The 131,361-nt window shown below is 30.7% G+C and overlaps 9 protein-coding genes, 1 long non-coding RNA gene and 1 pseudogene across 14 annotated transcripts; 4 read left to right on the top strand and 7 right to left on the bottom strand.

Moving 5' to 3' along the window:
- Positions 1-16,255: 16,255 nt before the first annotated feature.
- LOC111299687 (uncharacterized) lies at positions 16,256-28,999 on the bottom strand. Its single transcript, XM_089758228.1, has 7 exons — positions 28,946-28,999; positions 28,316-28,373; positions 23,934-24,041; positions 23,094-23,357; positions 22,874-22,970; positions 21,952-22,020; positions 16,256-19,254 (listed from the first exon to the last, which is right to left on the bottom strand). The coding sequence occupies exons 3-4, from the start codon at positions 24,007-24,009 to the stop codon at positions 23,122-23,124; spliced, it is 312 nt and encodes a 103-aa protein (XP_089614354.1). The 5' UTR covers positions 24,010-24,041; positions 28,316-28,373; positions 28,946-28,999; the 3' UTR covers positions 16,256-19,254; positions 21,952-22,020; positions 22,874-22,970; positions 23,094-23,121.
- An 8,374-nt stretch (positions 29,000-37,373) lies between these two features.
- On the bottom strand, positions 37,374-40,657 carry LOC111299681 (oligopeptide transporter 4-like; annotated as a pseudogene).
- A 3,622-nt stretch (positions 40,658-44,279) lies between these two features.
- On the bottom strand, positions 44,280-48,178 carry LOC111299676 (oligopeptide transporter 4-like). Its single transcript, XM_089758227.1, has 6 exons — positions 47,500-48,178; positions 46,510-46,607; positions 45,749-46,324; positions 45,379-45,631; positions 45,084-45,266; positions 44,280-44,958 (listed from the first exon to the last, which is right to left on the bottom strand). Exons 1-6 carry the CDS (start codon positions 48,022-48,024, stop codon positions 44,335-44,337), a joined length of 2,259 nt encoding a protein of 752 aa, XP_089614353.1. The 5' UTR covers positions 48,025-48,178; the 3' UTR covers positions 44,280-44,334.
- A 2,651-nt stretch (positions 48,179-50,829) lies between these two features.
- LOC149519570 (uncharacterized) lies at positions 50,830-51,860 on the top strand. Its single transcript, XR_016340854.1, has 5 exons — positions 50,830-50,943; positions 51,031-51,069; positions 51,171-51,256; positions 51,436-51,557; positions 51,789-51,860. It is a non-coding gene; the product is annotated as an uncharacterized LOC149519570 (long non-coding RNA).
- A 795-nt stretch (positions 51,861-52,655) lies between these two features.
- LOC111283154 (CBL-interacting serine/threonine-protein kinase 8-like) lies at positions 52,656-57,183 on the bottom strand. 2 transcript variants are annotated; one of them, XM_022871694.2, is made up of 14 exons: positions 56,536-57,183; positions 56,199-56,261; positions 56,037-56,108; positions 55,847-55,954; positions 55,689-55,763; positions 55,522-55,575; positions 55,291-55,416; positions 55,032-55,121; positions 54,382-54,513; positions 54,105-54,224; positions 53,695-53,811; positions 53,413-53,469; positions 53,236-53,310; positions 52,656-53,044 (listed from the first exon to the last, which is right to left on the bottom strand). In XM_022871694.2, the coding sequence occupies exons 1-14, from the start codon at positions 56,692-56,694 to the stop codon at positions 52,943-52,945; spliced, it is 1,350 nt and encodes a 449-aa protein (XP_022727429.2). In that variant the 5' UTR covers positions 56,695-57,183; the 3' UTR covers positions 52,656-52,942. The 2 variants fall into 2 exon arrangements, with proteins under 2 accessions (XP_022727429.2, XP_022727354.2); XM_022871619.2 differs by having other exon boundaries at positions 52,700-53,044; positions 53,206-53,310; positions 56,536-57,122.
- Positions 57,184-59,456: 2,273 nt separating this feature from the next.
- Positions 59,457-61,313, bottom strand: LOC111299671 (uncharacterized). Its single transcript, XM_089758226.1, has one exon. It carries the CDS (start codon positions 61,132-61,134, stop codon positions 59,722-59,724), a length of 1,413 nt encoding a protein of 470 aa, XP_089614352.1. The 5' UTR covers positions 61,135-61,313; the 3' UTR covers positions 59,457-59,721.
- Positions 61,314-64,442: 3,129 nt separating this feature from the next.
- On the top strand, positions 64,443-68,675 carry LOC111282965 (uncharacterized). Of its 2 annotated transcripts, XM_022871323.2 has the most exons (11): positions 64,443-64,658; positions 64,785-65,003; positions 65,093-65,188; positions 65,456-65,544; positions 65,653-65,781; positions 66,018-66,138; positions 66,268-66,352; positions 66,457-66,566; positions 67,334-67,485; positions 67,918-68,014; positions 68,313-68,675. In XM_022871323.2, exons 1-11 carry the CDS (start codon positions 64,578-64,580, stop codon positions 68,598-68,600), a joined length of 1,467 nt encoding a protein of 488 aa, XP_022727058.2. In that variant the 5' UTR covers positions 64,443-64,577; the 3' UTR covers positions 68,601-68,675. The 2 variants fall into 2 exon arrangements, with proteins under 2 accessions (XP_022727058.2, XP_022727138.2); XM_022871403.2 differs by lacking the exon at positions 65,093-65,188 and having other exon boundaries at positions 64,471-64,658.
- Positions 68,676-69,204: 529 nt separating this feature from the next.
- Positions 69,205-71,493, bottom strand: LOC111283080 (phosphoglycerate mutase-like protein 1). 2 transcript variants are annotated; one of them, XM_022871514.2, is made up of 9 exons: positions 71,336-71,493; positions 71,080-71,187; positions 70,744-70,823; positions 70,429-70,561; positions 70,264-70,338; positions 70,028-70,116; positions 69,786-69,905; positions 69,609-69,653; positions 69,205-69,532 (listed from the first exon to the last, which is right to left on the bottom strand). In XM_022871514.2, exons 1-9 carry the CDS (start codon positions 71,393-71,395, stop codon positions 69,514-69,516), a joined length of 729 nt encoding a protein of 242 aa, XP_022727249.2. In that variant the 5' UTR covers positions 71,396-71,493; the 3' UTR covers positions 69,205-69,513. The 2 variants fall into 2 exon arrangements, with proteins under 2 accessions (XP_022727249.2, XP_089614351.1); XM_089758225.1 differs by lacking the exon at positions 69,609-69,653.
- Positions 71,494-75,425: 3,932 nt separating this feature from the next.
- Positions 75,426-78,972, bottom strand: LOC111282886 (phosphoglycerate mutase-like protein 1). Of its 2 annotated transcripts, XM_022871205.2 has the most exons (10): positions 78,718-78,972; positions 78,557-78,618; positions 78,354-78,461; positions 78,128-78,207; positions 77,555-77,717; positions 76,646-76,720; positions 76,418-76,506; positions 76,113-76,232; positions 75,925-75,969; positions 75,426-75,831 (listed from the first exon to the last, which is right to left on the bottom strand). In XM_022871205.2, the coding sequence occupies exons 1-10, from the start codon at positions 78,857-78,859 to the stop codon at positions 75,720-75,722; spliced, it is 996 nt and encodes a 331-aa protein (XP_022726940.2). In that variant the 5' UTR covers positions 78,860-78,972; the 3' UTR covers positions 75,426-75,719. The 2 variants fall into 2 exon arrangements, with proteins under 2 accessions (XP_022726940.2, XP_089614350.1); XM_089758224.1 differs by lacking the exon at positions 77,555-77,717 and having other exon boundaries at positions 76,609-76,720; positions 78,718-78,942.
- Positions 78,973-99,881: 20,909 nt separating this feature from the next.
- LOC111301371 (transcription factor bHLH93-like) lies at positions 99,882-101,580 on the top strand. Its single transcript, XM_022896978.2, has 4 exons — positions 99,882-100,545; positions 100,630-100,797; positions 100,893-101,060; positions 101,173-101,580. The coding sequence occupies exons 1-4, from the start codon at positions 99,967-99,969 to the stop codon at positions 101,257-101,259; spliced, it is 1,002 nt and encodes a 333-aa protein (XP_022752713.1). The 5' UTR covers positions 99,882-99,966; the 3' UTR covers positions 101,260-101,580.
- A 24,298-nt stretch (positions 101,581-125,878) lies between these two features.
- LOC111301361 (uncharacterized protein At5g65660-like) lies at positions 125,879-126,791 on the top strand. The gene is made up of 2 exons (XM_089757867.1): positions 125,879-126,249; positions 126,369-126,791. The coding sequence occupies exons 1-2, from the start codon at positions 126,022-126,024 to the stop codon at positions 126,537-126,539; spliced, it is 399 nt and encodes a 132-aa protein (XP_089613993.1). The 5' UTR covers positions 125,879-126,021; the 3' UTR covers positions 126,540-126,791.
- The last annotated feature ends 4,570 nt before the right edge of the window (positions 126,792-131,361 follow it).

Below are 131,361 nucleotides of genomic sequence, written 5' to 3'. Positions count from 1 at the left end.
TCCCTTGACAGGCCAATGTTGATGTTGGCGTCGTCTTCACTTGTATTTGGCCATGATCAAATATTTTTATTGCTGGAATGGAACATCAACCTCGAGAAATGACGACGGCTATCCGATCAGATATTTAAAATTATCCAAATTTGAAAAGAATCCTAGGATTGTGTATGCTTTTACAAGCTTAGTGGAAGACATTATCACATATATATATATATATATATATATTAAGGGTTCAGGGCTCGATGGGTATAAACAAAACAAAACCTCTTATTTTTTATCTTCAATAAAATTTGTATGGAATATAATCAATTTGATACACTATCAGTGTATTAGTTCTATACACTATTAATGAATAAGATTATAACAATTTATTAATGAGTGAATATCATCCTTTAAAATAAATATATACAAATTAAAATAACTTAGCATTAATGAGATATTATAATCTGATTTATTTTATTAATGAGTTGTTATCATTTGATTTATTATTAATATATAAAATTTATATACTGACAGTGTATCAAATATAAATTTTTTTTATTACATATATAAGTTAGTTTAAGAGGAATAATTAATACATTAAATTAATATATTCATTCCAACATTAATTAAATACAAAGCATCATAATCTTTGGTTCAAATATGCTAGGAGGATGTGCAAAGATAATTTTTTATAAATTCACTCTTAGATCGGCTCGAAAAAAGGATGTAGTTAACGAAACTTAAAAATTTTTTACCGCTAAAAAAATAGTAAAATGCCAAAATCTATTAGTATTATATAGTATGAAATTAACTTATTCCAAAAGTGGATATGAATCATTAGTTGTTTGAATTAATTAGCCATGGTGCTTGATACGATTATCTGCCTAGATGAACCTGGTTTTATAATTATTTTATTGATTTTAAAATGGTAAATTTGCAATCCAACGCAATTTGCATTACCTTTCACGGCACAGGACACCAGACAATTGACTAATTCCGGAAGTGATGGATCTACCATGGATATTGACAACATCATCGTCTTCCAAAACAGCTACTTGAATTTTATGATGCAGTTTTAATTAGCAAGCTGAATCCAAAAAAAAGAAAGACTTGAATTTGTTCATGTTAGCTAAACCATTTGAAGATTTAATTTTTTTTTTCTTATTTCCGTTGGTCTCTACTCACATCCTTTTAAGATGCGACAATATCTATCCAAGGTTTATATATATATATATATATATATACAATATTTAATTAAAGAAAGAATAAAATACTTGATTAATTAAGGAAATTTTTTTTTAACAAAGGAGGCCGTCATCTGATAATAAGAGAAAAAGCTTACAAGTATTAAGATTTAAGTCTCGAATCTATTTGATATGACATTTGAAGGATGATTGTTATGCTTCGAATTCAATAATCAAAGAATTTAGTTTATCTAGAGAAGGTGTAAATGAAAGGAAGTAAGGAAGATTAATTAAATGTAATGTTTAACATAGATCTGTTCTTTTAGAGGTACACGTATGTTTGTTATAAGGCATTTCCTTCATTCTACGAAAAGAATTATATATGTATGTAAGTACTTAAGTTCATAAGAATAAATATGGCTAAAACCTTAATTAGAGCTTTGACCTCAACTTAGTAAGATAGTTACACAAACTTTATATAATAGTCATATCTTACCTCTTAAAAGAAGAAAAACTAAGAGATTTTGAGTTTGAATTCATCCTCCAACTAATTAATGTTCAATATAAAATATATAAATAGAAAAAAAAGAATAATTAAATACAAAAAATATATATATATAAAGGAAATAAACATTAGCACAAAATAAAGTTATTAGTGTAACTAGCAAATTTAGATTTTCTTTTCATACAAAAGTTTGAATAGTGAAATGAGCGATTTAAACTTGAAATTTCTTTCTTAGAGGTAAGGTATGATTACTAGGAGAAAACTTACATGAAATTCTTTACATGAAGTTGGTAAATTTTCTTTTTAAAAATGATTTAATAAAAATTTTAATAAAAAGTTTAAATTGATAAATTGATAGAATTCAATGCGGAGATCAATAATATGTAAAAAATATTATTTATAATTCAAATTTAATTGATATTTATTTAACGATAAAAATTCTATTAATATTTTTATTAAAAATATCTATTTAAAAAAATTTATTAAATTTTTTTTAATTTTACTCACTTGATCAATGAATGAGTTCTTTTAATTTATCGATTTTGATTATGATTTTTAATTTTGATTTAATCATTTTTAATAATAATAATAATAATAAAAACTTTATAAACTTCACCCAAAAAATTCATATGAATCCTTCCCTCACAACCAAAAGTATATATGGGCTTCTAAAAAGTTAGCAGTTTGAGTATGATAGATCACCAATAATTTTTATTGTAATACGTGATGGTAATTATATTTTATATATAGACAGCTGGATTCATAATTATCATATTTTAAATCACCTGAAAGCAACTTATACTAATTATAAATAATTGATCATTGGTTTAATTTTAAACTAAATATAAAAGAACGATTGTGCATATCAAGAAAAGAGTATCAATTAGGTGCTAATACAACCTTGTCGTCTTAACACATTAATGACTTCATATTATTCCTCCTTTTATTTTTAATAAAGAACACATTTTTTGAGTTCATATCTGTTAAATTATCAATGTATAAATTTTAAAAATTATCAATAAATCAGATGATATCACTTTATTAATAAATAAATATTAATTTTTAAAATAAATATATAAAAAATAAATATTTATAAAAATTTTATTTATTAATAAAAATATATCATTCGATTCATTTCATTATCGATATAATATTATTAAATTTATTGATAATATATAAAATTTATATATTGATAATATATCAAATATAAAAATTTTTTTTTTTACCTTCTTTTCATATTTACTAATATATCTCTAAGACATATAGATGCACTGGCACCAAAGGCAACATATGTGGTTTACTTAAAAAGTATAAAGAAATGCATAATTATCCATAAGTAGTTTTCTTTGCTTGTCCTTGAAGCAACAGATTATGGAGATAATATTACCAACACGTCGTCCCAAAGTGATCATGTATTGTTTTTTTTTATTTTTTGTTATTATTTTTTAATAAAAAAAAATACTATAGTACATACTTATAATCTCCATCTAATTATCTACCAAAGGATAAACAAAAGCAAGGAGCTCGAAATTTTTACACATTCTCACGTCATGATTCTCTTGATGGAAGAGTCCAAAGATGTGTGTACAACTTTGTGATGAATATTTTTAAATTTAATGCTTTAATTAATATATTATAGCTGAAGATCTTAGTGGGTTGCAGCTGAGCTGACGGATTGACAGTGCTACAACCTGGGAAACTGCTTTTCAGAAAACTGAGAAAAAACACAGACGGTGATGAGGTTCTTACCACAAATAAAATAAAGGGAAGAACAATATTTGATATTTTCAGGATTCCTTGGCCAGATCGAAAGTTTTTGGATACTTTCGCCGTGGAACTGGGAGTTTTTTTTTTTTTTTTTGGGTGCTGCTGCACGGACTCCAATTTCCCAATTAGGAAACCTTAAGAACAAAAAAAAAATGGAAATCTTTTGCCATTCCCCACATCTTTTTTCGACACGTGGTGGCGTACCTACCTCGGTCAGTTCAATACCCAAATCGCCCCTACCGTTGCCTTCATTGCCAGATGTGTTCCTCTGCTCTACCGGAAATGACGAGGATGTCCTTTGAAAATAATTGATGAGTGGCTGTCCATGATCATGGTAGGAAATTACGGCCATAATCATGGCAAAGTATCATGTGGATTTTCTTTTATTGTCTTTTCGTATCTCTTTAAAAAAAAAAAACATTGCATGATTTGACTTTGGCCACCATTTGGAATTTACGAAATTTAGAATGTAATACGTAAACTCATTGCATTTCAAGTTCAAATATTAATTTTAATGAAATCTATTTAATATAAATTTTATATTAAAATTCTTTTAATCATAATTATAATTTTTTTAATTATATATATATAATTTTTATTATTCTTTTCAATCTTATAACAATCAATTCAACACTTGTCCAAATGTAACTTTAAACGAAATTGAAATACTTCCATTCTTACTATTAACTAGTTAGGTGTGTTTTTTTTCTATATTTTTTATTTTTTTAGAATTAATATCACAAATAAATTTTAAATTATAATAAAATATTTAATATATTATTTAAATTTTAAAAATTTTAATATAACACTTAAATAGTAAACAATTAGTTAATGTTGAACCCACTCTTAATTAATAAATTTATAATTAAATATTATATTAAAAAAATTTTAAATTTAAATATTATATTAAATATTTTATTATAATTTAAATATAAGTGTAACATTATCCCATTTTTATAAGACAAGTTGCTTTAATTGGCTGACTTTAATGATTAATTAGAAAGAAATGGATCTTAGCCTGACAAGTTGCCAGAAAAACCCAAACTGCCTTTTACCCATTTTGAGAAAGCCTTTTCTTCTTTAGAAAATGAAGGCTGGTTGGAGCGAACTGTTGAGAATTTTGTTTGATTTCATCCAAGTAATTGAACAGATTCAATCTTTCTTATAGAAGGTCATGGAATATTTCCCTAACTTTAACCAACAATAACTTTAATATGTCCAACAAATTCAAGACACTATCAAAATCAGCATTTATTCTTCCCCATAAAATTGATTATGAGCATATCAGACTTGGGGAAAATGATAAAAAATAATAAAATTTTTATTATTTTATTTACTAGTAAATAATGTACTTTCACTTAAATTTGTTAGTAAAATTTAATAATTTTAAGTTAAATATAAAAATAATTAAAAATAAAAATGATTTAAATAAATATCGACTATAAATTTAAATAAAAATACATTTTTCGCTATTAGATAAATTAGTAAAACTGCATTATTCACTCTTAAATAAATTAATAAAATTTTTATTATTTTTTAAATAATGGAGACAATCCTTCCTTCATATCTATATAAAATAAGCTAGCAAATTTGAATTGAAATTTGAAATGCTCTGAAATTTGAAGATTTCAACCAAATATAGGAGAAAAAAAAATGAAAGCCAATTGACTTCTTTAAGTCATAGTAAATGAATAAATATTTGTTGCAGTTAATACGCATTTGGTCATTAATAAGAACATAATGCATTAGGTCATTAATGAGAACATAAGATAATGAGGTGGTTCTCTTTCTTGAAAAAGACAGCTTCAGCGTGGGGCTGTCACTTTAGCCAACTCTCCCTACAGCCGCATCGAGGGACACAGTGGCCAGTCTTATCCTTAAAGGGCAACAAAATTTTGAAATTTTGTTTCAAAAAAGAAAAATTAGTATTTTCCCCAAAATAGGAAATAAGGGTCTCCTTAATCGTGGAAACACGCGTCGGTCATCTATACGAGAGACGGCTCTTTTCTCCCAAATCAAAGCAATTAAACAAATTCTTTCGATTCCTGATTGGTCCACGTGTCCCTAATCCGTCCAAAACTACTACCGGTTTCTACGGCAAAGCGAGCGGTTTTGTTTTCTCTCCTCAAACTTTCCATATATAGATGGCTTTTTTTGCTGCTGATGATGGTCAAGACCAAAACGACATCTCTGAAACCTCGTTTGTCTCCTTTCTCACCGTTTCTCACTTCCTCTCCTAGTAAGTTTTTCCCCTTTTCTTTTTCAAAAAAGAAGTAATCCTGTTTTTTTTTTTCTCATTTTTTTTGTAAGCTTTTGTTTTATTCCTCTCTCCCTTCTTGTCGAACATCGAGAGTTAATTTTAATTTTAATTTTTTTTGGTTTGAATAAGAGAAGATTAATTGTTTGATTACTCGCTGAGCTAAAGCTATGGGGAGAGGGAAAATAGTGATAAGGAGGATCGATAACTCGACAAGCAGACAAGTGACTTTTTCGAAACGAAGGAACGGATTGTTGAAGAAAGCTAAGGAGCTTGCGATCTTGTGCGATGCTGAAGTTGGAGTAATAATCTTCTCCAGTACCGGAAAGCTCTACGAATTTGCTAGCACCAGGTCCTTTTAAGATCTCTAATCATCATCATCATCATGATTTTTTATGCTTGATTGTTCGTTTAATTATCATAATTTGTGATAATATTTGTATGTTTGTTCGTAATTTTTTTTATACCTTTTTTTTTGTTAAATGTGACTATAAAACGGGAGCTTAGTGTTTAAAGATGTAGGGAAATATGATTACAAGAGTTATTAATTTTGATTTTATGATTTTATGATTCAAAAAAGTATGGATTTTTCTGTGCATTTAGTTAGAGTTTCCTTTGATTGTTCATCGTCGAGTCGATTATCGTTTAGGATCTGTTCGAGTTCTTAGAAAGTGAGTGTATAGCTAGTTTCATAACTTTGAGTACTGTGGTTACTGGTAAGAGGGAGATAGTAATTTGAGCTTCTTACTTAGACTTCGAGATTTCTACAAAAGACTAGCCATGGCTCATGGAAGCTTCCCTACAATTGTAAAAAAGACCATAAGATATAACCAATTAAACACCTAAAGTACTTGGTAGGAAATTAAAGAGTGAAAAATAAAGGCTTTGTATTGCAAAACTTCAAAGACCTTCAAAGACTAGTCAGTTGGATTCCAATTAATGCAAGGGTTCAAACCTTGCTGTTTTACATAATTAGATGATATTTAAGATGACATGTAGCAGAAGGATTGATAGGAAGCCTTTGAATCTTAGGTGAAAAAGGTCAGGTTGGGGAAATCTCACCCCCACATCTAGGTCACTAAAAGTCTTATTGTTTATATGGAGCCTGATTAAAGGGCTTCAAAGTTTAACCGCTGAGTTGTGCATTTACCGGACTTCTAAAGGTCCAGTCATAAAATGTACACGTAATTGCGGTGAAACCCCTCTAATCGGGCTCCAAAATGACTTCTTAGTAGTAATGACTAATATATGAAAATTATTAGTATACATAATAACTACAACTTAGCTACTTAAGATTACTTACCTAATAATCCTAAATATGAGCTTTTAAAATTTGTCTAGTATAATGAATATATATTTGCTAAGTATATAATGAATATATATACTTGAAGACTGAATCTGAAGGCATTATAAGTGAATCAAACCTTAAAAGCTCTCCATGCATGTTTGCCTTATATATATATATATACTTTTATATATATATATATATATATATATATATATTTGAACAAGCTAGGCATTTAAAATATATTATCTGAAGTGTTCAATCATAAAATTTTTGGAAAGATGACATAGTGCATTATTGTTTGAAAAGTTAAACAAACAAAGTTTAAACATTGTTTGAGAACAACTTTGAGATAAATATAATCTATAATGAAAATTTTAAATACTAATGAAGCATTACTAAATTCGTTCTAATTAATTTCCCCTTTAAATAGTATTGATGTTTGATGAATATGCATATAATTTAGAGTTACAATTTTTTTTTTTTATAGAAAGAGTTGCAACATTAATTGTAAGATGGTTGGATATGATAGCTAAGTGGTTAAAAAGTTTGCTAGCAATTGGGAAAAATGGTGGTGGCAAGTTGACTAACTCATGGAGGATCGATGGAAGAAATGAACATGATAGGACAGCTGATATATATTCAAAGTCAAGTGTCATTGAGGGATGATATAATTATTGTTGGCAACGATTGATAATGGCACACTGAGCGGTAGTTTGATGGGTGAAGAGATAGAAAAAGTGAGGCTTATGGTATTAAGAGGTCATCATAAGCAAATGGAAGGCTATGTAATAACAAATTGCCTGTGTTTGCTTGGAGTGAGATTAAAAAAAACATAATTTCTTGATATTTTTCAAATGCTAAAGAAAGAATGGGAGGAGGAAAGTGATTTAAATCATTACAACTATGAGGCCATTGAAAGAAAACAAATGACAATTTAAATTATTGAAACATTAATTAGGAATGAACTAAATATATAAATTTCCTTAATTATATAATGTTTTATGTTTCAATTAAACATCCTTCTTTTCATGATTGCATAGTTAGCGAAGTATTTTGAACTTGAAATTTATATCTTTTTAGGAGTCGCATTACGCTATTTCAACATTGCTGCAACATTTACTTATTGAAAAACTTATTAATAATCTATTTAAATAAAATATTTAAAACTTATTTGATTAGTACTTGGAGGGATTCCAACTTAGACCTCACAAAACTTTGATAAAATTTTAAATAGTAAAACACTTAGGGCTTGAGCATAGAGTTTTGATCAATGTATTCATACAATTATATTTAAAATGTGCTATCCAATAAATCTAAATTTAAATTCCAACACCTAAAACATTTTTTTTTATTTTTTGGCTGCAATTTTCTTTATTTTTAAAAACACTTAGATTTTTTTAAAAAAATATAGATTTTAAAGAACCCTTTTCCATCTAAATTGATTTGATCTAAACTTTCTTTGTTTTAAAAAACACTTAAAAGATATATATATATATATATATATTTTTAAATCTAGATTTGAAAGAACCCTTATCCATCTAAATTGATTTTGATCTAAACTTTCCTAAAAAAAAGTGCAGCATACAGGGATCATGGCCATATTCATATCTATATTATGGATAAAGTTAGGTTGTCACTTTGTTTTCATTATCACAGACACTATAATGGACCCCTTAGAAAGAGATAAGATCTAATCATCTTCATTTGCAAAGATTTTCCTACAAGAGGAAGGAAATAAAATAGAAAAGAAATTATGCATGAATCTTTTAAAGGAAAACAGCTTAACATCTACGACATAAACTAAGGTTATTTATGGACCACAATATTACATTATTTAAATATAATATCTTATAATCATAGAAAATATGAAGGAATTCTCAACTAATTACATCATTTAAATACAGTATCTTGCCCAATGAAATATAACCGACATTGACGGGTTTTTAAACACATTCACCACTTGCTCTTTGTTTATTACATTTCATCCAGCTCAAGTCTACTCTTTAGACTTTCTTTATTAATTCTTTTGAAAACTGTTAGGAATAATTGGATACTTTTTCCTATTATTTCCTTTGGTATGCTTGGTGAAAGCCAGTGATCGGCAAGCTCAAAGTTTTCAAGCATTTTATCTGGTGAACTACTGCAAACCTAACTTCATAACGTCAAAATTTTGGATGGTAGATTCTCATTTTAAGCAAAGCAAAGCGTAAAATAGGTGAATTGTGATACGTATAGGAGATCCCTGTCTGTGGAGCCTTTTCTTTTTCTTAATCTATATAAAAATCTTCCCCACCATTTATAGTAAAAGAATAATTACTATCCTCTTCAAGAAAAGAATATAGAAAATTTTCCCTTATGTAATTTTAATTTTTTTAATATTAAGGAAACTTCGTCCCAAGGAATTAGCCTACAATAATAATTTATTAGAATCCTTCTTCCTTTCATAAATGTCTTTGTATATAACAACAATAACAAACTAAGTCTTATATTCCATAATTTTAGTATCGGCTTGAATGATTTTGTATGCAAAAAAAATCGATTGAGTCCAACTAGACCCTCTCGGTTATTTTTAACACAAGTGTTTTTTAGTGGGATTAATTAAATGAATAGAAATTACAATTATAACTAAACAACTTTTAACATACATTTGTAAAAGATATTGATAAAATGCCAAATGAACATAAAATTGGATAAAATTCATACATGATGACATTTGAATTTAACGTGTAGAAGTTCCAATGACAACTTCTTACCTTTGATACAAAGCCTCATTGGCATTTATAGTCATCAAACTCAATCCTTCCATTAAATATCTTCTTTCCAACTTTCTTATTAGAATACAAACCTTAATTACACTTGAAGATAACCATCAAGATTACCTCTTTAGGATACATGAAATTACACTATCCCTTTCATTTTGCCAAAGTATACACTTTATAGTGTTGTCAAACCATAATTAACTATTATTAACAAGGAAAAGAGAAAAAGAGAAGAAGAGGAAGAAGAGAAAAAAGGGAAAAAGAAAGTTGAAGACGATTGGCAGAGAGAAAGTTGTAGGTTCATTGGATCTTCAAGTATGTAACAAATGGAATAATTCTCTCTCATTTTACTAATTCTCCCTTCTCATTTTCAATATTTGAGTATGAAATCTTCGAATTAAAATTCTTAAAATTTTAACCATTAGGATGTGATACTATGAATATTTAATTAAGAGGTTGGAAGAAAAGGACAAGCATACACATAAAATGAGAGATTATTGTGATTTCTTCGAATTATTAAGGAAAATTTTCAAATTAATGCTAGTTTTATGTGTTAGTGTGACCTAACTATTGAATGATTGGACAAAGAGAAGAGAAAGAAAGATATGTATGTTTGTTAGTGTGACCTAATTGTTTTTTTCTCTCTTAGGAACTATGGTTCAATTTTCTTTAGATTTCTTCACATGTACCAAAAATGAAAATTTCGATTCAAATCCTTTTATTATTTAATAGATTGCAAATAAGAAGAAAGAAAATAATAAATTTTTAAAATTTTCTTGTTTCTAGCAATAATCCTTCAAAATTGCAAGAAACACTGTTTAAATTAAACATTTTATTTATAGTTTTGCCTCCAATTTCTTTCTTTTTAATTTTTTTTTTCATTTGTGTACCAAACACAAGAAAAGAAAAATAATTTTTCCTACCCTCTTTCATTTTTTTTTCTTGCCAAAGATAGTTTAAATATAAGAGATTGGATTAAGATGGGAAAACGAGAAAAAAAAAATAGCCTAACCCTAAAGAATTTTTGGATAATGCTTGTATAATGATTTCAATGCCTAAGCTTGATTAGCCGAACTCAATCCAAACAAATTTTAAATTTATTTATATTTTCATTATAGTTAACATAAAACACACATTACTTCCTCTCATCTTCTTTATTCACCTTTCAAAGATATTTCACAATGATTTTTTTTTTTTCAATTTTGAACACCTTATACTCTTACTTTTTATATATTTAAAATTTATTTTTGAATTTTTTAACATTAAAAAATAAGGTACATCAATACTATAAAAAAATTAAATTCATAATATTAATACATAAAAAAAATTTTAACATGTGTAAAAATCTTCAAAAGACAAACAACTCGAGACGAAAGAAATACTATATACATAAACATTTTACCATCTATAAATTTTATTTTCATAGGGACCAGCCCCAACAATTTAACTTATTAAGTTTCAAGTTCTATTCAATTCAGCATTCCCTACAATTAGCGAAGGAAAAAGGAAGCGAGAGCTAACCTACGATTTAAACAATATATTGAAAATTAATAAAGAGGAAAAATCTAATTCCATTAGTATAAGTTTTATTTATTTTTTTATTTTTGGTAGAAAATTAAATTTACAACTAATTTCACTTAAAATAATAATTTTAATCTTAATCATTTTGATAAAAAAATAAAAAACAAACATAAAACAAAACACTAATATGAGTGAATTCATCCCCCTCGATAATAAAAATGATTTGTGAAAAGCCAAAAAAAAAAAATCATGAAACACAATTTTCTTGTTAAATAAGTAGAGGGATCAAATAGATTAGATGATCCATTATATGACATAATTCAATAAGGTATGGGACGTGTTTGGCATGATTCATTATTAAATAATCGGACTAGACCAAGCATAAGATATACATATATGCCATGCTGAGCTATAAGTTTTTAGATCAATGAGTCGACATGACACGCCCTTTCAAGAACTAATGTCAATACGTGACACATGAGTTAATACAACACGATACACAAGTTCAAATATATCATGTCATATTAGTCCATAATTGTTATAAATGAGTGTTTGACCTTTGAGTATATTCTTATTATTTTTTATATTTTAATAAAATTATATTTATTTTTTAGTAATTTATAAAATAAAATTATATTAAATGAATTTACTTATTAAATACTAAAATTATTGATAAATAAATTATATCAAACTAGTTTACAAACCATTTTATGTATGGATTATTTTTATTCATTTAGATTTGTGTATAAAAACAAATTAACATTATTTTTAAAGTAATATGATCAAAACCTTCAAACATATATATATATATATATATATAATATTTTAATTGTAAAATAAAAAGAATGATATATATATATATATAATATTTTAATTGTAAAATAAAAAGAAGGACTGATTATCTAAAGGGCATAAGAAAAAACACCACACTAAATATACCACTTTAAACAATCCCACACAAGCTATATTTAATATTTTAACGGGTCTTTACGTGTATTTTATTTTTTACAAAATAATTGATGTAATCAATTATCTAAGTTTATAATGCAATTTGAGCAATCATTTGTTTTTGCAAATGATGCATGTTTTAATAATTTAAGGTTTATTTGGATGAATTGGGAGATTAACTCCAATAAAAGTAAAAACAGTAATAAAAATTATTATAATTGTGATTAAACAAATTTAAATAAAAAATTTATGCTGAATGAATGTCACTGAAATTAGTATTAAGATTCAATTGATGGTGCGCAGAGCTTAACTACACTTCACTAGAGGTGCAGTTACATCAAAACATAGACTTAATTAAAAATGATACACTCATCAATTATAAAACAATTTCAAAAAATACTATTAGATCAAATGCTTTTAAAATATTTTTTTCTTTTAAAAAAATTTAATCTCTAGTTTATCTAAAATTCTCTAAAATTTAACTTACTTTATATAGATTAATTAACAAAATCTTAATTATATGCATATTACTGATCATTGGATAGATGATGTACATTTTTTTAAAAAAATATTAAGATTATAATTTTAATATCTTTATTTAGTTAATTTTATTACCCAACTTCGTAGATATAAACATTTTGCTAAACTAGGTAAATTCAATAATGCATCTTTTATTTCATTATGTGTTTATTATCTCCCATGTGTTAATTTTAATAATAATAGATGAAAATTTTTTTTAAATAATTAAAATTTTGAAAAAATATTAATAGGCTATGTTTTGTCCAACTCCACGCAAAAAATAGTGTCATGCGATGCAACACGACTCATGAAAATTACAAATCATGTGCCGTGTTGATCTTACCCTTAACCTTCATGAACCGTACGTATGGCACATTAAAAAATAGTGTTAAACTGACACAATTCATTAACATATGGACTAACATTTAAATGGGTTGTGCCGACCCAACATAACCATTTGACACTTATAAAAATAAGCAGAATATTAGTGTTTTTTTTAAGGAAAAGGATGTCAACTTGAATATTTCTCCCACTAGGGTCTATATACGAAGAATAATCTGAAAAAGCAAGTGTTGTCAGGATGCCAAATGCATTCGTAAATCTGTAACATCTAGCATGACAAATTAGATACACGACCAACAAACAAAGTGATAAGGAAGTTATAAACTAGTTCATAATGATAGTTAGAAGACTCGATTAATAAGGAACAATACCTCTTATTTTGAGTTCTTGCTTTTAATATTTATACAAGACTCTATTTTGAATTTGTTTATTAAAATTGGTGAAATTTAACTTGTAGAGTTAAAAACTATCTTATATTTTACCTTATTTTTAATTTTTTTTACTATAGAAATAAGTTTCAATCTGATAATTTTAACAATATAGTTCAAAAACTCTAGTGTCAATGATAAGTGATGAATCTTGATATTTAATTTTAAAATAACCAAATAATAATATAATAAAAAAGATATTTCACCCTTTTTTTGAAAAATCTTATATATATAAGTAAACACAAGTTCATAAAATTATAAAACAAAAATATTATTATTACATCATAATACTTATAAACTAATTGGATGTGTAATTAACTATAGAAAATATTATATTATGAAACTTTCTGGATTCTTTTGATAATTTAAAATTAAAATAAAAAATGTCACTAAATTAATTATTAAATATTTTATCAAAACCAAAAAAACTACATATATATATATATATTTAAACGAAGATGAAATTTCAAGATTAGAAATTATGGTGTTTTTTTTTTTTTTTTAAAGTAGTTTCCAAATAATTTTTTTGTTAGAAAAATTACAACATAAGATAAAGATCTAAGATAAAAGTTAAAAAAATGATATGAACAGAAGAATGTAGGTTGAAAAGAAAATGAACTTAAGATTTAATCCAAATGATTTTGTCAACTTTCTTACAAGGTGCATTCCTACAAAATTAAAATTTGATTCCCTGACACTTTCCTAAAACCCTTTAATTTCAGCCTTCCTTGTACTAGAAGAACTCATTTGATAATTTGTTAAAAACTTTTGAGTCTTACTGAAAATAAGAAGAAAATTTTATATGATTGTGATTTAATACTTATGAAAGCTTCTTAATTTTAAGAATTTGTAGTTTGTGATTGTCGGGTGTAATAAATAGATAAATATATAATATAATTTGAACATCTCTTAAATTACAATGCATAATATTTTATTATAAAATTAACAATAATAATAAAATTAACATTTTTAATCCAAAGGACCAATTTAAATATATTTAATATAAATATACATAAAAAATAAAGTGATTTAAAAATTTTGGGGTTACATGACCCCTCTGTCTCCCATTAAGAAACGCTCGTATCCGGAGATGTGATGTAATTTTTTTAGAAAATTATTTCATGTCCACAAATGAAATAATTAAAAATAATATATATCCCCATATCCTTGATATAATTTTGTCCTTAAAGAGTGCAAATCCTAATACCATCAAATACCGAAAAAAAAAAAAAAAACCCTCCTAAAATAAAATGATTTACAAACAATTTAAGGTTCATTAAAAAAATTTATATATAATATTGAATAAACTTGTCTATGACCTTGGTCTAACTCAAGCCGAGCCTACATAATATAATAACCAGTTTCAAGCTTATTCAAGTTTGGTTTGAAATATGACCCTTGTTTTGCTACCCAAGCCAAATCCATTTTTAAAAGAGTTATCCAAGTTTGTTCATATTTTATTTTCTTCAAATTAAAAGAATAAAAATAATTTTTATGATAAATACTAATTATGATAAAATAAATAATCAACGAAATAAAATAAAAAATACTTTGTTAATTTAATTTGATTTTTGAATATGGTTACTATATATAAACATAGGATGTTAATGTATACATATGTATTATTTAATTATCTATTTATTTTTATGTAAAATAAATATAAAATATATATTATAGTTATTTGAGCCAAAGCAAGCTGAACTCGAGCCTTAAACTTCATGAGCAAGGCTCGACATTACAATCTACAACTTGTGAGTATTGCTCACTTTAAATTGCTAGATGTTACAATTTGGTCTTAATAAAAACTCGCAAGTTAAATTCATAGCTGCTCTCTAGGATCATGATATTCTCCCCCAACAAAAGTCCACCGTTTTTTATGACACATCGTTAATACCTCCAAAACTGAATTTGATACCTAACGTTCCCAAAACTAGCTCTAATACCCAACATCACTGTTTACATATTATGAGATATTGTCTACTTTAATCATCATAATTTTGTCACACAAAAGACACACCACAAGTTAAAAGTGATACAAACCCACCAACTCTAATATACAACATATGTGAGATTCACAACTATTCTCTAAGGCCATGACACTCGAGCCTGATTTCTAAATGAACCTAAAATTCAAGGCTAGACTTATTTAACAAATCTAAAATTTATACACAACCCTCCCAAATTTATGGTCTTCCAAATTTTGACAAGTAATTCAACCCTTAGCATGTCTAACCTTGTACGACATAATTATAAAATTTTTTATACAAAAAAAAATCACTACATGAAAATAAAAATTAATTACAAATAATAAAATTTATATCCAAACCTTAGCTTAATTGCTTTGGAGTAATTCACATAATAAATTAAGTCAAAGTAGGGTTTTATAATACTTTGACTTGAAAGAACTAAGAACCTAACAAAAAAAAAACAAGTAATAAAAATATTTTTACTTGTCATTTTTACTAATTTATATATATATATATATGTATGTATGTATATATGTATGTATGTATATCATAACAGAGTCAATATAATATAAGCCAAAGCATCCAATTACCCTGTTTAGTCCCTTTTGAGTCAACAGTTCACAACAAAATGTTTAATATCAAACATAAAGTCTTCCTGAGCACATGTAGGTCGAACTTATCAAGTTGATTTCGATCAACTCATTCATGTACTAGGTGCAAATTTGTTTGTGTAAAAACTCATTTCAAACTTATCTACAATATCAACCATGAGATTATTTAAGACATCACAATTAAGAGTCAAATTTTCTAAGTTTGAATGCATAATAATAAGAAATTTTTTTATACAAGAAAAGAAGCTTAAAAATAGTAAAAAATATTACAGGTATTTGAATTCAAATCTCAAACTTCCTATATGTCATCTTTAAGGATGTCATCTGAACAAAACTGAGCTAACAGAAAGTGTAGCTAAGAGTTTGCGAAATGTGGTTTTGTTAAGAAAAATGAAAAAAAAAATGCTGAATTTGGGTGACAGAAAATTGATTCAGCTATATATACGAGTTCTATGTATTTACATCCTCTATCATTGTGAGTAATCCAACTATTTTTGGACTAAAATTTTCAACCCAAATGACGCAAGTAGTTATAAAAGGGCAAATGGCTCTAGGATCAAGAAACCACAGTGCAAGCCCAAAAGCCAAACCTCTGGTGAAAATTTGATTGTACTGAAGCAGATCTATGGGTTAACTTTTGGAAAATATTACACGAAATATGATTCTAACATAAATTACCACGCACAGAACTTGCAGATATGGTATCCATGGAAAAGAGGGAAGATGAATTTGGGATCAAAAAACGCATAAGATGGTGAAAAATAATGAGATCTTAAAGGAATAAACCAAATAACTTCTGTGTCAACAGCAGCTTAAGACAAAACACCTCACTTAGATAGCAAAGAAGCATGCATACCTTGCCTGAGGTCATGAAGTCAAACAAGCTCCAATCTTTTATGCTCCCTACTCGTGGTAAAGAATCATGGAGAGTTAACATATAACAACGGGATCAATAATCCTTTCTCAAAATGACAGATAATTTCAGCCAGACAGATGACCTCTTCTTTACTAATCAGATTCGGAAACAAAGTGGGGAGGCAAAGGCACATATTTGAACAGAAAAGTACAAGATTAAATAATGAGAGGACAGGGAAACAACATTCTGACTAGTTAAGGGGGGAAAGGAAAGGTGGCAATGTAGAGATTGAAAGAATAAAAATTTTACTAAGAATGCAATCTGTCTGTCTAGTTTAGATGTCATATTTGAACAGAAAAGTACAAGATTAAATAAAGCGAGGACAGGTAAACAAAATTCTGACTAGTTAAGACTTAACTTTCATATTTAACCAAAAAGAATACTCACTTTTAGGATTGCAACTTTCGTTTTTCTGTTCACCACCTGATTTAGCTCCTGGAAGGAAGCTTCTGTTGACTAATATAATCACGAATTTGTCAGATACAAATATACAACACTATTAGATACACTTGGAAAGGAGAGAGAGAGAAAGCGGTGAAGTTGACATAAGATACCATTATACTTTCCAGAGCCCATGTGTGGCCGTTTCGAATGTTATGTGATCATCATTCTCTCTGTTTTTCTTTTCTCTCATGTAGGCATTTAGAAATTACAGAATGTCTGATACAATTCAAATCTTCTCTTGACAGCATGAGATCAGTAATTGAACGATACAGCAAAACTAAGGTGGAACATCAACTGGGGAACCCAACCTCTCAAGTCAAGGTATTGTTTGGTACTAAATACTAAATTTCTTGTATTTCACCTTCAGAGCATGCTCAATGTGTATTAGTGAATTTGCATGCATTTAGCTTCTACCGGAAAAAGAAAAGGTAAGATTCAAGGTCAATAAATTTCCACTTATTGGACCAAACTTATTACAAGCACATCTGGAAATGTAATGTGCGAAATTCAACATTCCTAACTTTGCATATACTATTTTAGCTGAACAAAAACTAGGACCAGTAGAGCTAAAAACCAGCTCTGTGTTTTTCTGGGTTGACAGTGGGTAGAAGGCACTGACAGAAAATGCTTGCAACTATTTTATAGCTAGATATTGGTTTCAGGTCTAGACTTTATGCATCTACTGACAAACTTGACAGCCCAAAACCTGAAAGATAACAATTGATTCAAATATATTCCATTAACTCCTCTTCTAAATGTTGGAATGCATAAATAGGCTAAATTACCGTGCCAGGACTGTGTTGTTCTCATAGCTCTAGATGATGGAAACAGTATCAATAAGATATAATAAATTGGATGACATCATGGAAAAGAAAATCTAGCCCAGGGTGAACATCAGCAAAATGAAAATACTAGGAAGCAAATTATTAGCTTCAGGTGAGACCATGGACATCAAATAGGAATCAGATTTTGTTCCAAAAAGAAATAGGAAAGAATTCTTAAACAGCGAACAATCAGAGCTATTACTCACTACATCAAAAAATTTCCATTAATGAAAGATGTCAGATTGAATAACCCAAAACTTCACTTTTTCAGCCATGATCCTGCTCAGATTTATGTTTAAGATGTAGCTAAAAACCTTTCTTGGTCATATAAACACCACAATCCTCCTTTTTCTGGGCTTGGGACAATGTGATTTGCAAAAGACAAGCAGTGTCACCATAAACCATGGGAAAGAATTTCCTAAAAGATATATACCATAAAGGAGTGATTGTAAAGGTTCAACTAGCAAAATATCTTTTGCAGCTAATAAAAAAGAAAAACCATAATAAGATGATGTCTAGAAAATGTACGAGTCTAGGACATATTTCTATTTGTGCTAAAAACGATATATTCTAAAATAAAATAATTAAAAGGAAGGGTACATGTGCTAAAAAGCTCAGACCACACAGAGAATTAAACAGTTTGAGCAGGTCTTAGTTGTGACCAGTAAGATACCTTCCATTGACAACTAAGGTCAAATCATGATAGTATTCATGTGGTATTTAGTACTTAGTAGCATGTACAAATTACATGTTTTATTTTTATGTACCAGATAACTTTTAGAAGCCAAGGTTCCAACCATAGAAGTTACTGTATGAAGTCATCATGAAAAAATTTATTTGATGTTTGGTATAGACTATACACGTAATGAAGGAAGAAAGCAATACCTTACATAAATATGCAGGGATGGAAGGTTAAAAAGAGGTTACTGGTACTGCCTCATAGTCATGACATTCAACCTAGAAAGTTTTAGAGCGAAACTACCATTTATCTCAGCCTGTTGTCAAGATAAAAACCATCTTGTTAGTAACAATGCTTTGTACTTGTGGTTTTAGAGGGCAACTACAGCATAAACATGACTAAGATATTAACAGATCAATAAAGCAAGAAATTTCCAATGTCAGCAGATATCTTAAGGAGAATCATTGAATAAAGGAAAGAAGAGATTTGATGAAGCTAGAGACTACGGCCTACGTAGCAGTCAGCTATCTAAGTTTCCTATGTGTATGGAAGAAATTTTCCCAGTTTAGAGAACCATTGCCAATGTCTTCCTCGTCAAAAAAAATGGAGCCAGATGTTTTAAGGGGTGACGCTTTGAACTTGACTCCAAGTTTTGCCCATGAAAAATTATTTAATTCACCATTGGGAAATCTCCGCTACATGGGTTGGCAATGGTAAAACCTACTTTACCTGTTCCTCGTGTTTAAATCACTCTATTCTATTAACCTGCCAACAAACAGTTACCTTAGAAAATAGGAAAATCATTACAATTACACCTTTCTCTAAAAACTTCACCAATTTTCTTGAGAAGCCATCTCTTCATCTCATTCATGCCTTTAGACTAGGAAAAAGCTTCCTTCAACAAATCATATTCATGGACAGCTCCAAAGTCAACAACATATTTCGAGGGCAAAATCGAACTTGTCATTTCTTGCTTCTAGACCAAATTCAAAGACTCATCTATAATCTATCTACTTTGGAACTCATATCTCCAACCCTTTTATGCTTTTAAACTTTTTACAAGTGATATATAAAGAAGCTAGAAACATTCTCCAGTCTCCAAATAGAAATCATGTTACTCCAAGAAGAAAGTTTGTGCTTGCAATAGCCAGAAGAAAAAGCATCAATAGGTGCATATAAAGTTCATATGGGATTTTGAGAAGTTAACTCTAATAGCCTAATTTTACTTGCTATGTTGCTTGATCAGTCACCAAAAATCAGGGCCGTTTTCATCTCCTTTCCTACTAACGTTTCAAGAAGCAGTTTTCTTAAAAATAGGAAAATCAATACAATTACCCCTTTCCATAAAGACTTCATTACTTTCCTTGAGAAGCAATCTCTTCATCTCTTTCATGCCTCAAAATAGGAAAAAGCTTCCTCCATCAACTACTTTGGATTACATATCTCCACCCCTGCTGATACAAATAGAAGCCAGAAGCATTCTCTAATGTCCAAATAGAAATCATATTACTCCAAGAAGAAAGTTTGTACTTTGCAATATCCAGAAGCAAAGCATCTATCGGTGCATATAAGTTTCACATCGGATTTTGAAAAGTTGCTATCTCTAGCAGCCTAATTTTACTTGCTAAAGTTGCTTGATCAGGCAATCCAAAAATCAGGGCCATTTTCATCTCTTTTCCTATTAAAATTTCAACAAGCAGTTACCTTAAAAAATAGAAAAATCCTTACATTTACCCCTTTCCATAAAGACTTAATTGACTTTCTTGACAAACCATCTCTTCATCTTTTTAATGCCTTAAAATAGGCAAAAGCTTCCTCCAAGAAATCATATTCATGGACAGCTCCAAAGTCCACAACCTATTCCAAGGGCAAAATAGACCTCGAATTCCTTTGCTTCTAGACCAAATCCAAAACTCATCTATAATCTACTTTGGGATTTATATCTCCACCATGTTTATGCTTTTAAACTTTTTACAGCTGATATACATAGAAGCTAGAAGCATTCTCCAATCCCCAAATAAAAAACATATTACTCCAAAAAGAAAGTTTGTACTTTGCAATATCCAGAAGAAAAAGCATCTGGCTCTAACAGCCTAATTTTACTTGCTAAATTGCTTGATCAGGCAATCCAAAATTAAGGGGCGTGTTCATCTCTTTTCTTATTAGCATTTCAACAGTCAGTTACCTTAGAAAATAGGAAAATCCTTACAATTACCCCATTCCATACAGACTTCATCGATTTTCTTGAGAAGCCATCTCTTCATCACTTTTATGCCTCAAAATAGGCAAAAGCTTCCTCCAAAAAATCATATTCATGGACAGCTCCAAAGTCAATAACATATTCCAAGGGCAAAATATACCTTTCCTTGCTTCTATACCAAATCCAAAGACTCATCTATGATCTAGCTACTTTGAAATTCATATCTCCACCTCTCTTATGCTTTTATACTTTTTGCTGGTGATATATATAGAAGCTTAAAGCATTCTCCAATCTCCAAATAGAAAACACATTACTCCTAGAAGAATGTTCTTTGCAATATCCAGAAGAAAACGCACCTATCAGTGCATGTAAATTTCGATGGATTTTGAAAAGTTGTTAGCTCTAACAGCCTAATTTTACTTGCTGAGTTGCTTGATCAGGCAATCCAAAAGGCAACAATAGAATCAAGCATCTGGGTCAAGAGCTAAGAATGTGCATAACTTTGACAAGTAGACCAAGAACTCACGAAGTGACTTATCATCCAAATAATTAAACCATCAAATCACTGCTCCCACTAACACATTAATTGAACTCATAATGCAACTTTCTCTACAAGATAAAAAATCCTCTCTAGCAAGAACCTTGGATCTAAATATGTTTGATTCTGTTGTGAATTGCCAATGATTGTATAGGTAATTCAGAGCATTGTCAAGTCTATATATATGTATGGTTATTGTAATATTTCAGTGTCAAAGTTATTTATATGCACAATCATACTTTGAGCAATAAAAAGTTGTGCACTGTGAATCTTACCGTATCATGTGTCTTATTTTTCAGCTCTGGCAAAGAGAGGTAGCAATTCTAAGACAACAACTGCAAAACCTGCAAGAAAATCATAGGTATGTTGATTTTTTAACAACATAAATTCATCCAATCAAAAACCAATGGAAAGGTACAATGATCCAAAATTACAGAATCAAGAAACCATTTTTACATTAGGCATTGTTTAGAATACAACTATGCCCATATGTCCGAATTCAACACAGACAAACTCATGCTTTCAAACAATAACATAAATTAGTGAAATAACAGCTTCTTTCTCCTTTGACCTGTTATAACTATTTATTCCAAACTTTTATGATGCAATTATGCTCAGGATGTTCTATCCTTTATATAATGGTTCATATATTTGAAGATCAAACTGAATGAATCATCCATTCTTCAATTAAGATGAACAACCACAGATTAATGGTCCTAGACGTTAATTTCTGCTATGTAAAAGGCAGATTTTATATCTAGCCTTAAAGAATCAAATGCCTCAACACTAAAAATGGTCCCAAGAATAGAAAGTGACTGAAAAGTCCATTGCATCTCATCTACATGCCTACAAAAAGCTTCTATAATGTCTAAGATACAAATTTTATAGACCAAAATTATGCTTTTGCATTCCAAAACAGGCAAATGATGGGTGAAGAACTTTCTGGATTGAGCGTAAAAGATTTACAGAATTTGGAGAGTCAATTGGAAATGAGTCTTCGCAGTGTCCGTATGAAGAAGGTTTGATGTTCTTATTTCCATGTCATGCTCTGTTTTTTTAGTTCAAAATAGCATGCAAAATGAAGCAACCCCATTTTAGTAACATTTTCTCTTTTGCTGTAGGACCAAATTTTAATGGATGAAATTCAAGAAGTGAACAGAAAGGTAAACCCTGAAAGAAATAGATTCAGCTCCTTACTATCATACTGTCTCAGCTCAAGTGGTTAAATTGCTTTGTCTCATTGCAGGGGAACCTCGTTTATCAAGAAAATCTGGAACTCTATAAGAAGGTAAACCTAATTCGTCAAGAAAACATGGAATTATATAAGAAGGTATAAATTTGAATGGCTCATGAAAATCTCAATTATCATATTCAACCATTAAACCTTTGTCAGTTATGAGTTGTTCTAAAAACCAACCTCAACCAAAAAGTTTCACATCCCAGGTTTATGGAACAAGGGAAGTGAATGGTGCAAACAAAGACTCCCTTCTCACAAATGGTCTTGGTATTGGAGAGGACTCACATGTGCCTGTCCATCTCCAGCTAAGCCAGCCACAGCAACAAAACCACGAGACACCAGCAAGAGCTACAAAATTGGGGTATATTTTCCTCCATATGGTATAATATATCAAGATACTGCTTCCTTTGCCACAATTTGATCTCCAACTTCTTTTCATGGTAACTGCAGCAGACTACAATTGCATTAACAAAACAGATGCATCAAACTGGGATTGGATGTCACTTGACTTCTATCAACAAATAACTCGTGTTCCAAAAGTTATGCTTCTCATAGTAAGATGTGGTATGTTAAAACCACCGTTCATTCAGCAAATCAACATTGGTTCGAAATGATTAAACAAATTAACTTTAGAATGTGTGTGATGATCAAGAAAACCAGCTAGTTATGTAAACATAAATTAAGTGTAATAAAGAAAAATACACATATATAGGAGAAAATGGACATTACATTCCATGTGCAGTTCTTGCAGTTTTAAAGATAACTGGCAATGGAGGTCACAATTACAATTATTTTAGTCAATTTTAATAGGAAAAACTTATTGTAGTTGCCATTTTGTGGAACATATATGACAGCAACAGGGTGCTTCAGAAAGATATTAGTATTTAGATAAGTGAAGCTACAAACAAAAGATGAACTATAGAAGCATCACAAACAAGATGTTTAGAAGACTCAATTCATTGTAGTTTTACTGCAACTCCATTTTCAATAATAAAACGAAGATGGAGTAACTCTACGTACCTTCTTTTTCTTCATCACATAACATAGCAGACAGAAAACTGATACCATGATCCGCGATACAAAAAGAATGGTTCATATAACAATCTGAGAACACCAGTTCAGGATACCCTATGCAAAAGAAAATAGCCTTGTTATATAATACAATACCAAAACTATACAAGAAGAAGGTGAAAACAAGTTTCTTCAGTGACTAATACATAGCATGATTGGTTAATGCAAACTGATAGTAAGAGACAAACATATTATATAAATAGGATGATAGTGCAATTTCAAAATGCAAACCAAAGGATTGTATATCTAGTTAACTGCTCAACTTGAAGATGCATAAGTATCTTCTTCATGACTTAAAACCAAGGACCATTCTTTTCCCAAGAACAGCTTGCATTCACATAGCCAGCATACACAGTTACCCATTGAGATATTGGGTCTTAAAAGAAACTTAAGACTGCATCCAATGCCAGCAAGTGTCAGATCAAAGTACAGCATACAAGCATCCCAAGGAAGGTTCACAACCCAATACTAGAAATGTCATAAAATTAGAGTTTGCAGAACAAGGAATCAGCAAATTTAACGAGGAACCATAAGCATACACTGCAATAACTCCGCCTGTGACCACAATATATGCCTATATCTGTGAGCACAGCCGGTCCCAAGCCCGGATAAAGGAGGAGGGTTGCAAAATGTTGAAATGAAATACTACAAAACGGTTATGGACTATCAAAATAACTTAACTTTCGAATTGTAAAATAAAATACAAGTATAACTAGAGCAAAATAGGACTTAGATATGTGCCTTGCAATGAAGTTTAATTATATTTTAATGTTGACGACCCAACTCTTTATTTTTCGTATAGTACCCATGTTGGACGCATAACTAACATATACCTTAGAATTCCATCTGGAACATTAAAATTTGATGCAAATGAAGCCATATTATTCATGAAGAGACATAATCAAGCATGCTAAAAAAGAAAAAAAGGATGAAAGCAAAGAAGAAATGAGGTAAAGGGAGAGCAAAACAGAGAAATATACTCATATACTTGTGTATATTATACAAGAGAAAGAAAAGCAAACATCAATACTTCGCTCATCACCCTCTCACAAACACATGATATATCCAAAAACATGAATTAGTAGGACTTGAAGAACTACTCATAAAACAGTTAGGGAAGTTTTCCAACACATAAACAAATAAACCTACTAAATAACATTTACAAATGACCATTATGAGCTTCTATAATCTTGATCCTCAAAATTCTTCCCTTCCTCCAAATTCCAACACATAATGAGGGGTGTGTTCTAGCCATAAGGTTTTGAGAGAAAAGTTCAGCTTAGCTCATGCATGTTGAAACTTGTTACAGCTTGATTTTTCTCATACTTAGCCATTTGCAGATTAAATGATTTAATATTGTTATTTGCAAGACACTCAAACTAAATCACAGCCATCAAAGGCACTTGAAGATTCAACCTGTCGTCCCAAATCCAACACTTGCCTGGATAGTATAGGATTTAGTTTTTATCTGCTTAAAAAACCAGATACAATTATTACTATAGTCCACATGTTTTACCAGTGAAACTTAGGCATAACTTATGCCATACAATCTATTGAATATTTGCTGCCTCTCTACAACTCAATTAAAGTAAACCTTAATCCCAATCTAGCCAGCTACATCAATCTTTTTCCTCCTTTCCACTCAGTTACAAGCTACGTGTTCCAAAAGATCTAGAGATGCCAAAACACAAACATTTTTACACACGTGCATATTGAACATACACAGATACACACATAGTTTTAACAAGAAAAAAGTAGTATGTTACTCCACTTAGTCTTGTTCCAATGTCTAAGTTTTTGGAACTCCTTGAGTGCAGCATCTTCTCCCCATTTCAGAACATGAAACAAGCATTGCTATATAGTAATCATAGAGCTGAAGGAACCTATGTAAGAAAGTAACAATAAGCTCTTAGAATTAAGCCATATGCTAAACACTTAACAGGAATACTCAAGCATTAGTGAATAACCTAAATCCGCTTCAACCTTAAGAAAAAGGAAAAACAATTATTGACAAAGAATTATCACACTATATGTTGAATATACCCTTTCTCTCTATAATCTTACTCTGCTAATTTTAGCCCATAAATACAATCCCCAAATCACCATTTTCCCTTAGGGTACTTCATATCCCTTTATGTAATTGACCTCATAATTACACATATCTCTAATCCCTGATACGCCTTCTGAATCTCTTTAATGAATTGTGATCTTGATAATTTAATTTTCTTAATCTATAAAGAGGTAATCTACAGCTTGAAAGATTTGAAACTTTAAATAAGCTAATAGAGTAAGCAATTAGGAAAGACTTGGACCATGACTTCTTTGGAAAAGAAGAGGCATGATAAAGAATCAAGAGAAAAATAGAGGGGCATACAAGAAAGCTTTTTGAATAGTTATCATAGACGCTAACATTTTCAAACTAACAACAACTTCTATTTTTTTCCTTTAGTTATCTATAAAATTTTATTAGAATATGAACTTAAGAAGGATTGCTGTCTAAACATTATAAACAATAATGCGAGCACGATCTTAACATGTATTATTGGAGCTAAATAACAGTTTACAGAACCTAATAGAGATAGATGTCATTTAAAGTCTATGGCAACCAAAGTTACTAAAAGAACAAAACAAAACAAAGCCAAACCTGGGGAAGGGAGAGAACTTGCAAGCTGATGATACAAGACTTAGTTCCACAAATTTGCATAAGAAAATTGCTAATACCATGTTGTTAAGATTGACTATTCAAGATCGGCACATTGCAAATTAATCTAATTTCCAATTACTTAATTGACAGGACATGAGAATGAAGAGACGAGATGCAACAAAAAACTCTTCTACTGGTTATGTAGAATATAGCAAATTCAGCTTAAAATCCAAATGAAGAATATGTCTTCATGTATCATAACATGCCACTTCAAGCTAAATACCAATATCATTTCAAAATTATATTATCATAAATTTGTATCCCTAATATTTGATAATACTCCAAATCTTCACCACAACTAAATACCAAACAACTCAAAGTGAAAATGTTATCTAGACTTGTTCCTCCAATTATATCTAGAAGCTTCAAAAAAGGGAACAAACAAGTATTAAACGAGGGTCTATCCCAATCAGTAATTTAACTAATATTTGTAAGAATATGTGAGAACAAGGGCATGAAAGGAACACTCTAGCTCTATATTCCAAAAAAATTCCTATTTTTTACATATTCCCAAGATCTTTATCCAATAACATAATGCCTCTATCCTTATGGTAGACAATTTAGCATTCTTAGTGAAACGAAAGTTTGCAAAATTCATGTTGTGCATAGAGGTTTCAAGTTATTTAACAGAAAAATTCATAGCAATAATTAGGAACAAAAATAAAAAATGCTTGAAGGCAAACCCATCACTAGTTCCAACGAACATCATCAGTAAAATATCAGCAATTAAAACATAAAAGCAACACTAAGAAACTCAATGACTTGCTCAAATACAAAACTTGTCATTTGGCACCCAACCCACCTTCCCCATCCTATCTGAACAAAACTTTAATGAAAAGCAAAATCAGTTCAGTTACAATTAGGCTTTAGTAAAAAGTTACACAACACGGCATATGGTCATACAGCTAACCTACACATAAAACAAATGAATACAAAGTATTGCTACTCATCACAAACCCTCTCTAAAAAGGCATATGTTCAAATTTTTGGAAAAGTGTTTAATGACTGATAATTGTATGTATCGAAAATATAGCGTGATCATAAAGACAGCCATTACCACAATATTTTATGTGTTTTTTATATGATTGTTTTATTAAAAGAACCATTGACTAACACTAAGCATCTTATAATCCCTAATAATGATGATTATCCAGCAGTGAAAGCATAAAATATAGTACAATTACAAAATTATATCAAATGTTAATTGTAAAAAAGATAAGAACCATGTAAAAACCGTGTATGCTTATGACATATCTTTCGCATCTCAATGTAAAAAAGGACTCAAAGTTCATTTAGTAATACAAAATTTTAAATTGAAGCTAAGGTGATATAATAGCTTTTCAGTGACCCAACTACAACTAAAAGAAAGCGAGCCGTACTAAAACACTGTTCAAAAAACGGCAGGAGATGATAATAATTAAACGGTAGGAGATGATAATAATTAAAGGAAATAGCATACATGAAACTTTTAGGAAGAACATAATTAAAAGAAATAGCACACATGAAACTTTTAGGAAGAACAATCATAAAAATTACCTGGAAGACAAAACCTAATTTGCTTTGAATAATAATAATTAAAAGAAATAGCATACATGAAACTTTTAGGAAGAACAATAATAAAAATTACCTGCGAGCCAAAACCTAATTTGCTTTGAATCTAAAACTCTCCCTCCTCTTAATGTCACCTGAAAATAGTCCAAAATGTAAAAATCCCTATAGCAATAAATTAAAAAGAAAAAATAAGTGTTAATAAAGAGAAAGAAAAGCTAGCAACAGATTTTACGACAGCGATTCTACCGTACACGTAAAACACTTCGTTTCTCCACTTTGTTGCCAAGAAAACTTGAGAAAATATGTCAAAAGCCGATTATTATAAAAAAGATTTCGACAAAAAGAACAATTCTCTGATGGTTTTCTTTTTCAATCACTTTCTGACAAACCAAACAGATTTTACGCAAAAGAAATTGTTAAACAAAGTTTTACACCACCATCGGTAACAAATTCCGAATCAAAGCAAATTAACAGATCGTAAAAATCTCAAACAACAAATTACTTAACGGAAAACGAATCAGCATTCACGTTTAAAGCTGAGAATGCAAGCTCAAAAAATTATAATAATAATAACGTAAAATCGAAAAAAAAATAGAGATCTGATTACAAATATTTACCTGAATCGAGAAAAAAAGAAACAAAGAAAACGAGAAAATAGAGAAAAAAATGAGATCTGTTTCTTTGAAGGAGACAAAGAAATTTGTACCTGAAGAAGCTTGGGAAACCGAAGACGAGTAGTAGAGAAAAAAATATCTGGAGCAGGGGCAGACGAAAGATGGGGGATTTAAATAAGTTAATTGGGCTTTGGCCCCCAAAAAACATAAGTTAATTGAGGAGAGAGCAAATGAAGGTGCCCCTGCCCCCACGGCCCCACTTAATCGGGTTCTTACCTAATTAATCAGATCTAAATTATTCAATAACCAGACATCGGTAAAGCTTAAGCTTTTTTCTTTTTGAGATATGATTAAAGCTTAATCTTGGTTTTGAAAAAAAAATTTTTCTAAATCTCATATTATTTATCATGTATTAATTTTTTTGAAATTTTAAAAAAAATTATTTTAATATATTTAATTTTAAATTTTAAATTTTTTTATAATATCAAATTTTCATGATTTTTAATATCAAAAAATAAAATAATTTTAAAATATAAAAATAAAAATTTTAAATATTCATAAAAATAAGATATAATTTTAATATATATCTTAAAAAAATGAACAAAATAAATGAAATAAAAAGAAAATTAAAGAATTATTTTATTTTTTCGTTTTTATTTTAAAACTTGACTGATTCTTTCATAATCTATGTTTCAGGTTTTTCTAAAAAAATAAATTTAAAAGTAGATCCAATTAATGCCAACTATGTATTAATTTAAATGATATGTATATTAATTAAATTTTTTAAAATTAAAAATTTGAAAAAAAACTTTAAAAATTTAATTAATGAATGATTATAAATATTAATCAAGATTAATTAAAATATCTTTTTAAAATTTGTAATTTACTCCTTGATCTCTATTTTTATACTTATTTGATGGAATAAAGCAATGTGTGAATAATTTTTTTTCAATTTGTAATCTTGAAGTACAAATTATAATGTTGTGTTAAATAATTCAAATTAATCAAGTTAATTAAAATAATGTATTTAGTTTATTATTTTTATCAATTTAATAAAAATAATATATTAATCATAATTATTTTACACTTGTTACCGTCTCCTATTAAAAATTAGTTTTATGCGTCGTGGAGGCAGCCGTTGTTTCATGTCCAACTGAAAACCGCTATATGAAGATCGAGCCGCCGATATCTCCGGTTTCCACGCCGTTTAAAAAACAATTGGCTGACGTGGTTAGGCAAGCGCCAAAGGGAAGGCAAAAAGGATGGCAACCCAACTGTGACACGTGTTGATAAAAGACATCGACCACGATGAATCGCCTACAACCACAAGAACTTTAAGGTCTTATAACGTCTCAAACTGACACGTCGTCTAATGGAGTTCTTAAAATCTCAAAGTCCGTATGCTCATTTTTCTATTGACTTTTTTGGGGTTTCGGTATTGGAGGCATCAAGAAAAGAAACCTCCATTTCTGAATTAAAAAATAACGAAAAAAAAGGGAAAAATGCAACCTTCCTACCCGTCATGGACACGTGTTAATTTTGAAGATTCGTTTTTATTAGGAGAAATAATTTATTGAAAAAGGGCCGAAGATATTTGAGAGAAGTCAAGATATTTTGGAGGGTGGACTGTGAAAAGTTACAGTGCTTATTCGATAGCTATGTAACAGGAGAATAAGATTCGTTTAATTTTATTAAAATATTATTATTCAAAGTTCTAACACGTGAAAAAATATAATCTTTAGTAAGAAGATTGTACGGAGGTAACCGCGCAACTATCGGCATTAACCATTATGAAAATCTGTCGGGTTCGAATTTCACGATCCATTATTAACGAGTAGAGAAGGCAAAAAAATCGATACCTAATTGGTTTCAATTCGATTTTTTAAGATTAATTTTTTATTTGAAAATTGAGTATCGAGCTGAAATTAAATTTTAGATAAATTTAATTTTATTCGATCTAATATATATAAAAATAATTTATTTATTTATTTTATTTTATAATTATTTTTATATATTTAATTTTATATTTATATTAAAAATAATATTTTATTAATTTTAAATTTGATCGAGTATGATTTTATACAATGATGGATCGGATTAAGTTTGAGTATAAATAAATTATCGAATCAGATTCGTATTTTAAATGTTTAAAATCGAATCGAATTTGAAGCAAGTAAAAATTTACTTCGATTCGATCCGTTGTCATCTTTATTAACAAGTGATTTATAAATTTAAAAAATTTATAAATTTTTTTAATGAATTTACTATTTGTCTTAATATTAAAGATAGAATAATCTCTTTTATTTTTAATTTTTTTATACAAAAAAATTTTAATTAACTAAAAGAATATAATACTTTGGATATGCAAACTATCTCCATTGTACTCAGATAAGGGTGCAACAATCTTTGTTAAATTTCTTTATTTAATTAAGCATAATTCAGTACTCTATTAATCTCCAACCAGCTTGTGACATTAAACATTGCATTAATTCTAAGAAAATCATGCTGGTTGGAGGATATATCTTCGTGAATAATCTTATATATAATTTGAAAGATTGCATTTTGTTTCTTCAAGCATTCACACAGATCTCGGCAACAATAAAATATTTTTCTACATTTTGAGTCACGCTTATAAAAGATCTTCATAAAAGACAACGGCGGTACATTAAAGAAAACAAAGAAGCAAAAACGTGTTAAAGCATCAACTTGCCTTGCTTATCGCGCTTAGGCAATTAATAAAAAAAATGTTCGATGTCGTATTCATTTTAGATTGGTTAAAATCAAGTTTAAATATTTCTCCAAAGGATATTTTTTTTTTTCAGCATAAACCTACTTATCACTCGGAGATCAAGAAAAACATAAAATCCAGCAGGACAAATACCATGTTACATTTGTAGTTTGCTTTGCTCAAGATCCCTGTCGGCAATCTCGTAAGCTTTTTCGTAGTGACTAACAAAGCTTTTAGGAGAGTATAAAAATATTAATTTTGAATCAAATTTTTTATTTTTGTGCGAATTATGCGTGTCATATATAAGTAGGCTAAAGAGAAACAACCGTTTGTTAGAAAGTGTAAAAATCTCAAACCACATCTTCACTGATGGAATCATAGGCATTGCTCGGTAACATTGAATAATTAGGGGTGAATCTAGCGGTAGATATATGACGTGGCCCCAAAAATTTTGATTAATATTATTATTATACTTATAAAATTTCCCTTCTTTTTTCAAGTTTGTTTATTATTTTGTTATTTTCGTCCATATTCTATGAATCTTATCAACGGGTATGACATTTTATTGTGGTTTTTATTAAAAAAAAAAAAAGTACTATTGATAAAACCTTCATGTAACTAAATGAAAGGGTTCGTTGGTAAAAATTTTTGACTGTGGTCTTCGTATGACCTTAAAAAGTAAAAAATTATTGACATTGCATCAAATGTGCCCAAAAAGGTTCCTAATCTTGAGATTCATTATGAAAAAATAGAAAGAAATCAGACATTGTAACCAATGACTACACAATCACTTAATTATTATTAACGTGTGCGTCTGAAAATTACATTGTATTTTGTAATTTTACATGATTGCAAAAATTAGATTAATACTACAAAGTTTTTTTTTTAAATACTATGTTTTGTTGTACATATGATTTTAATATAAATATTTTCTTTAATCCCAATAATCTTAAATTTCTCATATTTTAAAAATTTAAATAAAAAAGTTTCAAATTAAAATATAAAATTATAATTTATATCGAAAACTTTGAAATTAAAATATCAAATTATAATCTATGGGACCAAGGACTTTCATACGGAAAAAAATAGATGAAAGATGCAAAGTTCCATAACCCTTGATGTGAAAATCATCCAGGGAGCCCATGATTGTGGTTTGAGTGGACATGGGTATGAACCCATATAAGGAACATAATAGATTGTGTCGCAACCATACAAATTGGAGCCCACTCACCTCCAAGTCCAAGTAGCTTCAACATTGGCAGCCGCTCGCTTATGCCTGCAGAGATATTTCATTAGAAACCATAACCAGAAGAATATAAAAATGGACAACGTTACAACGCTGGCACCTTCTCTCACTTCTCAAGTTATCACGTCACAGAGCCCATCTCTCTACTCTCATGAAAGAATCCCATTTGAATAACTGCTACTTTTCTGATAAAGAAAGACTGGTTCTCTCCACATAACTCTGATGAAATTACCGCATTTAACTTCCTGGTTTCTTTGAAACACTTTATTATTTTTTAATGGATGGTTTTTGAGTGTTGATATTTTGGTAATTTACGAAATGGATGGTTTTTGAGTGTTGATATTTTGGTTATTTACGAACTCGTAGGAAAACTACGGATATGGTAGTACATATAAATCATACGGTTTTGTTCATTTCAACACTTTCACAGCGAGAGTTTTAAGGAATTCTAGTTTTTTAGAAGCTTATGTGGGGTGCGAACGTGTGGGTTTTCAAAAGCAAAGACGATGTAGGGTCTTTGTTGTTTCAAAAGTTGAAAGTGCTGGTGTTAATGGTAGGCAGCAAAATCTTGAAAGTTTCCGGACATTTTGGAAATGGTCATGTTTCATCCAGTCCGTTGAGCGCCTTTTACAATTTTAAGGAATCTGATAGCATTGTAGCAATAATCAGCTCCGAAATTTTGTCAAAATGGTGAACTGGAAGAAGGGTTTAAGCTTCTCGAGGGAATGACTCATCATAGTGAGATTCCTGATATTATAGCTTGTACAAGTTTAATTCGTGGATTTTGTAAGAAAGACGAGACTAGAAAGGCTACGCTGGTTATGGAGACTATAAAAAATTCAGGGGCAGTTCCTGATGATATTATAATGCAATAAAATTTTTTCACGACTTTGAGAGAATGGGTGTTAGGTCAAATGCCATAACCTATAACTCTATCATGTTGGCCCTTTGTAAGGCTCGGCAGACTGATCGTGCAATTGACTTTTTGGCTTATACGGTGATGAGACGATGTGAACCTACTGAATCTACGTACACCATTCTCATTGAAGGCATAGCATACGAAGGTTTAGCTAATGAGGCTTTGGAGTTACTAAATGAGTTATGCTCTAGAGGAGTTGTGAAGAAAAGTTCAGCAGAACTGATGGCTGCCAAGATGTAGACTGTGGTGCCGTATTTAGTTCTCCCTTGGGTGGCAAATGGTAACTCTTGCCACTTTATACTGCTTGCCCCATTTCTGCAGGCTAGGATACTACAGTTTACTGATTTTTCTCCTCACCCTTGAATGATATCCAAGTGCAATTTTGGTAGATAGCCATGTAGCCTCACCCTTTTGCCTGTTGGAGTTCTAATCACCCTTTTTGGTCTTGAATTACAGTTTCTACCTGTCATGAACATTTGCTTATATCCTTCTTTAAGCATGTAAATGCTTGTCAGTTTTCAAGTTTTCCTTGTTCTCTTAGCTTGCAGCTAATGTGGTAGTTATGTCTTTTGGTTAATATAATGTCAATTAGTTTCTTTCTTAGAAGGCCCTTTGTGGATTAGTTCATTGCTTCTCATGGCATTACATCACTATTGTGGATTATTTCATTGCTTCTATGGGAAGTACAGCTGATAGGCATTTAATCTGCATTCGCCCAAATACTCTGCCACAATGATTGGAATCGTGTATTTGTGATTTTAAATACCTGATTAATTAAGGGATTTCTTTTGCACTCTGCTATATATAGGTACTGGACAAATGTTGTTAACATATAAAATGTACTTAACTAGGCACTTAAGAAGAAAGCATTTATGTCCCCTCCCTCTTATATTTTATTGAATTTGTGATTGATCTAGAAGAAAATTATTGTTCAATTGTTAAGCTGAAAGCTACATACCATGTTGTTCATCCTGATAATGGTTATAACATCTGCTATGAGTGTAATGGTAATTCTAAGAAACCTCTTGCTACTTATTTCTGATTGAAAACTTTTCTTTCTTCAGGTTCAAACATGAGGGATTATTACTTATGGAGTCATATTTATCTTTTGGGAATCTGTATAGAAGTTTCACTCTATCAAACTCCTGGATTAGATTAAAAACTTGAACTTCAGGGCATTGTTCCTTTTTTATGCTTATGTTCTGTTTTAGTTCTATACTTTCCTGGAGTGGATACATTTCTCTTGTGGCGTCAATTTCACTGGCAAGTACCTTTAATAAACAGCCATGCCAGTCTTCTATCAGCCGAGCATCTAACCGGGAGCTTCACTAGAGAATATGCTGAGTTACCTATTGTATCTACTATCTAGAGCAAAAGAATTATAATTTTTTGGTGTTGCTAAAGGACATTGATCGCGAGAAAAGGCAGCTAACAAGGATGAATGTAGGCATAATAACTGGATAAAGAAAGGGAAAGTGAAAATTCAATGTTGATTGGACGAGTGTAGGACAAAAGTGACGGATACCCCAAGGAAAGTAGGAACCATACGAGGAAGGCAGCTGTCGAAGGCCTGAGACACATGGTTTAAGGACCATAACCGAAAGCAAGTTATTTATCCACCCAAGTTTCTTTTTTTTTTTTAATATGGCATCAACCGTGTATACATACACGAGGCTATTCTCAATGTAAAATGCTTCCAAATTTTTATGTGCACTAGCAAACCAGAAAGTCTCTTTCAGGTAAACAGAAGGTTTTCTTCTATCATCATAAAAGAAAAGAACACAATAAAAATCAATGTGAATATCGTAACTTGAAGAATTTCAACGATGGTCTTTGTTTTTAAGATAAATCTATTATGGTTATAAACTCCAATTTATTGAATGAACTCCAAGTTTTTATGAAGTTCCCCGTTGTTAGAAGAATCTTCATTTCTACAGCGTATCCAATGGAGCAAATTTATTACACCATCAATGTATGGTACCCAAGATTTTGCTTGGCGAAACCAATAGCGACAAATGATTCTTCACTGTCTCTCTCTCACCTTAGATTCCTGCACCTTGTCTGCATTACTTCTCAGTTCTCAGTCTCACCTTTCCTTTTTTTTTTTTTTATTTAGTTCTTAAAACCTAAAAGGAGAATAACCTTTTCACCACACTGATCCTTTGGATATGCTTCTCTTCTCTACCACATACTCAACATCCAAACTAAAAGAAGCAGAGAGAAAATCTAGAGACCCCAAAACCTTTCATAAAGAACATTTCTTCATCATTTAGATGCAAGAAAGTTTCTCTTGAAAAAGGCTCAAAAACCATGGAGGGAAGTTCACCTTTGAGGAACACAAATGAAGAAGAAGGGTTGCTTTCCTGCTGGGGTCGTCTCAAACTGAAGCTTCCATGGACGAAAAGAAAAATAAGAAGTTTGGGCAATAGCAAAACGGCAGCTTATAGGGCAAAACAACCAAGACCTGTTGGTGGCTTTAGGTACGACCCTTTAAGCTATGCTCAGAACTTTGACGATGGCTGTGGAGATGATGACACTGAGGGCACTCTGTATCGTGGGTTCTCCTCTAGATATGCTGCTCCTTCGTTAAGATCAGTTGCAGACAAGTGAAAAGACTTTGGCCAGGTGGTTCGAGTCGTTGAAATGTATAGATATATATCATATATCCCTTTACGTTTCTTTCCTTTCTCTTCGGTTTTTTCTTCTATTTTAATTTTGTTCATGGAGGGGAGCGAAGATTGTTTCATGTGTTGCAGTGTGGGTACAGTGCTCAAGCAAGTGCATGGATTGATGATTTGTAAGCTCTTCTACATGCAGAGAAGAAAAACAATATAGAAACATAATATATTTAACAAAGAAAAAGAAAACAGTTGCTAGATTTACAAGTACTTTTTCTTTTTTTAAAATTTCTTTCTTGAGAATCTGCTAATTATGACAACGTAGAGTGCTGGAAGCCTAAAGTATTTGATGTTGAAGTTCAAATGAATCTAATAAAGAGGAGTGGACAGCCCTCTACAACTATGTCTATGGCAGTTGGACAGGAAGCGAGATCACAGTGCTCGCCTTCACCTCCCCACCAGGATAGGCTAATATCTTGCATGGTCAATGGGAAATATAAGAGCACTCCCATGAAAGCCAATCCAGCATCCAAGGCTGAGGAGAGAACATAACTGTACGTCTGCTGCCAACCTTTTCGACATTTAAAAATATAATAATTGAAGACGGCTCTAATAATAAGCTAGCAATTGAAGTTCAATGATGTTGCCGGTGGCATTGCAGTTTTTGCTTCCAAGGGTACTGGAAGATTGATCAGTGGGATCCATTTCAGGTTAGGGAAAGCTTTGTGGAATTATGAAGGCTAGAGCAGATGGATAAGATTAAGCAATTTTGGGACATATGTAGGATTCTATCTCAGCATTCCTTCCTTACTGTGCAAGAAATTATGAGTCACCCCACCAGGGCTCCGCTTTGAAAGGTTGCGATTATGGAAATCAGTACTCTTGACTTGAATCATTCACCGTGTGAGGTTTTACTTGGTAAGATCACGATAAAAAAAGGAAAGGATGAAAACTTTTTAATCTAGCGATTAAGTTATGCAATCACTGACCTATTTTGTAGAGTGAATAATAATGCTATTAACAACTATAAAATCAACTTAACATGCAAAATTGTTTAGCCAACCCAGCTAATTATAAAACATACAAAATTTTCATTAAGCTTGATTTTTTTTTTTTTTTATTCTTTGACTGGCTGAGACCTTCAAAAGAACAATAAAGTAGCAGATTCTAATAGAGTACACTATTATTAAGCAAGAACATATCAAGGAAATATGAAGCTTAAAATGTTGGGCAGCCATAAACTGATATCCCCTTTGCAGTGGGGCAAGTTGCTAGATCACAGTGCACTGGAAAGTAATGAGTACTGGCACCCCTCCAGTTCAAACTCTTATTCTCAATGCCCAGTGCAAAGTAAAGAAGGATTGTCATGAATGCTACTCCTGCATCCAATGCTGCTGATAGAATATAGTTATACCTCTGCCACCACTGCTTTCTGTACCTGAAGACGAAGAAGTTGAAGATAGTTCTAACCAAAATCCCGGTAGTGTAGTTCAATGGTGATACTGGTGGCATGCCAGTTGCAGCTAAAAGCACTGGCAGATTGATAAGGGGAATCAAAGTCTGACTGGGAAATGCCTTGTGCAAGAGCCATACAACAACTGGTCCCAAAAGTCCTTCCAGGAAGAACCAGTTCAGTGTTGAGTACTGTCCAAGAGAGCCGAAAATTCGCTTAGGTCCAACCAAACCCCAGATCACAGATGCATCAAAGAAGACTCTGTCACCGGGGCATCTCCAAGGACTATTTGCTGGGAGAAGATTTCGGTTGCATATGTTATCGACAGACGTTAGAAGCCACCAGGCCACACCAAGGTTGACTGTTCCTGCTAAAACGGTCCCAATGAACTGATATGCAAATACAGCATTGGAACGTTGTAAGAGAATTATGGAAGATAGATGCAGAAAAATAAATATCTGTTAGTCCTAAGAAAAAGATTCAAGTATAAAGAGATAAATTATAATACCTGAACCAGGAACATTGATCTCGGAGGTATTTTGATGTAATGGGCGAGCTTGAAATCACTAAGAAAAGCAACTGCCTGAGCCATGCTTGCACACCCATAAATCTTAGAACAGACATTGGTTATTGGTTCTCCTGGCAATATTGTTCCCATTATGTACTCTGTAATGATATTTATGCCTGGTGTCTGCAGGGAGAAAACATAAACATTCATTAATTAAGATCTTACAGTAAATATAATAGACTAATAAGTGGAAATTCCAAAAAGTCTAGATCAGCAAAATTTCCATCTTAAATTACTTGATTTGTGGTAGCCTTTATAATGCTGATAGGAAAGGTGAAAAAGAAGGCAAAAACAGTAGCAAATATCGGTCCCCACCAAGGCATCTGGACATCTTTTTTAAGGAAGATGCAGAGTGCAAGACCAACAATAATTGAGTCAATAAGAAGCAAATAAAACAACCATGAAGGTATGTCCCTGTAGTTCCTCATCAACCTAGTGTGTAAATCAGGCTTTTCCCTGGAAGAAGCTCGGTATTTACTATAAATTTCCCTGTAACACTTTAGATGTTGCTTTAGTAGATATTAAATGATAAATTGAAACTGCAATTTGAGCAATGAATCTTCCTTCTGAAATAGTAGTAACAGATTACCTTCCATAGAACAAGGCCACATGTGATACTGTGGCTGCAATGGTGGCGAACCCAAATCCGTTGGTGGGAGCAAAGAAAGTGCTCAAATGGATCCTTCCTAACTTCTCATATGCGGGCAAATCTAGCTTGAATTTGTCGTTAACAATCAATGTAATATTATTCAACTGACCTTGTGATGTGAACAACCCTGTCGAAGGTAGGGGAAGAGTTTTTGCATTGTACAGGTTTAGCCACCAGTAAGACACTGGTATCACTAGATAAACCATCAAAGCATATCCTAGGAAGACATTTACAAAGGCAAAAAAGGGAGAAATAAGTGGGCTAAACAAGAAGGAGGCTACCGTTGTCCAGTCAAGTGTAAAGGCCCCTAAACCAATACCACTCATGCCTGAGCCGATTTGGTGGGCAGTTACTGAATTGGGGAAGGCCAAGCACAAGAAGGAGATGCTTTGCAAGGTTTGGAAGAGGTACCCCGGGAACACATACGAGCTGAAGCTACTAAGTGATGCAATGATAAAGAATTTCACTCGTGATATGCGGCGTTTGCCATCATTTTCTTCCTTTTCATGCAAAGTCCTGGAATATCAGTAGTAAAATTCGTCAGGATCGCCATTTTATAGCACTAGTTTATATAGAACTCTGACTATTGATGAATGTTTAACTGAATAATGAAAGTATATAACATATCAAAAGCCAAAAAAAAAAAAAAAACCCCAAGAAAATGCGTGTTATCTAATTGTGTAATATAATTCTGAAAACTTGAATTACCTGAAGAGAGAAATTTGAACAAGGGTAGAGGGCCAGCACAATTGCGCCGGCTCGACCACGTATTTCCTCAGGAGCCCTGCCCAACCATATCCCATAACCTGCACTCAACACACCACACCATATTCTAATTAACCTAATCAATTAAAAAATAATAATAATAACCAAACCCAAAACAAACTGTGGTAGTATTGCTAGCTAAACTTTGAAAAGAAAAATAATTCAGATGTATATCTCTTCGTTCTTTTTTCTACATTACTTTATATCGAATCAAATGAAAATTGATTTAAACCTGATAACGTCTCATTCCATAGTCTCAGGGTCTCAGCCCCTTCTTTCAAAACTGCTACCACGCATACACATACTTTGAACGCTAAAAGTAGAGTAAACCAACCTGTGTAGTAATGATAAGAAGCCAACCGGCCAAGAAAGAGATATGCCTCGCATAAAATGCTTTGATAACGGTGACAATACCAACAGCATAAGCAATGCCGTCCCCAAAACCACTCCCAGCATTAGCAAATATCGTAATCAAAACATGCTCCTTCTAGTTAAAAGGTCCCTGGTTAAACGAGAATTCCCTTGAACCAAACCCAGGTATACGAAATTAGTTGTAGGAAGAACAGAAGCCATGAACCTTCCAATGGGGAGGGTCGCAACCTGGACAGTGATTTGGGTGATGACGAGCGGCTCCGTTCGGTAGCCGAAGAACTTGTTCAGGAATGAAAGAAGCGCACAAGAGAAAAGACCTGGGAACCACATTCGGAAAGTCCATACTGGGAGTGAAGGGTCATCGGTGTTGCGCACTGTTAGACGAACTTCTTGTATCGGAGAGAGCTCACTTTCGTCAATTATAGTCTGCTCTTTGAGTACTTTTTCATCTAGTCTCGGTGATGCTTCTATTCCCGCAGTTCCCATAGAGAGAGAGCAATCAAACCAAAGAGAAACAAATGATTGCCCCTTCTTTCTAAGCACATCAATGTCACATTTTATTCAATGCTCGAGATCGGCCAGACAAAATCTTAGTCTTACTTTTTTGAACGGTGATTTCGACATCATGAAGCAAAGGATTGTTAAAATTGTTTGCTTCAATAAGAATTGTTTGCAAAGGTACAAATTAAGTGGTTAATCAAAGGTTTAAAATCAGTTTGAAAATAAATTAAAGAGAATTAACAAAAGAGAGGTCGTCCCCAAAGTGTCTGCTTTTTAGTAGTTAATTGGTATTAGTGTTTATAATTATGGTAGATAATCGCATACCTGCTCATGAACGTAGCTTTACATTGTAGGACAGCATGCACAATACATAATATGCGTTGATAAAACGGCTAAAGATTCTAAAATTCCATAGTTTCCGAAAATTACATTAGGAAAAGGTTAAAAATTACAATACAAACTAAATCCTCTTGGCCAGCATTTGTCTCCAGGAAAAACTAGATATGGGCATCTTTGTATTTTTTTTTCTGGATAAATGAGATCATTTTGATTAATTAATCCAAATATGAATTTTGCACCATCCCTTAAAACTTTTTAATTTTATTTTCACTATATAATTTTCAATTTTATCTTTAATGGTTTTTCAACTCATATACTTTCGAGACTGATTTCTCAGTTCAGCCTGTTTGGAACGAAACTTTAATAAAATTTGTATCATATCAAAAGAAAAAAAAAAGTACGTGCATGCCATAGAGAATGAAGTAATATGCTACGTATTTTATGTTATAAAAAAAGTTCGTTTTTATACATTGATAGTAATTTTTTTATTTTATAAATGAAATTAAGAGATTGATATTTAGTTTATATTTTTAATTATTTTCAATTTTTAATAAATTTTAAGTAGTATGTATCATTTTCATAAAAAAAAAAAAAGACTTTTCAATTATTTTTTTTAGCATACTAAAATTATAATTATGCTTTCCTTTAACCAAAGATGCATTTCACATCTAGTTAAGATTGGGCCTGGCCTTTTAAATTTAGGCTTCTATCCAAACTAGTGCCCACTTTTGCGGACTCTGATTGGTTGGTCTTGTTCGACCTAATATTGAGCCAGACCTAGAGGTTGGGCTTCCTCCCAAACCAATTTTTTATCGTAATGGGCTAGGCTTGACTGATCCGGTTTTGCCTTTAACTTTTTAAATTGCAAACGACAACGTTGAGATCCGGTCACCCACCGCGGTCATTTTAAAATGATTACGTGGCAATTTCAACGACCGCAAACCAAAACCAACCTCAAACAAATTTCCGACTTGGATCTGCAATGGCAGCCCGCACTTCTATAATACTACAATCACATACAAAAGTCTGAGTACTCCACCAATCAAGTGCGAAGAAGTGGGTGAACGGAGGGCTGCCAAGGAAGAAGGCAATGACTGACCAATCAAGGGCAAAGGACGATCCAATGCCAATCCCTCGCATGCCTGATCCGATCTGCTGGGCTGTTACTGACTTGGGAAATGTCCAGCAGATCAAAGAAATGGCTGGCAATGTGGCGAAAAGGTAACCTGGAAACACATACCAGGAGAAGCTGCAAATAACTGCAATCAAGAAGAATTTCCCTCGGAAAATGCTACTGCTTTCTTTCTCATGCATCTGCTTCGTGCATTAACAATCAAAATATGCAATTTCAAAACCGTGTTATTCCATAAAAAGAGAAATTTTAACTTTAATATCGAACTAAGGAGTAAAATCTGCTCATTATTATTTATTTAATCCAGGAGTACTGTCCAGTAAACTATATATCCCTAGCTATTTACTTTCCTACTAAGTACTAAGTTTAATTTACGTTGGATTCCAACTTCCAAAATAATTTGGTGCTCTATTCTGGCTCCAAGCAAGATATGAACCTTCGATACATACCAGAAACCCAGTTGTCTCAACTTGTATAGTGATCGGACGTAGCATACGAGGTCGATGTCAAATCCACCAAATTAACCAGGCTAAAATGTAAAAACCCAATGTATTTTAGTTGATTAAACTAGTGTACCAGATAAGATAAGAACATAAGGAACTGATTAAAAAAATCGAATTTCAAATTCACAAGGATCAAGAGGCATACGCCAATGGATAAATGAAAGTACTGTTCTTTTACCTAAAAAGAAAAACCTGAACCAGGCAACTTGGCCGCCACATTTGTGCAGGTTCCACCACGAACTTCCTCATAATCCCCTCCCATCCCTACCCAAAACCTGCCCATATGTTACAATTTGCACTACGTACTGAAAAAAGTGAAAAAAAGGAGTTTCAAGAATGATGTGTATATATATATATATATTTGAAAGAGTGGGAATTTTCACCTATGTACAGCATGTTGATGACTAGAATCCAACTAGACAAAAAACTAATCTTTTATGATAAAAAGCCCGAATAAATATTCACGATATTAATAGCATAAGCCGTGCCGCCTCAAAACGCAGCCCCAGCATTAGCGGAAAAAGAGACCAAGACATGTTCTTTAACGTTAAACAGACCTGGGTTAAGCGTAAATTCTCGGTTTCCGGGATCTTAAACTTGGTGTTTGGGAGCAATCTGGCCAGCAACTTTCCCACAGGGAGTGAGGCCACCTGAATGGGGAAGGCGGAGGATATTCTTAACCTGTGGGAAAATTTTCGGTTTGGGTTGGTAGGGGACCTGTGTCTTCAATAGGGACGTCAATGTTAACATAATCAATGGGAAAAGGATATTTTATTCGAATAGAGGTAATAATGTGTATTAAACTTTGGGTTGAAAGGGAATCGGTATATTCTTAAATTTTTTATGGGATATGGAAAAAATAATATAATACTTGTTTTGCATTAATATTTTATATATATTTAGTAAATAATTTTTTATTTAATAATATAAAATTTTATTTTAGATTAATTAAAATTAATATATTTTAATTTAAAAATATATTTACACAAAATTATATAAATACATAAGATTAAAATAGAAAAATAAAGAAAATAAAATTTTTTTAATTTAAAAATTATATTTATAAAACATTATATAAATATGTAAGATAAAAATTAATAAAATATTTTTTATTTTTTATTTTTTTAAAAAATTTAAGATACAATGATTATTCATACCTATCAAATATTCATAAGACAAAAATAAATTTAAAATATTTATTGAATATTAATACAAAAATAAATATAATATAAAAAAATGAAAGCGAGGAAAGTTTTACCCACTTCATGTCGAACTTGTTAATACTTCTAATTTTTCATCTCAATTTGTTGTGCCTGGCATGAACCAAGTAAAAGAACTAAATTTCGAATTTATCTGCTATCAAAATTGTACTAGCAAAATTATTTTCATTCGAATTTTAAATTACTACAATTATTTTTTATATAAAACTTTTAAAAGTTAGTTAATTTAAGTTAATAATTATTGATTAAAAGCTACTAATAATAATGCTACTAACAACTATAAATATAGACTTGCATGCATAATTGTTCGCCAACCCAGCTAATTATAAATCATATAAAATTTTCGTTAAACCCTTTTTTTTTTTTTTTTTTGTTCTTTGACTTGCTGAGACTTTCTGAACAATAAAGTAGCATATTCTAATAGAGTACACTATGATTAAGTATGAACATAACAAGGAAATATGAAACTTAAAAGGTTGGGCACCCATCTACTGATATCCCCTTTGCAGTGGGGCAAGTTGCTAGATCACAATGCTCTGGAAAATTATGAGGACTGGCACCCCACCAGTTCACACTCTTATTCTCAATGCCCAATGCAAAGTAAAGTAGGATTGTCATGAATGCTACTCCTGCATCCAGTGCTGCTGAGAGAATGTAGTTATACCTTTGCCACCACTGCTTTCGATACCTGAAGACGAAGAAGTTGAAGATAGTTCCAACCAAAATCCAGGAAGTATAGTTCACTGGTGATGCTGGTGGTATGCCAGTTGCTCCTAAAAGCACTGGCAGATTGATAAGGGGAATCCAAGTCTGACTGGGAAACGCCTTGTGCAAGAGCCATACGACAACTGGTCCTAAAAGTCCTCCCAGGAAGAACCAGTTCAGTGCTGAGTACTGTCCGAGGGAGCCAAAAATTCGCTTAGGTCCAACCAAACCCCAGATAACAGAGGCATCAAAGAAGACTCTGTCTCCAGGGCATGTCCAAGGACTATTTGCTGGTAGAAGATGTCGCTGGCATATGTGTTCGACAGAAGTTAGAAGCCACCAGGCCACACCAAGGTTAATTGTTCCTGCTAAAACGGTCCCAATGAACTGATATGCAAATTCAACAGTGGAACAATGTAAGAGAATTATGGAAAGTAGAGCAGAAAAATAAATATGAGCTAGTCTTAAGAACAAGATTTAACTTTTAAGTATAAAGCAATAAATTATAATACCTGAACCAGGAACATAGATCTCGGAGGGATTTTCATGTAATGGCCGAGCTTGAAATCACTAAGAAAAGCAACTGCCTGAGCCATACTTATGAATCCATAGGTCTTAAAACAGACATTGGTTATTGGTTCTCCAGGCAATATTGCTCCCATTATGTACTCTGTAATGATATTTAGCCCTGGTGACTGCAGGAAGAAAACATAAACATTGTCAATTAGGATCTTAAAGTAAACACAACAGACAAATAAGTGGACATTTAAAAAAGTATAGCTTAGCAAAATTTCCATCTTAAATTACTTGATTTGTAGTGGCGGTTATAATGCTGATAGGCAGGGTGAAAAAGAAGGCAAAAACAGCGGCAAATATCAGTCCCCACCAAGGCATTTGGACATCCTTTTTAAGGACGATGCAGAGTGCAAGACCAATAATAATTGAAACTATAAGAAGCAAATAAAACCACCATGAAGGTATGTCCTTATAGTTCTTCATCAACCTAGTGTGTACATCGGCCTTTTCCCTCGAAGAAGCTTTGAATCTACTATAAATTTCCCTGTAATTAACATGATCATCTTTACTTAAGATGCTGCTGTAGTAGATATTAAATGATAAATTGAAAACTGCATTTTGAACAATGAATCTTCATTCTGAAATAGTACTAACGAATTACCTTCCATAGAACAGAGCCACATGTGTTACTGTGGCTGCAATAGTGGCGAACCCAAATCCATAGGTGAGAGCGAAAAAAGTGCTCAAATGGATCCTTCCTAACTTCTCATATTGTGGCAAATCTAGCTTGAATTTGTCGTTAACAATCATTGTAATGTTATACAACTGACCTTGTGATGTGAACAAGTCAGTCGAAAGTAGGGGAAAAGTTTTTGCATTGTACAGGTTTAGCCCCCAGTAAGATACTGGTATCACTAGATAAATCATCAAGGCATATCCTAGGAAGACATTTACAATGGCGAAGAAGGGAGAAATAAGTGGGCTAAACAAGAAGGAGGCTACTGTTGTCCAGTCAAGTGTAAAGGCCCCTAAGCCAAGACCACTCATGCCTGAGCCGATTTGGTGGGCAGTTACTGAATGGGGGAAGGCCAAGCACACCAAGGAGATGCTTTGCAAGGTTTGGAAGAGGTACCCTGGGAACACATACCAGCAGAAGCTACAAACTAAGGCAATCATAAAGAATTTCACTCGTGATATGCGGCGCTTGCCATCATTTTCTTCCTTTTCATGCAAAGTCCTGGAATATCAGCAGTAAAATTCATCAGGATCGCCAATCTATAGCATTAGTTTATATGGAACTCTCACCATTGATGAATGTTTCACTGAATAATGAAAGTATATGACATATCAAAAGAAAAAAAAAAAAAACCAAGAAAATGCATGTTATCAAATTGTGAATATAATTCTGAAAACTTGAATTACCTGAAGAGAGAAATTTGAACAAGGGTAGAGGGCCACCACATATGCGCCGGCTCAACCACATACTTCCTCAGGAGCCCTGCCCAACCATATCCCATAACCTGCACTCAACACACCGCACCTTATGCCAATGAACCTAATTAATTAAAATAACAAAAATAAAAAAACCAAACCCAAAACAAACTGTGATTGCTAGCTAAACTTTGAAAAGAAAAATGATTCAGATATATATCTCTTCGTTCTTTTGTCTCCATTACATAAATCAAATCAAATGTGTTATACCCCTAAAGACAATCATCTGACCGCCAAGATCAGTACCCGTCAACACTCATCAAGTACTTGACCTGATCGCCAACACTCAAGCATTACTCCCTCACTGTAAAAGGTAAAGTTGGAGCTTAGGTACATTATTCTACCCTTCTACTTACTCCTCAGTTCTTTGTTTTCCTCCCTTCATTCTTTATCTCTTTCGTGTTGACTGAATTGACCATAAGAATGAGCTCCCAAGTCTTAAATCCGACGTCCTCTGACAGTTCTTTGCCTTACAAGTAAACATCCCAGCAACGTTCCAGCAAAGCACCCAGTCATCCCTCCAAATATCATCAACAAAATGAAAGCTAATTTAAACCTGAGAACTTCTCATTTCATTCTCTCACCCACACCCTTTATTTATGGACAGTCCCAAAAAACTTGTAAAATCCTAAAATTTGAAGAGAAAATTTTTTCTAAAAAGCTCCGAAATTTTTTCTGAACATTTTAAAATTGTAAAATAAAAAAAATTTGAAGGAAAATTTTTTTCGAATGTTTCAAAATTTTTTTTCTAAACATCCTTTTCCTATACAAAATTAGTAAATTTGTTGGTAATTTTTTATATATTAAAGTAGACACCTAAAAAAAACTTGTGGATCGGCATCTGTCTCAGCCCCTTCTTTCAAAACTGTTACCAGACCTCATTAACACAAACTTTGAAGGCTAAAAGAAGAGTAAAGCAACCTGTGTAGTAATGATAAGAAGCCAACCAGCCAAGAAAGAGATACTCCTCTCATAAAATGCTTTGATAATGGTGACAATGCCAACAGCATAAGCAGTACCGTCCCCAAAAGCACTCCCAGCGTTAGCAAATATGGTAATCAAAACGTGCTCCTTCATGTTAAAAGGTCCCGGGTTAAGCGAGAACTCCCTTGAACCATATCCAGGGATACGAAACTTAGTCGTAGGAAGTACAGAAGCCATGAACCTTCCGATGGGGAGGGTCGCAACCTGGACAGTTATTTGGGTGATGACGAGCGGTTCCGATCGGTAGCCGAAGAACTGGTTCAGGAATGACAGAAGCGCACAAGAGAAGAGACCCAGGAACCACATCCGGAAAGTCCATACTGGGAGTGAAGGGTCATCGGTATTAGGCACTGTTAGACGAACTTCTTCAATCGGAGAGAGCTCGCCTTCGTCGATCATAGTCTGCTCTTTGATTACTTTCTCATCTAGTTTTGGTCTTGCTTCTATTTCAATGGTTCCCATAGAGAGAGACTAATCAAACCAAAGAAAAATTATGGAGTCTTAGCTACAATGCTGCTTCTTATTTAACACATCAATGTCACTTCTAACTCAATGTTTTTGCTGCAATTTTCCTTGCGCCCGTAAGTATATTTGCAGTCATCGTCCATTAGTGATTAAAAAAAAAGAAAGACAATATTACATGTATTAAAATATTTAGTCAAATAATACACATATATTTGTTTTCATTATAAAGATTAAATAAAAATACTAAAATATTTATTATGTGAGTTCCTAAATGTATATTACATACGTTAATATGTTTTTTTTTCTTTTATTACTTTTAAATACGTAAATGTATATCATCTCTCTTTTTATAGCAGAGGTAATTTGAGAAAAAAATTATAATTAATAAAAATTAAAATTTATCAATAAATGATTGATTTAATTGGTTAGATTTATTTTTTTTTTATAAAAAAATTTTAAGTTCGAATCTTATTGATAACTACTTATTATAGTCATTTTAAATGTATGATTTACAATCATTTATTTTAAATTATCAAATACAACATATCTTACATTAATACGAGAGTCTAAATAATCTATTTACTTTTAAATTTTACACATCATCTCTAAATTAAAATTTAACAAAATTTTTAAAATTTTATACAAAATAAAATATTATATCATTTTTGGGCAGCCGTACAAAATCAGCTTTACATTTTTTTAAGAGTGATTTCCTATCACGAAGGCAAAATTGTCTTCTTCAATAATTGCAAAGGTACAAAACAAAATGGTTAAATTCAAAGGGGTTCCATCAGTTTGGAAATAAATCGAAGATTCGAACAAAAGGGAGGTCGTTTTCAATGTAGCGTTGCGTTGTGGGCAGAGAAAGTAAAAATATTCGAAATTAATAAATTTTGATTTGATCTAATTTTTTAGGATTGTTTTTTTTTATTAATTGAGTATCAGGTCGGATAAAATTAGATGATATAAAAAAATTTTGGATTCCGATCGAAATCGAGTTTTAGGTAAACTCGATCCTACTCGATCTAATATATATAAAAAATTATTTATTTAATTTTATATTTAATTTTATATATTTTTATATATATTTAATTTTATATTTATATTAAAAATAATATTTTATTAAATTTGAGATTGAGTCGGATCGAATTCAATTTTATATAATATCGGATCGGATCGAATTCGGATATCAAAAATAAAAAAATTTATCGAATTGGATACAGATTTTATATGTTTAAAATTAGATCTAATTTGAAACGAATAAAAATTCACTCCAACTCGACCCGTTACCATCACTAGTTGTGGGACGGCATGCACCAAATATGTATTGCCTGACTTATAACAAACGGCTAAAGATTCTATAGTTTCCAAAAATTACATTAGGAAAAGGTTAAAAATTAAAATACAAACAAAATCCTCTTGGCCAGAATGTGGGCACCTTTGAATTTTTTTTTCCTGGATTAATGAGATCATTTTGATTAATCAATCCAAATATGAACTTTGCACCATCCCTTAAAATTTTTTAATTTTATTTTTACGATATCATTTTCAATTTTTGTTCAATCGTGACTGATTTTTCACTTCACCTTATTTGGTTCAATAATTTTAAATTAAACACAATTCAATCAAATCTGCATCATATTAAAGAATAAAACAAAACAAAAGCATGTGCGTATGATTGTTGGGGAATGAAATTGCTATGCTACAAAATTTATGCTATGAAAAATATAGAAAGATAGTGTATATGAGAAATTACTATAAAAATGCCTTATGTTAATTAGCAAGTGCCTTGTTAAAAAAAAAAAAGACTTTTGTTTTTAATAAACTATTAAAATTTAAAGATAAAGAAAGAACTCGTAGCTGTATATTTTTTAAAAATAATCATACAAATCAATTGAAATAAACTTAGATTAAAACCACTTTTCAATTGTTATTTTTAGCTTACTAAATTATAAGTTAAATACAGAAAAAGACGATTATAGTCATGATTTATTTGAACCGAAGATGCATGTCAAATCCAGTTAATATTGGGCTTGGCGTTTTAAATTTAGTCTTCTATCCAAACTAATGCCCACCTTAGCCGACTATGATTGGTTGGTCCAGTTCGACCTAATCTGGAGTCAGGTCTAGAGGTTTGGGTCCTCCCAAACCAATTTCCTATTGTAATGGGCTAGGCTTGGCTGATCCGGTTCCGCCCTTACCATTTTAAATTTCAAACGACGAGTCACCTGCCCGGCCAGATTACATGAAATTTATAAGTGATTGATTTAAATGATTAAATTTATCATTTTTTATAAAAAAATTTTAAATTTAAATTTTGTTAGTGATCACTTATTAAAATAATCTCAAATATTTATGATCATTTATTTTAAATTATCAAATATAATACATTTTATCTTGATTTAAATAATTTATTTATTTCAAAATTTTCTTAATAAAAAAAATGATTACACGGCAGTTTCAGCGATTGACGTTACACCGCAAAACCAAAATCATCCCCAAACCAACTTCTGCCTTTGATTGGATCTCACGATTCCCGTAAAATATTAAAATGTATATATTTATATTATATTTATATTAAAAACTACGTATTATAATAATATACAAAAATATAAAAAATATATTTTTTATTTTATAATCGCATATATAATTATAGTCAAAATTTTTTTCGTATCGCATGTCGCCGGATCTGGACAGGTGGTCTGCAGTGAAAGCCCACATTTCTCAGTCCTCCACCGACCCACTCCCAGCCTCGGGGTCAGAGACATTCCATTGTTGCTTTTTTGGTTAACAAGCGAAACGCTTCGGAGTTTCGAAACGCAAGTAATGGCGATGGCGATGAGCCTTCAAAGACTCTCTTCCCCCATCAAGTCTCCAATCAGACTTCTTTTGAATGGCAGCTCCCTCTTTTACGTGGTCCAAAATCTAAACTTCTTTTTTTTTTGTTTCATTGCTTCTAATATTAAAATTTGTCTCTTTTTTTGTTTTATTTTTTATTTGCAGTCGACAGCTGCGGCACAGAAAGAGAAAGCTCCCACTAACGTAAGCCTTATTATTGTTTTCAATGAAGGTTTAGATCCTTAATCTTGAACTGTGATTTATGCTAATAGAAAAAAAAAAAAAAAACGCGTTTGATGTTGCAGTGAATACATCAGTGAATGCTCCACTTGGGGAAATCGATCCTGAAATTGCTGACATTATCGAACTCAAGAAAGCCAGGCAATGGAAGGTATTTAATCAATTCAAATGACAAGCATTTTTCGCACTTCTGATTTTAATTTTATAATCTATCGGTATTTGATCCATTGGAAAAGAACAAAATAATTTTCATTTTCTGTAAGTTTAGTTAGTTATTACCTGATTGAGAGATCAAGAAAAATTTTTGTTGTTGCTTTTATTGAGTAATAGGGACAATAACTTGTACCATCCGAGAATTTTACGTCCGGCTCAGTGATGCAACCTGTAGGCTCTGTCATGACCAATAAATACAGTGAAGGATAGCCTGGTGCTAGATTCTATGGAGGAAATGAGTAAGACAATCTACTTTGCTTTTGTATATTATCGATTTTGTTTCACTGCTAATATCAATTAGAAAATGGATATGAGGTCCTCAAAATTTGATTTCAGACTGATTGTAATTTTTCGGGAATGGAATTGGAAACTTAGATTTGTTATATATGGTATATGGGATTTTACTTTTTAGTACAAATTCTTAGTAGTGTGAGGTGAATGTCTAATCTTGTTAATTCTTTTTTGATCAGGTATATTGACATGGCTGGGTCCTTGTGTTAAAAGCGTGCACTAGAGGCCATTGGGTTGGATCCTGCAAATTTTTTTTGGGGGGGGGGGGGAGGGTGAATGAATCATGGACGTTTTTTTCTTCATTTTGAGCTAATTTTAATTTTTTTGGGACCTAGTTGGTGAAGATGATGAGGAGAAACATCCTCTTCCACTGGTCAACATAGCGAAAAATTGGCTGCTGCGTTGGCCTTTTGATCATACCAGATGCTGCACCAATACGAATTATCAAGAACATTAGGATGTGCAGGGGTTGCCATAATTTTATGAAGGCCATCTCCTCACTTAATGAAAGGGAAATCATCATTCGAGGTAGCCAGCGGCTCCATGAATTTGTTAATGGGCGGTGTTCTTGTGAGGACTATGGAGTATGGCAGGTTTCCATCATTCTTTCTTTCCCCCACTTTTTTATGCTTGAAAAGTTGCTCGAGCTGAGGTCCATGTCAATGCTCTGATTTTGGCCTATTGGAGCATTTGACTTCAGAAAGAAGTTCTTGCCTCAAATATACAGTAGCAAAATATGTTCTATGAAAGATTGATTATTCAATTCCTTTTTCTGATCCAGGCTGAATTAATGTCACCGACAATGTCAAAATTAATCCTTACTCCCTAGCAGCCCCCCCCCCCCCCCCCCCCAAAAAAAAAAGCCCATTGGAAAGAGTGGAGCTCCTTAACACAAACAGGGGACGGGATCATGCATCAAGTCATACGAAAATCTTCGAGTGGAATGAGAATGCTAGGCTGAGCACTGGAGCTGAGGAATATGATGGTCGGGCTCTCCCTCTGGAACATTTTTATCGATCAATTTAAAGACAATAGTAAAATGCCAATAACTGAAATTAGTCTTCATTTGATCTCATAAAAGATCAGGTACTTGGCACTGGCATGATTACAACATATAGCATTAAGGAAACAAATTATGGTTCAAAACAAAGAGAGCTTTATAAACACTAACAATACAAAAAATAAAAGAAGTCGAAATAAATAATTCCTATTCTTTGGGGAAGCAGAGGAATTGGGGGAAGAACATAATGCGAGGTTAGGTACGCCGTAACACAGTCCTCGAGGTTGTAATCCTACTCGTCTGAAAATATTGGCAATGTTATGCGGCAACAGATTAACGCCTTTTACTCTTAGATTTAGTGATCCTTGATTTGCTTGATTCATTAGGAGGTTTCCATATGATGTCCTCCAGGTTGCCACAAAATGTCTTGTAAAACTGTGAGACAAAGATGCATGGTTTATGTCAAAATCCAAAAACTAAAGAAAACATAGAGAGGGAGAGGATTCTATTCAAGAGGGCTGGGAATTGAGGGAAGGCTATCCCGAGTATCCATGTCGATAAAAAACGTCAGAAGTAGATTACTTGACCAAACAAACCTGACACGTGACTGAATCAAGGTAACTAACCTTGAGATATTCTGCAGCATCACCAGCAGCTTTTTGAATATCTACCATAAAAAATGTGGGAGCAACCTTGAAAACCTTCGATTTTAGAACAATCAGAGGGGGAAAGGGAAAGGAAATTAGTAGATTAAATTTAAAGTCTGATGTGGAATTCACCAAGAATTGAGAACAAAAACCTACTTCGAGAATAACTGAAAAATGAGAAGTCTTATTAGCTGAAAGACCTTCAACTCTCATCTGAAAATTACCACATAATCAAAGTTTAGATGACTACGGAAATACAAATGGCAATATTATTCTCCAGTCAAACTGATGAAATACTTGGTAAACATTGAGAATGAAACAGTTATGAAGGAACAAGAGAAAGTTGTTTAGTACTAGGACTGGAAAAATAGCTAAATGTAAATTGAAATAAAGAACGAAATGTGATAAAAGCAATGGCTAGTAGCCTGAGTCGTCTACCTTATAATTGCGAATGTGTGTCTTATAGCCCATTGATTGAGCAACAACTTCCATGCTAGACAGAACAACCTTTGCTGGCTTCTGTGAGACAAATCGTGTCTCATACTTCATGGAGTCCTGACAGGGAGCTTAATATTAGAATTTAGAAGGAAAAAACATATGTTGGACTGCCTTAAGGATACATATCCTGAAGGCAAGATATTGAGAAATTGCCATAAATGATTTCCTGAGATGACTGCCAAGTGAACCTAATGCTCATAAATAGATCGCATTAGACATCAAAAAGCAAAGAAAAGCTGGCAGCATTTCTAACCATACTGTTTGATTGAAAAACCATAAAGCACATAATTCCTTCAAAACTGGTCACCAGTGGTAGGACTGCATATAAACAATTTATTAAAGAACTCTACCTTCCCACGGTCAAAAAGCGTCGCAAGGTTCAAGCCTTGAGAAAGAATAAACAAGTCAAATGCATTAAGAGTCAGAGGACCCATATCCTCATTTCCTGATGGCTCATTACCCCTTTCGTCCTACAGTATATTATTAAAAAATGAGAGTTAGAAATTAATAACAATGGTGCATTCAAACAAACAAAACCCAATTTAAAGACACGCATGGAAACTTGGTTTAAGTTATTTATTGGAAAAAACAAATTACACTTTTACAGCATATTAAAGCTTTAAATACCTTATCAACCCCAGGATCATCAAAAACAGCATTTACATCATCCAAGTTAATATCTTCATACTCAAGAAGTTTGACAGGAACATGGCTCTTCTTAAACCACTCATCACTCCTGATTTGCTCAATTGTAATACGCTGTACAGAATCAGGAGAAAAAGATTTCTTACAATCAAGCAGAAACAAAAACTATATTATAACCATTATTAAATTTACTGAAAAACTTATATAAAAGGAATACCATATAGTGGTAGGAACAGATGCATTTAGTTTCAAATACGAAACCAGAATCCTTCATGGTTGTACCGGGTATAAGTTATGCAAAGTAAAGAATCAAGGCAATCAATATAGAAAACATGTCTTTATGGTAGTCTGCATGAAGGCTATCAGAACAACTAGCATCAAATAAATAATGGCTCCTTTAAGCCATCAAAAAGGTGATAGTATTCTTTTGGTTAATTAGGTTATATACTTTTATCTTAACTTCTACTAGACTAGGTATTTAGGTTGGTCTGTTTTAGGGTGCATTCCAGGATACCTAGACATCATTTCATCATATAACTTGAATCCACACCATCAGTTTCTATGACGTTATTACTCATTGTAGTAGTCATGCAGCCCAGGGATTTAAAAATTGTGAGACAACAAGTACTTACAGTTTGAGGATTTGGGTCTAGAATTCTATGAATCAAGGATTTTGCTCCCACAGGAAACCAAGAAGGGCAAGAAAACTCAGCTCTCTCAATCTGCAGATTTAAAAAAATAAATAAAAATAAAACAACAGTTATGCAGCACTGATAATGTCAAAATGAAAGTTTCTCCTTCATCCATATTTAAGTTTTTTGGCATATATGTCCTGAATCCAGAAGGATAAACACAATAATCATAACTAGTACACGTGACAAAAGTTCATACCTTACTGTATAGAGTGGTGAGATCAAGCTCATCGAATGGAAGATAACCTGCCATCAAAACATAAAGGATGACCCCACAAGACCAAACATCTGCCACAGCACCATCATACCCTTTGTGACTGAGAACCTATAACAGAAATGAAATGTTGATTTAAGAAGCATGGCAACAGCAGAAAATAAACAATTAAATTAAGTTATATTCAATGCAAAAGCTGAATACTCTTAGGATTACCTCTGGTGCCACATAGTTAGGAGTCCCACATGTTGTCCTGAGGAGGCTACCTCCCTAAACATAGATATCACCAAATAACAACCCGAGTCATTATACTTCCATCAAACTATTTTAATGTCAAGGAGGAATGCAAAAAAAGAAGTTCACTCTTCACTTTAATTTCTTACTTGTTCTGGCAGCGCACTAAGGCCAAAATCTGAAATCTTTAAATCTCCTTGGGAATCAAGTAAAAGATTTTCGGGCTGTATATAGAAGGAAACAATTGTCAGAATTTATGAAACCAAACAAAGAAAAATAACACTCCAGATGCTAACAAAAGGAACACCTTCAAATCTCTGTGATAGACTCCCTTACTATGGCAATATTCCACACCATCAATAAGCTGTTGGAAGAATCTTCTAGCTTCCGCTTCACTAAGACGACCATTATGAACCTACATGATTACCATCCGCATTTAATACTAGCAAAAAACAAAAACCTGATGGTACTATCAAAATAGGTTTCAGGATGCTTACTATTTTATCAAACAATTCACCACCAGTAATAAACTCCAAGATTATATAAATCTTAGTTCGACTTGCTATGACCTAACAAATACAAAATTTGCATTGTTAGAAACAAGCCAATCCTCCGAAATACGAAATTTAATACTCTAATAATACTACTAAATTACTTGCCTCGTGCAAACGAACAACATAAGGATGTCTAACAAGCTTCATTATAGATATCTCCCTTTTGATCTGCATTAATTGATAAACATAACAAGGAAAATTAAACTCATGATTAACTTGAATAAGAGTGCAAACTTGCAAATCATACTAAAGCTTAATTATTAGACCAGAGAACTGTGACACTAGAATTCAAACAATGAAAATTTATCAAATCCACCTTTAATTCAGTAAAACTACATACAGAGGAGACCCACAAAAACTACTCTTTCATTACAAATTCCACAACTTTCTCCTGAAATTATCAAAATTTCATGTCAGTGAAATGAAAAGGTGGAAAATTGACCTGATCGACCATTTTGTGTTTGATAATGGTGCTGCGATCGAGGACTTTCATGGCAACACTTTCGCCGGTCTCCGTGTTTTGCGCGAACTTAACCTTGGCGAAGGTTCCTTCTCCGATTGTTCTTCCAATCTCATACTTCCCTACTTTTCTCACTACCATCGCTAATTTCCTTCCGATTTTCTCAGTCTTAGCATTCCACTTTCTCTCTCACCAAAAAGAGAGAAAAAAAATGGTAAAGGAAAGAGCTTTAGATGTAGAAGAAACAGATATTCTCAACCAAAGCTCAATCAATGCGTTAGTGAGAATATTTTAGCTTTTTTGGATTTTAAAATTGCTAAATACTAATAAATAAGCATATTATGCAGCAAAAAAAAAAGCAGGAGAAAAAGAAAAAAATGGGAAAAAAAAGTGGAATTTAGAATTTTAAGAAGAAGAAATAAAATTCTCTGTAAAAAAACAAAAACAAAATGAAGGGCTATAAAATGTTGGTAGGGTTTTCCAAAGGGAAGAAAAGAAAAGAGTAAATTTTAGTCTTAGAAATTTTGGATTTTGGGTTTAGCGGCGGTCGGTTTGCCCGTGTCTTGACTACTCCTTTCTAACATGGTAAATCTTTCTTTCTAAATTTTAGTTTTAGAAAAATGGAGGGACTTTCCTTTTTCTTTTTTCTTTTTCTATAAATAGAAATTCCATTTCCAGGTAGTTATTGAACTTTCCTTCAAAATTCAAACTTTTTCACACAAAAAATTATTTTTATATATTATCGGTAAATCTTACTTGTGATACATGGATTTACTTATCATGATTTGTTCTTTATACTCGTTTAGGTTTCATTTGTTGGTGTGATAAACTGATAATGTCGTTTTATGATCGATCTATCTATGGAGATTCTTTTCATCAAGTTATTGGATGAATTACTGATATATTAAATTTTTATTAATCTTGTCTAATTTAATTTGCAACCTTCAATCCCAAAATTGCTTCAAGTGAAATTTGAGCTCTTTTCCAATTATTGTATCTTATCATTTCAGTGAAGTAAAGGTGTTAACTGTTAAGATTGAACTAGTTTGATTTTAAATTAAGGAATAATTTTTATTTTTATTTTTTTCTGTAAAACCTGATTTGGGTTTAACAGCCTAACATTAATATATATATATATATATATATATTTAACGTTAAAATCCAAACACTTGGGTTTAAAGGAAGCCGAAGGGTGAGTATCTAAGAAGTTACTCCGGAAATGGGCAATGGCTCTGCAAATACCCAAGGCATTATGCAAGATTCAATAATTCTTAAGTAAGCATGATTAGTTTCTTCATCTTCAAAAGCCTAATTTTTTATCCATATATTCTGGCTTCAGGTGATTGCTTTTCGAGGAAAAAAACTAGGGGGTATGAAATCAGTAACAGCAAGAGGCGGAAAGCACTTTGTGATAGCTGTAGAGTTCTCCAAGAAAGATCCTTATGGAAAAGCTATAGCTTTGCTCAGCTTTTAAGTCTGGCATTGTAGAGATATAATTGCCATTACTTATCACTGAATTTTAATCTTCGCAAACAGATCAATGAAGAACCGCTGGTACTGCCCATGATTGTATTGGATTTTGTTTTTTCTGAAAGTTCAAGCAAGGAGGGCACTTTGGTGTTACTGCCATTGTAGAAAATTTAAGAGAAATGGACGATGATTTGAAAAACTGTGGGAAAAGCTGCAATCATGAAGAAAAGAGTGCTAACCTACGATGGACAAAGTGACCGATGTTAATGATGTTGGTGCAGAAAGTGCTCAAGTACTTCACAAAATGAACAATGAAACTACAAGAAGATTAGAATGATGGAGAAATCGTGCAAAATACTAAATGCGGAGAGTGCATAGGTGAGCTGGATTCGGCTGCTGTCGCTGCAGTGGATGTGGTAGCTCGTGTTGCAAAAATCAGCAGCCACGGCAGATTTGGACGGTGATCCTGAATCCCTTTAGTGTTGGAAGTAATGCCTGTCCTGGGGAGGAAGGTGTGGAAGTGACCCTGAAGATCTGGCTAGGAGTAGCCGGCATGGGAGGTGTGGTGGCTGCGGAGGTAACTGTAGAGGGGGCTTTTCTGGTGGTGGTGGTGGTGGTGGTGCTTGAGGGGAGTGCAGGTATTGATTACGTCACAACTCACAAATGACAAAAAATGTGACCCAAAGTGAGAGACACTCACAATTACCTGTTAACAACATTTGGCTTAAAAACTCTAATAAACTAAGTTGCTGCCGTATAAACCATTCACATACAGCATACCTTTACTTCTATGCTGTATATGGTTGCCATATTACCGTGTAAAAGTAGAAAAAAAAAAAAAAAGAGAGTTGTGATGCAAGGGACCTGAGCAAAAAATTCCAGATGAAATTTCTCCATTTTTGTTTTTCCTTCTTTGCATTCAAATAACTTCTGATCAGCTCATTTCCATTAAATATAATGCCACTCAGTCATTTCTGCTGCTGAGGCATTTCAAATGTGTACATGGACTCCTTGGGTGGGACAAATTGCAGGATAAAGCTAAAAAAATAAAGTCAGACAATAGCATTTTAAATGTGCATATGGACCCCTGTTATCATTTCATTCTAGAAGGGAAAAAATGTGAAAATTGCCAGAATGGCTATAGGATGTCATATTGAAGTAAAAGCAAAATCAGTTTCGATGCTCCTGGCAACTTGACTTGGATGTCTAAAGAAATAGACTAACTAAAGTTACAAATATGGCACCCAAATACGCCAATTGCAGGATATATCGAAGCCAAGCCAAAAGTATGCAATTTCTGGAAGTTCTGAAGATCCCAAAGTAACGTGGGCCAACAATCAACATAAAACGGTAACCCCGAGATCAGACAATATCCAGCAGCAGCAGCAATTCTCCCCCTAAAAATCAGTCAACATTGGAATACTAACCTAAGATGTAGTAAAATAAAATTTTTTATTACTTTTAGCAGGGTTTAAGAATTCTATAACCCACAAAGCTCGCCCAGTTTCAATAAACTAATCAGGTAATCAACAAATTTACAGACATTACCAAAATCCTTTTCTTATTCACATAAAACAATGTCAAGAGTAACACCACCCTAAAAATTGATCAAAACCTATAAAAGTCCTCATTCTTATTCAAAGTACCATACGATGTTTATAACTTAATAACCAACTAATATCATATTTTTAATTTAAATCACACAGAAGAAGTTTGGGGTGGAGCCTTAGCATTCACAGCAAGCTTACCATCCTGATTCAACGGTGCAACACCACCCGCCGCCGCCGCCGGAGCCATCGCCTGATATGGAGCTGTTGTGTAATACACCTGCCTTCCAGCCCCATCATAAGCCACCTGTAAATACCCTGACTCAGGAACCCCACCGTTCGGCTGCATAACTGAGATTCCCTCAGGGTAAGCCCCAACATTTGTAGTTGGCACCGCATTGTAAACTGGTTGCTCCCGGTAAACATCCTGAACCACCCGCTGCACCCCGTAGTAAGGTTGACCAAATGGTACAGTCACTTGTCGCAATGTTGGAGGCTGTTGATAAACGCCAGCGGCGGGAGATGGAATTATGTAAACTGGTTGATCAGTTCCTGGGGCTACTGCAGTGGCCGCGGGTACTGGATAAGCAGCGGTAGTTAAATGCTGGTCCGGGAAATATGCCTGTGGCATCGGCATTCGCAACGGAGCTGATCCTGGAGCTGGTGACGCGGCGATTTTATCTGACATTTTATAATAATCTTGAGTACTGTGAGCTCTAGGATTGGATTCATCGATTTTCCTGTATAAAATGCCTTGTTCTTGAGTAGCAGCAATTTGCATCCTCTGCAATTCCTGGATCTGCCTCTGGATCTCTGCCGGAGACACCAACGGGTCTGCAATCACGTGCCGATCCTCCGATCCGCAATCCGATCCCGCCGTCACATCCTTCGCAACCACCTCTTTTACAACCGCCGCCACCGGCGCAGGGACCGAATCCGGCAACTTCACCTTATCCAAACCGAATAGAAAATCGGGATTCTCCGTCGGCACCGCCGCAGCGCGCGGCGAAGAGCCATCCAGATTCTGAATCTGCACCGAATTCAAGGCGTCAACGAACCATTGCTGCTCCGACTTCGGTTCACTCCCATCAAACCCCGACGCCACCAGCGGTGGATTTATCGGGAACAAAAACAGCCTCAACCTGGCCGGTTTCGCAGAGGCACGATGCAACCGGTCGTATTCTAACATCATGTGCTCGAGATCTTCATCATTCGTAACAGAAATCAAAGCGTCAAGATCTTCACCAGGAAGTTGATACTTGAAACAAAACTCAGAATCTCCAGCGTACAGCGAAGATAACTTAGCCATGAGAGCAGAGAACTTGATGTTGCGATCCACGGCCAGGATCTTCGTATCTCCACCGACATACGCGAGCTGGTTATCGTGTGAACGCGGCAGGATTTTGCCCCCATAACTGCACATAAACTTAACCTTATAATTAGCATTATTATTAGTATTAGTTGATGGCGGCTCGTCCCATGACTGGTTTTCGCAGTCAATTTCTCGAGAACGAGGCGAAGAGTCGCCGGATTCCGGATAAGAGGAGTAGGAAAAGTTTTCCATCGGAGGATTTTAGGGAGGATTTTGAGGTGTTAGCCTTAGGGTTCCATTGAGAGAATGAAAAACGGCGGAGACTCGAGGCTTTCTTATGCTTACGAGTGATGTTGGCGTGGTGGACAAGGTTAGAGCTGATGGATTGATTGAGAAGGGAAATAATTGAGAAGCGTTAAAGCAAATGCTTTTCTCTTTTAAAAAAAGGATTAAAAATATTTATTAATTGGTAAATCTAAATTATTCAATTATGAGGTTGCCAATAGCGAAAAAGTGTAAAATGTCTTCTTTTTCAAGCATACATTGGTTGTATTTAGGGACGATTGGGACGAATTTTCGTCTGATTTAATTTTTTAATATTTATTTTTGAATTTGATTTAATATTAAAATATTATTTTTTTTATATTTAATTTGTATATTCATAAATTGTAATTGATTTGATTTAAAATTAATTAAATAATTTTAATTTAATATAATATTTTATAAAATTTGTAAATATTATTTATTTTTAATTATAAAAATATAATATTTTTATTAAATTAATCTTTTAAATAAATTATTATTTATATATATTCAAATTAAGACCATACTATTTAAAACTTGATTCCGACATTATAAAAAAATTCTTAAATTGAGTTTTGATTTAAAAAATTTTGAACTTATCATATGGAGACGAAATTTTAAGCACGAATTATTTTTATTTTAATTTGGTAAAGTACATAATAATCGGACAATAGCATGATTTTTCTTTGGAAACTAAAGATAATGTTAAAAATTTACTTGACAGTAAAACGAGAGAGAGATTTTTAATATAGAGTGATATTGTTTTATGAATAAATTTTTAAAAAATAGTATGTATGTCATTATCAAATGAATCTCATATATTTAAAACTCTATGTTGAATGAAGAAAATAAAACTCCCTTTTTTATCATTTGAATTAATGCAAGTGACTCGAAAAAAATTTAAATTAAAGTTTGATTTTTATTCTTTTTTTTTCTTATTGAATTGGAAATTTTTTTGATTGTGCACCATTGTAATTTATTTATATGTATATATTTGAGATTACGAAAAAAATGATTATTGGAATTAAAAGAGTGTTTCATTTAAAAATAATAGCCAAATTAATCATTTAGCTAGAACTCCTGCACCCTCATTGTGTGTTGTGGTCATCTGTTTTGGATTCTTATAAAAAAAAAAAAAAAAAGAAACGTTTGTCATCCGTAGCTAAATAGACATGGCTACAAGTCTGGCTACTCAGCCAATTTTGTGGGCCTGACTGGACTTATGTTAAACTTTATCATGAATTTCGAATTCAATTCGACCTTATCTAATATTATAAATTATTAATAAAAATATAGTTTAAAAATATTAAAATATCATAATTTTAATTTAATTTAATTTAATTTTTAAATTTTGAATCTTTTACCGTTATCATTAATTTCATTTTGATATTGATCATATTATTCGATATGCTTTAATTATAATAAATTACAATATAATTAAAAAAATTTTATATCAAATTTAATATTGTATAATATTGATGAAATAATTTATTTTAATTGATATGTGAATGTAAAATATATTTTATAATTTATAATTTATTTTTTGTTATTTAATTATATTTAATCTAATAAAAATAAAATTTATGAATAAAATAACTCTTAAAAGTTAAATTTTTTTAAATTTTACTATAACATTTTTTAACATTTAATTTTTTCAAATAAAAATTTATAAGTATTTTAATTTCTTTTAAAAAAATTAATTGTACCCTATCTTTAAAGTTTAAAAATCCTAAAATTGAATTAATTTACTTTTCATCTCTTTATTTTTATTTTAATATATTTTTAATGAAAAATATTTATTTAAATATCATATGATCAAATTAAATATTTAAAATATCATAAAAATTTGATAATATTATTTATTATTATTTAAATTTATTTATTTGAAAATTTAAAACATTGTGTATTTATTTTGCATATTATTAATAATATTATTATATATAAATTAATGTATATTTATAAATATATTTATTTTAAATAAAAAATAAAAAATAAAATATTTAAATAATTAATGTAAACATATATATATCTAAATAATTGATATTAAAATATATATTTTTTAAATTAAAATATTATGTGATACAATATTAATAATTTTACTTCATAAATCTGATAAATCAAGCTGCACCTTAAATAAAATCTTTCAAAAAAGTGATCCGATCTTATCAATTCGACCCAACTCATAGATACCTTTACTAGTAAATTGCAACTAATTGACGGGACAAGCATAATTTAGTCATGTTAGAGGAATATTCTTTTTTGTTTCCATTAGCCAACTGCCAACCTACCGGCTAGCACTTCACTCCATTTTAACCCCTTTATCTTAAACGTTTCAAATGACCAAGCTCCACCGATTAAAAAAAAAAGTTAAAATAAAAACAATCTCTTAAACTATATATTTTTTAATTAAATTTATATTTTACTTAAAAAGACAAAACCACTTCTTTGGTAGACCCTTACTCAAGAGGCTCCTGTGGTTTTTTTGTAATTTGAATTTGATTAAACAAACCGAACCGGCTTTTTTTAAAAATTTAATTGCTTTGATTAGATGATAAATCTGTTTTAATTTAATTTTATCTTAATTATAATAATTAAACTACAATTCATATTTATGGCAAGGCGGAGGCCAACTCAGGACTGTTGGGCTTTTAACAATATTCCCGGCGACGAAGGCTCCAGCGAATATACCTTTATTCCATGTGGCTAGGCTTGAGGGAGGAGTGGAGCCAAATTCTAAAGCCAGTGGGGATCACTGCCCTTCACAACTGTTCAAAAGAGAGACAAAAACAAAAGTTGAAGTCAAAAGAGTCTACTTATTCACTTATTCAGCAGACATTGGCGTGGCGGCTCGCATTTCCTGAACGAATATCCAATTTTTCCAAAGATGAAAACGAAACTCTATTTCAATCTTGTGTGATGATAATAAAATAATTTCTCACATCTTTTGTTACTATTCATTTTGTCAAATTCCGTGAAACACGGGAAGGCATTCTCAATGAATAGTCTCATGATTTGTTTAATTTATTTTTAAAAAGGTTTTTATTTTTTTTTTATAAATGACACAAATATTTGTAAATAAATACTACTTGTATTTATTTATTTTGAAAAAGCTTTAATAGAATAGTGTTGGACTCTCAAAGCCGAAAGAAACAGTTTTTCGAAGCCCATAACAACCCAAATAAATCGGAAAGGGAGGAGCGAGGCCGACCCAAATCTGTAATTAGAAAAAGGCCATAACGAAACGCATGGCCTGTCTCCTCTATCCCACGTTTATGTTAGACGCGGCACGGCGCCGTTTTTTATTTCTCATGATTTCTTCTTCACATAACGTGTCCCTGGACCAGCACTGAAATCCAACGTCCTTGGATCTGTTGTTTGGTGAAGTCAAAATCATGGTGAAAGCTGTGGTAGGAGAGGAAACCCAACTCCAGCTAGCCGAGGATCGTCTCTCCCAATCTTCACTTCCCGCGCAGGTCGAATCCATTTTTTTTTTCTTTCAACTCTATGTTCATATAAAAAATTTAAATAAAATTACAAAGATAAATACGATAAATTCTGAATTTTAATAGTAATTCATTTTTTTCCGGTGATAACCGCAGGTTGGTCTGGTGATAGGGAAGCTCAGCTCCATTCTTGACCGAGGCTTCGTGTTCGATTTAGTACCAACTCCTCAAAACGATGCCGGAGAGCCAGCTTGTTCGGTTTTGGAGCCAGCTAAAGACAACAGGAAAAAGGGATCGAAAGCCAAATCTCAGACATTTGATTCTTCCTCTTCTTTGGTCATTGACAAGGATTGGGTCGCTGAACATGCTCGCCAGGTACTTTTATTTTATTTTATTTTTTTGAATTATTGAATGGAATATGGATTCTTTTCATACTTAAATTATGTAAATGTTGTTGAATCAAGGTGTCAAGAATGATGGTCGGTGGAATGAAAGTAGTGGGTATTTATGTGTGGGCTAGTGAGGCCGCATTCAAGAACTCTACCATGGTACTTTGCCAGGTATTTTATTTTAGGGTAATATACATCAATGGTTAGTCAACTTTGGTCGTGTTTTTAAAATTGTTCCCTAAGTATGAAGTTTTTCGATTTAGTGACTAGAGTTTGAGTAAGTGAATTTTTTGTCACCCAGCCGTTGATCTCTAACAGTGAACTGACGTGGCAATGTGGAGATTTTATTAAAGTTTGGCATGTTTTTGTTTTTGAAAATTTTATTAAAGCTTTGTTTTCACCAATTTATGATCCTAAATAATGGAATGGCTTTTGCAGACTGTGAAAGGAGTTGCTGAAGCAGCATCATTTTCGGAGGATGACCTTGATGAAAGATTGCTTATTCACATATGTTATAGTCCAAGGAGGTAATTTATAAGATTTTAGATCCATAATCGTTTTTAGTTATAGATGTTTGTTGTTCCTCATTTGCTAAGTTCATTTGCATTTTGACTTGAAAATTACACTTTTTGCAGATGGACATGTCGAAATTGTAAGCTCTCCTCAAATATAACATCGAGCAGCTTACGGCCTTGTGACTTCAAAATGGGAAGGGTCTTAACTTCCCTTCAAACTTTTAAGTGCTTGTACAACTTTGATCTTAGGTAACTTGTATAATCTATTCATCTACTTCATCTTAGTCAAAGTTCCTTACCATTGGAAAGCTCTATTTGGCTTTAGAATAAGCATTAGGCTACCATATAACAAGACTTAAATTGCAATTAGTTTCTCTATCACATTGTTGGTTCACTCACTACATATGTTGACATTCTTCATCTGACTAATTCTAGCATCAATACAATGTTTTTAATCATTTCTCTAACAGATTTATGTTTCCCAGATTGCCAATATATCAAGAGAAAACATCAAAATCCCAGACGCTTAGTGATGTTCTCCATAATGGAATTTCAATTTATGCAAAAGAGCTGCGAGGTGCAAAAGCCATTATGGACAGAAATCTGGTGAGAATCACTCTAATCTACTTTGCAGTTCAGAGCATCTTATTCATTAATGTTTAGTATCCTTACATTTTTATATAAATCCTTCAGCTCTCTACTAGTAATTTGTTCTAATCCTATTTATATGTTTAGGTTGTTAACGATGAGATATGCACAACAGATGGGTTGCATGAAGTTGAGCTGCTTCTACCATTCATGAAAGATATATATATTGAAGGTGCTCTGGCCTTTTCAATTTTGAACATTTTGAACTTGGTTCTATTTTCATCGTTGTTAAATTATACTTTCTAAGATTTAGCAATTTGTTTATATTTTGTGAAGCATGCAGCCAGAAAGATGTTGTAGGCGTTGTCAATTTTACAGGCTCTGTATGTTCCTTTGCATTCTTGAATTCTAAGGAACCAATTTCACAGGCTATTGCTGATATAAAGGTACCACATTACTTCTAATTTGGACTTCATTTCTTGATTTATATTATAACTTGGCCTTGTTTTCACATTTAAACTTTCAAGTGCTGGAAATACCTGTCCTGAGAAATAAATGGGATTAGATGTTTCATCTCTATGTTAGATGAATATAAACAATGACCAACTTAATTATGTTTCAAATGTTTATCCAAATGGATGTGTGGAATAGAAAATTTGGAATTCAATATATGGAATTTTCTGATTTTAGTTGAGTTAGACCTGTTTCAATACACGTATGCGCCCTGGGATTCTAGGTTTCTACGTTCTCTTGCACATCAAAAGACACATATTGCCCCTAAAACTTTGGTCAGAAGAGTCTCTTTGAGCATTATGCCTCCTTTGTTTTAAATTAAAGTCAGCATGCCTCTCAGTTTTAAATTTTGTTTATAGATATGCACTTATTTTGGGCAAATGATTTCATCTAGCTTGTTTATTTATCTTATTTGACATGTCATAGTTCATTTGATACGTTTTAAACAAGGACCTAGCATTTTTTTTGTCTTCCCTTTGTCTTTATTGAGGTGCAGCCTCTCTTCGTTTATATGACTTCCTACTTTCTCAAAGAGCACCTTGTTGTAATCCTTCAACATTGCAATGAGAACTTTCTTGAAATGCTAATGTTCAAAGGTTATTTATACGTTCTCAATCCAAGAAAAATGAACAGTCTTATTCTCTTGAGTGACATGGGTCTGATATTTTTGTCTTATGCAACTGTATATGGCTGTGATCAGGATGATATCATCAGGAGTTTGCAAAGCAGGCTGGATATCATTTGTGATGAAACAGATGAAGACCTAGGGCCAACTGACAACGGAATTAGGGAAGCAAGCAATGACTCATCATCTGAAAAGCCAGTTTCCCAACTTGTTTTGAATTCCTTGAGGTGCATTAGCTGTGTTGTTTATAAGTCTTTATTTTATTTCTATTGTTTAGATCCCTGCTACAGGCTTTCTTCCACTGAAACACTGTGCATTGTTATTATGTTGGCTTCATGCTAGTAAATTTGAAATTTTGATTACGTTGTCGCTGCATTATTGATTACATAAGCAGAAATATAAGGTATTTACCTCTTTTGTACACAAGTAACTTTTTTAAAATAGCATATGCTTTTAAGTATTCATGCTTACATGTTCACTATGTTCAATTGCTTAATACATGTTTTTCTTTCCTCCATTTTCAAGCTTGCACCTCATAGAAGACCTGTTAACTCAGCCTTCTTTTACTGATTAACAGCTTGAAATAATGAAAGTTGATATATTCCCCCTTTTTTTCCAACATTGATGATATCTGCTGCATGCTAAACAATTTGAAACAGGAAAAATTGCAATCTTTCGTTACCTCGGAGGGTCTTTGTTCCATGGTTGGCGGGTACATTTATCAGTGACTATATACAATCATCCGAGACACTTGAGGTATGTCTTATTATTATTATAACTCCAGATAGTTGGCAAGCAAAAGATGTGATTTTCTGTTTTCTCCCAATAAAACATTAGAAGATGAGCTCTTGACCCTTAGTTCACGTGCCTATTAATTTTTGCTCAAATACTTTCTATCTCTCCATGTTCTGGGAGATCAAGTTGAATTCTGGGATAACATATTTCGGTGTGCGAACTTTAATAAATGAAGTATTCATCCTGTCTTTTTTTCCAGTAAGCAAAACTGTCATTTGTTTAGAGATTGTTCTGACTTAGTGCTTACATGCTCTGGTAGGTTCTAAAAGATCATTGTGTTGAGTTGATGTCCATGGAAGCTCCAAGTGATGCCTCAACAGTCTTGGAACCTGAAGAAGAAGCCCTCAGAGTGACCACTGGATCTTTTTGGGATGTAGTAGTCCCCTACACATCTGCAACTAACTCTTCCCAAGAAAAGAGTAGAGAAATTACCAGCACAGAAAGTAACCAGAAAACCATCAAGTCAACCAATGTCAACTTCATTGCTGCTGTTTTCTTCCTCCTTCTCTCTGTTTTAGCTGGTTACATGCTTGTTCGGAAATCATAATGCACTGAGTAAACATTTGGTAGTAATACGGAGAATTCTAAGAAATCAATCACTCATCAACTAGTATTCGATCAAGTATGATTACTTCGAACTGTTACCTAACATCCCTGCATCCATGGTAAGGTAGCCACCCCAAAAAATAAAAAAATGAAAATGAAAATTTTGTTCTGACAGGAAAATAATTCCAAACAAAAAAAAAAGTGTTTTGGATTTAGTATGTTTATACAAATTGAGACATTATTATTTTTGTATTTTACATGAAATAAATAGGAAACATATATATGAATTACCGATTTTATCGATGGAATCATGTGAAAGAAATGAAGATTGTTTTTTATAAGATGTCCATCTAAGTTTTGTCCTAATGCCTAGTAAGCCAGTTCTATCTTTAGATTAAGAAGTTGGCAGTAAAGATTCGATACGCGTTATTGAGAAAAAGGAAAAAATTTGTTGTCATCCTAATTTCCTTTAGCACCAGAGACAAAGATAGGAAAATGGGAAATGTTTATTGGCCATGAATTATTCCAGTCCACTTTTGCCCGACAGGACATTAATTGTACTACATTAAAATTGGCAAGTGCATGTATAAAGAACAAAGACGATATGTTATAATCAATTATTTTATGTTGTTTTTGGTTATGAAATTCAAAGTCGAGACGTTCAATTATAGAACTAACTTTAGTATCATTGAGTTAATAATTCATTGGTTATCAATCAATCATTTTACAAAAGAAACATACTTCTATTGGTAAAATCACCTTTAAAATAAAAAAAGAGATTAAAGAATACAAATTTGATAAACAGATAAAAGAATCCTTGAAGAGTTCCAACAATGAGTCTATTGTTTCAGAAGTCACTGAGTCCAGTTATTTGGAAACTTCTCTTTTGCAACATCTCTTGGTGAGCAAAGCGGTTAATCCCCTCCGATTAAGCTACAAAAACAAACTGTTTCAGATTAAGCATACGAGGTTGTCTTAATGTCTCCAAATTTGGAAACAAAATGCTTACCTTTTATCCACAATGACAACCGAACGAAGCTCACAATTGTCAAAGCTGAAAACCCAGATCAGAGACATTCACTCGTGCTCAGTCAAATTCAGAAACTTTGAAAATTTCAAAGCAAAGAACATTCAAGTTTTGTCTAAAGGAGACGAAGAACATATCTGGACAATATTTAAGTCTCACCGTTTGCATAATGTTGATCTAACTGTTGGATGACAGTCATTTCCAAGTACATTTAGTATATGCTGTAGGATTATGCCATGGCTCACAATAACAATCTCCTGCTCTGGCCTTGTCCACAGCCTGAAATATGGCATAAATCGAATGAAAGTTGAATCCAACACTTGTTGGAAGCTATCTCTTAAGGGTAATTGCATGAACTAACAGAGTTAAATTCCAGATTTATGAAGAAAATTGTGAGTTACCATTTCATAAACAGGATCATCCGTGCGGCCACTTCCTCTTCAGGCTCTCGAACGTCCGGATTCCACATATTATCATCTTCACCATCCATCTGAACAAAGATCAAAATAATGAAAGTACATAAAATTCTATTCTGAATTCTTTTGAAGCCATGTTAAACTATTAAAAACCTTGCAACCTTATATACTATTTCTTAAATACTATTTAATGATAGAATGGCTATAAATTAAGAACTTGCCATTGAAAAATCAATTGAAGGGAAAAGAGCCCGACACTCGCTGACCCTTCTCCTCATATCACAAGGACGAACACCCTGTTGTGAAGGAAATGCATGCATCAAAATTATAGAAGTCCAATCATGGTTGGTGTAAAGAAAGCCTAACATGGGAGATTTCAGCCATACCAGGCGGTCTCGACAAAGCTCAACTGCCATAATTTGAGGGCAATTAAGAGCAGCTGATATTGAAGAAAAAATTTCATTCCCTCCATCTTCGTGGCTTTCACTACCAAAAACTCCAATAGCTGTTTGCATTGTCCTGAAGTGAATATTACTACGTCAACAATCGTTGGCAAACGTTAAAATATATTTGAAAATGCACATATTTCTTTGATTTTTTTCAGGGACTTGGATCCAAATATTCAATTGAGCTTGGGATGCAATATGATTAGCAAGCCCCGAACAAGAATTTGAAATTCTGGCAAAAATCGAATTTCATACCTGTACAAAGGGGAAGTGATGACTAACTCAATCCTCTTAAGTAGCCCACTAGCATGAACATCCTGGCGCAGTTTACTAACCTATAAAAAGGCAGAAAGATTAGAATCCACAGCTTAGTTCATTGGTTCACACAGGCATCCAACTGGTCACGATTCAAATCTCAGCGCTTTAAAACCCTTTCCCCTAAGCTACGTTGTCTTTTGTACAGACAAAAAAACAGAAAGATCAAGCATGATTCTATATATATATATATATATATATATATATGTCAATATTTGTAGATCCGAATTAATTTAGGTTTGACGATAATAAGCCAGCTATTCATTATTAAATTACCTGCTGCAATCCAAGCGGGGAGAGTTGTGCATCAAATAGTTGAGGAGACAACAGTGCTTCACGATTCTTGTCTCCTTCCACATTATGCATAGCTTGTCCGTGCCTCACCTGGAAACAGTAAAAAGTATATGGTTTCATAAAAAAGCCTTTTACGAAGCTAATTTTAACGGATGTACCTTCAAGCATTACCATAATATACCATTCAAGGCATTTGATTTTAATATTAAAAGAATTGGTATTGGTAATATATACATACCAAGTGAATAATTTTGCAACGCTGCCATGGGTATGGAAATTGAGCTTCTGTGGCATTCATTTCCTGGAAACGGAAACTCAATTTAAGCAATAGAAAAGCTTGTAATTACAAAAGGAAGGGAAACAATGGAGCAGAAAAGAAAGGCTAGAAATGATAAATTGTAGAAGAAGTAAATGTAAATTTTAAAACGCTGCAGACCATATATATATAGAGAGAGAGAGAGAGAGACTTCCGCAGTATTTTCTAGGTTGGTTCGTATCCCTATGTGACTCCTTAATTGAATAGTTAGGACAGTATTATGGAAGAATATTCGGTAGCTACTTCTGAGTAAAGGAGAAGGAAACAGGATGGAATCTGAGAAGGAAATATATAGCAAGAAACGGGGAATGTTACATGTATATGTTGCAGTTGGCTGCATACGCTGAAGTAGGACGGCAATAGGCACCCTTAAGAGATTGAAAAAAAGGATGCAAACGTTGAAGTAGGACGGTATTAGACACCCTTAATGGATTGAAAAATTAAAATATTAAAAAAAATCTCTAACATCTCCAAAATTTGTTTTTAGACATATTTTTCTTTGATAAAATTAATAAATTTATCAACAATTATTTATATATATATATATATATATTATAATAAAATACTTTCAAAATTTTTTTTGAATTCATCACTAAAAAATTGTGATTGGCTCATGGTATTAATTTCTCACTAATTTGGAGAAGAAAAGAAAAGCTAAAATACTAAAAGCAATCTTTAAATTTTATCATTTTTCAAATTAAATAACCCTTTATATTTTTATTATACCCAAATAAACTTATATATTTTGATATATATATATATATATATCCAAATATATTTTTATTTCAAACTAATTATTACATTTTTTTCTTGTTCTATTTAATCGTGTAAAAATTTTCTCTTTATAATGCAAGTAAAAATTTTACTTTAACTATTTGTGATAATGAGAAATTATTATTTTACATGTATTTAAAATCATTGACTTATTTTAATGCAATAAAAATTTAAAAATTTATTAAAAAAATAGTAAAATCCAAGAATTTTTTTATTATTTTAAAAAAGTAATGTCCATGGAAGGAACTTTGAAAAATACGACTTTGACTTGCATTTCCCAACAACTTTCAAAAACTTATCAGCTGAACATATATATATATATAATTTTACATATACATAGACATTTCGTGGAAAAAACCCACAAAGAACAGATCATCATAAACTATAAATCATATTCAAATTGAATAAATATGCAACTGCAAGTCTATAGCTTACGAGAAAACTGAGAAAAAAGGAAATCGAAGGGAAATAGAAAGAGGGAAAAGTAACGCCAAAGGCTTAAAATATATAGCATGAAACAGGAAAGAAAAGCAATGTGGAGGGTTGACTTTGATTCTTAGTATTAATTTTCAATCCATGCAAACGTAAACCAGGGATTATTTGTTTCCTTTTTCCTTTTTTTTTTTTTTTCATTTTCAAAGACCTTAGACGTTAGATTGTGTGTTTGAACGTAGCAATTCACACGGTAAAGTGAAAACCAAATCTCCGTTTGCTCTTAATAGTATATTACAACTTAGAAGCAGTCAAACACTCAATATATATCTGCAAAATTTATTAATCATTAAAAGCAATTGATAATTAATTCTCTGAGGGAATTCTCTAGCTATTTCCTGTTGGTTTGATTTAATTAGGTAAAAGAGTTAAAAAAAATAAAATAAAATCCTTCAATTATAATTCAATAATCATTTTTTTTTGTAATAAATTAAATCATTAAACATCTATTTTCATCAATTAAGTCTTTATTAAAAAACTAATTAATTATATCCATTCGATTGAGGGTTTAATAGAGTAAAAATAGGTGTATAAGAATTTATTTGAATAAAAATAATTATTTAAGAGTTTAATTAATTTAAAATAAAAAAACTTAATACTTAGTTTATTGTAATAAAATATAAAAAATTTAAAAATTTAAATAATTATTAAAAAAATTTTAATACCTTTTTAACCCTTGTGCCATTTAATTATTGTAGTACTGAAAACATTCTCAATTGAGGCTGGTCCAAATAATAGTGTCAGTTTGGCCTCCTCTTCTAAAAAAATTAGAACAATGTAAGGTGAAAAGTGTCTGATTTTGCTTTTCATAAACAAAAATCTTCCGCAAGTTAACTATATAAATCTTAATTAGTCGAATTCAAAACTTAATTAAATTGGTTTATGAAATTATTTTTAAAAGATAATATTTAATTTAAAATTCATATTTTAATATTTATAATCTTTAATTTTCTCTATCTCTATATTATAACTTTTTTTATAAAAAAAACCTCTTTATTAGTCTAATACGATATATATTGATGCGTTCATAAATGTGCATGGAACGAGTTAGGTGTTAAGATATAAATATATATATATATATATATATATATTATCACTTGTGACTTGACCCCAGTTTTAAGGGTAGGTAGCAGCAGTTGTTCATCAAGACCCATTTCATACAAGTATTTTACGTTCATATTATATAATATATATGTAAAGTGTAGTGTAGTGTAGGTTGCTAGCATTTAATTCAACATCAAAGTCAAGAGAGACAATGGCTGAACACTGAAGTAAAACATGTTTTTCTTTCATTGTAAAGATAGTCAGATAAAATTAAAGCAAAAGTTGAAAATACAAAAGAAAGACAAACTAAAAAGGAGAAGTTTTCTCTGTACATATGGAGGCTATCATGAAAAATGTTTTTAAGTCTTAATTCAGGCAATGAAATAAAGAATAATGCATCAAAATTTCAAACCCTTATAATTAATGCCTTTTAGTTTTACATTCATATCATGTAACAATAATTATGACTTTGTCGGTCCAAATAAATTCCTTTTATTATTATTTATGGTTATGGTTAGTTGAAGATTATTTTTGTTGGGACTAAGTTTAGCTTAGGTTTGGAAAATACTTTGTATTTTCCACTTGGGTGGAAAATATGCTTTTGACTTCTCCGAAAGCAAGGAGGAAAAAATCCTTGTCCAGTAGGTTCCATGAATGTGAGAAAGGAAAAAATCTTCCAATAAAAAAAAATGCAATTACATATGAACATTGACAATACTTTGCAAGGCATTAGTTTTATATAAAATTAATTCAATCTAATTTGAATAAAAATAAAAGAAATAAAATAAAAATACAGTGGGATTTAGCAATTCATTCACATCTAAAAAGTGTGACCAAAATATTTACTTGTTTTTAAAAGATGTTTATTAAAGTATGATAATTATATTTTCCTTACTAGAAAAGAAGGCATTATTTGACACAATGAATCCGTAAAAAAAAAAAAATCTGTTTGTTTTGTTTAATTCCTTGACTTTCTGAACGCGGTTCTGATCCAAAGAACAATTGGGCAGAGTTTAATTTGATAGTGATGCTGCACACTGTCGAAAGGTAGCAGTTGGTTTAATTTCGGACCCTCCTGACCCACTAATCAATGAGCCCAATATGGTAATATCGTCCCAAAACTAGGTAATAATCTGGGCCCTTCATCGTTCTCATCTGTTCGCATGAAAAATGTTACATCAATTAGGGGCTTTACTATGCTGTTTTGGCTCAGTTTAGTTGTGCAAATAATACATTAATATTTGTAATTTATTTGAGTTTAAATACTTTAATTTAAAAAATGAATCAAATTAAAATCTCTTAATATTCAGTTTAAATAACTCATAAGTTTAATTAAAATTTTTTATTTTAATATATTTTTAATAAAAAATTATTATTTTACTCGTAAGTATATATATATATATATTAATTCAAATTCGAATTTAAATTCAAATATATAATTAAATTTGAGCTTATTTTTATTAAACAAATCTATTCAAATTAATTTGAATAATTCAAATTTTATTTCGAGCGTAACTTAAATTTGAAAATAATAAAACATTAATCGAATTCAAATCGAATTTTGAATAATAAATTTTAAATCAAGTTTAAATTTTTCGTTGTATGATTTGAATCCATTCGATTATATTTTTAACACAGTTGATTCATGGTCTTTTGAATCAACTAATTCATACAGAGTTTGAGACCTTCGTACAAAAGTCAATTCGAAAAATCAGAATCGATGGTCTATTGATTTTAAGGCACTCGCAAGGCCTAGGAGCCACTAGATCGAATGGAACCCGGACAGCTAAAAATGAAAATTGGTGATACTAAGGTGCAACATGGATCCATCTGTTTTGTATGAGCAGCGAAAAAAAAAAAAAAAAAACCTGTCAAAGAAAATCCTAGGACGTAGGAATTCATGTTTAAAGCCTTTTTTATTTTTTATTGTAAATAATCATATTATGGATATCAATCAAACTCGAATTCCTGCTTGGTCGTCTCTCCAGGCTAATAACTACTTGGCTACTCTTTCTGAATGCTTCTCATCAGCAACATCACTTGGAAAGTCAAGCCCACTAGGGATTTTTCCAGGATAGTTAGTTGTTGCAGGATCTGATCCCATCATACTACGATTAAGAAAAAAGAAAAAAAAGCTTTCAACAATTTAGCAGGACCTAGAACATGAGTTCTATTTCAAGTTATTAAAATGCCATGCTTACCTTCTATCAACAATAACCACAGACCGAAGCTCACAATTGGCAAAGCTGCAAAAGATATTGCAAAATATTTTTTTAGTCCATAATAATCCAATGCTTTAAAGATATTGCAAGCATCTATACTAATAAATAATGCCTGTATAACAATCTTCATAGTGGTTAATTGACAATTGACATTTTGCCGAACTCACTGTTTGCATATTTCACTTTTCACAGATGGATGACAATCACTCCCAAAAGCACTTAAGGTTTGGTACAAGAACCCACTGTGGGTAACAATCGCAATTTCCTTCTCTTTTCGCGTCCACAACCTGCAGCAAATGATAGATGGATAAAGGAAAAAGATGGTTAGGAGTATATGATCTAGTCATGGGAAAGTGCATTTTTAGTTCAATATATGATCTAAGTCTTTTCCAGGCTTGAACACTTTCATTTCTTTGTTATGTTGATCAAAAAAGGGAAATTTTTGTAAAGAAGAAACAAATGGGTCACTCACCACTTCAAAAATTTCATTCCTCTGACTGCAAGTGCTTCATTTTTTTCTCTAGTATTTGCTTTCCATAAAATGTCCTCATCGCTTTCTATCTGAAGGAAAGAATGAAACAAGATTTCTTCCAATCAACCAATGTTGAATTTGAAATGAAAACAATTACTGATATCAGCAAAGTGAATGAGAATCATAATTACTTGATCATGAAAGCTACAACTAAGACAAATGACTTGCCAGAGAAAAATCAATTGCAGGAAAGAGAGGCTGGTACTCTTTGATGCTTTTTCTTCTATCACATGGATGGACTCCCTGTGGTTCAATGGTTAGAGGAGGAAAAAAAAAAAAAGAAAATGAGAGGAGAGAAGAAAGGCATAACATGATCAAAAGTTCAACAAAAATAAAGAGGAAAATTTAGGCAATCAATATTAGCAGCAAATTACTACCAAATGTAATAACTCTTAAGTACACAAATATTTGCCAACTTATGGTTGTTTCTTACATTAACTGCACTAGAATCTGCAGTATCCACTCTTCTCTAAATACAGAATTTCTTAAGTGTTATGTGCTATGGAAGCAATTAAACAGATGACCTTCATTTAAGCATTGGTGCATCAGAAACCCACATTCCAAAGGTGAAAAAGTGAAATTTAATTTGCACCAAGTGAAAAAAAAAAAAAAAAGATAGTTAAAATACATCAGTTATTCTCAAAGCAAAGTTTTGGAGCTTGATCAAGGGTATAAGTATAGCGATGGATATTGAATATCAATGCGAGATACCAAGACAGAAAATAAAATATGCAGTATTGCAAAATTTTTTGTACAGGAAAAAGGGAGAAATCAACATATAAAACAATAACAATAATGACTTTGTATATCCATTACGGCACTGAATTGGGATCAGTTCAACTAGGATACTTGATAAAGACAAAGAGTTGAAGTAAAATAATTGCATCCTTTTAATCTCAGAAGAGAAAACGCAGTTCATTATCATGCAAACACATGCATGAAATTGGATTGGTTTATATATATTCGTCGTTACACCAGATAAATAATTGATGCAAACCATTACGGCACTGAATTGGAAAGTCCACAGATCCATTCAGAGAAAAGAGTTAGTTTTCTATAAGAAGTTCAAGGACATACTATACGTTCTCGACAAAGCTCAACTGCTACAAATGGCGGGCAATTCAGACTTGAAATGGCAGGACGGTGACTTTCGCCTGCATCTGCCACCATTAGTGGAGGTACGTTCATCCCATCCTTATACCCTTCACCACCAAAGACTCCCACTGCAGTTTGCATGGTCCTATAATGCCAAAATTTCTAAATCCATTATTTCCTCTAGATAAGTTTCTTGTCTTTTCATTTTCTTTTTCTAGTCTTCAAAGTTACAAAAGAAGATGGTTGATTTTGCACTGAACTTATCCTGTGAAGCATATTTTTGCTCTTCTGCTATAAATTTGTGCGAATAAGCCTAGGCAAGCATGCATAAACTTACGTTTTCTATTGTTATATCCTAAAATATTATTCTAAAGCAAAGAGAATTATAAAATATTGCTAGGACAAACCCCACCACTACATTGCTAACTTAGCAAAATGATGACAAAAAGTTTTATGCTTCTAAAAATAATACAACTAAAAGAAAAAGAAGAGCAAGGAAAAAGCATAAATGCAAAATTTTGGTAAAGGAACAATCTAGATTGAAAAGTTATATACCTCAGCAAAGGGGAAACAATGACCAAATTGATTTTCTTAGAAAGCCCGGTTTCTTGAACATGCTTGCGCAGATGATCAACCTGTTATAACATTGGTACAATTACACATACAAATTCAGAATTTTTAATCAATATCCAATAAACACTATTGCTAGATTTTTCAACCCTTTTGTTGATAAAAAAAAAAAAAAAATCAATGATTTAACCAACATTTTTCCATTATAAACCTGTTGCCAGCCAAGAGGCGAGAGATGGGCATCGAAAAGCTCTTCAGATAGATAAGCGTCATGATCTTTTTCCCCTGCCACATTATGAATCCCCTGAGCATGCCTCACCTGCATAAATAGTTCCAATACGAAAACCAGATTGGCTTATCATTTTAAATTCCAAACCAATCAAACAAAAAAGACTGTACAGCAAAATCACAAACCAGATGCAGAGTTTTACAAAGGTGCAAAGGGTACAATCCTGGACTGCTTGTTGCATCCATATCTGCACTCAACCAAACAAAAAGAAACAACTTTCAACAGGATCTCAATCTTTTTCATCCTAAAAAACAAAGAAGAACGTGGAACAGAAAAACAGGGGTACCCGAGAGACAAGCAGAGGTACGGTTGAGAGAAAGTTGTTTTGGTTTTGGCTTTGAATAGGGAGCAGCGGCTATGCAGCAGGAGGAGGAATAATAATATGAAGATGATAATTGAATGCTATAAATGGACGTGGAAAAGACCATGTTGAAAATGGTCACTTTTAAAGGTAAGTTTCTCTTTGGTTGCTACCGCGTCTCTCTGGCTGTAGCGCACTCGCGCTTTTGCTTGATTCGGTCCCTGGAAAAACGTACAGGGGTTGGTCGGTCTGGCTGTTGTTTCCGTTTGCGTTTGTCAACCATTTTTTATTGAATTCAAACCTCAACTACTACGTATTGGCCTTTTTCTTTTTTTCTTTTTCTTTATTTATTTATTTATTTATTGTACTTAGGCTGTTTGGAGACGAAAGGTTTGAACTTATTTCAGTTCTTTTTTTTTTTTTTTCTTTTGACTTGATGGAACGTTTTTTACTTGAAAGATGATTTTCTATGATTTTGTTTGCTGTACTCTAAACCTTTCCTTTATCTCTTGGTGTTTTTTTTTTACAAAATGATTACATATTAGTTATAAAAATAAAATAAATTGAGCTTTAACAAGCTCGTTCCACTTCCCAAAATTTACCCTTTTTCATTATCCTAAGAAACGAATTATGTTAAATTTAATTCAAAATATGCACTTATAAGAAAGTAGTCCTTTGATTATTTTAATAACTTTAATAATAATAATAATAATAATAATAATAATAACCTCTGCTTATTACATGTCAACTAATTTTAAATTCGTGTTATGTACGAAATAATTAATTTTATTATATTTTTTGTTTTATATTATTATTTATAAACAATTTAACATATTTTATTTTAAAAATTATATTTTAAAAAAAACTATATTTTCATTATATTTTTGTTGTTAAAATTTTAATTCTAATAATATGGGTAGTAAATATATACATAATAATATTTTAAAAAAACTTAAACTTATGATATATAGATTAAAATTATTAACTTGGTTAATGAATTAATTGGTTATCACTCATCAAATAGATTGAGATTATTAATCATCAAGCAAAGTATGAGAAAATATTTGTTAATCCTTACGACATATTTTATCAAACTTGTATTTAAGATCAATGTGTAAAATTTTCCTTAACTATTTAACAAAAAATATTTTTCTTTAAGATTATATATGCAACTCCTATGTTGCTAAGATAATTCAATCAATAGTAATATGACTTTCAAAAAAGATGTTGCAAACTTGAATTCAGACTAACCATAAAAAAAAAGTAATCAAAATAATACAAAAATAAATATAAGTGATAAAAACTTTAATAGTAATTGACTTTATTAATTTTTGTGTATCTAATCCATCTATATACAACATCACAAAAAAAAAATATCCTAAGCTAACTTTACTTTATAGCAAAAAGAGTATCATGAATTTAATTTTTTTTAATGATATAATTTATTTCTTAAACATCCCAAGAAACATTCACTTATATAGATCGGTCTTAAAAGTAATTATAAAATTATTTATAACTTTTGAACAATTAATTGATTAAAATAAAATTAAGAACCAAATTAAGATTAATTTATTCATAACAATTAAAATAGTCAAATATAATGTGTATTTACTGTATTTGAGAGAATTAAAAGAAAAAGGATTTTGAAATTAGTGAAATAAAGATAAATGAAATTAATTTGATTTGATATACCAATTTTAATTTTAATTAATTTGATCATTAATTAGTCATTTAAAAATCAAGATATTTAAAGTATATGCATAAGCTTAAAAGATGGAGTCTAACAACTTATATTTTTAAAAAGTTTTTTTTCTTTTTTAATAAACGTAATTTGAAAGTTGAGCAATATAAGAAAAAATTTTGAGCAACAGAGACCAATGAATAATTCAAAGTAAAATTTGAAGTGGAAATTTGACAGTCATAAAAAGATATAAAATTAATAAACAATAATTAAAATTATGTTACTTATCAAAATTAAAAAAAAAATCTAGAGTTATATATACAAAAGGTTTATTGTAGGTTAATTAATAAGTAACTTTAAAATGATGAAATTGAATATTGAAATAATAATTATTGTAAGTGAATGGTAATCAAATAATAGTTAGTTAGAAATTGAGAGGGAAACAATATAATTCATTATCTTAATAATAAAAAAATTAATTAAATATTTTTGTTTTCTATATTTATATATGGGTTAAATCAATTATTTGGTTGAATATCATACTTAATCAAATATGATTATATCAAATAACTAGTCAAGGAGTCAACTCTTATATTACATATATATATATATATATATATATATATATACACACATAAAAGTTAAGTTAAATGAAATTTTAAAAGAAAATAAATACAATCAATGTGTTGAAATATTTTAAAATTTATATGAAATTAAATAAAACTAATTAAATGCTAAACATGGGGTGATTATTTAAGATTGTCTATATGTCAAAATAATAGACTATCCACATTAGATTTTTTTTTATTTTTTATGTAGACACCCAATTGGGTCCGGGCCCAGATCAATTGGGCCTGGCCCAAATGGATAAGGCCCATTTCAATCCTGTATATTTTTTTCTTTTGTATTTTATGTATTCTATTATTATTATTATTATGTATATCTTTATTCATTTATTTATTTTTATTCAGATTAGATTTATATGTATATTATTTATATAGTTATATATTTATTATTATTATTATTATTATTATTTTTGTAAGATATTTTTGGATTTATCTTATTTTATTATTATTTTTTTTAAATTATCTGTTCTGATTTTTTCCTGATTATCAGATATTTTTTTTTACTATAATATCTTTTTATTTATCTGTTCTAATTATCTATTATTTTTTATATTTATTTGATTTTTTTTTTTGGAAGGTTGAGATTGAAGCTGAAGAATCCTACTGGGAGTGGGGATTCAATCTAAAGAGTCCAATTGGATTCAAAGACTGAATCCCCGTCCAAGGAGGAGTTGGGATTGATCAGAAACTCCTGATCAACCCCTATATAAAGGACCCTTTGGAACAGTTCAAGAACACACAGAAAACAGTCAGCTAGAGCTACTGATTTGAGAAGCAAAGGCGTAGGGAAGAGTATAGAAGGCTAGGAAAAGGTTTAGGAGAGTTCCAGAAATTATCAGAAATTTTTTTGGGGATTTTTCGAATTTTTTTTTTTTTGGGAGTTTCTGGAAAATTCCAGTTTCCGGTTGAATTTTCCGGCCAACCTTGAAGTTTCCGGCTAAAATTCCGGCCAACATTGAAGTTTCCGGCTAAAATTCCGGCCAACATTGAAGTTTCCGGCGAACTGCCCAGTTTCCGGCGAAGAATCCCAGAAACCGGCAAAGAATCCCAGAAACCGGTGAATTTCCGGCCAACTTCCGGCGAAAAAACCCAGATTCCGGCGAAAATTTCCAGAATCCGGTGAATCTTCCACCGGAGTTCTTCGGTTTTTTAGAGAGAAGGGAGAGAAAAGGGAAGGAAGAGAGAGAGAGGGGAGAGGAGCGTTCTGCCGAAAAACGGAGGAAGGTGCCTTTTATACCCTCCCAAAACGACGTCGTTTTGGCTTTAAGTTAATCAGAGGATCCGCGCGTTTTACCGAACCCGACCCGACCCGAGCGTCGACCCGATTCTGACCCGCGCGTGCCCAGCCCCCCTCCGAGCCGAGCCGAGCCGAGCCGTTCTTCCCGAGCCGCTTCTCCGAGCCGTTTTCTCTTCCTTGAGCCGAGCCGAGCCGAGCCGCAACCCGAGCCGCTCCAGGTTTTTTTTTTTTTTTTTTTTTTTATTTGACTTTGATTTTGATCTTGATTTTTTTTTCTTTTTTCTTTAATTAATCCGACGACAGAGCCTCTACAAGTGAAACAGTAGTTTTTCTTGCATACTCTTGAGGTGAGGGAATTTTCTCAATTTTCTGCTAAAAGTATTAGAGACAATTGAGAATAATTTCCAATAATTAATTGGATGATTTTGTATTTTTTTTTAATAAATCCGACGACGGAGCCTCTGCAAGTGAAACAGTAGTTTTTCTTGCATACTCTTGAGGTGAGGGAATTTTCTCAATTTTCTGCTAAAAGTATTAGAGTTAATTGAGAATAATTTCCAATAATTAATTGGATGATTTTGTATTTTTTTTAATAAATCCAACGACGGAGCCTTTGCAAGTGAAACAGTAGTTTTTCTTGCATACTCTTGAGGTGAGGGAATTTTCTCAATTTTCTGCTAAAAGTATTAGAGTTAATTGAGAATAATTTCCAATAATTAATTGGATGATTTTGTTTTTTCTTTAATAAATCCGACGACGGAGCCCCTGCAAGTGAAACAGTAGTTTTTCTTGCATACTCCTGAGGTGAGGGAATTTTCTCAATTTTCTGCTAAAAGTATTAGAGTCAATTGAGAATAATTTCCAACAACTAATTACTTGGTAAAATTTTAAGGCTTTTGGATAACACAAATTTAAGCTGGTACCATCTTTTGATGGGCGTTGTGAGGGTGCTACAACCTTCCTCACACGTAACCGAACTCCCGAACTTTGTTCTGGTTAGCAGACCTGAACCTATTCTTTTAGGGACCCTCAAGCTTAGGTGTTCCCTGAAAGGACAGATTCTTTAGGTGGCCAATCGCACCTAGATAAAAAGGATTGGTGGCGACTCCCTAAAGTCAATGTCTAGCGATAGATCCCCGGATCTAGACGTTATGACATTTTATAAAAAATTTTAACTTTTATATATTTATATAAAATATCACTTATCAGAATATGTAAGCTAGTTTTTATAGGCTTCGGCTCAAATTAGGGTAATCTTGGGCTTGTTTTAGTATTTCCTATCACAAAAAGTTTTGATTAAGAAAAGTATTTAAAAGAATAATAAGAAATATATGGTTTAAAAATTTTAAGTGTTTGATATTATTGCAAAAAAAAAAAATGTGGAGATTCGAAATATAAAAAATAATATAAAAAATAATAAAATTTTAAAATATGAGAATAATAAAATAATTTTATCTAAAAAATTATTATTGAATGCAAAAATACCTCTTTACTAGTTTTTTTTTTTTTTTAAAGTTTACAAATCAAAATTTTTTAATTGTTTAATGTTGAGATTGATTAAAAAGTAAAATTTTAATGCAAAAGTCACTTTTAATTTTAATGCTAAATTAGTCTTTAGCCCGCCCAAGCTTATCCTTAAATACTTTTAAAATTCATCATTTTTTTTAATAAAAATCACCATATTTTAATTCCAAAAAAAAAAAAAAAGTTAAGCATATTTGGTAGATAAAAAAGTTGGAGCAAATTAAAAGGAGATTATTAAGGTGGCTGTGAGAATTCCCGTACGGAAAATTAAAGAACAAAGAAAAAAAATTCAAATTATTGCGTGTTTTATAATATAATTGCTTGTCTATATTTTGTGGTTGTCATTTGATTTTTTTTTTCGGTTGTCATTTGATTTTTTTTTTTTTTTTTTGGTTAAGAACATTTGATAAATTATTAGTATTAGGTAGCTAGAACTTTGTGGCCTATGGGGATTGTGGTTTTGGCAAATAAGCATGTTTAATTTTGTAATAATAATCAACTTATAGCATATGAATTCCAAGGAAAAGCAGCCTCGTTTTTGGCCCAAATCCAAGATTAAAAAATGGGCCTACACTTAGTTGGGATGAGATTCTCTCAAGGCAGAACTTAAACTAAAAGTCTCAAGGCTTTTACTACCCATTAATATTCTCACATTAATTTAAAAGAAATTATCAAATATATTGATAGTATAATCCTTTTAAATTTTACAAATAAAATTAAAATAGTGATATATATTCTTTACATATTTAAAAAATAATTAAAAAATAAGATATATTTTTTTATCTTAATCTCACATATACAGTTAAAAAAATTTACTATCAATATATCAAATAATTTCTCTTAATTTAATACACCGTTTCTTGACTAATTATTTAATATATTCACATTTTTTTCGCCAAAAAATTATAATTTAAAAATAAAAAAATTAGTCTCATGGCCCAACTTTGTTAAGCAAGGTCGCTTAAGCCTTAAAAGAACGAAGAAAATCTAACTTGACTTTGGGGTTTCATACATAAAAGTTTACACGTATTAACTATAGTTGAATTTTGTATACAAACAATCTAAACCTCAAACAATGTTCAATCCAAACAGGGGAAATATTTTCTTATAGTTAAAATAAAAAAAAAAAAAAGAGGAAGAGAGAATTGTTTGGGTATGCATGCATATTTCCTTCCTTCCCCCAACGATCACATGAAATGGAATGGGTATGTTATTTTGATGTTGGAGTAATGAGAGACACATTTTTAGGTAAATTTGTCTCTAATAAAGTTTCCTTGTCAATCAGGGCAGTGAGCAGTGGATCTATAAATAAATATATATATATATATATATTATATTATATGTTTTGGCCGTCAAAGAAAGAAAGAGATAGCTTGGTTTATTCTTGCCCTTTATTTGGGATAACCGTAATGCAATTTAATTTTTTAATATAAAAAAATTGTAATCTGAAGAAAAAAAAATATTGTATGTTTTGGAATTTTATCTTTAAATTTGTCAAGATTACATAATTACATGAATAAACTGAAGTAAAGTTCGGATTCAATGCTATTTAATTTTAGTCAAAAACTTACTAGCTAGCCTCATTTTTCCTTCTTGTTTTGGGGCAAGGTTTTTTTTTTTTTTTTTTTTTTTCCAAAAATTGCCCTTTGCTTAATAGTTAGCAAGGAGAGGTGTCGAAGGGCTTTTTCGAACCATAGCAAGTTGAATCGGGCCACTGGTTCCATGAACAATCATCGGATTAAGCTTTGCCAAAATCATTTGAATCTAAAAAAAAATAACTTAACAGCTATAAAACTATATATTAAGACCTTAAATGCTAAGCTTTCAAGTTTAAAACCTTGAGAAATGGAATTGAAATTTATGGCATAAGGGAATGTAAATATTACTTTTTTTGTAATTTAAAAACCAATATGTATGTTTTAAGGTAAATGAAAATGAGACGATCACCAGTCTTACAACAATCTTAACCTAACATGCTTGCGTCAAGCACCAAAAGAAATTAATTACTATAAAACTACAGTTTTTGTTGCTTTTACATGTTGACCACCGAACGTTTCCATTGGATTCACTATAAAACTATATTCATGCATCATGCACCAAATTGCTAGCTACAATTATATATCTTAATTTCTAATGAAAAAGAAAAAAAAAAGCTGTTTACTTGATAGAACAACTTAATTTCATTTGCTAGATTTTTCTTTCCGAAAATGATTTGATAGTTTTTTTTTTTTCAGAGATTGTAATATGAAGATAGAGAAACAAATTATAAGTATTGAAATTTGAAATTCATATTTGCTAGATGCCTCCTCTTAAGTAGTATTTATTATTATTTTTAAGATCATCATAGTAATTTAGTCAGTTAAGTGATTTTATTACTAAGGCGATATTATCACTCATAATCTAAAACCATTTTATTTGGTTAAAAATCAATAAGTTTTAATAACTAAATATTACTATATTTAATTTTACTAAAAATCAAATATTATTTTGTATGGAAGTATAAAAAAAACCAGGCATGTACGTTGCAATAGTTACCTAAGTTAATGATTTCAATGTTATTTAATGATAACAATTTGTAAATATTAGTAATATTTTATTTACTTCGTAATAAAATATAATAAAATTATTAAATTAAAAAATATATTTATTGATAGGTAAACTAATTTTTATAATGTAAGTTATCTAAAAAAATTTAAATTAGAAAATTAAACTAATCTATTTAAAATCAAAAGATTATTTATTTATACAAATTAAAAAATCACACAAATTATTTTTTAACTTGTTACATAAATATTAATTTGAAAATATAAAAATTTATAATATAAAAAATTAACAATCAATGTCTAGAAGAAATAAATTTTAATTCACATATTAAACGAGTAATTTGATTATTATTAATTTTACATATCACTTCACTTTGGTAATAAAAGTTTTTCATCTTTTTAGATGGAAATTAGATTATTCTCAAATACAATAATCTTATAATTCTTGGTGATCCAAAATTACCCTCACGTAGAATTATTAAATGGTTACCAAATACAGTGATCTAATCACTATTCGTAAATCATATGATATTTTTAATGATCACCTTATGTCAAACACTATCTTAAAGATGTTTGCATAAATTAATTAGACTAAAATTTGATTTATATTATTTTCTAGTTAATTACTTAATTTCCAACTAGATTGATTAGATATTTTTTTAAATGTTAATTCTGTAAGGGTAGAAATATTGTATATCAACTTTGACGAAATCAGCAACCATAGCCACCCACTATCTTTTAATATATTGTTGTCCTTTTTTGCTAAATCAAATCCCCCCCAGTCAACAAATTAAGTTCTTTGTCAAGCAGAGAATATCATATATATATATATATATATATATATATATATTCTCCAACTAATGTGGGCGAATGAGACATACTTCAGACAGCTAATAGCATATCTTAAAACTCAAAGCTTAGTTTGACAATGCAAATTGAACATGCAAACACACTGCTGCTTAGCTCCAAATCGTTTCAAATATACAGTTAAATGGGGTATCGAGTTTAATTTTAATCCATTCATTTAGTCAGAAGAATGAAACAGGTGGGATTTGAATATTATTCTTAATTTTTGTTTGCTTTGCAATGTTAAGGAAACTAATGACTCTTAATCAATTTTTATTTATAAACGATCACCAACCTGATTTGACCTGGAATCAGAAGCGAAAATAGAAAATGGGTAAAAGGGAGACCAAAATAATAATTTCAATGAGGAGAAGGGCCAAGTAGGAATTTGATGAGATCAATCCAAAAATGTTATGTTTGATAGAAAGGAAAAAAAAATGGATGGAAAAGAAAAAAGTGTAGAAAAAAAAAAGAAAGTTATTTTTCTTTCATTATATTTAATATGAAGGATGAAAAATAGAGAAAAAAAAGATTTAGGATAAATTTATTAAAAAAATTTATTAATTTAAGTTTAATGAGTATTTTCCTCCCACATTTGAAAGGATTGAATTTTTTAAAAAAATTGTGCATATCCACTCATTCTTTTCTTTCTTTCTATTTCCTTCCTACCAAACCAAATAAAAGGAGGAAAGAAAGTTTTTCCTTTCATTTTTTTTCTTTGTTCTTCTTTCTCTCGTATCAAATAATATAAAAATCCTTTAATCAAAGAAGAAAAAACAAAAACATGGAGGAGAATAAATCACTTGGGAAACCCAATTGCCATTTTTTTCAAATTAACTTTCTTATTAGGTATAGATAGGTTAATTTTGTCAAAGTTGTATTGAGCTAGTTGTGCAATCAAATTCATGAAAAGCTCTAGCAAATGGGATTTTGGCGCTAGTTTCTTTATAATTAACCAACTAATCTATAATTGAATTCGAAGTTGCAATCTTTAAGATTACACCTGATTTTGTTCGATAAAGTTGGTAAACATAACGACCTATTATAGCACTAATTTTCATGTACGACAACATAAATTTTTTATGCTACCAAAAAATAATTAAAGAGGAATCTTTTACCTTTATATTCATATTATTTTTTTCTCTAGAAAGTATATGTCTATAAGCTAATCAAGGTTACAAAGTTCACATTTGTAGCATTCTCAAATCTCAATCTTTGAACAGACAAAATGTTAGATTGCAATGTAGTGAGACTACCAAACATGGAACCAATTGATTTTGTTTAAATGTTCATGGACTTCCTTAATAAGCATTAGATATAACTGCTTTTAAAATTTAAATAATAATAGTTGGATTTCTTCTATCTATTTAAGCTTTTAGAATAATTGATCATCCAACTTAATCTGTTATTAAAATTTTCGAGTTCATATTTTAAAAAATGGAACTCTGTTAATATTTTTTATTAGTATTTTGTTGCCCATTAAGCTGTGCAATACTTCTTAATCATTTTTCATGTTACATTTTTCTACCTTTGATTTCACGTGGACGTGTTAAAATTTAAATATAATAGTTGGATTATTTCCTATTAGTTTAAACTTTGGAAATAATTCGTAACCCAAATTTGTCGAATAAATTCCCATATTATTAATATTTTTTAGCTGGTCATTGGATCCTTGAGCAGTCCATATAATTGGTCTTTTATATGCAATAAATTTTAATTTTAATTACTGTATGAAAGAGTATATTATTAAAATTATTGAATTACAACTAATTTCTAATTAATAAAGAGTGCATATAAAATTTTGTCTTTATTATTAGCGGTAGGAAAGATTTGGAAGCGTTCTATCTTGCTTGGGATAATATCAAATCATAATGCAAAGAAGTTCCAAAGATTCGTGAGTTATGTATAAAAAAATACATATTAAAGCAGTTTCTACATATTTATTCTTAATTAAATGAATTAGAAAAACATAGGAGTCAATGATTTTGGCAAGTTGGATATATTGAGAATCATGCGATACAATTGTAAAAGTTAAAATAATAATAGACCCACACGAAACTTTTTAGCTTTAAAGACTTAAAACAGATTTTATATGATTTTTTTTTATAAAGATAATAATTCATGTATCCGTATTATATTTATTTTGTATAAAATGCATATAAAATATAAAAATTATTATATCATAATTCGTGTTAATATAACAAATATGAAATTTTTTTTTTCATTTTTGCTAAACAAATATATAATAATTGTATAAATTTTAAATAATATTATTTTTATATATTTTTATATTATTTTTATATCATATTATCGTATCGTATTTAAAATTATTCAACTCTAATTTTATAGCTAATCAATGTATAATATAATGATATCTCAACTCAACCAACCTTTGTTCTTGACTCCATTTTAATAATAATCTTTGATTTTGTTGTTTTATAACTTTATATATAAAATCTTATACATATCGATCAATTAGGTATAAAATTTTCTTTTGTCACTTTTTATTTAAGCACATACCCCACAAGAAAAACCTATATGAAGTTTTATAGGTGGAGTTTGTGAAATTCCTTACTAAAAATAAGCAAATAAAAATTAAAATCGAAAATCAAAATTGATAGATTGAAAAATCTCATCACATGATCAAACGTATAAAATTTTAAAAAATTTTAATATATTTATTAGACATTTTTAATAAAAATATTGATAGAATTTTTATCATTGAATAAGTGTCGATTAAATTTAAATTATAAACTATATTTTTAATATTATTTTACATATTATTGATCTTCAAAATTATTCTATCAATCTATTAGTTCAAATTTTTTATCAAAGTTTTTATTTATTTATTTTTAATAAAGAACTTCACCAACTCCACCTATATAATTTCATGTAAGTTTTATCCCTACTTTACTATATTAATTAGATGTTAACTCAATTTCATTGGTATAAAATTTTCTTTTGTCTCTTTTCATTTACGCACTTATCATATTAAGTATCAAATTTAAAATTAATTGACAGTATATGAAATGACTCAACTTAAATATAAAATTATAAATAATTATATATTTATTAGATGCGAAATAACACTACTTTAACATATCCCATTATATTAATTAGATGTTAATTCAATTTCATTGGTTGATATATCAAATTTTATGCAGTCCACAAATTGGAAATCTTCAAACAAACCAATACAAATTACAAACGTTTATAGGCCAATTGGCCTTCCCAACGTGACAAGCAAGTGAACCAATTTGTTTGAAAAGATGGTTAAAGTTAAGATTGCCATTGAAGAACATGTCAAAATGAGGAAAACATAAAATATATAACACGATCTCAACTCTCACTTAAAGTAAAACATTTGATCATTGTATCTAGACTCATTCCACATGGCGAGTACATGGAAGAAATTCATCATATATCTCATTACAGTTTAGACCAATTCAAAATTGATATCTCTTTAGAGAAAAAATTAAAAACTTTTTAGACTTTAAGTGCACAGAGTATTATTAATTTGTAGCCTAAACTTATTGAATAAATTCCCATATTTATTAATAATTTGTACGTGGTCGTTGGATCCTTGAGCTGTCCATATAATTGGACTTTTATATATAATAAAATTTAATTTTAATTACTGTATGAAAGAGTATAATAGTAAAATTATTAAATTACAATAATATCAAATCATAATGCAAAGAAGTTCCAAAGATTCGTGAGTTATGTATAAAAAAATGCATATTAAAGCAGTTTCTACATATTTATTCTTAATTAAAAGAATTAGAAAAACATAGGTGTCAACGATTTTGGCAAGCTGGATATGTTGAGAATCAAGCGATACAATTGTAAAAGTTAAAATAATAATAGACCCACACAAAACTTTTTAGCTTTAAAGACTTAAAACAGATTTTATATGAATATTTTTTATAAAAATGATAATTCATGTATTCATATTATATTTATTTTGTATTAAATATGTGTTAAATATAAAAATTATTATATCATAATTCATGTTAATATAACAAACACGAAACATTTTTTTATTTTTGCCAAACAAATATATAATATTTGTATAAATTTTAAATCGTATCGTTTTTATGTCTTTTTTTATATCATTTTTATATTTTATTATCTTATTATATTTAAAATTATCCAACTCTAATTTTATAGCTAATCAATGTATAATATAATGATATCTCAACTCAACCAACCTTCGTCTTTGACTCCATTTTAATAATAATCCTTGATTTTTGTTGTTTTATAGCTTCATATATAAAATCTAATATACATCAATCAATTAACTAGGTATAAAATTATCTTTTGTCTTTTTTCATTTATGCACTTATCGTATTTAATATTTAACTTAAAATTAATTGACAATATATGAAAATGCTCAATTTAAATATAAAATTATAAAAAATTAAATATTTATTATATGCGAGATAGCACCACTTTAATATATCATATTATATTAATTAGACGTTAATTCAATTTCATTGGTTGATATAGCAAATTTTATACAGTCCATAAATTGGAAATCTTCAAGCAAACCAACACAAATTACAAACGTTTCTAGGCCAATTGGCTTTCCCAACATGACAAACAAGTGAACCAATTTGTTTGAAAAGATGGTTAAAGTTAAGATTGCCATTGAAGAACATGTCAAAATGAGGAAAACATAAAATATATAACACAGTCTCAACTCTCACTTAAAGTAAAACATTTGATCATTGTATCTAGACTCATTCCACATGGCGAGTACATGGAAGAAATTCATCATATATCTCATTATAGTTTAGACCAATTCAACGTTGATATCTCTTTAGAGAAAAAATGAAAAACTTTTTAGACATTAAGTGCACAGAGTAGTGGGCCAATATACTATTCTTAGAAAAACCTTTTAAAAGTTGACGTTTTTTTCTAAGATTTTCATCAATGGATGGCTTAAAATTGTAGGCAAACAGCCCCACATTTTTTTAACTTTGGGGCACAAAATAACTCTAAATTGGAATCAGCATCCAGCACGTTGAGGGAATGGGACAGGACCTTCGTTTTTTTTTTTTTTTTGTCGACAGTCACATGTTATGTTAGCTTGCGAAGGATCGGAGTGGTAGATAAAAAGAGAAAAGAATTCTAGCTAGACTTGGCTAACAAATTAAAGGTTTGCTAAAGAGTAGTTGCGGATTCGGAAAATTTTTTATTTATTTATAATATATATAAAAAAACTAGCTTGTTATCCGTGTGATACATAAATTATTTTTATTTTATTTAAATTTAAATAAAAATATAAATTAATATTATTGAATTATTTACATGTTCAAAATATATGTAAAATATAAATAATATAATTAAAACATCAAATCATAATAAAAATAAAATTTTAATTAAAAGTTTAACGAACTTTAAAATATATGATAAATAATATTGGAAGAAAAAAAAAACATTCATAAGATATTGTAAATAATATTATTAAATATGCCAACAAAATATTAAAATAGAAACTACAAGTTTTATCACTTCAAATGAACTTTATTCAATTTACATTATTTTCAGGTTCTTTTATCATTTTTATACACTTACAAATTTATATAGTTTTAATAAGTTTTATTTTTTTAAAAGAAATAATAATTTTAAATGTTTAAATAATATAAGTGATAATTTACTGGCTTGTACATATTTTTTTTTAGGAGTTTCAATAATATTATAATCTTTAGCATCTATATGACTTTCCAAATATTTGTACCCTTCAATTGTTTTAAGATTGATATCTGATTTAGAATTATGTTTTTGTAAAAACTAAAATGAAATAGGTTTAAATTTTGAGTAAGTAATAATATTAAATTATAAACAATTATTTAAAAAAATTATTGGCAAAAGATTTTAATGAAGTGTATTAAACTACTTTCTTTTTGTATTTTTTTAAATAAATACCGATTCTCCTTTGCATAAAATATCTAATGAACATGTGTAACAATCATTATTGAACTTCCATAAAAAAAATTGTAATAATTGAGTTCTACTTCAAAAATATATGAACGGCCTATCAACTATTTCAATATTTTTTTTCACTTTAGCATCTCCATCTTTTGCATAAATAAATAAAACAAATTTATTAAATTTATTTTCTTATTTGTTTTTAAATCATAATAAAAACATATATTAACTTAAGTGGGTTCTAATTATATTTATTATGAATTGAGAAATAGAAAAAATAAATGTTACAGTTGATTTGAAAAAAAAAATAATCTTACCTAATAGAGTAGATAGTATATTTAGTGAAATAATATCTATCATAAAAAAAAAAAACATGTTAATTCTTATAGCAAGAATAAACTAGTAAAAAAAGAGATTATATTAATAGTAAATAAAATACGTTCAGCTCATATGCTTCTTGAGATATTAGGAAAGCTATATAACTAAGAACAACCAACAATAAAGGCTTTTCTGAAGTTGTTCTGGTATTTATATATATATTTTTCACATTTTCTTCAAATATTAATATTAAAAGGTCATCACAAATATTAATTTAAATTTAAATTTTATTTTAATTCAGATATATTTAAATCTATTTTTTAAAGCTAATGGATTGTTTATTAAATTATCTTTATCTATAATTAATATATTTAAAAACTAGAGACAATGCAAGGATTATTTTTAAAAAATATTAAAGATATTAAATAATATTTTTAAAAGCTGTGATAAATTTAAATAATTATTTTAAATGCAAATAAATTGTAAAAGATAAATTACTTTAAAATTGATTTTAAATTAAGATGAGGTGATGTACAAAAAAAAAGATTTTTATTAAAATTTAAATTGATTTTTGATTAAATTTTAAAATTTTAGATAATTTAATAATTTTTAAAATATATATTTTTATAAATAATTTAAAAATAATAAATATCTTATGTGTCATCATAATAACAGGTTTTAAAAATTATCTTATGTGTCGAAAAAAAATTATTTACATAAACATTTATGTCAGCAAATACAATCTAATAATTATATATATTATAATATATATGATTATTAACGAATTTATTAATTTTGTTTTAAAAAAAGTTTTAAAAGAAAATTTTAAAGAAAATTTTTTCTTTAAAACATATATATATATATATATATTTTATTTTAGAGGGTATCTTACTTCAAAAGATGGATCCGTCTCTGCTAAAAAGGTTGATTACTTTGTGCTAAATTTCAACATTAATTTCTTTTAATTAATTGCTATAATTATTAATCTTTTACCTCAACAGCATATATTTTTTAAAATAAAAATAAAAAATTGATTTAGATTCATATTTGACATATAGAATATTGTGAGATAAATAAGAAGATGTAATCATTTTTTTACCCTTAATCAACGATTTTTTTTATAAAATTAAAAAAAAAAGGAAGCATGACAAAACTAATTGTTTTTCTTATATGAAAACCATAGTCATACAATGAAATCAAAAGAAAAAACTATTATTATCATTGCTTAATTGCTTGCCTAACAACTAAAACCTTTACACTCATATTTAAGGACCAAGTTCATAAAATTTTTTCTGGGACATAATAAGTTCATAAATCTGACTTGTAATAGAAACACCAACAGCTAATGATGGAGACAAAACTGGTTACTAGTAAAAAGAAAAATTATAAATTTATTTAAGAATTTATTTAGTTTGTTTTACACATTTCTTTTACCAAACTTTATTTGCGAGAAGCACATGACAGTTGGATCTCAACACGTCTTTTGATGAGTGTGGTTGTGATTTGTGGGATTGGCCTTGTTTTCTTGCCAGGACATGACTCCTGAAGCAACGTCCATTTTTTTAGAGTCATGATGATATGGTTTCTTTTTTTTTTTTTTCATAAAAAATTATGCAACCTCCAATTTTAGAAATAAATATATGCAAAAAATTAAAAAAATACTAATTTCCATTGGACAAAAGAAACTGAAACTGAAAGCTCCCTCGTTCAAACAATTAGTTCTGTATAAAATATTTAATATAAAAATATAAAATAAAATTTTTATTTTATTTAATTTATTTATAATTTTTTAAAATTTTAAATTATATCTATTTTATCTCATATTTTAAGTTGTCAACGCGCAATTCAATGAAATTCCCTTATCTACACGTTTATACGTAGACAAACCCTACCGTTGAGTCCACTAGCAAACAAAACAACACTAGCTGACAAAATTTAGACAAAGAAGATCAAACAAGAAAAAAAAAAGTGGTTTCTTTTGAGCTCCAAACAAACCTTAAATGAGATATTGTGGGCTGTCAAGTTGTATTAATATTATATTGGAAGGTATTGATTCAATGGATTAAAAAGTTATTTATTTTATAAAAATTTTTAAATTTGAATTTTATCAGTTATCGTTTATTAAAAATATTTTAAATATATGATTTATAATTATTTATTTTAAATTATCAAATATGATATATTTTATTTTGATTTAAAATTTTAAATAATTTATTTTCGAATTTTTTTTATAAAAAAATTATATTACGTGGAAAGGGGAGGAAAACTGCTGCAATATTGCCGTTGAGAAACCGCCCACTGTAGTGATGGTAGGGAGAAAGAGCCCATGGTTTTCCCATTTCTACTTTCTTTCTTGTTGTGGCTCTCGAGGATATGTGTCATTGTCAAATTTAAATATCTGGGCTTTCGACCTGTCTAGTATTAGTTTCCGATTGATTTCTTGTTACTTATATTGATATAAATATTTTATGTATTAGTATATAAAAATTATATATTATCAATTAATTATTTAATGATATTTTTTAATAAATAAAATAAAAAATAATTAAAATTTTAAAAATTAATATGAGTGAGATTATTATATAATTTATTAATATTTATTTTTAAAATTTTAGTTATTTTTTATTTTATTTATTAATAAAATATCATATTATTAATAAATAATATAAAATATTTATATATTATCAATGTATCAAATATTAACTCATTACTTTCTTTTAAACAAATGTGATTTACTAAGTGGTTGGAAGCAAGATACACGTCCAATTAAAATTAATTTATTAGTTACATTAACCGAGATGATTTGTACAGCAAAGAGTGTCAAAATAAGAAAAAAATTACAAAAGGTCAATAGCATATACACTCAGGCTTATAATATATTTGTTGTCACATCGACATTTTTAATTATGGTATTAGCTATATACTAGTTATTTATAAGATACACATCAAGAATTATTAGTGACATTATATTGAGATAATTTACACTAATGCATTCACTATAATTTCTTGCTTGTTTTCTAAATATTAGGAAAGATTAATTCTATTTCACACTATAATTTTACAATTAGAAATGGACCCATCCATGTTGCACATTCAATATGATGATATTATTTATTTTTAATATTGATATATAATTTATGCTGAATTATTTGTAAGATACACGTTAAGAATTAATAATGATATTGATCGAAATAATACATAATAATGCATTAAACATAATATAACTTGCTTCTAGAATTTTAATTTTGGTGACAATGTATAGAATAATAATGTGAAATTTAATATTTTATGTATTCTTTTAATCTTTCCCACCTTTAAACAAATCCAATTTGAGTCCTTTAGCTTCTTCTATCCAAAAATCTTAACATTGGTTCAAATCCATCTTAACAAAATAAATTTAATATTAATATGTGCAATGGCATCTTCTCTCTACGTACTCAAGAAAAGGGGAAAAAATTAAAAAAAAAAAATCAAGCTTCTCTCTACTCCCTTCTTATTTTCTTTAGAATCATATTATTATTTACAATAATTTAGTTAAAAAAGATATATCAAAGAAAGGATAGAGTGATGGAATAATTAATGTCATAGTGATGACTAGCTAGGGTCATTGTATTAGGATTAAAGGATATAGAAATTTTGTGCATAGGTGACAACCGACAAGTTAATTGTTTTTTTCTTTTGTTGTTAGTTATCGATAAATCATCCATCAAAAAAAAAATCGTGCATAACAAATTAATAAAATCATGATTCAATAATTATTGAAGTTTTTAATTAATCATTTATGTAAGGAATAGTAGCTGCAATAGTACAACAATGCATGTCTTGAACTAAAGATGCCTTATATATTGCTTTCATTACGTATAACCTATACAAAATCAAGCTTTCATTCAAACAATTATGAGACATGAAGTACTGAAAATATGGACAACGATTTTTTCAAACAATACAAGTAAAATGGAAAGACTAAGAAGTGATGAATAATTGATAATGTTTCCTCCGTGATGATCTTTGATTGATAGATCGATAGGACATCCCAAAATGACAGAAATTATTTATAATATATAAGCAAATATCGACCAAAACAAAAACATTTTTTCTTTTGCTTATTCTAACATTACATTACCATTACATCTTACAAAAACACACAAAACCTTTTTGGTTTTGTTTGGATGACATGTAATATAAAAATAATTTGTTGAAACTTATTTTTCTGTTATAAAGTTTTATCTAATTAATTATATAATAATATTTTTTTAGGTCAAATCGTGTTATTAATTTCTATACTGTATTAAACTTCTTAATCTATGCTTTACAATTCAGATTTAGTATTTTTTTGGTAAATTCAAAGCATTTCTCACGTTTTCATGCAAGCATATAGTGGGTATAATCTTTTGTTTTTTTTCCTCAGAAAAAAAAAAAGGAATCTAGTAAAAACATGGGGCTTTTGACTAACAATAATTATTCATGAATATAACCCTTGTGCTACTCAGTAGCAAGAAAAGAGTTAAAAAAAAAAAAATTAACCTTGTGATGTTGATGTTGTTAGTACTTTTTTTAATGAAATTATAATTATAATTAAGTATTATATAATTAAATAATCAATCAATAAATCAAAATATAATTAAATAAATTCATCAAAAAATTAAAACAAATTCATACAAAATAAAACTTAAACTTACAACTTCAAATTTCTAAAGCCTCCTTGTCACCTAATCAAAGTTTCATTGCAATGATATGCTCTAGTTGGTGAGAATAGATTTATATGAATAAAAATAAAAGAATAATTTTATGAGACGTCCTAAATAAAAAATAATTTTTTATCTCATCAAATTTATTTTTCTTTTAAGATTTGAACTTCACATGTCCTAATTAGAATGTCAAGTACTTTTAACTAAATGAAAAATAATAGATGAAAAAAAATTATTTTTAATGTGGCACGTCCCATAAAATTTGAAAATAGATGTTATGAACACGTTTAAAATTGTTGTCAAACACCCATCGATCTTCCCTAACCTTGTTTGATTACTTATTGAAAATGAAAGAAGTGGGGTTAAGCCCAAATGATCACTTTCAATCCCAGTGTTTGAAAATTTTCTTCTCTTATTCTTTAGGCATCGATCTCCCTTTGTGCCAAAAAATAAATGAAAGAAGCTGTTTAGAAAATTAAGTGGAGTTATGAGTTATGACAGCAAATTTGTAAATGGATAAGTAGAGACAAGCGTATAAATGCCCCCCATGTAATGCCAATCCTGGTAGACCAGATTAGCCTAATATAAACATCAGACATAATAAAATGAGTACTGTAGCTATGGAATCTACTATTCTAAATATTCATGAACTGATTAAAGCCATATGCATCAGCCAAAACAAATCCTTTAAGAAACAGTTCACTTGCAGTTTGTTTATCGGCCTCAGGTTCCCTGATCATGTTCAAAAAGAAAAATCTGATCATTCTTAATCAAGCCAGTTGAGGTGAGAAACTGAGAATAATGGGATAGATATTTTACCATTCCTTTATTCTAAAATGAGAAACACGGTAGATGTGTAGCAGTTATAGCTTAGTTATAAATTTAAGTATGATAAAAAACAAAATGGGGCAGATAATACCGATATTAGTGACAAGAAAAGGTTAGGAAAGAACAAAAACAAAACCCACCAACTAATTTTGAATTTGTTAGCTAACCCAAATTCTGGAGGCACAAGGAAATGGGACCCAACTGTGCAAATTTTTCTGTGTGTGAGACTGAGAAAGAGAGAGAAGACAGAGGTTGGTTTTATATGTTCATGGGATGGCCATCGATTATAAATGGACTTTAATCAGAGTGTAATATTTAACATGATATTAAAATTTTAAAAATTTTAAATGTGATGTTTTAATTATAAATTTATTAATAAATGTGATATTTAAAAATTTTATTTATTAGGTATTATTTTTTGAAATTAATCATATTAAAATTTAGAAGTAAATATCATATTAATTTAATATATTTATAATTCATATATCACATTAAAAATTTTAGTATTATTTTTAAATATTTTAATGTAATTCAAATATCATTCTCAACATTAACCCAAAGGCAAATAGTATTAAGAGAGGTTTAAGCATACAAAGAACCTGAAAGGGCCTGTGATGTTTAATTCCATCCTTTTCATCGGTTCAGACAGATATATTTGGATCAAAATTTTCAGAGGAATTACAAATTAAAAATTAAGATTTTTTGTTGGAAAAATTTCGGTGAAAAAGACATGAAATCGCCCACATAGAAAGAGAGTATGGAAAAGCAGATTCCATTTCAATCTTAGGCCTCGAAGGGCTAACAAATACAACATAATTCATACTGTAATCGTAAATTGAATATTTTATTTTCAACCATACAGCCACTTTTATTGTGTGTAGCTATAAATTCTTCAACTTAGTGAGACTTTCTTTTTCTCAAGTCTTCTCCTAATAATAGCATTCCAGAGAGAAAAAAAGAGAAAAAGAAAGGGAAAGGCAAGAAAAAAGAAAGAGAGAGAGAAAAAGAAATGGAGATCAATGAACAAGATTTCTTAGAGGAATTATTAGCTCTAAGAAGAGACAGTTGGGACACAATTCCAACAGAAATGAATGAGATTTTCCCTAGTGGATGGAACTTTGATTGCTTTGATGAGAACCCTTCAGCGGCTAGCTTTCTTCCAAATTCTTTGTGCCAAGAATTCTCAGTGCCTTTTGAGCAAGATTTCAATTACAACATCAATGAAGTCTACAGTCCATTTGCTGATGAATTCTCTGCACCACAAGTAACAGATTCGTCAAACAACACATTTGATACATCACAATTCCCAGTTCAAGAAGATCACTCGTTGAATATGGCAGAAGAGGAAGAATCAAGCTTCCTTATAGATGAACTTCACAAGTTGAATGTCCAAGCTACTTGCAAAGCTGAGCCTATTCAATCACCTGAAGCACCAGTTTTCAACATTGGAACCAGTATAAGCCGCAAGAATCGAGCTAAGAAGTTGGAGGGGCAGCCTTCAAAGAATCTAATGGCAGAAAGAAGGAGAAGAAAACGGCTAAATGACCGCCTTTCGATGTTAAGATCAATTGTTCCCAAGATAAGCAAGGTAAATAGAAACTGAGACCTCTTATGCCAAATGCAAGTTCTTATTGGGGGCTAATCTGGTTTTGTTTTCATTGCTCTTCAACAGATGGACAGGACATCCATACTTGGAGACACTATAGATTACATGAAAGAGCTCCTGGAGAGGATCAACAGTTTGCAGCAAGAAATTAAAGCAGATTCAAATGAGTTAAACATGGCTCACATTTTCAAGGATGTAAAACCAAATGAAATCTTAGTGAGAAATACACCAAAGGTATTGGATTTTTCAGCACCATTCTCCAGTTCCTTTTTCACGTCTTATTTCAAATGCCCAATGCTGAATTAAATTCCTATGCCTGTTTCTTGCAGTTTGAGGTGGAAAGAAGAAATGTGGATACCAGGATTGAGATTTGTTGCACAGGGAAACCAGGATTGTTGTTATCAACTGTAACAACCTTGGAAACCTTAGGCCTCGAGATTCAACAATGTGTTATCAGCTGTTTCAATGATTTTGCAATGCAAGCATCTTGCTTAGAGGTAAAAAGAAAAAGAAAAAAAAATGTTAGCATTTCTGTTTCTGAATTACTTCTTCTGATGCCTATACAACTTTTAACTTGCAATCTTACATACATTCTGGTCATTATTGCAGGACATGGAACAGAGAACATTAACAAGTTCTGAAGACATAAAACAGGCATTATTTAGAAGTGCTGGCTATGGAGGAAGATGTTTGTAGGAACAAAAACTAAAGGACTGCAACAGAAGCAACTTCTGGTGAATTTTTATATGTTTCCAAATTCTCTGTTGTTTCAATGAGCTTTTCAAGTGAGGGATTGTTAGTAATTTTTTACTTTAAGTGATAATTTGCCCATAGTGCATGGTCTGTTGGTAGAACACTGCACTCTTAGTTAAAGTGATCAGGCTTCAAATATAAAAAAAAAAAAAAAAGTGAAATTCTAGTCATCAGCTTTGTAATAACTGTTTCAATTGGAGATGTTTATTAATGCAAATGGCCTCAGAAATTGGGCCTTCTAATAATAAATTTAGAATTTGTTAAGTTTGAGAAAGAAATACTATGTTACATAATGGAAAAGGCAAGTACTTTTCCCTTTTTGTTTTTCCCCATCATCTTATATTCAGCAGGTAGGAGAAGGACAGTGAATTTATGCAGTTAAAACTACCTTTTTGGCTTTTTATCTCAGAACAAGTATCTGACAGTTCCATTTGCAAGATATCAACTCAATTCTACAGAAGTGCAAATGGAAAACATAAGCGCAAGCACAAATGTACAAGGAATCTTGTGGATTTTTAATCAAAAGATTTAAGCAGATAACTGATGCAACAAAAGGTAAAAGCATTTTTGACAAAGGAGGTCACCCACAGTAAAAAAGTTCATCTGCAGTAAATTACACAGCTAGAACAATATCTAGCAAGTTTAGCATGCTTACGAGCAAAAATACAACATAAACATTACAATACTATAGCTAAACTCACTATCTTTCTTACCTTCAGCTTTACTTCAATGTGTTGATTAATATGATGCAATAACAACATATATGATCAACTTAATTGTCAGTTTCATCAAAAGGATAGTGGCATTTGCCAATGTTAACTGCCTGTAAAAACTGAAGCATCCAGATTGCACTAGTATATTCTAAAGCTCCAAGAGATTGGTCTATTTCTTCATTCTGCTCCTGCATATCCCAGGAATCGGATAGCTTTGGCATCTATTTCACAAAGTTTTAGAGAACTCGAGCAAAATTTTGACAACATGAAGAATTGCCATAATGTTTTTAGGCTTCAGTTGCAGATGTCTCATGGTTCTTCATGCAAAGACAACTCTATCTAAATACAAGTTTACTTTAATGATTCTTGGTTTAAAAAAATGTTCACGTTACCTGACAGAATGCTGTTGACATATGCTGATACTCAATGACACAGCAGATTTTTTTCGGATCCTACAAACAATTCTATCTGGGAATGTGAGCCAAGAGACCTGATTCTGAAAAGCAAAACCAGGCAACAGGACAAGCACAAGCTGACAAAAAATGCAGCTTTTGAAAGCTTTAACCAAGAGTACAATAACATGTTCTGATTCCTGAAAACTGAACAAATCCATAAAGACATGTTAAGAACAGATTAAGAATGCCCTTTGTCTTTTGAAGGAAGCATGAAATTTTATGTCCAAAATACGCCAAAGAAACAATTAAAGAATATGCATATATATATATATATTTATATAAGGTTCGACTCGTAGAACATGTTACTGGTCTTTTGTACCAAACGTTAAATCAGGTTGTCTTCTCTGACCATGGGCTTATCCCATTTATGTTTTTATAGAGGTAGGGATTGGAGCTTGGATATAGCACTTAACTCGTTTTGCAATCTCTGGTCGGTGAAATCCTTTGATATGACACAAGAAGAGGACTAACTTTCTGGAAAGACAAATTGTGAATAACCATATCTGGATAAGATCCCAACAGCAGGAAGAAGCTGAGACATTTCCACAGAGTTGATAGGAAGGTGCTGAGTTATTTCGCGGGCACAGACAGGGGGATCCATCTAGCAAGATTTGCAGATATCTTTTGGAGGCATTTGAAATGTAGAACAGAGCAAAAAGTGCCCCAAAAAAAAAAAAGAGTTCAAGAACCTTTCACAATTTCAACCGTATTCCCATATGAAAAAGAAAAAAATGATGAAAATTTTATTATAATGATTTGTGTATTACAATGAGTTTTAAAGTCTATTTATACAAAAATAAAATATTACAAAATAAAAAATGCAATAAATAGAAATAATGATTAAATTAATTTCTGTAATAAACTAAATCAATATATAATGTTCTCTAAATCATTATCAAATCAATTTAAAATATTATTGGAATAATATCATCAATCTAAAATATTATCAGAATATTACTAAAATATCATTAATATCCCCTGCAAACTCAAGATCATAATATAGAGGTGAACTTTAGTTTGAAAACTTGGATAAAAAATTAATTAGGTGGATGTGATTTGGTGAAGATATCTGCTTTTTAATTGAGGAGTTTGAGTAAGCAGATGGTGACAAATGAAGTGACAGTCAATTCAATATGTTTAGTACGCTCATGAAAAATATCATTATGAGCTATCTGAATGGCATTTTAATTATCACAAAATATAAGAGTACTAGAGTGATGACAAACACCTATATCCTAAAGTAACCGTCGTAACCATAGAAGTTTTGATGTGGCATTTGCAAGAGCTTAATATTCAGCTTCAGTGCTAGAGCAGGACATTACAGTTTGTTTTTTACTTTGTCAAGAAATAAGAGAAGAACCAAAAAAGAAACAGTAGCCTATGGTAAAACAATAATTAGTATGATCTCTATCCTAATTAGCATCACAATAACAATGCAAGTCCAAAAAAGAACTAGAGAAAAAATGCAAACCATGGAACATAGTACCCTTGACATATCATCGGATCCGAAGGATCGTAGCAAAATGAGTAGAACGGATAGAAATTGACTAACCAGATGAATAACATAGGCAATGTTTGGACAAGTAATAGTTAAGAATACGAGACTACCCACCAAAGTTCAATACAAATAAAGGTTTAGAAGTGGTGTACTATTAGAAGGAGAAAGCTTCAAATTCTGTTCAAGTGGTGATGATGCAATCTTGCTATCAGTTAAACATACTCGAGTAATAAAATCAAAAGCATATTTTGTTTGAGATAAATGTAAGCCAGTAGAATCACTAGTGACTTCAAGGCATAAAAAATAACTCAAAGGATCATGATCTTTCATCTCAAACTTACAATGAATAAAAGTATTCAGATATTGAATACTATTTGCGACATTACTCGTAATGATCATATCATTTACAAAAATAAAAAAATAGTGATACTATTTTCAATAGTTCAAGTGAAAAGGACAAAATCATGATTACTAGATGTATTGCAATAATGGTATTAAACTTTGAGAACCAAGCTCTAAGGGCTTGCTTAAGACCATATAGAGCACATCAAAGATGACAAACCATGTTGAAAGGTATAGATGAACCAAAAGGTGGCTTCATATAGATTTCCTCAATGAGATCACCATTGAAGAAGGCATTTTTAACATCTATTTGAAAGGTTGGTCACTTTTTAGCTACAGCAATAGCTAATAGTGAATGAACAGATGTGAGACGTGCAATTGGGGTAAAAATCTCTTTATAGTAAATGTCATATTCTTATGTAAATTTTTAAGTAACAAGATGAGCTTTGTAATGTTTCATTGACCTATCAAATCTAGTTTTGATCTTGTAGACCTACTTATAATCAATTATTGACTTATCAGAAGGTCGTTCAATAATATCCCAAGCATGAGTTTTCTTAATAGCTTAAAACTTCTTGTCATTGCTTACTATTACGTAGGATTTGAGATAGCTTCACAAAAATTGTGAGGTTCATGTAATGTGGCTAAAGCATAATATAGTGAAAATCACGAAGTTGAGTGTTGGGTTTCCTTAACTGGGTGAAACAACGAAATGAAGGCAGAATGTATGGTGAAGTGTATCAATAAGATCTTTAGTCAAATCAAACATAGTAAGAATGAAAGAAGATAGATTACTGTTTAAGTCAAAAGTACCTATAATAGTTTCTTCATTTAAAGAAAAATCAAAAGATGAATCTATAAAAATACATGAAGAAGAACATGGTGAATGTAATAAGGACACATTAGTCAACTTTTTATGTTCCTAAAAAATTATGTCTTGAAATGTGAAGATATTCAGACATTGGATCATAACACCTATATCCTTTGTGTTCTATACCATAACCCAAAAAATAATACAATTTAGCTCTAGATTCAAGTTTAATCCTTCGTTTGAATAAATATATCCAAGTATAACAAGAGAAATCATCAATAAATATAACAAAGTAACATAAACCTCATAAGGTTGGTGTAGGAATTGGACCCAAAATATCAAAATAAACTAAATCAAAAGGAGCAGATGAGATAGAATCACTTTTATTAAAAGGTAAAGCACTTTACTTTCTAAATTAATAAGACAAACAATAAAAAATATCATAAGAATATTACCTAAGACACCAGTGGAAGCAAATAACTTTATTCGAGAAATAGATGCATGTCATAACCTAGAATGCCATAAATCTAAAAATACTGAAGAGTTTGTTGTTTGAGATGTAGTAGTAATAAGCAAATGTTGTGAAAATTTTAAAGTTTTAGGCTTAAACAGTGTTCCAACCTTAAGCACTATTTTAACTTTTTGACAAGTTTGAGGATTCTACACAATACAGTCATATCATTGTGAAAAATGCAAATAAAAACAAGTTCACAAAGTTGGCCAACAGAAAGCAAATTTAAGGTAAGATTAGGAACAAAGTATATGCCAGATATACATAATTTTGAGGTTTCAATATTACCAATATGATTAGCTTTTAAGATATATCCATTTGCTATTTTAACGATTAGACCATTAGGTACAAGTATTTTACTTTTGAACAAAGAAAGGTCAATAGTCATAGATTTTCACAAGCAATATCAAACAACCAAATGTTACCTGATGTGGTAGCAGACATGACAAGAATATGAGATGGAGATAATCCTTGATTGAACAAAATTTAAAGATCGGTGATTATTGTTGCAGCAGTCTTATTAGTACAAAGATCATGAATTATACTATCGTTATAATGATATTGAGCTTTATATTTTTAAATGGGATGATTAGTCTTCCCATATTGTGAACAAGACTTGTGAAAAATAGAATAGTACTTTTTTAAGGAGCAACAACAATAGTAATATCAACATTATGAGTCTGACTTATACCCAATCGAGTTTTCTCAAATATCAATTTCGTAAGAGCATTATCCATAGTTGGTAAGTGATGTCGGTGCAAAAGTAAAAACCTAGTATTTTCAAATTCATTTGAAAGTGCCATTAGAAATTGAATAAGATGAATTTGATTTTGTTAAGTAATAAAATTACTATCATCACTTTCTTTTTTGAATTTCGACTCAGAATTTTCAAGCATGTCCCATAAATGTTGCATTTTAAAATGAAAATCATCAATCAACTGACCTGGTTCTTGACGAATATGAGATAAAGTGGTTAAAATATAATATTGATGAGCAAAGATAATAAAACTGTACCATGTGGTAAGAAAATCTCAAGCATCTTTAGCAAATTCAAATCGTCCAAAACATACATTGATAGAAGAAACAGTGGTGTTAGTGAACCATGTCAAAATTTGATGATTCTTACTTTCTTATTTCTCTAGCCAATCTGCAAATTTATCATTAGATTTTTCTTTTTTTTCTTTTTTGTGCTTTGCATTCTTCGGTAACAACAAATTATAATTTTATTCCCTTTAGATAACTATGCATAGCCGTAGCTCACCTACTGTAGTTATTTCTATAAATGATAACTGAAATTGGTTGTACATTTTCTCATTGAATACTTGCCATTAAATTCTGAAAAAAAAAAAATTGAGAAGTTATGAGTATTGATATAAAAGATAAATTTTGAAAATGAGAAGAGAAACAAAAAAAAAAATTTAAGCACAAAAGCAAAAATGAAGTTAAAAATGAGAATAAACTAAGAATGAGAATAAACAGACATTGATTATTCAAAGGTGATTCATCTTCACAATGAACCATAAAATCACTCTGATACCATAAAAAAATGATGAAAACTTTATTATAATAACTTGTGTATTACAATGAGGCTTAAAGCCTATTTAAATAAAAGTGAAATGTTACAAAATAAAAAATACAATAAATAAAAATAATAATTAAATCAATTCCTATAATAAACTAAATCAATATTTAATATTCTCTAAATTAATATCAAATTAATTTAGAGTATTATTAAAATATTACTAGAATAATATTATCAATCTAGAATATTACCAAAATATTACTAAAATATTATTAACATTGAAAATGAAGTTTTTTCCATTAATAACTACTAATTTAGTTCTTTAACCAGAAACCTTTCAGAATATCCTTTATTGCCTTTCAAACTCAACTTCTATGAGTCTATCCTAGCTTTTTTAACTTCTTTCGAGCCCATAATTGTTCCTAAATCATTTCTATGATGCTGTTTCACAGTGCTAAATAGTTCCATTCATCAGCTTAATGCAATAACAATATTACATCAGATTACCATCATGTATTTATGGAGGAGATTTAATGTTTCTCTCGGAATTATGTAACAGATGTTGCCAAGCCAAAAGAAGCTATATACATATACATTATATTCAACTATTTTGCAATATGGTGAAGAAAAAATTATGGATCAAAACAATCATAGGAGCATTTAGAGTCCCTTTAATTCCAGTTCTCAGCAGCCAAACAGAGTAATCAAACGGCACTGCAAGGTAATGAATAATACAAGTGGTTTGGGAAGTTGGGCCGACGGCCAGAAGCAGCCTGTTGCTGAAAAATGCTTTAGAAGCCCAATTCTCACGGGCTAAGCCAGCACTACCAAATTATGAAATTTTTTTGTTTAATTAAGGCGTCCATTGGCATTATTGTCATTATTGTGATTTATAAATATAAAAAAAAATTTGTTTTGTTGTGTTTTATTTTTATTTTATTTTTAATTTATTGAATTTTAAAACTTTCTTGGATAGAATATTTTTATTGCAAAAATTTGTTAACAACAGCTTATAAGAGTGTGGCTAAAACTTTAAATCATAGCTCTGCCAGAAACGTTTGTAGAATTATGAATTTTTTTTTTTTTTTGTGTTTTCAACAATTTTTAAAATATTTTGTTTTGCTTTTGGAACTGAAAACTGACTCATCAAACATGTTTTTATTTTTACTTTTAAAAAAAATGAAAATAGAGAAGTTTTAGAATTTTGAAATTTTAAGTTTAACTCTCATTATATGTTGATTTGATTTAATTTTATATTGAATTTTTCTAGTAATATTTTAATTTATTTGTTTGATTATTTAATAATTTCTTGTAATTTCATAAAAAAATTAAAAACAAAAACATAAAACACAAAATAAAAACAATCCCAAATGAGAGACAAAAGCCCTCCCACAAAATTTTACCAAGGCTTGGTGAAATTAGAAATATATCTAAATAATAATAATAATAATAATAATAATAATAATAAAATTATAATAAACTTAAGAGAGGGGCACCCACATGCTTTTACTTTTTGCAAAAACCATAAATAACGTTTTGGGCACTTAATTATTTTGTTAAGAACTAAGATCATTACTCGTGGGGTGGCATCGGTCATCAAGGTTATTAGTTAAGATAACTATGTCATTTAGTATTTAATCTTTTGCTTTATAGTTTATATATATAATTATTGTGGAGCCATGCATGTGATCTTTCATAGCTTTCGGCTGCTAGCAAGTCATGTCCCTATGGCAACATAATGAGTTTGCCTTTAGTCAATTTGAGATAGTTTTACAGTAATTTGTAGAACGAGGAATTCCCAAAATTGCTGTCATGCGAACTGTGGGTCATATAAGCAACCCTATTTCCCATGGAACCCTGGAAAATCCAAAACCAGAAGGTAAATTTTTCTACAGGCCAGGACTTATATCTCCACCTGGCAATTCCTTTACTTGGTCTTAGCTATAAATACATACCCTAAATGATTGCACATTCCACTTTGGGTTGAATGGAACATATGCAGAAGCAGCCGAATCGATGGATAATTGGACAATGAAAAAGACTAGAACCTAACATACAAAGGAATCAAATTTAAATGGGTACCATAAGCTTTTTCATATATGTAAAGAGTTAGAATTTTATATTCATGGTTCCCGAATATGTATTGAACACAAATATTTAAAAAAAAAAACAAAATTAATTTTATATAATATCCATTTCTTTGGAGGCTGAGAGCATGATGAAGGGAGATGGCGAAAAGCAAAAATTTATAAAAGAGTTTTCGAGCTGTAAAGCACCCATATGAACTGAAATTCTGCAGTTTTTTTCGAGGGATTCGTTTAGGGTAAGATCGTAATTAAGTACAAGCTTTTGCTTAACACTGTGATTATGATTATAAGAGAAGAATGGCCTAAAAAGATTGTGGTAATGATTTTATGTTCGCTTGACGAATTTAAAAACGAAATAAAAAATAAACATCGTCATTGATTTTTTTTTGTTATGTACGATTGATCATTTATTAAAACATATCATTTTAATAAAATTTTAAAGTTAATTAAAATTTATTAAAAAGATAATTTTAGGATTTACGTAGTAGTCTGGGCTCGGGAGTCAATTACGTGTGAAAAATGATTAGCACCCCCACAGCGCCTGTTTAAAACGATACCACTTAACTACGTGTTATATTTTGATTTTGATAAAAAAAAACAGTCTTATTTTTGGTGTTTGAAAAATAATTTTTTTGATTTTTGATTTATTATTTAATTTTTTATTCAAGAAAAATAAATTAAAATATTTTTATTGAAATAATTCTTAAAATGTTTCAGTACATTGGTAACATTAAAAGAACATTTTTTCATCTAGAGATTTCTTAGGTATCGTTTCTTTGAATGCCTTAGAATCTCATCCTTTGAGGCTCAAATTTATTTTTCGTAAAAGAACTATACAATGCATGCAATACAAATGATAATACGTTAATAGACATATTTTATTTTTTATTTAGAATTTTTATTAATTTTTTTATTTAAAACTTTGAAGAAAATGAAAATTTTATTATATTGAAGATTTCTATAAATATTCTAATACATTAGTAATATTTAAAAAAAATTTTCTCACCTAGTGATTTCTTAAAGCATCTCTACTCGGAATACTTTTAAAATCCCATCATCGGATAAATTTTTTTCTTTTTCATTTTTATTACTATTATTTTTTTAACAAATTAATTAATATTTTTTATTAACAAAAAGATAAATTTTTTACTGTATTGAAAACTTTTTATAAATACTCCAATACAATGGTAGTATTAAAAAAAATTTATCACCTAAAGATTTCGTAGGCATCACTACTCGGAGTACCTTTGAATCTCATCGTCAGATAAAAAATTTCCTTTTCTTACATTTTTATTATTTTTGTATTATTATTAAGTTTATTTTTATTTTAAAAATTAACAAAATTATAAAAAAATTAACTATATATTTATCAGTTAATCGAACAAATATAAATATTTTAATATGAATAAATATTAATAAAATAATATATAAAAAATTAAAAAAAAAATTTACCTGAAGTAGATCAATCAACGTCGGATCAACGTCGATCCGATCGGATTGGAGGCTCGGTTCGACCTGGTTCTGTCTGGCTGTTCGGGGACGATCCGGCTCGGTCTAAGCTGATTCGACTGGACCAGTCAGAGGCTGAAGGGGATGCGGGTCATCGGGTCAGTTGCGCGGACCCTGGGTCAGGTTGACGGGTTGACGCGCATATCTTAGGTACTTGAAACGACGTTGTTTTAGGTCTTTATTGAAACGACGTCGTTTTGGTTTTGACAGTTTATATAAAAGGTCCCAAAAATTTTTTTCGATCATTTCTCATTCTCTCAGAAAAAAATCCCCATTCTCTTTTCTTTTTTTTCTCTTTTTCAGGTCGATTAAGGTCGGAGGCTGTCCTCCTTAACGATCGCTGTGTTTCTCAACTCCGACGAGCTTCGATCGCAACCGTCGGTGTCAAAAAATTCAAAAATCTCTCAAAACACTCCCTATGACCTCTTAAATCCAGATCTGAGCTTAGTTCTTCGAAAAAAAGCTCTAAATGGCGCAGATCTAGCCTAAAAGTTTCAGCCAAAAATTTTTTTTTATTGTGTTTTTTATGTTTTTTTTTTGTTGTTGGCACTAGGTTCCCCATTCCAAGGGACTATGTTTTTGTATTTTTTACCTTTTTTTGTATTTGATAGAAAGTTTTTTTTTAATCTGGCAAACTTTTTTTTAATCTATTTTTTTTCAGCAAAGCTTTTTTCTCGATCGATCCCCCTCATTTTTTTTAATTGATCATCCTTTTCTTTTTGCAGGTAACAAACTCGATTTATAAAGCTTTCTACGATTCAAATCCCAGATTTTTTAGGATTCAAATATCATATTTTCAACCCAAAATCTACATTACCAAGTTAGGCAGTGTGTTAGGCGGCTGTCGGTGGTGGTGACGGTTGGCATTTTGAACTTTTGTGATGGTGCATTTAATGCACTAGATCTTATCAAAGTAAATCGGATAAGGAAAGAAGAAGAAGGAAAAAGAAAGAAAGAAAAAAAATTTTAAAAATGATATTTACAGTTGTCCCTCTTTGCTTATTTCTGAGAATCAAGAATAAGGCAAAGACAAACAAACAACTATTTTGTTCTGGAAAAAGAAACATTGAGCACAATTTTTTTTTTTTAAGGCTCTAGAAGTTTAACAACATTTTTGAAAATTTAAAAGGCTCATCTGGGCAGAGGCTCAATAACTTTAAAAATCTTATTTTGAAAAAGCTCCTCTCAGCAGAGGCTCAACAACTTTAAAATCTCATCTTGAAAAAGCTCCTCTCAGTAGAGGCTTAATAACTTTAAAATCTCATCTGTTCTCGAAACTAAGTTCTTATCTTTGAATAAGTAAATTTCTCTCTTTTGAAATCTTTTGTTTGATCATTGTCTTCATCCGAATATCAAAATCTTGTTTTTCATTAGGAAATGAAAAGTCTCTATCTTTATTATAACTATTCATGGATGCATGTACTAAGTGCTCTAAATGTAATGCAATCAAAATTATTTATTATAGTAAAAAAATTCTCACAATCTCTTGTTTTTTACTTTTTTTTATCAGAATTCTCAACAATTGCCATATGACCAATCTATTTTTAACATCTGACCATTGTATTCTTCCTTAACAATACTTTTTTACTTCAAAAGTCTGCAACATCAATGTCTTGCCATGCTTTTCTCGTCCTTTTTCATTTGTCTTTGTCAACTTTTAAAAAGTAATGCTGAGATCTTTCGTGTTTGTTTTTCTTTTCATCATTTTAAGTTCAAAATAGACAAAATGTAATCACACATTTCTCTTATTTGTACGATGAACAAAAATATCAAAGTGAATAAAGGAATGGATAGGTATTATTAAAGAAAAGAAAACGTATCTCATTAAACTGATAATAAATGCATGGCAAAGTATTTGAGTTTAAACAAAGGTGTTTAAATAATGATCATAAGATAATCATGAACAAAATATTCTCATATTCTTCTTTTAAAACTAAATCAAATGACTTCCTTGATTCTTCAAAGTTTGTCAAACTATTCTTGCCCCTACGTTGCGAGATCTTCTCTTGATGATGCTTCTATTTTACATCCAAGCCATCTTTTCAGGTTTTCAGCTTAGATAAGTCATCATTTTTCTTTTTTTTTCTAAGCAAAATATTTTTTTACAGCATTTGAATTTATTAAAGTACGCAAATCAACTCCATCTATCTCTTTCAAAATCAATGCCCTATCAGAAAAGGTTTTTTTCACCATGTACGGGCCTTCTCAATTTTATGTCTATTTTGTTTATTGTCATATTGATTTGAAAAGATTCTTTTCAGCACTAAGTCTCCTTACCTAAAGTGACAAGGATGAATTTTCTTATCATGTGCTCTCATCATCCTCTTTTGATATAATTGACCATGACAAAGTGCTGACAGTCTTTTCTCTTCAATGAAGTTTAACTGCTCGTAGCGATTTTGAACCCATTCTGCTTTTTCTAACTCTACCTCTATCAGGACTCTCAGCGAGAGAATTTTTACTTCGACTGGTAGCACAGCTTTCATTCTATATACCAAAGAGAACTGGGTGGCTTTAGTAGATGTTCGGAGTGATATTCTATAAGCATACAAGGTAAAATGTAGCTTTTCATGCCAATCTTTGTAAGTATCAGTCATTTTCTCCAAGATTTTTTTGATATTCTTGTTCATAACCTCCACTACCCTATTCATTTTCGGATAATACGATGCATATTTAAATTTTGCTATTTAAATTTTTGGCATTGTCAATAATAATTATCTCGAAAAGCTCATATCTGTATATTATCTCTTTTTTTATGAATTTGCATATCACAGATCGGGTCAAATTACCATATGATGCAGCTTCTACCCATTTGATGAAGTAATCAATCATCACAAAGATGAATCTATACCCATTCGAAGCTTTTGGAGTAATGGGACCAATGATATCCATACCTCACATAGAAAATGGTCATAGAGGAGCCAGAACGTGTAATGCTAATAGTGGAGCATGAATCTTGTCAGCATAAATCTGACACTTATGGCATCTCTTAGCATAATCAATACAGTCACTTTTCATCATCAACCAATAATAACCACCTATCATGATTTGTCTAGCCATCATATGACCATTTGTATGTGCCCTATAAACTCCATCATGTACTTCTTCAATAATCCTTTTCGCTTCAATTGCATTTACATATCTTAAGAGTACTTGATCTCGACCCCTTTTGTAGAGGACATCTTCATCCAGGAAAAAATCTATAGTCAACCTTCTGATAGTCCTTTTATCATTTTATGTCACATGTTCTGGGTATTGCTGACTCTTAATATATTGCATAATGTCATGATACCATGGCCTCTCATTAATTTCTTTTTCGACACCTGAGCAATATGTTGGTACATTCTTCACATCCAATTTGATGGGTTAGATCTCAGTATTTGTATTTATTCTTATTATTGTAGTTAGAGTAGCCAGTGCATTAGCAATTTAATTTTTTTCTCTGGGTAGATGCTCAAATTGAATTTTTTCAAATTGTTTGACCAACTCAGAGATGTATTTATGGTATCGAATCAACTTGGAATCTCTCGTTTCTCATTCACTTCGTAACTGATGAATGACTAGAGCTGAATCTCTAAACACATCTAACATTTTGATCTTCTTTTTAATTGCTGCTTGCAGACCCATAACACAAGTCTCATATTCAACCACATTATTTGTGCTATTAAAATTCAACCATGACCCAAAGCATTAACAGCTCCATCAAAATACATTTTTTAAGACTTTCTAACAGGTTCATTTTCTTCAATGGCCATCACATCTTCATAAAAAAAATCCAGTTTTATTGGCTCATAATCTTTGGTTGCACAATCGGTAAGAAACTCAGCTATTGCACTTCTTTTAATAACCTTTTGAGTCACATAAACAATATCATATTCCGAAAGCATAACTAGTCATCGCGCTATTTTCCTTGTTAGTGAAGGCTTCTTGAAGATATATTTAATAGGATCTAACTTTGCTATGAGCCAAGTGGTATGATAAAACATGTATTGTCAAAGCCTTCAAGCTGTCCAGGCCAATGCACAACACATCTTCTCAAATGGTGAATACTTTGACTCATAATTAGTGAATTTTTTGCTCAAGTAGTAGATTGCTTGTTCTTTCTTATTGGTTTCATCTCTTTGCCCCAACACACATCCCATTGAATTTTCATGCACTATTAAGTATAAAATCAAAGGTTTCCCTGGAAGAGCGACACCAACACGGGCAGATTCAATAAGTATTCTTTGATTTTGTCAAAAGCTTATTGATATTCATCATTCCATTCTCGTGGATCATGTTTTCTAAGAAGCTTGAAAATGAGATCGCACTTGTAAGTGAGTTAAGAGATGAAGTGAGTAATATAATTCAATCTTTCCATAAAGCCTCGCACTTTTTTTGGGGTACAAGAAAGGGATAAATTTTGAATAGCTTGTATCTTATCTGAATCAACTTCGACTCTTCTTTCACTGACCACAAAGCCTAATAATTTTTTGATTAGCACCAAATGTATATTTGACAGGATTTAATTTCAATTGAAATCCTCTTAACCTATCAAACAACTTTTTGAAATTGACTACATGATCCTCTCATTCATGAGATTTTACGATCATATCATCCACATACACTTTTATCTCTTTATGTATCATGTCGTAAAAAAGAGTCATCATTGCTCTTTAATAAGTGACACCGGCATTGTTTAACCTAAAAGACATGACTTTGTAGCAGAACGTCCCCCATATAGTCACAAATATGGTTTTCTCCATATCATCTCTGGCCATCTTAATTTGGTTGTAACCTGAAAAGCCATCCATAAAAGAAAATGTGAAATGCTTAGAGTATTATCCACTAGGGTATCGATATGGGGCAAAAAAAATTATCCTTAAGACTTACCCTATTTAGATCTCGATAATTGACACGCATTCTCATTTTTTCATTTTTCTTGGGAACTGGTACTATGTTGGCTATCCATTTAGGATATTTTGCCACCTTCAAAAATTTTGCATCAAATTATTTTTTTACTTTTTCCTTAATTTTCAGCAACATCTCTGGCTTCATGCACCTTAGCTTTTACTGTACTGGCTTGCATTATGGTTTCAAAAGAAACTTGTGTTCTACAATATTAGTGTTAAGTCCTGGCATATCCTAATAAGACTATGAGAACGCATCCACATATTCTCAAAGTAACTCTTCTAACTTTTACCTTTCAGCTGGTAAAAGGGATGTACCGACTTTAACCTTTCTTCTATTTTCATCATCCCTCAAATTTACTAATTCAATAATTTTTTTGTGGGGCTCTATTGGCTTATCTTCATGTTCTATTAATTTTAACAAATCAGGAGACAATGTGTAATTATCTGAATCTTCTTCATTATCGAGTTCATTAACATGAATTAAGTTTTCAAAATCGAATCTGAGATTATTGTCATGATTATTCTCATGTTCATTATTTAAGACCCTGCAAAGAGTAAAATGAAGATAACATTGGCATAAAAAATGAAATGGCAAGAAAATGATTAAGGCAAAAAAAGGAAATGATTCGAATGAGTGAAAGTGAAACAAATAAAAAAATACGGATGCATCTTTTAAGCCTTTTATTAAAACGATAAACATAAACAAGTCACAAAAAGATCTACTAATGCTCGTAAAAAGTAATTAGATATTTAAAGTTTCACAGTATATTACTTTTTCAAAGTTTTAAAGACAACAAGCAGCTCTATAACTTTTCAATTATCCAGCTCAAAATCTGAAAGATAAGAGTACACTAATAGCTCTTCACTTTGACTGTTCTTTTTTTCATCATTTACCATTTGAATGGCCAGCTCTAAAAATTCTTCCATAAATCCTGCACTTAGGGCTCCAGACAAGTTCGGGTAAATATATCCTCCCGAATGAAAAAAATCATAAAGGTATAAAATGATCATAGGCTTTAACTCTGACTCATATCTTTCAAGATTAGCTATCTTTTTATCTCTTTTCTCGTTTACCATTTTTATTTTGTCCCTTCTTGTTGGCTTATATCCCAAGCTAAATATGTCTCTCTTTTCATATACGGTCGATGGCTTAGTAATTTCTTGCAAATTCTTTTCAAGTTCAACTTTAGGTCCCCATCCTATCTTGGTAAGCTGTTTGACAATCATTTTAGTTGTCGTAAATAAGTGTGACAAATACAATTTAGATTTTTCAGTCACATATGTTGCATTGGTAATCTCAAAAAATCTATAAAAGCATTATAATGCTTCATCTGCTGATTCCATCTAAAAAGTATTTATTGGTTGAGTTACCAATAAATTTTTTTCTCATGCCACACATGTTAGCTTTCTTTCAACAATGAATTTGATTTTTTGATATAATAAAGATGGAACAACACCTGCCATATGGACTATGGCCTATCCAATAAGTAACTGTATGAAAGAAAGATGTCCATGACTTGAGATTTCACGTTAAAAGTACATAGGCCAATCTATAATGGCATTTCTATGTCTCTCAACACCTCTCTTCGAGTTTCATCAAAGGCTCTTACTATCATATGACTAGACTTCATATAAGATCCATCAACAAAGAGTTTCACTAGAGTAGTCACAGGTATAATATTGATGGATGGGTCATTATCAATCAAAATCTTAGCCATTATATGACTTTTACATTTGACTGTAATGTGAAAAGCCTTGGTACTTTCATGACCTTTAGGAGAAATTTTTTCATCATTGAAAGAAATATAGTTTGATATTGTCAAATTACCAACAAGTTTTTTCACATATTTAACAAAAGCATTGTGAGATACATATACTGGATTTAGCACATTCAATAAAGTATTACGGTGCGACTTTGAGCTGAGCAATAATGATAATAGTAAAATCCTATCTGGTATCTTGTTTAGCTATTCTACCATATTATACTCGCTATGTTTTATTAGCTTTAAGAATTCATAAGCTTCATGTTCAAAGATTGATTTTTGACATTCTTTTTCTGAGGCTACAACAGGATTACTCTTATTTTCTTTTTTCTTCTTTTATTTGTTTTCTCTTTTTTAGCTTTTTCTAGAGCCTCTAGGGTATAACACCTCCCACTTTGAGTCATGCCTCATATGCTCATTATGTTCACAATATCTGGGTTGACTACAATATTGTAATCATACTTCTATGGTACTGTTTTATCATTTTGATATGAAAAAAAATCAAAAACTTTAATTGTCACTACTGGTCCAAATACGGGCTTTTCTAGCTTCAGTGTCAGCTTCTCATCATAATAAATAGTTATCGATCTACTCACAAACTTATTTTTGAATCAATAGTAGACATTTCAGCTTTCATCAACTTTTTTCTTTCTTCAAAAAACTCTATTTGACCCATATCCATCATCTTCTGTACTTTTTTATAAAATTGATCATAATTCTTGATAGAGTGTCCTAAAGCACCTTTGTGGTAGTTGCACTTCTCAATTAAACTGACCATTCTAGAGCAATCTTGAAGCTCTATTGATTTTAACATATCCATTTTAACTAAAGCTTCAAACACCTTAGTCATTGGAGTTTTAACTTCTTCTATCCCTTTCTTCATATAACTTGTTTGCCCATCAATTAAAGCATTTATTGATAGTCTAGTATGGTTCAGTAAAGGGTTTTTATTAACATTTGAAGTTTTTTGTTGGTTGATTTCAAAATTTAACACCCCTTCATTGATTAATCTTTGCACTTTACTCTTCAAGACAGTATAATTTTTAGTAGAATGGCTTGGGTTCCCACAATGATAATCACAATGTACATTAGGATCATACCATTTAGAAAACGAAGGTTTCAAAAGCTCAACAATAATAGGGGCTAGTAAATGTTTCTCGATAAGTTGATGATACAAATCAATATATATGATGAGAATAAGGTTAAAAATGATTTTTTTTTGGATAGTTCTTGGGGCTCTCAAACCACTATTAAGATTAGACCTCCATTCTAGTCTGATGGGTGAGGCAGGATGATTATAGGTGGGTGTCCGAAAAGATGGCTAAAAATAAGGTGGATAAGCTAGTGGTTGTAGTGGCTGGTATGGTTGATATGGATGATGGATGGATGTAAAATTATTTACGAGAGGGTAATGGGTTTGACAGACTAATGCAGGATAGGGCGTGAAACCTCTAAACTGTTACCCCACATAGTTTTATCACTTAGGCTTCATTCTCTTTTTTTTTTTTGGAGCTTCATCTTTCTTTGCTCTACTTATCTCTTTTATATTGAGCTTGTTATTCTTTATGGTATTTTCAATGACCTCACTCGATATCACTATATTTATAAAGTTTTTGGTTGCATTACCTATCAACCTTTCATAATATGGTACTTTCAGAGTATTCACAAATAATATAGTTATCTTTTTTTCGGTAAGAAGAGGTTGGACTTATACAACCATAACTCTCTATCTTTGTGCATACTCCTTGAAGGTTTCAGTTACTTTTTTTTCATACTCTATAAAGATAGATGATTTGGAGCTAGATCCATGACATGCTGACATTGTGTAAAAAATACCCTTGTAAGCTCTTGTCACGAACAAATACGAGTCTTGTCTAATTAAACATACCGTCTAATTGTAAAACCTATAAGGTTATCTTGAAATATGTGTATTAATAACTTCTTATCATTAGCATGTGTTACAATCTTTTGATAGTACATGATGATATAGGTCATCGAGCATTTCGTGTCGTCATATTTTTAAATTTAGAAACTTTAAATTTAGGCGGAATGATCACATCAGGGATCAAATAAAGCTCGGTTGCATATATGAAACCATAAAAATTCATTCCTTCCATTGCTCTAAGCCTTTCATCTAATAACTTCATCTTTTTTTAAGCACTAGTATCTTTCACTTTTTCAGGTATCTTTATCCGTAGCTTTTCTCTCTTATTAGGATAATCTAAATCAGGAACCAAGATTGGCTCAAGTGGTTTTTTCATCATAATAGGATTAACAAAGTTTTAAAATTATCTTGAAGCAGGTGTGGATGTCATTTCTTGATAAAGATTTGAATATCCACCAGGATTAGGGATTTGTACTCTAGTTCCTTAAAAAGGTTGGGTCGATCGTGGCTCAAATCCTATAGGATAAACAGGATCTACCATATCTGATAATTGTTCTTAAAAGCTAAGATTTTCTTTCATTACTTTTCTCTTGTCAAGTTTCTTGAGCATATCCATTATTACACTGAGATCCCCTCTTAGTTCTTTTTTAGCTTTATTGATTCTCTCAAATCGACTGGCTTGTTCTTGTTCTATAATTTTTAAAGGACGAGCTATTCTTAAACCTTTATTACCATAAATTTTTAAAAATTAACATGCCACGTGTTGAAAATTTTTATTTTTTAAATCTTTTTTGAAAAAAATAAAAATGATGCAAATGATGCATGAAAGCAAGTGAAAAATATTTACTCTTGAACAAATTTCAACACTAAAAATTTTTCATTGATTTCATACAACTTTGATTACATGAGATTTATCATCCTAGAATTATATCCATAGAAGCGTTTGACTTGTTCATAATAATCTTTCGCCTCATCTAAAAAGTTTACTAGGCACTGTCTATATTCTCCTACAGGATTGACTTCTTGTCTTAATGCTTCTACTTTTTCAACCATTTTTCATGCCTTTTTTACTACCTTCAAACTTGACTGGTTACATGCTTTATGTACTGTTACCTCTTTAAACTTTCTATTTTTCATATCATACGAGCATCTCTTTTTGAATCATATGTGAAAATTCAATCTTTTTTCTTTCTCTACCACTTATCTATTATTGCTGAAATATGGTTCTTATAGTTTTACAGTTGTAGCTCCAACCCTTGGATCATCCGATGAACTGATTCTTTCTTATTCAGTATTTTTAAGTGTTTTTTTTTCTCTTTCGCGATTATAACCTTTAACCTTTCCTTTTCTTTTGACATTTCACCAATCTTGTTGAAGCCATATTACACAACCCTTTCCAATTCTGGCATTCTTGAGAGATTTTTATGGCCTCTTCTTACTTTTCTTGAGCCTTGCCCTTCCATTGGTTCATTTTTTCTCGGAGCTCATCTACTTTGTGTTGCTGACTAAGGTAGGACTTTGTGACTTTTTTTATTTTAAATTGAACTCACAATCTTTTATTTTCTTGGTGTAGATCTTTCAAATCATTGTTCACTATATTTTATTCTTTTATAATCTTTTCCAATCTGCTCCATTGTATTTATGCTTTATAGTTTAACTGTTTCACTTTTTCACGAAATCTCATATTTTCTTTTCTTTTTTTTTTTAATTTTAATTTTTTTCACAAGCTCAATTTTTGATAATTGCACTTCTTCTGAAAGATTAGCTGATCGATGTGAGCTATCATCAAGAGGGAGTATTATATCTCAAGGTCACTTTACTTTTTAAATTTGATAATCAGGGTTGACTTTGTCGATGAGAGGCCCCAATCTCATTCTTCATGTTTTTTTTCATGATTGGATCAACTACTCTGAGGTTCTTGGTGGATTTAGTTTTTCGTAAATGAGTTCTACTTGGGCCAGGCCATGAGTGACAGAAACAAACTGTTTTGCACCAAATTACCTCAGCACCATTAATGGAGCATAACTTACAATGCCGTATAACCTTAACAGCAATATCTATGGCTCGTTTCTTTCTGGATACAACAAGGGCACCCAAGGCATCCAAGGCACCGTCCATTCAATTTCATCTTCAATAAGCCTTCGTAAGAATAAAATCCACTCTCTATTGGTCTTCAATGTTGGCCATTAACTTCTACAGAACTCTTCGATTGATGCCTTATTTTAAAGATACGACTTTGAGAATGCACTCTTCTCACACTTGAAATGACTTTTGATCCACACATACAGTAACGATGCATATCTTATGAACTATCCCTTTCTATTTCGTTGACAAAAATTCAATAATCAGATGATTTCTGCTAAGACTATTGGTGCAAATTAATTGCTTGGGTTTCAATTTGCTCCAAAAAATCTACCATAGTTATCTCAATTTAACCCAAAGTCTTCGAAAAGATTACCATGCCATACAATGCTATAACAAACACAGCCATGCCTTGGTCATCATTTAAATGCTCTTGAATGAAGTTTAAGAGAAAGTCCCAACGAATGTCGAGATGTTCACTTTTAGGCTTCGCGAAGGAATCAATGGTTTCTACTTTAACCCCCATAAGCTTAGCCAATTTTTTACGATAACCTGATTTTGACTTTCGGGTAAATACTTTATCTAGACATTATAGTTCTATCCCGAGCAAAATCGAATATTCTTTAATAGTTGACACCAAATTTTTTGATTAAAAGTGAAACATCTATAGGGTGGATCCCAAAACTGTATAGTCATCCTGACCAACTATTCATCAATCACTACTGGAATGAGGGAGGCAATCCTTCTGTACTTTTTACAAAAACTTTTTTTTTCTTCACTTAACTAACCCCAAATAATGGCTAAGTCTTTTAAATCATTTTGTATGATATCCAAATGCACCCTCTTGAGTAACTCAAACACATAACCGGTAGGCAAATAGTCTCCACTCTTTTGTTAGGCTTTTTTTATCAAACATGTACTTCATTATATGACTCACATGAGACACTGACTGAGGATGAGCAAATTATAGTTCTACGAGATCCATGAAAACTTCTTAAGAGAAAGTTGTCCTAGAGTAAATATCTTGATGCATAACTGTATGATATGATTATGCAAAAAAAAAAAAAACAAATAAAATTGAGTTAGTATGAGGATGTGGTTTGAGAAAAAAATATTTTTTTGTGTTTTGAGATTTTTTGTTTTGTTTTGTTTTGTATTAAACAGGTATTTCCTACAAGGAGGTGGATGAGGCTCTACCTAAGGCTGGTTTCCTAGGCTTATTACATGCTGGGTTTAGATTGACACGTATCTAAAGGTTCTCAAATTATTTCTCACTGTCATCCATATTAGACTAGTAAAGCACCCCGATCCTCATTCATTACAGGCTACGAATGAAAATGATTCAATTTGAGTGAAAGTATTTCATTTGCCATTGTGGAGGTTATCACCTCACGAGGACATAGGTACTTCACTTCCTCCTATAAGAGACGAAGCTCAGGTATAAAGCTCATGCATGAGATACATCATGTTATTGTGTGTGCAAATATATCCTAATTTATTAAGAGTAATATATATAGAAAAATAAAGCATAAGAGGCATAGTAAAATAAACATGTGTGAATTTTTTCTTTTTATTTTCAATTTATTTTTTTTACTTTTTTGTTGAAAGTGAAAAATAAAAATATAAGAAACCGATTAAGACTGTTTAAATCAAAATTTGAGGATAACACATAATTAATTTTGGCCTAACTCTCAAAAACAAATGGCGTCCTCAATAGAGTCGCCAAGCTGTCGTAACAGTTTTGTGTCTACCTGACGAATTTGGAAACAAAATAAAAAATGGGAGTCATCACCAATCTTCTTTGGCTAGGTGCGATTGGCCACCTATTAAAACATATCCTTTGAATGAAATCTTAAAGTTAATTAAAATTTATTAAAAAGATAATTTTAGGGTCTGCGTAACAGTCTGGGTTCGGGAGTTGATTACGTATGGGAAAAGATTAGCAACCCCATAGTGCTCGTTTAAAACGATACCAATTAACTACGTATTATCTTTTGATTTTGATAAAAAAATAATCCCATTTTCGGTGTTTGAAAAATAATTTTCTTGATTTTTTATTTTTTATTTTATTTTTACTCAAGAAAACTAAATTAGAACCTTTTTATTGAAATAATTTTTAAAATATTCTAGTACGTTGGTAACATTAGAAGAACATTTTTTCACCTAGAAATTTCTTAGGCATCGCTTTTTGAAATACCTTAGAATCTCATCCTCGAAGGCTCAAATTTTTTTTTAGTAAAAGAACTATGCAATGCATGCAATACAAATGATAATACGTTAATACACACATTTTATTTTTTAGTTAAAAATTTTATTTACTTTTATTAATTTTTTCATTTAAAACTTTGAAGAAAATGGAATTTTTATTATATTGAAGATTTTTATAAATATTTCAATACACTGGTAATATTTAAAAAAAATTTTCTCACTTATGAATTTCTTAAAGCATCTCTACTCGAAATACTTTTAAAATTCTATCATTAGATAAAATTTTCTTCTTTCTCATTTTTATTACTATTATTTTTTAATAAAGTAATTAATATTTTTTATTAACAAAAGGATAATTTTTTATTGTATTGAAAACTTTTTATAAATACTTTAATACATTGATAGTATTAAAAAAAATTTCTCACCTAGAGATTTCGTAGGCATCACTACTCGAAATATCTTTGAATCTCATCGTCGGATAAAAAATTTCTTTTTCTTACATTTTTATTATTAAGTTTATTTTTTATTTTAAAAATTAATAAAATTATAAAAAAATTAACTACATATTTATCAGTTAATCTAACAAATATAAATATCTTAATATGCATAAATATTAATAAATTAATATATAAAAATTTTAAAAAAAATTTTTTTACCTGAACCGAACCAGTCAACGTTCTAGTCAATGCAGGTTTAGTCAGATCGTCGGCTCGATCCGGTCTGGTTCTGTCTGGCGGTTCGTGGACGATCCAACTTGGGGACGGTCTGGTTCGATCTAAGCCAATTCGGTTGGATCGGTCAGAGGCTAAAGGGGACGTGGGTCACCTGATCGATTGCGCGGACCTCGGGTCCGGTCGATAGTTTAACGCACGAATCCTAGGTGTTTAAAACGGCATCATTTTGGTTTTGGCAATTTATATAAAAGGTCTCAAAAAAAATTTTTCGATCATTTCTCATTCTCTCATTAAAAAAAAATCCATTTTTTCCCTTTTTTTTCTCTTTTTCAGGCCGATTAAGGTCGGTGGCCATCCTCCTTGGCGGCCGTCATGCTCCTCACCGCCGACAAGCTCTGACTATCGTCATCGGTGCCAAAAAATTCAAAAATCTCTCAAAATACTATTTACGGTCTCCTAAGTCCAGATCTGAGCTTAATTCTTCGAAAAAAGGCTCCAAATGGCACAGATCTGGCCTAAAAGTTTTGGTCAAAATTTTTTTTTTGTTGTTGGCGTTGGGTTCCCTGTTTCAAGGGACTATGTTTCTGAATTTTTTTACTTTTTTTTTGTATTTGATAGAAAGTTTTTTTTTTCAGCAAAGCTTTTTTCTCGATCGATCCCCTTCATTTTTTTTAATCGATCCTCCCTTTCTTTTTATAGGTAACAAGCTCTATTTATAGAGCTTTCTGAGATTCAAATCTCATATTTTTTGAGATTCAAATCTCATATTTTCAACCCAAAATCTATACTATCAGATTAGGTAATGTGTCAGGTGACTGCCGGTGGTGACGGCGGTTGATATTTTGGACTTTGATGATGGTGCATTTAATGCATTAGATCTTATCAAACTGAATCGGATAAGAAAGAAGAATAAAGAAAAAGAAAGAAAGAAAGAAAGAAAAATAATAAAAGTAAAATAATAATAATAATAATAATAATAATAATAATAATATTAAAAAAAATGGTGCTTACAAAGGTGACAAGAACTTTGATAGATAACGTTGGTAAAAGTCAGGACATAATGGGACTGCTGGAATTTTATTTTGGGGGATCATGGTGGGGAAAAAGGCATCATTATTTTTGTTTTGAAAATGCAGCGGAATTAACAGTATTTGCAATGTTTTTATCTTCATTCCTTGATGGGGAATCTAAAAGAAATCAGAATCAGAAATTGAAAATTAAATAATTTGAAAGAATTGCTTTTAATATCTTTAAAATTTTTTTCCAAACATATTCTTTTTTAACAAAACTAATAAATACATAAATAATTATATATATATATATTAATAGAAGTGAATGTTAAAAAAAAAATTCTGAATCCGTCGACAAATTTAAAAGTTTGTCGATGAAAGAATTGTATTTTTCTAAATTCTTTGAATTATGTTCTCTGAAACACTGTAGAGATTCAAGAAATGTTAGAGAATGAGATCAGGCAGTTACTTATTTCTATATTCTTTGAATTACATTCTCTTAAGCACTGTAGAGAGTCAAGAAATGTAAGAACTGGCTATTATATATATAGGCAAAGTGCAGAAGGAACTCACACTTTACGTATACGTACTTGATGAAGTGCGACGTCCAAAACTAAGGTGCCCCAACACTCAGCAATCCACCAACAACACTATCAGTTTCAATAATTTTTTGACCTAGCTATTTTCTTCCCATTTTGCCTTTACGTATCTTTTTCATGAAGGAATAAGGAGAAAAAAGAACGATGGAGAATGAAGAATCATCCTCAAGTAGGCCATCCATAGGGTTTCCTCTTGGTTTAGCCGTTCTTTTGATCTTGTTATTTTGCATAAGCGGGGTTCTTATTTGTTACCACAACTGGCTCAAGTTTCGAGCCCTGATTACCCAATCTTCTGATCATCCGGATGACAACAACGATTTTCAGTCAGACATCGATCATTCACCGGCTGTTCAAGCTTCATCTCCTGTCATGGTATTCGTCTCTCTCTCTTTCTCTCTCTCTCTCTCTCTCTTGTACAGCAATTGTTAATATGCTTAAGCAAAAAAGAAAAACTAACTGTTGGTTTACTTATATTTGGGTGTTTAAAACAGAAGCCAAGGCAAAAAACTGTAGGGCAAAGCCTGCCGGTTTTGATGCCTGGGGATCAGATCCCAAGGTTCATAGCAATGGCGTGTCCATGCGAGCCAGCGATAATAGAAAAGATTACGATAACAGTACAGAAACCTCAAGCTGATCTTCTTGTGCCGTTTTATTACTCGTAATTGCTTACTAAATTGTATGTTTACTACATGCCATTGTACTATACATCCCCTGTTCCTATGGAATATTTTATGCTGATTGTATAATCTGGTGATTAGAGCTAGAGTGAATTACGTATAGAATTCAGGACAGAGCAATATGCTCTCGTGTCAAGTCCTTACAATTGAGTGTTAGTATAGATATTAGTACAGCAATGTTTCAAACATATAATAGATGTATTTTTTTTTTGGGGGGGTATTCAGTTCAGGTTTTTATTGCAGACAACTTTCCATATTTTGGTTCTTGTTTTTGTTTGTTTTTTTATGAAAATAAAAATTATATACATTTATTTTTTATTAGAAATATATAAATTTATTAATACAAACCTACACAAAATGTAAGTTTTCAAGATTTTATTGTGATTTATTAAAATATGTGTATGCATCATTTGAATGCAATACTTCTTGCTTTTATCTTCTACTGAATCATCCATATCCAGCCATTAAAGGTGAAATGTCATTTTTTGCATGTCTTTAATTGGTTGGTCGATCCAAGGATTATGTCTAATGGGATATAGTTCACATATGAGTAAAAAATCTCACATCATTTAAAAATTTGAATGAGATATCCTATATATGCATGAAAGACCCAAGAACCTAATAGCTTAAGCTTTTGGACTCAAATAATGTCCAACATGTATGTATGATCTATCTAGTATGTTTCTATGAGCTCCAAGTGTGGTTTATCTCTCCAACAAATGATATCAGAGCCTAAAATCACGGGTTTGAGTTCCAATAGTGTTATTAGAGGGAAGATTGTTGGTAGATCGGAGGTTGGTCGTGTCCATCAATTTTACGTACTCGAACATCGGTATTAAAGGAGATTGTTGGCAGATCGAAGTCACCGGTTCGAGTTCCAATAGTGTTGCTGAGGGGAGATTGTTGGTGGTTCAAGTCTCAGTAGTGTTGCTAGGGAGAGATTGTTGGTAGATCAGAGGTTGGTCGCGTCAATCAACTCCATGTGCTTGAATGTCGGTATCAAAAAAAGTTTGACTCGGATGCAGTGAATATATGATAATATGTGAAAGCAGAACATCCAAGTAGGGCGATGTGTTGAGTCAACCTGAAGTGTAAGCTTGAAGAAGCATTGAGACGACCTAGGCGCAAGGTTGAGTGCTGTGGCCTGACCCAAAAAATGCACCAGAGATGTGAGGTTGCTTAGCCCAAAAAAAATATTGATAAGGACTTACTTGCACGAGGAAGCTGAGGTGGGATTGGATTATAACTCACAAATGAACGGGAGAGATTGTTGAGATATGGTTCACATGTGAGTAAAAAATCTCACATCATTAAAAAATCTGAATGAGATGTCCTATATATGTATAAAGGACCCAAGAACCTAATAGCTTAAGCTTTTGGGCTCAAGTGGTGTCCAATATGTATATATAGACTCTCTGATGTACTCTCATAAGCTTCAAGTTTAGTTTATCTCTTCAACGAGTGGTATTAGGCCAGCTCTAGGGGTACTAGCGATGTACCACCTAGGACGATAGGCTTTTGTTGGAGTGGAAGAGGATGTCACGGACCTAAGGAAGAGTCCTAAATCTCACATTAACTGTGTACTAGAGTTAGCCATGGGATATAAGGGTTCACACATTTTTCTCCTTGTGAGGCACCTTTTGTGGGATAAAATCATAAGGTCAGAGGGGTCAGAACGGATAATACCTTACAAAGGTGTGAACCGTGGCAAGTAGGCTGATCTGAAATGTCGGATAAGTGAATGCTCGAGTCCTAAAGTCTCGTGGACCTAGAGGTTGAATTTCAGCTCATGATAAGTGGTATCATAGCCAAAAAGTTACGAGTTTGAAAAGTTACAGCAAGTTCGAGTCCCAATAATATTGTTGGGAAGGAGATTGTTGGCAGATTGAAGGTTAACCACATCCATCAATTTCATGTATTCAAACATCAGCATTAAAGGTTCATCCATGTTCTCTAATGTCGATATTAAATGTTCAACTTGGATGCAACAAGTATATGATAGAAATGAAACATCCAAGTAGGTGATGTGTTAAGTCAACCTAGAGTGTAAGATTGAAGGAGCATTGAGACAATCTAGGTGGCAAGATTAAGTGCTATGGCCTGCCCCGAAAGCTTACTAGAGATGTGAGGTTACTTGACCCAAAAGAAGTGTTAATAGGACAGTTCATCCATGTTCTCTAATGTCGGTATTAAAGGTTCAACTTGGATGCAACAAGTATGATAGAAACGAAACATCCAAGTAGGTGATGTGTTATTGTTGGAAGGAAGATTGTTGGCAGATTGAAGATTAACCACATCCATCAACTCCATGTATTCAAACATCAGCATTAAAGGTTCATCCATGTTCTCTAATGTCGGTATTAAATGTTCAACTTGGATGCAACAAGTATATGATAGAAATGAAACATCCAAGTAGGTGATGTGTTAAGTCAATCTAGAGTGTAAGCTTGAAGGAACACTGAGATAACCTAAGTGGCAAGATTAAGTGTTATGGCCTGCCCCGAAAGCCCACTAGAGATGTGAGGTTGCTTGACCCAAAAGAAGTGTTAATAGGACAGTTCATCCATGTTCTCTAATGTCGGTATTAAAGGTTCAACTTGGATGCAACAAGTATATGATAGAAACGAAACATCCAAGTAGGTGATGTGTTAAGTCAACCTAGAGTGTAAGCTTGAAGAGCACTAAAACAACCTAGGTGGCAAGATTAAGTGCTATGGCCTGCCCCGAAAGCCCACTAGAGATGTGAGGTTGCCTGACCCAAAAGAAGTGTTAATAGGACTTACTCGCATGGCAGAATCGAGGTGAGACTTGATTAGAACTCACAAGTGAATGGGAGAGATTATTGGAATAAGGTTCACATATAAGTAAAAAATTTCACATCATTAAAAATTTTGAATGAGATGTTTTATATATGCATGAAGGATCTAAAAACCTAATAGCTTAACCTTTTGGGCTTAAGTAGTATCCAACATATATATGTAGGCTCTCTGATATATTCTCATGAGCTTCAAGTTTGGTTTATCTCTCCAACAGTGTCCACCAATAAACTGGCAAGTAACAATCTTTACCTCTCAAATTAACTTCGGATCCTAGAATGTGATTGCTAATAATGTTTGGTATGTATAGTTAATTTCAGTAATCATAACAAACTACTTGTAACTTTAAGTTCAATATGATTTAATTAACTAAGAAGGTGAGTGAAACTAAGCTAAAGTTAAAGACTTGGCCTAACAGGTCCACCAACAGGAGATCATTTTATTTGATTTGATTTATTTAGTTTTAATTATAATTGATATTTTGAATCGATTAAATTAATTAAATTAATTAATTTTTAATTTTTAAAATTGATAACTAAATTGATCAAATTAATTAATTTTTTAATAATATTAAAAAATTGATATGAATATTTTTATTTATCTTTTTCTTGTATATTGTCATTGAAATTATTAAATTTTTTAATGATTTAGTTTAAATTATATTTGAATTTGTAAATAAATAATTATTTATAATAATAATAATAAATTAATTATTCAATCAAACTCATCAAATCGAATTAATTTTGATTAATTTGATTATAATTTATTATTTCAAAATTTTTTATTAATTTAATTATTTATTAAATAAAAATTAATTAATTTAATTATTAATTTTTTAAAATAAAAAACGATGAAATTGATCTATCGTTCACACTTACAAATTAACCCATGCATTCATACAGATTTAGGCCCTACCTACCCCAAGCCCTTGTTAAAAAAATTTCATTTTATCTTCCGAAATCAGGCTCTGCCAATTGCAGCCGAACAATCATGCAGACAAGTTCATTAAAAAATGAGTTGAAATGAGGAGTTTAGACATTGAAATCAGCAGTAAAATATTTTCGCAGTAGCTTTCAAAACAATATCCAATGGCTGGCCTACAAATAATAAAGTCTGACTTAAATGGTTGAAAAAAAAAAAAGACATGTCACATTCCCATGGATTTTTGTTTTTCTTTTTATTATTACATCATTAAAAGAACTGAATCCACGGCAACGAGACTTGCTCAAGATTTAATAGGCCCAACAGCCTTAAACATCTCTGCCTGGCTGGCCTAATAGGACTGATGGTACCAAAAGAATCCTTAGTCTTCTTAGTACCTGTTTGGATTGGATTACATGTGATTAAATTTAATATTAGATGAATTTAAATATTAAATTTAATAAAATTTATTTAATATAAAATATTTAATTATTATTATAATAATTTTTTAATCATAATTATAATAATTATTATTATTATTTTTAATCTCACATAATCAATTTTATCATTCATTTAAATTAATTTTTAGATGAGTTTTAATTTGAATTAAAATTTATATTAGATAATTATTAGTTTATAAATTTAATTTATTATTAATTAATCAAATGATATTATTTTATTAATAAATAAACATTAATTTTTAAAATAAATATAAAAAATTAATTTTTTAAAAAATTTTATTTATTAATAAAATAATTTATTTTATTTTATTTTATTAATGAGATGATATTATTTTATTAAATGATAATATATAAATTTTATTTATTAATAATTCATTAAATATAAAAAAATTTTAATAATACCCATATTGTTTTTTCTTAAACAAAATCTGCTGAAATATTTTTGGCATTATTTGGATATTTCTCGTCTTTATGATAATAGTTTAGTTGATAAAATTAAAAAAATAATAATAATAACTAGATTAATATCCTTCCCCTCCTACTCCCAAAAAATATCACATCAACGCTCGTGCCACCATCATCAGAACTTCTTTAGATTTAATAATTCAA

Source organism: Durio zibethinus, chromosome 3, assembly GCF_047325235.1.
Source record: "Durio zibethinus cultivar Kanyao isolate XHJ-2024 chromosome 3, ASM4732523v1, whole genome shotgun sequence".
NCBI classification, from domain to species: Eukaryota; Viridiplantae; Streptophyta; class Magnoliopsida; order Malvales; family Malvaceae; genus Durio; species Durio zibethinus.
The sequence above is the reverse complement of the archived record's forward strand: the minus strand, read 5'-3'. Positions and strand labels throughout refer to the sequence as shown.

What these genes read in the sequence shown, in the direction of transcription:
- LOC111299687 (XM_089758228.1), bottom strand. Translation starts at nt 24,009, where the DNA reads ATGAACCATTCTTTTTGTATCGCGGATCATGGTATCAGTTTTCTGTCT. An exon ending in ATGTGATGAAGAAAAAGAAG is followed by an intron (nt 23,358 to 23,933) that starts GTACGTAGAGTT and finishes AGTCTGCTGCAG; the next exon opens with TTACCATGAAAAGAAGTTGG.
- LOC111299676 (XM_089758227.1), bottom strand. Translation starts at nt 48,024, where the DNA reads ATGGGAACCATTGAAATAGAAGCAAGACCAAAACTAGATGAGAAAGTA. An exon ending in GTTCAAATTTCTCTCTTCAG is followed by an intron (nt 46,325 to 46,509) that starts GTAATTCAAGTT and finishes CTGATATTCCAG; the next exon opens with GACTTTGCATGAAAAGGAAG. An exon ending in GATCTATGTTCCTGGTTCAG is followed by an intron (nt 44,959 to 45,083) that starts GTATTATAATTT and finishes TTTGCATATCAG; the next exon opens with TTCATTGGGACCGTTTTAGC.
- LOC111283154 (XM_022871619.2), bottom strand. Translation starts at nt 56,694, where the DNA reads ATGGTAGTGAGAAAAGTAGGGAAGTATGAGATTGGAAGAACAATCGGA. An exon ending in TTAGTGCGCTGCCAGAACAA is followed by an intron (nt 55,576 to 55,688) that starts GTAAGAAATTAA and finishes ATCTATGTTTAG; the next exon opens with GGAGGTAGCCTCCTCAGGAC. An exon ending in CACACATTCGCAATTATAAG is followed by an intron (nt 53,470 to 53,694) that starts GTAGACGACTCA and finishes GGTAATTTTCAG; the next exon opens with ATGAGAGTTGAAGGTCTTTC.
- LOC111299671 (XM_089758226.1), bottom strand. Translation starts at nt 61,134, where the DNA reads ATGGAAAACTTTTCCTACTCCTCTTATCCGGAATCCGGCGACTCTTCG.
- LOC111282965 (XM_022871323.2), top strand. Translation starts at nt 64,578, where the DNA reads ATGGTGAAAGCTGTGGTAGGAGAGGAAACCCAACTCCAGCTAGCCGAG. An exon ending in CTACCATGGTACTTTGCCAG is followed by an intron (nt 65,189 to 65,455) that starts GTATTTTATTTT and finishes TGGCTTTTGCAG; the next exon opens with ACTGTGAAAGGAGTTGCTGA. An exon ending in AGGCTATTGCTGATATAAAG is followed by an intron (nt 66,567 to 67,333) that starts GTACCACATTAC and finishes GGCTGTGATCAG; the next exon opens with GATGATATCATCAGGAGTTT.
- LOC111283080 (XM_022871514.2), bottom strand. Translation starts at nt 71,395, where the DNA reads ATGAATGCCACAGAAGCTCAATTTCCATACCCATGGCAGCGTTGCAAA. An exon ending in AGCTTTGTCGAGACCGCCTG is followed by an intron (nt 70,339 to 70,428) that starts GTATGGCTGAAA and finishes CCTTCACAACAG; the next exon opens with GGTGTTCGTCCTTGTGATAT. An exon ending in AGATCAACATTATGCAAACG is followed by an intron (nt 69,654 to 69,785) that starts GTGAGACTTAAA and finishes CTGGGTTTTCAG; the next exon opens with CTTTGACAATTGTGAGCTTC.
- LOC111282886 (XM_022871205.2), bottom strand. Translation starts at nt 78,859, where the DNA reads ATGGTCTTTTCCACGTCCATTTATAGCATTCAATTATCATCTTCATAT. An exon ending in AGCTTTGTCGAGAACGTATA is followed by an intron (nt 76,721 to 77,554) that starts GTATGTCCTTGA and finishes ATTGAACCACAG; the next exon opens with GGAGTCCATCCATGTGATAG. An exon ending in GGAATGAAATTTTTGAAGTG is followed by an intron (nt 76,233 to 76,417) that starts GTGAGTGACCCA and finishes CATTTGCTGCAG; the next exon opens with GTTGTGGACGCGAAAAGAGA.
- LOC111301371 (XM_022896978.2), top strand. Translation starts at nt 99,967, where the DNA reads ATGGAGATCAATGAACAAGATTTCTTAGAGGAATTATTAGCTCTAAGA. An exon ending in TTGTTCCCAAGATAAGCAAG is followed by an intron (nt 100,546 to 100,629) that starts GTAAATAGAAAC and finishes GCTCTTCAACAG; the next exon opens with ATGGACAGGACATCCATACT. An exon ending in TGCAAGCATCTTGCTTAGAG is followed by an intron (nt 101,061 to 101,172) that starts GTAAAAAGAAAA and finishes TCATTATTGCAG; the next exon opens with GACATGGAACAGAGAACATT.
- LOC111301361 (XM_089757867.1), top strand. Translation starts at nt 126,022, where the DNA reads ATGGAGAATGAAGAATCATCCTCAAGTAGGCCATCCATAGGGTTTCCT. An exon ending in AAGCTTCATCTCCTGTCATG is followed by an intron (nt 126,250 to 126,368) that starts GTATTCGTCTCT and finishes TGTTTAAAACAG; the next exon opens with AAGCCAAGGCAAAAAACTGT.